The sequence below is a fragment of the Acartia tonsa genome, chromosome 13 (assembly GCF_053477335.1).
Source record: "Acartia tonsa isolate MP-2025a chromosome 13, ASM5347733v1, whole genome shotgun sequence".
Lineage (NCBI taxonomy): Eukaryota > Metazoa > Arthropoda > Copepoda > Calanoida > Acartiidae > Acartia > Acartia tonsa.
The window spans coordinates 29,614,330-29,730,110 of NC_137272.1; the positions used below are offsets into that span (position 1 = coordinate 29,614,330).

A 115,781-nucleotide genomic window follows, 5' to 3' on the forward strand; every position below is an offset into this window, starting at 1 on the left:
GGACATAATGCGCCCCAACGTGCTACGTACTATGCAGAAATACTAGCTACCTGTCAGTTACGTCACGTGTACTCTGAATGATGTACATACTACATAGGTGGTTAAATAGTATATAACACTAATGTAGTAAAGAAGTAAGTAGGCCTCTATAAGGGATTAGAAAATAGCCGATGAATTGGTGCACATCTCCTTTGATGAAACACAAAATTACCCGATCTGTAGATTACATTTTTTTAAGCCAACGAATAAGAAACGTTATTTAAAACGTTAAGTAATTATTTATGCTCAATGTCCCCTCTTTCCCTGAGTAGTAGTAGGCCTACTTACTAATTGGGAATAAGATGTAGGGGGTGGGAGGGTGGATCAAGTTTTAATTTACATGCTATATCAGTGAGAATAAACTGCTTTCCTCCATCTCCCCCACCCCCACTTTCCTCTACTATGCTATACCCCTTTTAATAAAGACAGTGATGCCTGATTGTTCTATCAAATGCTTATTTTTTTATACTTAACTTTGCAAATGATTATAATTGTAACCAGGTATAAGGTATAACCAATAAGTGGAATAAAGATAAAATAATATTTGGGGGGCAAATGTAGAGGTCGTCAATTTTACGATGTGTTGCCCCCCAACGACAGCTGAAAAACACGTATAGGTTCCGTGATTTCCCACCGAATTAATTACGTTATTGGTATAAGCTGAAGTGTAACAATTAATTAAGGTTTGAAAATAAACATCATATCATATAAAAATGTAAGATTTTTTTGTATGAGCTTAAGATATCAAAAAGTAGTGAATTAATTGGGTTTCAAATTTTAGATCCTGTGATGGTTTTAAACTTTTTCATTTTCAGTTTTAAGTTTTGGGATAATGTATTTTTAAAACTTTTTATGGGGTTTTCAAGATTTATGGATGTAAATACACCTTTACCCCGACCCTTGTTATTGAGCTATTTTCTTTAAAGGGAGTGTGAACGTAAAAATTTCTCATCAAATCTTAACATTTTCTAAGCACATATCACTACACTGATCAACCAAAAACGTCCTATTAACAAAAATATCCAGGAATAATGCCTTGATTTTATGGTATTTTGGGAGGGAAAAAGGAAAAAACAGGGAAAATCTGAACATTTTTATTTCTTATAATGTTTGTAGGGATATTTAACGTGTCATATATAGTTGAAACAATTTACTTACTGTTAAGGATTTATTTTATGCTATAAAATTGCCAATTAGTTTTTTTATAACGTAGTAATTAGGTAATAAAGACCTATTTTAAATTCGTATTATTGACAAGAAAATACCTCACTGTCTACAAAGGGTTGAATCTCATAGGTTATTTAAAATAATAATATCCTTTTTTATTGTGTTGGACAATAAATAACCCACTTTGGAGAATTAGTTTACACTTTTATCAGACTGTTCATAAAGAAATATTGCGTCTTTATTTTTTACAAATTTGTAATTAAAGGTGGGCGAGAGATGGGCCATCTAAAGTTAATTGGATAATAATAAAAAACCTGTTTCTGGCTTTGTTATTGTATTTGGTTTTCAATAAAAAATATTGCTTATTTTATCAATTTCTAAGTAACTATACATTGTTTTAAAGCAAGGATTATGTTAAAAGTCAGCTTAACCGTTAGGAAAAATCTAGAACTATGTGAAAAAGTTTAATTTTAGCTATAATGGGAGAAAAAAGCAATTTAATGCACATTTTATATAATACGGAAAATTTCTTCCTTTCCCTGTACCTTATAAAAATCGTCAGAAAAAGCCTTTTTTTAAGCAAACAAAAGCGCGTTTTGCTCAATCTGTGAAATATTATGAATGAGATGATGTTAAGATTTGATATTAAGATGAGAAAAATTTACGTTCACAGTCCCTTTAAGAGTGGATCATACCCTTACCTAAAACAAAAACTGGGCACTAATAACCCCCAACCTTTATAGAAAAAGGAACAAAAAAGTGATTAGGATTTATTTTTATTTTTTCATAAGTACTACAATAACTTTATGATTTAGTATTTTTTACCAAATTTTGTTAACTTTTAGATTAAATTTCAACATTTCACATTGATTTCACATTTTAGGTTGAAATTGATTTTTTGTGGTTCTTCTTTTATTTTTTTCATATAGATTTGTTAATCAATAAAAAAGTCTTCTATATAGTTTATTAATTGTATAATTCAAACGTCACTGAAGACTTATAATTTAAAAACACCTTTCAGTATAAACAAAACAGAATCCATTAAAATTATATTTCTCTGAAAACTTTATTCAGTATAGCAGAGAAACATGAGAGCCAAAATTAAAATCATGTTAAAACCTTTTTCCATTATGGCTTCAAAAGTATTAAATATCTGCTGGATTAGAACATGTTTTCAGCCATACTGAAAAATCATGTAGAGCATTGTATAAGAGACAACTTTCCACAAATATCAAAATAAAAATCATAAAATTGATACCAGTTAATTGTGTTAGCCCAGGCCTTCCGTCCCTTGGGGATTTAAATATTTTTCCTCAGTTGTCTACAATATAAATAGATATTGTTAGACGCAAAACTTGGCTACAGAGGTCACAGGGCATATACGGAGTTAACCCCTATACTTTAAATATTTATTTCGTAAAAAGTTTTTTTTAAAGGGGGGGGAGAATTTTTTCTCTAACGACAACTCCTCAATAGATATAAACCTATATTGAATAAGATATAAAAGATTTTAAAATTATATAAAAAAATTTAGTTTTTTTAAACTAAAATTTAAAAATGCGGCAAATATATTTTTTAATTTGACAACCATGAATATCCTAGAGTAAATAAATATTAAATTCGTCGTCAGTAACTTCAAATGTTTGGTGGTAGACTGTGGAAAGTACGTAGTCCATTTGTGAAAATATTGCACATTTTTTGGGGTTTACGTGTTTTTCTTATCAGTGATAATATGAAAGTGATTAAATTCTATTGTAAAAGTAAAAGGATGGCAGTGAAGCAAAGGATCTTGCTAACCACTGAACCGATACGGTTCTTCTTTACAAAACAGCATCTTACAGGTCCAGGAAAGGTTGATTACTAATTTGATGGAGGCTATTTACCCACCTAAGAAAAATGCCCCTAAAAGAAATACCCCATGCCTCCCCAACAAGTTCTTATCCATTTTTTACACTAAAATTTAACGTGAAGGGTCGACTATTTTTTCCACTCCCATCAAGACCCTTGGGGTCGACTCCAACCCCCCCGCCACTTCTTGTTTTCATGTCCCATGAATGACTTTAAATTGTTCATAATACATTTTAGCATTGAAAATAATTTTAATGACAGCTTTTTGGATTTTCCCAACGATATATCAGTCATATTGAAAGTAATTCTATAATTCTGCTATAACTACGACTTGCAAAAGTAAAGTTACTGTGCTTTTGACAAAAATTTGGGGTTTATTAGGTGTATAATTAGAATATGTTTTACCCACTCCCAAATTAGACCTTTACTTTATTGCAGCTAAATGTTACAAATCATCAAGCCTAATGTAAAATCGATAGGACAATTCCAACATGCTTAAATAACAATAAAAGCTCTTCGTTAAATACTGACGGACAAAACTTAAATATTGAAAAGCTTTACTCATAAAAATTGTAAATCTAAAAAAATGAAATGGTGTAAAATCGTGGAAAAACTGTTTTAAATGCTTTGCATGTTAAATGAGGTAGAACGGTGTTTAAAAGTATTTTTGTGGAGTGTGGCTTCATACTTTATACTGCCCCCCCCCCCCGCCTCAATAACATAAAAATCCTTATATAAAAGTAACAGGATGCTTGTCTGTCATGTAAGCCTGTCTGTCATGTGAGCCTGTCTGTCATGTGAGCCTGTCTGTCATGTGAACCTGTCTGACATGTCATGTGAGCCTGTCTGTCATGTGAGCCTGTCTGTCATGTGAGCCTGTCTGTCATGTGAGCCTGTCTGTCATGTGAGCCTGTATGTCTGTCATGTGAGCCTGTCTGTCATGTGAGCCTGTCTGTCATGTGAGCCTGTCTGTCATGTGAGCCTGTCTGTCATGTGAGCCTGTCTGTCATGTGAGCCTGTCTGTCATGTGAGCCTGTCTGTCATGTGAGCCTGTATGTCTGTCATGTGAGCCTGTCTGTCATGTGAGCCTGTCTGTCATGTGAGCCTGTCTGTCATGTGAGCCTGTCTGTCATGTGAGCCTGTATGTCTGTCATGTAAGCCTGTCTGTCATGTGAGCCTGTCTGTCATGTGAACCTGTCTGACATGTCATGTGAGCCTGTCTGTCATGTGAACCTGTCTGACATGTCATGTGAGCCTGTCTGTCATGTGAGCCTGTCTGTCATGTGAGCCTGTCTGTCATGTGAGCCTGTCTGTCATGTGAGCCTGTCTGTCATGTGAGCCTGTCTGTCATGTGAGCCTGTATGTCTGTCATGTGAGCCTGTATGTCTGTCATGTGAGCCTGTCTGTCATGTGAGCCTGTCTGTCATGTGAGCCTGTCTGTCATGTGAGCCTGTCTGTCATGTGAGCCTGTCTGTCATGTGAGCCTGTCTGTCATGTGAGCCTGTCTGTCATGTGAGCCTGTCTGTCATGTGAGCCTGTCTGTCATGTGAGCCTGTCTGTCATGTGAGCCTGTATGTCATATGAGCCTGTATGTCTGTCATGTCAGCCTGCCTGTCTCTAGATTAATATTTCACTAAATACGGGACCGATATGGTGCTCCTTTATTTTGGGGGAGGGTAACACTCTCCATACCGAAAGAAAGATGTGGGTTAGATTTATCCCCCCCCCCCTCCAGGGACCATACAAAAAATAAATTGATTCATACCCAAAATAAAGACAAACAAATAAAAAAATAAAGTTTTTTTAGGTTACTATCATTGCATTGGTTTTAACACTGCTAAATAATTTGTACAACAGATAAGAATTGATAAAAATTTTAAGCCATTGAATATGTATAAGAGAACGTGTTTTATTTACAGTCCAATGATACCTTCCTCCCGAAATTTATCTTATTGCTAAAAAAAAGCATTTAAAGGGGTAGTTGCACGAAATGCATTTGAACTTAATTTAGTGAACCGCATATTTTTTCCTGGTTTGTTGGTTAAACTACATTTATATGGCATATATTTGAAAGAATTTCAATTTTCTACCACGTAGTTTTAAAAATCTCAAGAATTGACAATCATCTTTTTGCGATATATGCAATTTAAAAAGGCTATTTTCAAGTCTTGATAATTTAAAAACTACGTGGTAGAAAATTGAAATTCTTTCACATATATGCCATATAAATGTAGTTTAACCAATTAACCAGGAAAAAATATGCGGTTCACTAAATTAAGTTCAAATGCATTTCGTGGAACTACCCCTTTATTTGACAAAAAGTTGTAAAAATAAATAATTTCCATATGCGTCTAAAATAGCTGAGAATATTTCCTTTGGTTTTACAAAATACAGCTATGGTTTATTTAAGTACATACAAGGATGACAACATCCATACTAGTATTCTTAACAATTCGGACAATTGATTATAATAAATTGTATAGTATTTACGTTTAAAAGATAATATTTTATCGTGACAGGAATCTTTATGTTAAGGTTTAATTCGTGCCATTACGATTAGAAGTATGTAAGTTACAGACGTACATATACATACATGCGTACCGACTGACGGACTCATCTCATATGTTAAAAAGCCTCGCTTACAAAAATGTAGCAATGCCGTTTTGGTCTGTTAACTTTGTATAATAACTAGCAGCTGCGCCCCTAACATCTAGGGGCTCTATATTCTAAAAGTGATAAAGGTTACAAATATCATTTGAAGGCTTCAGCTACATAGGAAAAAAACCTTACTACTTTTTATTATAGGATTTGTATGTGCAATATTATGAAAATACAATAATAGTTATTTTTCGCATTGTATTATAAACAGCTTTCCGCAGATATAAAATTGTACATTCATAAGATTAAAACCATTTTGTTAGCCCCGAGATGCCGACACCCCCTGTCCACTACCCCCCCCCCCCCCATCTTTTTACTAATTAAACGAACTGACCAATTAATCAGGTTCATATAGCAATTGATGACACAGGGGTAGTTTCACGAAATGAATTTAAACTTAATTTAGTAAACCACATATTTTTTCCTAGTATGTGGGTTAAACTACATTTATATAGCATATATTTGAAATAAAATCAATTTTCTACCACGTAGTTTTTAAAATATCAAGACTTGAAAATTGTCTTTTTGTGATATTTGCAATTTAAAAAGGCGATTTTCAAGTCTTGATATTTTAAAAACTACGTGGAAGAAAATTTAAATTCTTTCAAATATATGCTATATAAATGTAGTTTAACCATTTAACCAGGATAAAATATGCGGTTCACTAAATTAAGTTCAAATGCATTTCGTGAAACTACCCCTTTCCACGTATCTAGATCCATCATAATAATCCTTATATAGATAAAAATATATTTACATAATAGGATTTATTCACTAGGTATTTATAGAAAAAGAGAAATCAATTATCATCAGGGGGGGAGGGGTCACTAGGATATTTATTACACTTGTCCTAAAAGTTTCATAATAACGTTTTCTAATTCGTGTCTTAACAACTTTTAGGGCTTTTTATTGGATGTCAAACTTTCTCCACTATTTGCAATCTTGAAAAAGGGAAATTTTGTGTATCATCATTGGGGATATACAACAATTTATCGGCCATTGTTCTATCTCTTTAGATCCCTTATTTGTTAATGTTTACTTGCTAACTTTCTGATTTATTAAGCTTTGCTTTTATAGATGTTGGTATCCTTGTTTAGATAAAAATAAATATACAAACAAGGATTTAATCACCGCGTTTAAAGGGAAAGAAAAATCAATTATACTAAACTATTATTATCATCAGATCTATTTAACAAGGATGACAACATCCATGAAAGCGAAGCACTGAAACGGTAGGATAAACGGACATTAACACTTGAATAGTGTCAGAACTGAAAAATCAGAATATAATGAATAAGAGTCGAAGCAAAATTGTAAGTAAATTTGTTGAAAAACTGCTTGAAACAGAATAATGTTTATGAACATACTTACATTTTTAGGACTTAATTATAGAGTTGCTTCGCTTATAACATTGTACTTTGTTGTCCCTGGAATCAGTATACCAAAATTCAGATTAATCAGATTATTAGATCACATAAAAAATTGTTGTTAAAAAAGTTAAAAATGGACGTACAGACATTCTGGTAATGATTATAGAGTTGCTACGCTTTCTAAATCGTACCTAACTACTTCAGGAATCACCATGCAAAGTTTGGAATCAAAAGGACAATTCTTGCCTAATTAACGAAAAAAGCTATCCGTTACGGACGGACGTACGGACGGACCGACCCTAATTATAGAAAAGCTTCGCTTTTAAAAATGATATTTATTTATTTTGATATTCTTCAAAACCTTTTATTCCATGGCTTATTAAAAATTTAATAAAAAACAAGGATGACAACATCCCTAAAAGTGAAACTCAACATATCAGAGGGACGTTATAGATTGAGTGCACATATTTGTCAACGAAACAGAATATTATTTCGATATCTCAGCCTTATTATCCTAGAAATCACCGTTCAAAAAATCATTGCAATAGTTCAACTAAACCCAGAACCACTTCATTATGCAATCTACATTTTCCTGGATATTTTGTCTACGGTAGTCCATAAGTGTACAGCTTTACAGTACATTGTTTCTATTTGTTAAAGCAACACGTATGATAAAAGAAAAAGACTCTGTTTAGAGTAAAATGCTTATATTTCAATCAAAATCTATATTTTTGTATTTTTTACCGATCCACTTCATTATGCAAATCAAAAGAAAATCAATAGGAAAACGTTTGTTTTGCCCTTTTCTCCACTTTTATAAATCAATTCTGATAAAATAACAATTTTTTAAGGGATTTATGCATTAATTATAATGAAAAACAGTTTGAGGTAGATTTTAATGATTTTTCTAAATAAGAAATAATTGAAAAAAAGAAATTCTATCCCTATCACTTTAGAGGACAGCTGCCCACCCCCAGTCTTATGGTTGAAGCTAAATACATGTTAAAAATAAAAATTAGCCTGAAAAGTATACAAAAATGTTTTTTGATGTGTTAAAAAACTCCATTTTAAAATCTTGATTTTGAGGATGATGGCCTTTAAGATGCTCTTACTGGTGGTGATGGTGAGCTAAATGTTATCAAAGTGTATGCCCATGATAAAAACTTATATATTGAACTATGGTCCAATTTTTGTAGTCATAGCAGCCTCCAGCCAAGCAATATTAAAAACGAAAAAAATTGCAATTTTAATTACTAAAATTCATAAAGTAAATAATGTAGTTTTTAGATAATGGTTATATTTCATGTCGAGAGGCTCCACTGGAGGCTGCTATGACTACAAAAAATGGTACATAGGTTAATAGACAAGTTGTTATAATGGTCATGTACTTAGATAACATTTAGCTCACCTTCACCACCAGTAAGAGCATCTTAAAGGCCATCAACCTCAAAATCAAGATTTTAAAATGGACTTTTTTTAACACATCAAAAAATATTTTTGTATACTTTTCAGGGTAATTTTTATTTTTAACATGTATTTAGCTTCATCCATAAGACTGGGGGTCAGCAGCTGTCATCTAAAGTGATAGAGATAGAATTTCTTTTTTTCAATTATTTCTTATTTAGAAAAATCATTAAAATCTACCTTAAACTGTTTTTCATTATAATTAATGCATAAATCCCTTAAAAAATTGTTATTTTATCAGAATCATTTTTTAAAAGTGGAGAAAAGTGCAAAACAAACGTTTTCCCATTGATTTTCTCTTGGTTTGCATAATGAAGTGGATCTGTAAAAAATGCAAAAATGTAGATTTTGATTGAAATATAAGCATTTTACTTTAAAAGGAGTTTTTTTCTTTTATCATACGTGTTGCTTTAGCAAATAGAAACAATGTGCAGTAAAGCTGTACACTAATGGACTACCGTAGACAAAATATCCAGGAAAATGTAGATTGCATAATGAAGTGGTTCTGGGTTTAGATGCATTTTAAATTGTAAAAATATCTAAATTCATCATGTATAATAGGGCTTAGATTTTTTAAAAAAAGGATTATCGAGTTTATACTCTTTCTTTATTGTACCTAACGGATACAGGAATCACCATGTCATTGTCCAGTTTGAAATCTACATGAAGTTTTGAGATAAGGGCTATATCCGTTACGGACTTATGGACCGACCTTTGCTTTAAAAGACTTAACTTTAATTAATTTGTTTTGATTTAACAAACATTGATTTATGGAGAAGGCTTGCTATTAATAGAAATGAACTCTCCTAATCTAAAATCGATTTATTTATGTTTTTATAATTATTAACTCAAACTTTTGAAAACATATAGTTTCATGTTAACATTAATATATTTGGAAGCACAATTACTCCTTAATTTTTAGTAGCAAAGCTACTATATAATCCATATGTCTGTCAGACTATCCGTCCGTCCAAACGCTGTGGTGAAAGTGATTTTCTCAGCTGGTATATAAGATAGGTGGTCTGGTCATGCTGTTAAAGATATAGATATAATTTTATAAAATTCCCGCGATATTTTATCATCCCGATAGCCGAGCGCTGCGGCTTGGCAGGCAAGGGAGACGAGCGCTGCGGCTAGGCAGGCAAGGGGGCTGAGCGCTGCGGCTAGGTAGGCAAGGGGGCCGAGCACTGCGGCTAGGCAGGCTAGGGAGCCGAGCGCTGCAGCCAGAGTTCATAGTTCGCTGTCCGGGGGGGGGGGCCGGGGGGGTACTCGAATTTTCAAAATTGAAAAAAAAAATTCTAAGAGGATAATACCCACTTTTTATGTCCGTCCGTTTGTCAGTCCGTCCAAAACGCTATGGGGGAAATTATATTTACTCAGCTGCTGTTAAAGTTAGACTTCGAATTTTTCTCGCCAACATGAAATATATTTAATTACGTAGTAACAACCAAGGCAGTCCGTCTGTTTTCAGGCAGCTTTTTGCCGTTTTTTTTTTCTCTATTTTTAATGATTTTCACCTGTCATTTATGTTTTGGATCAGATTTTTAAAACTTTTATAGGCCTTAATATCAAACTATCGTCTTTCTAATGGATTTTTTTTAATGATGAGGTTTAAATTATTATTTTTTTTTCAGATTATCATTGTTTATAAAAAGAGTGAAAAAATGTTGCAATGTTTATGATTTTATCACTTCTTAGATGGTGAGTTTTTAGTATTTATATTGAGCAGCTAGTCTAAAAGGGATAGTTTCACGAAATGCATTTGAACTTATTTAGTTAACCGCATATTTTTTCTTGGTTAATTAGTTAAACTGCCTTTATATCGTCTTTTTAAATTGCATATATCACAAAAAGACGATTTTCAAGTCTTGATATTTTCAAAACTACGTGGTAGAAAATTGAAATATGTGCCATATAAATATAGTTTAACCCATTAATAACTAGCAAAAAATAGGCGGTTCACTAAATTAAGTTCAAATGCATTTCGTGAAACTACCCATTTTAGTGTCTGTCAGTCTGTCTATTGTAGTAGCTGCGAGATCTTAGAGGATATATGTACATACATATACAAATTATCCTGTATAAAAGTAATATGATGTATGTTTGTGTGTAGTTAGGGATATCTGTAACCGCTGAACCAATATGGTTCTCCTCTACAGTGAAGCTTCATATAGTTTCAGGTTAATAACTATTTTAGGAGAGGGTACCTTCTTTGCCGCGCACAGACAGACAGACATCCTGTTACTTTTTTTATGATAGGATTGTCCTATCTATATATCTCTCAGAACTGACTTTAACCAGAAGAAAAAGAAATTAGAATTAATTACCAAAATTATCAAACTCGTTTGATAAGTTTGTAAGATACAAAACCTTCAATGAATATGTTTGAGTTCAAATATTTTTTACAATATGAAAATTTTTATTTAAAAGTAACAGGATGTTTGTCTTCTGTCTGTGAGTCTGTCTGTCTGCCTGTCTGTTCCGAAGGATCTCGCAAGCCACTGAACTGATATCATTCCCCATCACAATGTAGCTTTAGATTATAACTATTTGGGGGGACAGTAACACCACCCTTCCAAGAGAAATATATTACAATATAAGTTGATAGCGGCTACGCCCCTAGAGTCTCTTGGGACGAGAGATTGATTTTGACAACTCTCCCCTTTTTATCTTAGTTTTAAAAGGAAATGAATGAAAACCATCTCAGGACCAGTAGGTACATTCCCTAAAGAGTAGAGCCCAATCGGTTCAGTGGTTATTGAAATTTTAAGCTTCAGATACAGACAGACATCGTTCTACTTTATATTAAAGATATATCTTTTTTGATTGGCAAGTAGTAATCTTAATTATTTTTTTTCAAATGCATTATGTATCCAGAAAAAGATATGATTTTGTACACTTTCAACTCTCTAAATAGAAATAGATCCCCAGAGATGGGTTTTTGAAACATGAATGCCGCGAATGACATTTTTTAGACATTGATTGATTGAACGAAGACAATAGAATTTCAACAGAGTATACAACTTAAGAATTCAAAATTTTAAAATTATTATTTTAGTTATTTGTATAATGTCTAACACAGCTCTAAAAAGATGCATTAGATGCAAAAATGGATTGAAGATAATTTGTTTTTCTTCTACGAAGGCCGTACCAAAAAATGCGAAATAATTAAATATATAGTTGTATACTCTGTTTAGATTTCGTGAATGCCGCGCTTGTTATTCATAGTAAAAAAATGTCGAAAAAATGCGGCATTATCTTTTAAGAACCCATCTCAGGCGATTTTCACTTTTTACGCTGAACAAAATATTGTATTCAGAAAAAAAACTAACTTTTATCATTCCAGGACTCAAACGGTTAAACCTAAAGCTAAAATTCCCTAAAGCCATACGGGGACCTATGTGAAGCTTACCTGAAATGGATCACTCAAAAGGTTCAGTAGTTATTGAAATCTTAAGCTTCAGACAAAAAACCTACTTTATAAAATAGGACTAGCGGGGCACTTAAGGGTAGGGGGATTTCGAATCCGTTTTAAAAAGAAAATGCAAAAAGGGGCGATTTTTCTTCTGATGGTGGAGTTACCCTGCAACAAATAAAGCTTCACTGTAAAGTGGAACCATTACGGTCCAGCGGTTAGCAAGATCTTAAGCTGCAGATACATAGACAGATAGACTTCCCGTTACTACTTTGTAATATAGAATAATGATAGTACAAAAAGAGTAAAGAATATTTGGGAATGGAGTTCGCATAAAATTAAAGTTTTCAAACACTTGTTCTTGCAATAGTACATTTTAATGACTTTTTGAAAAAAAGGCATCTAGTTTTCACTTCTTTCATCAATTAGAATTTATTTTTATTACTTTCTATCTAGTCATTTGTATAGTTTTTTTTAATAGCTTGAAATAATTTATAAATGTTTATAGGTTTGTATGTCTTTTTTTTTATTTCAAAAAGGCATCATTTTTCATAAAAACTAATATTGTTAAATAAAAGAAATAAGCTATTGTTTTCTTATTAAAGTTTTTAACTAAACAACTTGAAGTAGTTTACTAGCAACTGCACAGAAAAATGTCCTAAACCCATCTTAAGACATAAATTACAAAATAGAGTAGCATAAAACCATTTAAAGTACCTACATTTTTTCATATTCTTTAGAGCCTAATAGAATTAAATTGAAAGAACTGTGTCAACTGTAACAAAGTATAGATACAGTTATAGAATTACCAGGGAGGGGGTGGATATTGGGCTGTTTATTACACTAGTCCCCAAAGTTTTATGATAACGTTTTCTTATTCGCTTTCGACTCATTAACTTTGGATACTTTTTATTGAATTCTGATTTGTTAGTTCATTAAGTTTAGTGTCCAAATGTTTCAACCACCAATTAAAATCTACAAAAGGGATAGTTTTGTGTATCATCATTCGTTATGTACATAACTTTATCGGCCATTGTGTTATCCCTTTAGATCCCTTAGAATAACTTAACTTTTGTACTAGGCAGTGTTAAGCCATCACCCCTTCCCCCTCCCCAATCTTTCCCTCCCATCTTTGGAATTTCGTATTATCCTTCCCTATTTCATAGTTCGCTCCCCCCCCCCCCCCTCCCCAAGATTTTAAAATCTTGATTGGTCAGTTTGGCCAGTTAGTTAGTTATTAGGGATCTTAAGGGATAAGACCTTGGATGATTAATTCATAAACATCCACAATGATATAAAACAAGATTAGGATTATTGGTTAAAAATTATGGGCGCTACTAGTTTGGAACCAACCAATAAAATCCAAAGTTTTTAAGCCAAAGATTGCGGATGCTAAAAAACTTTGGATACCAGTGTATTTAACAACATATATGCATATTAGCAAAAAAGAGACGGACGTTTAAAGTAAAGTATATAAAATAGATGCTTATTATTCAGGAGAATCTTCATAAAAATAGATTAAATATTCTTTATTGGTGTCTTATCATAATTTCCTCCCTTCTTTGTGAACATTGATGATCAAAAAAAGAAGTTATGAAGTATATACTCTTTCAAGCAAAAGTTCCGAATGACCCACCCTTATCAATGAGATTAGGAGGTATATTATTTTTTCTTGTGCCTTGGCCTTGCGTTGGGCATATATCTGTAGTTCCTAAACACTGCAGACCTACCCAGGACTACCCCCTATTTTAAATAATTCTAAAATTAAGGGGGGGGGGGGGGGGCGGGGTTGCAGTGCTTACGATTGTACTTATTGTTAAAGCTCCGTATAATATTCTAACATATTCCTTACTTGAAATAACTAGAAATTATTGGTATGCCATCATTTCTACCAAAATATCAATAGCGTCAATATATATTGCTGCTAAGTTCTGAAACGGTAGAACAAACAAACGAACATTACATTATAAAATTGTACTTTGTTGTCCTAGGAATCAGTATTCCAAAAATCAGATGCTTATATCAAAGAAAAAAATGTTGTACGGACGGACGGACCGAACCTAATTATAGAAAATATTCGCTTTTAAAAACAATGAATATATTGTTAAAATGTGTTTTTAGCTATAAATGCCTTCATACCCAAAACATTTTCTTTATCGATTCATAGTTTCATTTTAAATTGTACAAAATTGGTAGGTAGGAACCCGAGGGATATGACAATGGACGATAATATATTAATTATACCCCTCTAATTACTATAAACAAATTACCTCTTTTGTAGATTGAAATTATTGATGCAAAACTTGAACACTGCTAGTTTTTATTACAGCCTAATCCAGATTTAATACGAGTCCCCAAAGTTTTTACGTCAACGAATGAAAGAACATAAGAACTTTGGGGATGTTTATAATTTAGGGGCTAACCCTTCCCCCCAATCTTCGGGACTTAGCCGAGTAACAAAATGTATGTATGGACGTTCACATCCTAGTTGTAGAGTAGCTGCGATATTTAAATAATCCGTAGGAATCAAAGTAAATATCGAAAGTTATTTTGTGTATTGATTTTTGAAAGCGAAGCTTTCCTATAATTATCAAAATCAAAACTTTTCTATGATTAGATTCAGTCCTTACATCCGTCTGTAACGGTGGCGCTTATAGTTAATTCAATTATGTTAGAATTGTCCTATCGATTTCAAACCTAGCTTGCTGATTTCTGTAACAGCTAATTACAAGAGTAGAAATTCTATAATCGTTACCAGAAAGTCCGAAGTTTCATTTAAAAGATGTTAATTTTTGTAACATTTTTTACAACAATTTTTCATAGGTATGATACAATTATTCTATACATCAGAGTTTTTAAACAATGAGTTCTAGGACAACAAGGTACATTATCATCAGCAAAGCATCCCTATAATCAAGTCATATAAAAATGTAAGCATTTTCTAAAAAGTATACCATATTTGCGCAATTTTGCAACAAATTTACATGAATTTTAAGAAGACTTTCTGCTTATTAAGTTTATTCGTGTTTAATGTTCGTTTGTTCTACCGTCTTGTGTTATAGCTTTGCTTTTCTGAATGTTGTCATCCTTTTTAACTATATCTAATGTTTTGAGTATATGCATTGATAAATTAAGTACTTTCTATAATGTTGACATTGTATTTTACTACCTACTCATTTTTAAAAGCGAAGCTTTTCTATAATTAGGGTCGGTCCGTCCGTACGTCCGTCCTTCCGTCCGTAACAGATAGCTTTTTTCGTTAATTTAGGCAAAGGCATGTTAGAATTGTCCTATCTATTTCAAGTTTTGCATGGTGATTCCTTTAGTAATTAGGTACGATTTAGAAAGCGTAGCAACTCTATAATCATTACCAAAATGTCCGTACGTCCATTTTAAACATGTAGATTTTTTTACTTTTTTAACAACTAATTTTTATGTGATCTAATCATCCGATTGATCTGATTTTTGGTATATTGATTCCTGGGACAACAAAGTATAATGTTATTAGAGAAGCAACATATATCAGTTAAGTAACATCCAACAGACAACCAACCCTTTTATTGAACAAGCTTTGTATGGAAGTATTAATTAAACATGGTTAAAGAGTTTCGGTGGGCCAAGGCATTCCCCTTTACTATTACTATTAGTGTTACATTCATTTTTAATGTTTCTATTATGACGTAGTGTGGACCAGACTCGAACCTGACACCTCCCAATGCCGCAGTTACATTCATAAGTAGTGATGCACAACATTTTATGGATGGACTTATGAGCTAAGTGATTTTAAGAGAATATGTTCAGTGGTCATTAATCAAGAAAAAAATTATAGAAGATGAAAAATCAAAAATTGCTAATTAAAATAGGGAATCTTCACGAAAAATGCAACAGGGAAAATCACTTTTAACAGTTAGGGAGTTGAATCCATTTTTATAGAAGCAGAAATATAATCTATGATTATGGTTTGGACCCTCTAAAACTGTAATCTACCTTTCCACTTTCCCCTCTCTTGGTGAAGATATCTTCAACGCCGATACGATTTTTGAAATATAAGATTCCACTTTTGTCTCTCTTGTTGAAGATATCTTCACCAAGAGAGGCAAAAGTGGAATCTTAAATTTCAAAAATCGTATCGGCGTTGAAGATATCTTCACCAAGAGAGGGGAAAGTGGAATCTTACATTTCAAAAATCGTATCGGCGTTGAAGATATCTTCACCAAGAGAGGGGAAAGTGGAAGGGTAGATTACAGTTCTAGAGGGTCCAAACCATAATCATAGATTATATTTCTGCTTATATAAAAATGGATTCAACTCCCTAACTGTTTAACAGTTATAAATCTATCTCAACCATAACATTTATAAATTAGTAACTACTGCTGCTTCATAACGAAATATATTTCAAAGAAAAAAATCTTCATTATCAATCGCATCTGTAATAGAAAACAACAACATAAATAAATGAGAAAAAAAAAGCATTAAGAATTATACAAAAATAGTCAAAATGTTAAAATATATCATAAAAAATAAAATTTTAAATTCACAGCTACTGTTTAGATCTTTACTTTAGCACAACCAAACAACAAATAAAGGAGAAGCGGTCAAACTGGCTGTGTAATAAGAGAGAGAAGGGGAAGGGTATATAGTTTGAAAAAAATATTTTTTAAAAATCACGTTTCCCCCTTAATTTAGTTGACAGACGGACAGACCGACGGACATTTAGAATTATAGAGTTTTATCCGTTGTATTAACGTAATTTGATATTTGTATTTATCAAATAACAGTTTTGTTCTTTTTGTGTTGACAATTTGACGTTTACAAATATCTAAATGCTATACTAACTTTATAAATGTTACTTAATCGATAGAAAATGCTAGGTTTTTCTCCAAAATGATTTCCTAAATCTGCTTTTGAATATTAAAAGGGGGAAGTAGGTTGTGCTAAAAATCCGTAAATTTATCTATAGTTCTTTTCAATGCGGAATACACATATTTATTGAATATTATCGTTCTACTAATGTTTTTTTAAGCCATAAAACTCACACCTTTACGGAATTTTAGCACAACCTACCTCTCCCTTTGTATTCTATAAGCGAAGCTTTTTAGGCTTTTTTATAAATGCAAAACAATTTATAGATGTTATGGGCCGGATTTGTATGTCTTTACACGAAAGGACAGAAATCTTTTTTTCATTTAAGAAAAGCATCAATTTTAAAATTGGTTTTAGGCGTCTGTGCTCGACTAAGCACTTTGTGGGAAATAGTCTACCGATGTCAATATTTATTGCATTTTATAGCGCATAATTCGTTTCCTTTGCTTTTATGTATGTTATCATCCTTGTTGATCTATTTCAGATGTTGGACACTATGGACGTGAAAGAAGAAGTCGATGAGCCCCCTGAGGTCTTACTTTGTACTCCAGTAAGTTAGGATATACAGATAGATAGATAGAACCCCCCTGAGGTCTTACTTTGCACTCCAGTAAGTTAGGATAGATAGATAGAGCCACCCTGAGGTCTTACTTTGTAGTCCAGTAAGTTAGAATATATAGATAGATAGATAGAGCCCCCCAGAGGTCTTACTTTGCACTCCAGTAGGTTAGGATATATAGATAGATAGATAGTGCCCCCCAGAGGTCTTACTTTGCATAAGTGAGGAGATAAAGTACAGACATAAGAAACTGAGGATGCATAGCTCTTCGGTACAGCATGTATTCAGTAAGTATTTATATTATTTGTATTTTATATTTGTGATAATATTTGTCTGTTATGTTAGTTTCGCTTTTTAATTGGTTATTGGTTTTGGTTATTTGAAGGTTAAGTTTTTTCCAGGGATCTAACGGATAAGACAATGGGCAATATATGGATGTACTTACCTAATGAAGATAGACTAAATTACCCCTTCTCTAGATGAAAATTATTATTAGTTTGGAACTAAATAATTCAAAGAAAGGGCCTAAAGTTTTTGAGCCAACAAATAATAAAATGTGGTTGTTAAATTTTCGGTACCAGTGTAATTTACAATCCAAAAGTCCGTTTTATCACTTTTAAATTCTAGACTAGCTCTAACATAGGTAATTCTGACACATAAAAAGAAAATTCTCGTTTTTCTACCTTATTTACATGTTTTTTTTTAAAAAACAATAAACTAATTCTTTTAATAATACTTTTATATCATTAAATGATAAGCGTTTTCAGATTTTGTTGATAAAAATTTAGAACCTTTTTATTTTTAGATGATAATGATGATGAGGGCTATGGAGACCAATCCAACGACGACAGGAAAGTTTTATGCTTTTTTTCTACTAATTCTATTATATATGATATCTTAATCAAGCTAGAAGTAATATACTTTGATTGCACTACTTTTGAACCTCAAAAACCATTAACAAAAGTTTCAATTACATTAAAGTCTTTATTTTTGATGTGATTACGATTGAAAATCGAAACTTTCATAATCTGACTATAAATTACAGCTTGACTTTAGAAAGACGTTAGATGCTGTTTCTCAAGAATCAGTAGAGTAATTGGGAGCTAACTTTAGACTTCACCTTTTATTTTCTTGTTGAAGGCAACTTCTTTAACATGTTTGAGTCGTAAAAATAGAATTTATATCCTACTCTTAGCTTTTCTTTCTTGTCTTGTTAATGCCAAATTCTCTTGTAAAAGACGACATTCGATACCGTCCTAATAAAAAATCCGCCAAAATGTTAAAAACCTAAAACTTTGCCACAGTGAGAGTGTTACAAGCAACCCCACGTGTGGTTACACATCTGATAACAATTGTCAACAGCACACCGCTAGCCTGGTTCAGAACAACATTTCTATTGATTATCAACAACAAACCACTAGCCTGGTTCAGAACAACAGCTCGTATAATAATCAACAGCAGAACACTAGCCTGGCCCAAAACAACAGCTTGCATAATAATCAACAGCAGACCATTAGCCTAGCTCAGAACAACATTCCTAATGATTATCAACAGCAGACCACTAGCCTGGTTCAGAACAACAGCTCGTGTAATAATCAACAGCAGAACACTAGCCTGGCTCAGAACAACAGCTCGTATAATAATCAACAGCAGTCTACTAACCTGGTTCAGAACAACAGCTTGTATAATAATCAACAGCAGACCACTAGCCTGGTTCAAAATACCATCCCAAATGATTATCAACAGCAGTCCTCAACTAGCCTGGCCCCGAACAATTCTGAAGATACAAGCATTATCAATATGGGTGAGATTTTATCTGATTTTAGAATAATTATTTCTAGGACATTTGTGCACTATGTTATTAAGCGAAGCATCTCTACAATCAGAACTTATAAAGTTAAAATGTAAATTTTAAGCATTCTGTATTAAAGTAATTTATGAATATATAATTTTTGGATAGACTGAAACACTGAAACTTCCCCCTCTATTTTTTGAAAATAAATTGAATAAAGGGCCAGGGGTAGTTTTACCTTCGTGGAGCTAAAACTCTGGTACTCCCCAGTACCCAATAAGACCTAACTAATCCTGAACTAAAGTAACTAACAAAACAAATGAAAATCTACCCCCCCCCCCCCCCCTCCGCCTTATTCTCAATTTAAAATAAGGTAAGGGGTTGGAAGCGCTGCTTTTATTGATTTTGTTATTCTTGTTATTTTGGATGATAAAGCCATCCTATATTGTTTGCTAGAGCAAGATATTTCTTTCTTTGAATAATTTTACAGTACACCCCAGAATTGATCCTTGATACACCCCAGAATTTTATTGATCCTTGTATGACAAAGCCATCCTTGATTGTGTGTTGAAGCATGATACATCTTTCTTTGAACAATTATACACCCCAGAATTGATCCTTGATACACCCCAGAATTATATTGATCCTTGTTATTTTATACACCCAAGAATTGATCCTTGATACACCCCAGAATTATATTGATCTTTTTTATTACAGATGACACAGCCATTCTTGATTGTGTTCTGAAGTTGGATATTTCTTTCTTTGAACAACTATACACCACTGAGGAAAAGAACTTTATTCAAATGCAGGAAAAACAAATGCTAAAATTCACAAGTTTCTGGATTTTTTTTTGTAGTGAGGCTACTCTATAGTTTACTTTGTCCGTCAGTCACACAATCATTTGCACAAAAATAAGATTAGCATTTGTTGAAATAGATATCCAATTTCTGGAAAAGCTGGAAGAGCATCAAATTCGGGCCTCGACACTGGCAGGACGTTGCCAGATGTAAAAAACTCGGCACTTACTCCGACACAGTCTTCTTGAATGGCTATAGGAATAGATTTAAAAACCTAGATAGATTGTCAAATTAGAACAAAGTGAGGGAATTTAAAGTGCCCAATAAGATTAGCATTTGTTGAAATAGATTTCCAACTTCTGGACAAACTGGAAGAACATTAACTTTGGGTCAAAGTACTGGCATGAAATAGCTAGGTGTAAAATGCTAGGAATTTACTCCAACAATGTTCTTTTGAATGGATACAGGAATAGATTTATTACCCTAGATGGGCTGTCCAATTAGGAGAGAGAGAGGGGGGATATAAGATTAGCATTTGTTAAAATAGATATCTAATTTCTGGACAAAGTGGAAGAAAATGAACTTTGGGTCAAAGTATTGGCATGAGGCAGCAAGGTGTAAGAAACTCGGCACTTACCCAAACAGCGTCTATTTAAACGGCTACAGGAATAGATTTATCACCTTAGATAGGCTATCTAATGGTCTGTTAAACACATTAGTCCGTCTAATTTTCCTAGAATTTAGCTTTATTATGAAAATTCAATTATTTTCAGTTGACCTAATATAAATTGATGAAAACTAAAAAATATGTACACGTTCTAACCAATGATATTCCAGATTGTTCTTATTGGTCCAATATTTTGAAGAGGGATCTAAGTCTATTATATCTATTGGTACAGATCAATGGCCATCAAGATCACCAAGTATCTCTCGGACGGCCCGTTTGTCAACTTTTCCAACGTTGATTTTGAGTCAATTATGCGGGGCAACATCAAGTACCTGACCATCTTCTCGCTGTGGAACAGCATGTTCAGCAATGACGACCAGATCCTGAATGCCATCAGCGACTCGGACGAGAAAATTTGCCGGGAAATGAAGATTTTGCCGTTTGACGGAATCAAGTAAATAGTTTTTTTTTCTCTGCTTTATTTCGTGTATTTTTAATGTATTAAAATCAATGGTTGAAACGTTTGGCCACGACCAGTTTTATCTGGCATTATCTGGGAATATTGGGACAGGGGGTGTTGATTATAACACTGGTACCCAAAATTATATAAACACTTGATTTTATTCGTTGGCTTAGAAACTTTGGGTACTTTTACTGATTGATTAGTTCAAAACTGGAAGAGGCTTCAACCAAAAAAAATTTCTAGTGAATGGGTAATATTGTTTATCATCATTGGGGATGCATATTAATTCATCTTCTATTGAAAACTTATTTTTATATTAGTAGCGCAGCTACTCTAAAATAAGGTTATGTTCGTCTGTACGTCTGAATCTCACAATATGAAAGTAACTCAGTTTACAAGGTTTGTTATTTTAATTTACATTTTGTTAAATTTATGTATTTTTATATGTAATTTTACCCCCTTCCAGCTTGTTTCTTCATAATAATAGTGTTTTTCTTCAACTAATTTTTTAAAACTTGCTTCCCTACCTATGTATATAATTTTCTTGTGATGAATCCCATTTTTTTTTCAGAGACGTATACAAGCACCATCCTGTGTTGAAATCCAGACCTAAAGTGTTTCACATACTGGAAACAGTCAGGAATAAATGCATCACTTGTTCCTTGTATAAAAAATAACTGTAGCTTTTCATAGGTCCTGGGAAGGTTTATATTTTGGGGGAGGGTACCAACACCCTCCCAAGAGAAATTACCCCTATTAAAAAACATTGAAACCTTCCCCAAATTTTTAAAAGTTTTTTTCTTTTTAAAACTAAAATTGAAAGGAGGAGCTGACTATCCCTCCCCCCCACCTCCCTAGCTCAAGTACCCAATTAGGCCTCTACGGGCGTAGCGGCTAAATTGTCCCGTCTAAAAGATATGTTTTTTATATTTTTGGCTCCACCCAAAATTAATCTACAAAAGGGAAAATTTTGTGTATACACTGTGGAATGGATTCAGGTGGATGTATATAAATGTCTTGTCCATTAAGATCCTGGGTATAAATTGATGCATCATCATGTGACAACTGGTAGGTCCACGTGTGGTCTGCTGAAGGACAAGAACATCCTAATGTTCCTGATCACGCTGCAGTTCTGTGCGGTCAGCCCAGAGATGAATCTCAACAACCTGGATCATATCAACTCTATTGTCAATGAGACTAGGACGCAGCTTAGGTAAAATATTACTTATGATATAGTAAGGATGTCTGTTTGTTTGTACCGAAGGATCTCGCTAATTGCTGAACCGATCGGGTTCTCATTAACAAAGTAGCTTCTAATAGATCCTAGGAAGTTTTATAACTATTTGGGGGGAGGATACCACCCCCCCCCCACAAAAAAGAGGCCCCTCAAATTTTTAAAAACTTTTTTTAACATCTAAATTTATAAAAATGGGTTTTGGGATTCAATTCCCCCCTCATCAAGGACCCATAGGCGTCCAAGGGGGGGGGGTAATGGGGCGATTACCCCCCCAAACGATTTTGGGGGTGCCGTAGGTACCCCCAAAATTTTTTTCATTTTACCCCCCCCCCCCCATTTAAAATTTACCCCCCCCCAAACAATTTTGGGGGGGTAAATACCCCCCCCAAAATAAAAAAACTCTAATAAAAAAAAATTTTTTATACTATATATTTAATAAAATTTAAATTACCCCCCCCAAAAAATTTTACCACGGGGGTAAATTTTGGGGGGGGTAAACTAAATTTACCCCTGCCAACAGATTTCAGGGGGGGTAATTACCCCCCCAAGCAAATTTTACCCCCGGGGTAAAAATTTTGGGGGGGATAAAAAAAATTTGCGGCGCGCTTTGCGCGCCATTTTACCCCCCCCAAAAACGAATAACCCCTCCCTTAAAAAATTTTTACCCCCCCCAAAATAAAAAGCTTGGACGCCCCTGCAAGGGCCCCCTACTGCGTTTATCCATTCCGACGTTTGTCACTCCTGCGTTTGTCCTGGAACTTTTGGAGGTTACTGAAATAATATATATATACTTTTTTTTAGAAAATATCTGAGAACAAGATTTGACAATCTGGTAGCGGATGAGGCCTATGGACAGGTCATGAAGATGTTGAGCCTGAACAAGGCATTCAACGCCGCTTTTATGGAGGCTGTAGACAACTAAACATCAAGGCATAGAATAAAGACAAAAATTCTTCATAAAGAGGTTATTTTTTGTTGTTTGAATTGCTTTATTTTAGTCAACTGCTCTTATTAAGTCAAATTGTTCTTAATTGTGGACAATTTTATTTAATACCTATATTTGCGATTACTTTTATATATATAAATTTGGCTTTAAAAAAAGCATTTGACTACCACCCAATAGTTTCGTGATTTTTTCGAATTAATTTTGTTTTTGTATAAGCTGAGTTTTATCAGGGTGTGTTTTCTTAAGGTGGAGGAAAATTTTGAAAGTTAGACTTTCTAATTTTAATTTTGTTCTACAAATCTATTTATTCAATGTAACGCGGGGGAAAATTTAAACATTTCTACGGTAGAATTTTTTCAATATCTTTATTTCTTATGAATTTTAGATGTTTGGATATCAAAACCTTGATCAAACTTTAAACTGTCAACATTTTGGAGGAATAAAATCTGTGAGAAAAAATATTGAACATTCAAATTTCATGTATTTTGTTTCATTTATTAATATTGTAATTATTCACTATCATCACCATTTTATCATCATTTCTAGCATGACTTCGAATCATTAACGCAAGATCAAAACCAGTTCTGATGAGCAGTACTGAAAAATCATAAATCGTAGTGTGTACAATTTTAAACACACACACAACAATAAATAAAAATCCTAGAATGGATCTCTGTCTTATTGTCCTTGGCCTTGTACTATCCGTGGAAAGCTGCCTAGACATTAAAATAAAAATTTTAAGATTTTAACCATTTATTAATATTTTAGTTTTTTATTATTATTCATGGAAGATTGGTTGTTAATTTAATACGATACATGATTTTTCGGTATGGCGTAGATCGGTTTCGAAGCCATACTGGAAACAACCATTATTTCACCCAAGGACAGGTATTGGAATCCCTGAAGAAAATCTATTTTGCCTCCCAACTTTTGGGCATATGTCTTCACCCTCCTGAACAAACTCAAACGTTTTATCTAATTTAGAAAATCAAAAAAAAAATTCTAGGAAAAAATATTTATTTTAAAATTATCAATGTAACCATTTTGTAATAGTCACTAGTAAAATCACCCTTGTAACTCTTTTATCCTAGTACCTATAGTTATAAACAACAGTAAATAAAGTTAAGGATTTTCAAATATGAGGGTGTAATAGATTATCTATTGAGAAAATATCACAGAAGAGTTTTTATCTGTTCAATGAGATTTAAGAAAAAATACTTTTAAACTGAAGTAATTCTGTTTATTGTGAATTTTAGTGTCTGTTTGTGTTTATTATTTTTAATGAGTTTTGTCTGCCAGCAGATCAAATTCAGCGGCATTATGTGCGCTAGTCCCCTAACTCTTTAAATGTAGCCAAAATAAGAAAAGTTGCAGTAGTTCCAGTACCCTAAGTCAAAGACAGCAAAGTAAATACTGTTAGATTCATCAACAAATTACAATATCCATGGGACAAACTAGATTTTCTTCAGGTGCAGCATACCAGTCCCTGATATCACCTTGTTGTATATTCATTATCATTGGTCAAAAACACAAGGATGACAACATCCATATAAGCAGAGCCCAACAAATGACAAATATTGCTTATTGACACGATTCTTATTCCATATTGCCTAATCTTCTTAAAATACTTTTTTTTAAAGTCAGATGATAACTTTGACGAATATTCTTTTAAAATTAACATGTTTCAAATGGACTTTATTAATAACGATTATAGAGTTGCTACGCTTTTAAATTGTACCTAAATATTACAGAAATCATAAAAATGTTGGAAATCGATATATGTTACGGGCGGCCGATACTAACAAAGAGCTTCGCTTTAAAAATTTGTCTTTATTGTGAAAAGTAACCAAGTGAGACTGGTATGAATATTTCCAAGAAATCTAATCTATTAATCCAAATTAAAGATTTAATTTAGATTTATAGGTTGAAGAGTTTTCGGAGAATTTAAGGCCATTTTACAAGACCTATATATTTCAAACATTTTTCCTTAAAACAAGTCTTATATATGTATAATTTGAAGATAAAAATGAAAAATTGTATATTTTTTAAATGTTATGTATTATTGTTCTATTGTAATAATATTTAATTTTTTTAATTGGTTATTTTTATCTTTTAAAAACATTTAATAGAAATTTTAAACGTGGAAAGGTCACTAGTAGATAACTAACTTAAACTTTAATTTAGCTCTTTTGCACAGAAATTCACCCTCTCCTCAATAAAAAAAAATGAAAATAATTGGGGGGGGGGGGGGGGGAGTTTATTTGTTCGTAATCAACTTCAGGTTAGGTGAACTAGTTAGCCCTTATTTTTTTTTATTTGTTTCAAAATAATGTTTGGGGGGGGGGGGTCTGGTTCAGTGCTCGCTAGAAATCACACAATTTTCCCGAATTTTACTAGTTAATTAAGAAAACGAATTGCTCTATGAATAAATATCAAAATACTTTTTACTATGAACATGTAAGAATTTCATTATACAGTTTAACTTTAATTTAATTACATAGTTAAACTTAAATGTTTTATTATTCGTATATGTTGTGAAATTAAATTTGATTAATTGTTATCAATAAACTGTGGTTAAAAATAAAAATAATTTTAGTAAAAAAATATAATTTATGAAGAGGCGTTTTAAACATTGTTATCTAGTTGGTAATTCTAGTTAGAGCTGATTGTGATTACAACGTAGAAGAATTAATAATTTATAAGGTATTCAGTTTATATTTAATATTTTCACTTGGATGGGAGTCTAAATTCCAGCTCATATTGGAGCTAGAAGGTTTTCTGTTGGTCCCTGGTTTGATAAAAATTTTGTAGTGTAAGTCAGTCAGTCATATTTTTGTTTGTATTATTTAAGCAAGAAAGATAATATTTTAGAAAATGTTACTTTAATATGAATTTGATAACAAAATTGTTTGCCATGATGTCATGAACAAACAGCGAAAAATGTCAACAAATTCTCACGAAATGTTACACATAAGAAGACTTTCTTTAAAAAGCTCAAAGTCCAGCTGTTATGTATGTGAAAGATTTTCAGACAATTTCTTGATTGCTAATATACAATTTTTTCAGTTGAATTTCTGATCCTTAAAATTGTTGAAAAGAAAAGCTGAAACAATGTCTTCTAATTTATCTTTTACGGATATTGCTGAGTGGTTAAGGTTGTTCAACTGTAGCTCCTGTGAGGAATTGTATTCTAAACTTGAACAAATTCAAAGAAAGCACAAAGTATTTGAAGGTGAGGGTGTTCCATTTTCATTAAGAGAATTGAAACAATATAATCCAGAAGTCTTTGTTTATTTACCTGATGCTTGGATTGCAAATAAATATGAGCAACTAAACAAGGAACTAAGAAATAACCCTCCAAAGGAAAGTTTTGAAAACCCTGAAGTTCAAAAGTTTGAATCATGGATGGAATATGGAGCTAATATTTATTTGATATGTGATGGTTCAGATCTTCCTGGGAGCAAATTTAATCCTGTTGGAATGGGTTACTACACTGAATTATTCTTCTTTGTGTATTTTGGTAACTATTCAGATTTCTATGATCACATAGAGAAACTTTCTAAGGAAGAGCTTAGGAGAACACTGAGTAGGAGAGAAGGGTATCCAAAGATAACCCTCTTGTTTGCTGCCATTATTGGTAGAAGAATGATGTATATAGAACAGATACCATACCTAACTAAGGAAAATATAAGAGATATTCGCACAATGTATCATGGATGCAATGAAAACCAACATTTCAAGATCTTGGAAAATCTTCTAAAACTTGGTGCGGATCCAAATGCCCATGATATTCTTGGACAAACAGCAATCCTTTATGCACTCTATGGAAACTCTGAGGAGTGTTATGAGTTTGTATTGATACTACTCAAGTATGGGGCTAATCCAAATATTTACACGCAATTTCAAAGTATTCTTGGTTTAGCCGTTAATAGAGTTAGTGAATTACATGACTTTTGGAATATAGTTAATTTACTGCTGAGCTACAATGCCAAGCCTATGGACTATGACGAAGCACTTGAAATAAGAGATAAATCTGAGACAGATTGTAATTTTAAACCTGAGTTAGCTATAAAACTAAGAGAAGCATGTCCTAAAAGGAAACATGAATGTGAGCGTACACTTTGTAAAATATCTACAGTGAAGAAGTGTGCAGCTTGTGGCTTTGCTGTGTACTGTTCCAAAGCTTGTCAGGTGCTGGACTGGAAGTTTCACAAACCAATCTGTAAGAGGAAGAGACAAGAAAAAGAAACACAAAACAAAGCTTAAGTGTATTAAAATTGTTGACTTCATTTGCTAAATAATCAAAATACTATATTAATATTTCATGATTTTTTTGTACCCAGTTTTATAATATCATGTAGTGTAGAATGAATATAAACGAAGATGTCAACATCTTGAAAATCTTTCCATAACAATAATATGAATAATAGAAAAATATATGATGCAATTTATACAAAGTTAATAATCCAAATCTTAATATAATTATTTTGTTAAGTTAATAGGTGTGATATATAATTAAATAAACTTTTATTCTGTGTTAACAATAAACGTTTGAAATAAAAAAGTACTTGAGTAAAACAAAAGATTTTTAAGAGGATGTTTTTCTATAGTAAGGCATACTTTAATAAGACGAAAATAGTTATTTCTCGCATCGTATTATAAACGGCTTTCTGCGGGTATAGAAAGTACAATTATGAGATTAAAACCAGTTTTTTTAGACCCGAGGTGCCGAAGGCAATGGCTAAAAAAACTGGTTTTAATCTTATGATTGTACATTTTTATATTCGTAGAAAGCTGGATATAATTCGATGCTAGACATAGTTTTTTCGTATGGATGAGAACCGGTTCCTATCCACCGGATTCGAATGAATACGAGAAGTTTAATTATTTGAAAATTGTTTTGAATGAAAAATATATAATTTTAATTTAATGTTACAGTTTGTATTCTGACCATATAGCGTTACACTAGAAACGTTAGTTGCTTGAAATAATAGAAAGGTAAATAAACATCTTATTACCATCCACAGTTAGGACTTTTAAACATGGGTCGTGCAATCAATCGATCGTGTCTAGACATAATTAACAAGGCTATAGTGCCTAAGAATGGTATCTGTTTATGGCAAACTATATTAATATCAATCAGAAGGGGTAGATTTTCTAACAATAAATTCTACAAAAAAAATCACAAAACCTTAATGTTTCTACAAAAAATCACGAAACCTTTATAAGTGTTTCATTTAACCGAAGAGGGGTGGGTAAGAAGGGGAGGAAAAGGGGGTTGTGGGGAAATTTTAAATTAGAATTGTTTGTCAGAAAATCATTCCCTTGTCCCTGGGTTAATAGTAATGTAAAATTTGATGAATTGTAATGTACAGTTAAAGCTTCACGTTTAAGGTTTTGCCATGGAAGGATTAAGCATTTCAAATTATTGACATTGGACGGATGTACGACGTACTAAGAAGGTTGATTTATGATGTGAGGGAGTCGGTAACCATTTCTTCTGTAAGAAGTTCTACAACTTCAAATAAAGAAAATCTCCAATCTAGCAGAGCAGTGTAATAAAAAAACATACCTTTCCTTATATAAAAGTAACAGGATCTTGGTCTGTCTGTACTTAAGGATCTAGCTAACCGCTGAACCGATATGGTTTTCCTTTAAAGTGAAGGTCATTGGAAGGTTTATAACTTCTTTGGAGAGGGTATGATAAAGTTGAAAGTCAAAAGGTCGTCTTCCTCCCAACCCTCCAGTGCCCCTAGGTGTTTAGACGCTAGTAAAGGAAAAATCAAAATATTTTTTAAAAATTTATTAAAGAACAGTTTATGAAATAGAAAAAATATCACAGTACAATTTTAGAATAGTTCTATATCACAAAGAAAAAAGTTCTCCGAAAAGTTGTCCAAACCCGTGCTCATTTAGATACACCTATAAAATTGTTCACATATTTGATGAATTTAACTAAAAGTAATTTAAGTGTCAATATTGTTTTCTAGTGTTTACCTATAGTTTTCTATATTTGAGTTTTGATGTTTATCGATAAAAGTGAGCTTAAAGAAATGTCAACCTTTTATAGGTTTTCGATCTTTTTTAGGGCAACCGAACCATCACCTGTGTTGTCGATTTAAAAAAAAATATTTCTGACCCATGTCAGGGGTGGGCTGTAACCAAGCAGGATCCAATCACTGCGGGGCTCTGATGATCTTTACTTAACCTAACCTAAAATAAGCACACACCCTCCCCTAAAAAGGGTTAGGAACCTTATTTTCGTTCATTTACCAGGAGAACCTTATCGCTTTAGCGTTTTGCGAGATCCTATAAAGAGACAGACACAAACATATCGATTAAAACTCGTACACGGCTTTAAATAACATGGACAATTCTATCAAACTGTAAACAATCCTGGAAAGCTCCCATATCCATATGAAAATCTCTGGTGGTCCCTTTCACCTCCCCAATCTCCTGGGAATAAATGGATATATAATACGTGGATATTGTGACAGGGGATTTTTTTTTTGTCGTCAATTTATGTTGATAACATAGTCCTCTGATATTAGTCGATATGTTCCTATATTGTCAGTGGAGGGAATGTTGGGAGGGGGTATTGTTACATTAGCTAGCTGGGAGAAACATTATATAAGGGTATGGAAGAATCTAACACAATATCCACATGTTGTATATCCATTCCTGGAAACTATCGAACTTTCTCTGACTGTCGATATCCTCAGTTTTCTCATCCTATAATAAGGTTAGGTTTGGCATTGGGCAAGTAAGATTGACAAGTGTCCCCAGTTCCTATTACATTTCAAAACAGGACTTAAAAGTGCGTACTTGAAAATCCAAATCATGTTAAATAAGGAATGTAAAATTCTTTCAAATATTTGTCTTAAAAAGAGGGGTCTAAAAGTTTGAAGAAGGGTAAATACACCTTAACCCTCACCCTTGCTTGGACGTCTTTGAACTCAACTAAAAAACTGCGTACCTGTTGAACTCTTAAGCTCAATCTTTTCCATTGCCAATTCCTGACAATTGCCCACCACTCGCTGGCATTCTTGGCATCACCTGACCCAACCAGGGATTATGGGATAGGTAGAATTAAAATAGAGAAAACAGGGATAGAGCACTAGACAATAAATAAATCTCCCTCCAGCCCTCCAATTTTTTTCAACTTTAAAAAAAAACTTTAGGTAATTAAGTTGGGGGTCATGTTAAGTTCCCATAGGTGTCCCCAAAAGGCCTCAAGGGGCATAGCCGCTAGTATTAGAGTGAGAAGAAAAAGGTATTATTTTACCTTTTTAACTATGCCATTATCCCTGCCTTCAATACAAATAATTCCAGGTTTACCCGGCAGTACAAATCCAGTCAGGTTGTATTCCTTAAGTAAAATCAAAATTTAAACATAGCTTTACATTGTCTATGAATAGTAATATATCGCTTAGTATTTAAGACAGCTTTCCGTGGATAATAAAATGATAAATTATAACGTTAATTTCAGTTGGCCCCGAAAGGCCAAAGGCCAGGCCCACTAAACTGGTATTGTTCGTGGAAATACGATACGAAACATGATTTTTCAGCATGATTCTGAACGGGTTCTAATCCAGCGGATATAAACTGGTTTAGAAGCGATCAAAGAATGGAAAAACGGCCAAAGTGAGTTATTGAGCAGATGGTCAGTTGTCATAATAAAGAAAAGGAAAAGAGAAAATGCAAAAAAAATCAAAGAAAATGACGAAACTTCTAAAAGAGAAGGTTTATGTCTTTTAAAGAATTGCTGACAGACAGACGGACAAAATAATGTATAGAAAAGATATATTTTTCCCTCTAAACTTTACAGACGGACGGACATTTGAACGGACAAACAAATTAAATTAAAGAGTAGCCTCGCTCCTATCGTGTGGAAAAGCTACTATCACAAGTGCTAATCCAACCTTAGACATATCAAGCATATTTCTTCTTTTAATTTTGCTATAAATATGATGCGAATAAATCCAATATCTTGAAAACATCCCTGGTCATTTAATACCATAACTTACAAATTATTCTGCTACTAACATCTGTAAAATGGCGCGAAAAATTGAAGTGAAAAGATGATTATTACTCAAAAAATGTAGTTTATCAAACCACGTCACCAATTAAAAATGACCATTAACGACGGGAAAAAAATAATCTTATTTTCTACTTTTATGCGGTAAATCATGCCTTTGATAGTTAATAAAGATAGAAGGGGAGAAAGGGAATCATTTTATCAACAATATTCATCATCATCGCAGGGATAAGACAATGGAAGATAAAATATCATATATCCCCAATGATAAAAACAAAATATAATGTAAAAGTTTTATTTCGGAACCAGCTAACCAAAGGGGACTATCCACGAACAAGAGCACGTGATTCTAAGTACCTTCCAGCATTGAACCTGAGTATTTTCTTTCAAAATATAATAGGTCACTATTAATAATTAATATCTTGACGAGAAAATTTATGTTTCACCACTTCAAGTTGAAGAAAAGTAAAAAAAATGTCCAGCATTTTTGGTCAAAATTCTGTCAAACGTTTTGTTGAGTTCGGGGTGTCTTTAATTGTCCATGTTGTCAAATGATAAAAATTTTAAAAAGTTGAAGTACATTTACTATATCTCATATGTATGTTTAAATTAATGTAATTATGAATTAATTTACAATCTATATAACACGAGTATTCGCATATGTATCGTCAAATATCCATTTTATTAAAAGAATTAGCATTATAAAAATTTTCAAAATCAATTAAAATACCTAAAAAAACATGGTTAAACATAAATTTTTTTCGTCAATACAATAATGATATATGGTGACCTATTATATTCTGAAAGAAAATAGTTAGGATCAATGCTGGAAGGTACTTAGAATCATGTGCTCTCGTTCGTGGATAGTCCCCTTTCATTAAAAGTACCAAAAGTTTTTGAGCCAACGAAAGAGATAACAATAGTATTTAGGGTAGCAGCAGCAATATTTACATCCAAATATCCCCTCATCCCTGTTATATATCAAAATCACCAATAATTTTGTATGTTATCCCTGAACAGGTCGAAATATCATTTGAACTGTGGGTGGCAGGTTCACTAGCTTGCAGCTGTGGTGGTGCCAGGTATTCAGCAGCGTGACTCTGTACCCAGTCCACAAGATATAGTACACATGGCTCCTGAACAAATTTCAGGATTAAATCTGACTGGTAATCTAAAAATGCCTGGGCGAGCTCTCCCTGTCCCCCCCACCCCTTTTTTTTACTTAAAACCAGATGAAATTGGGTAAAGTATACAGTAAGGGCCTCGAAGAGAAATTATGTATAAAAAAGAAAGGGGGGGGGGGTTATTTCTCTACTCAAAAATAACATTGGTAGCATGACAGCTCCTTGAGTATTGAAAAATTTACGCCCCTTTACTGTTTATAGCTTGAGCAAAACTAAACTTCTTGTACGCAATCGAGAAGTTTGTCAAGAAAATCTGCAATATGTAGAGCACATTTTTATTAAAAAAAATAACCTTGGGTAAAGATTCAGTTTCAAGTGCAGTGACTAGATCTTTGTTAATTCTTGACTGTTCTAATCTCTTGAAAGCATCGGACCTTATCATAAGCTAATAACATTTTTTCTCAGGGTATCTCAAGTGTTAAGACAATGGATGATAAATTCAAGTACACCTCCCGTTATGATAAGTAAAATTACCCCTTTAGAAGATTAAAATTATTGGAAAACTTTGAACACTTCTAGTTTATACTACACTAGCGGCTACGCCCCTAGAAGCCTTTTAAAAATCTGTGTGAATATCATCTATTTACCAAAAATATTATTTTCACCGCTAGATTGTGCTAGTTATGTTTTTAGTTCAGTTCCAAAAATTTCCGCAGGGCGGTGTTTTTTATTTTTATTATTTTTGGCGATTTATCTGGTGAGGGTGTTGGTACCCTCCCCCAAAATAGCCATAAACCTTCCCAAACTTATGAAAAGCTACCCTGTTAGGGAGAACCCGATCGGTTCAGCGGTTAGCGAGTTCATTCGGTACAGACAAAGTGACAAACAAACATCCTGTTACTTTCTTACCTAATAGAATAATCAAAATTTAATATAGGTCTGTTGACTTTTCAAGCCAACGCATGAGAGAACGTGTTTGAAACTAAGGATCTTAAGGGACAAGACAGTGGACGATAAATTGATATACATTATACATCCCCTTTGATGATAATCCAAATCAGACCTTCTGTATATTAAAGTTGTTAGAAAATTGTGAAACCACCCAATCAAAATTCAATTAAAGAACCTAAAGTTTTTTAATTAGATAACTGGTTTAAAAACATTGTGTACCAGTGTAATTTACATTCCAATGTCCTCTCCCTCCCTGGTTTAAAACACAAAACTCAAAGAATTGGCACAACAAAATGAGGGATACATATGATTCAGAACAAGATACAAATCGCTATTGCCATCTCCCTTCCTTATCACTAACTTATTAGCCTCATTCCTGACATAAACCTCGGGCAAGGAGTTGGATGGATAATCTGTTGGCATCTTTATCATAACTTCTAGAGTAACTTCAAATTCCTCTAATTTCAAAAGGGGATAAATTAAAAATTACCTACATTTAAAATAAGGGGTGGGGGAAATTTTTGTTTGTTTGTCTATTACTTTAGGTTAGGTTATAGTGGGCACTGTGTAGCACCACAGGGTAACAAAACCTCAGGTAAAGGCTCCAGAGTCCAAAGTGCTAGGGCCTCAAAAGGTCTTAGGTATACACTACCCCCCGAAAGCATATTGAAGGAAACCTACCACTGTTCTATATAACACTATAAACATTCTACTACCTGAAATATTCATTTGATTAAATATCATCCCTTTTCCCTGGTTTAAGATTTATGCTGAACTCAACAGATTCAGGTGGCAGCTTACATTTTCCATCAACAAAATCCTAAGCAAAAAATAAAAAAATTTCAATGCATTTTTTTCCTACATAAAAAGGTTAAGGGATAAGACACTGGACGATAAGGAGGATATTTATAATTATCCCTCTCTGTAAATTAAACTATTGGTTGAATAGTTTGGACATTGTCAATACTAGTTTGGAACTAAACTCATTCAAAATTTAAAATGAAAGTATTGAAGTTAAGATTTCCCTTAGGAGGATGGAGGTACTCTACCCCAAAATAGTTTTGAACCCATAAAAAGCTTCACTGTAAAAAAATAGAAATGCCAGTTCAGTGGTTATCAAGATCCTAAGCTACAGTCAAACACCCTGTTACTCTTATATGAGGATTTTAGTTTTACCTGTAAGTCTTGGAGAACTGCAGGATTTGACAGCTCCAGTTCTCCAGGTCCTGAAACACGATATCTTATTCGTAACCCCTAACACTTAAGTTACTTTAATTAAATTTTGATTGGTTGGTTCATGACCATTAGCGTCAAAACTTTTCAACCAATAGCTTTAATCTATTCTATTTATCATCAATGGGGATGAATATCAATTTAACGTTCATTGTCTTATCCCTTAACATTCCTGGGTCTCACAACAAATACTTAGTTATGTCGTTCCCGTGTTCGGCAGACGTACATATACTGATAAACCATATTGTGTAGTATATACACTCATGGACTTTCATATAACCTTCCACCCCCCCCCCCCCAAAAAAAAAAAGCTTTGATGTCCTGTTACACATCAATTGAATTATTATTTTTTGTACCTGGATACATTGCTGTCAACATTTCAAGTTCACTATGCTGCACCTCCAGGTTACCAGCAGTCTCCACCTCGTTCATGGCAGCCTGCTAAAGGGGGGGATATATTCCAGATAGGAAAATAATTGACAAGAATGACAACATTCGTAAAGTTCAAAATTTAAGATTTGATTATAAAATAGGTCATAATAGCTCTATAAATATTCATTAGGGGTGGGGCGGATATGCCACTTTAAATCACAATTAAACTTGACTAAAATAAAGTTACAACACACCTATTTCACCCCCTACCTCCACCCCCCCCACCCCGAAAAAAATCCCCAAAGCTGTCGATTACTTATGCCTGTGCTAAAAAAAAAAAAAAAAACTTTGAAATAAACGATCCTTTTACTGAAATATTCCTTTTGTTTTGTTTTGTTCACTTATACAATTGTTCATAGGTTTGGCCTAATTTCTTCTTAGACTAAGAAAATTTTTCTCTATACAAATATCAACATAAATATTTTAGTTCCATCTTTCATATTAGAAACATTTTTCTCTGAAAAAAATATTATTTTGAAAAAAAATAAATGCTTAGATGTGTCTTATTTCTCTTATGATGGCAAAACTTGTTGGAAAAAATATATTAATATCTTCCGCGTTTACCGCCTCTCCCACCACCGCCTCTACGGCCGCCGCCGCCCCTGCCACCGCCTCTGCCGCCGCCTCCACCGCCGCTTCGTTTCTCCCCTTTGCTGCCGAGTCTGTCTATGATACCGATGCTGTTTTCAGTATCGTCGCCATACCTCTCTTTCCGTTTCTTACCAGATTTTTTTCTTTCTTCCAAATCCTAAAAAATAAATGGATACAATATACGTGGATATTATGACAGGGGAAATTTTGACGTCATTAGAGTAGCTGCTTTTGTCCTCATTTATTGGTCAGTTCTTTTCTCCAGTGGGAGGGGAAGGCATGTGTTAAGGGATGTGTTATGCCAGCTAGATTGACAATTTTATTAGAGTATGTGAAAATATGGTTTAACATCCAAGTTAATAAACATAGAATATAGATTTAGTAAATACATAAGATTATTAGACAAATAAAGTTTTTTTAATACTAAAGACTGCGTCGAGCATCTAGGGGGCTCTATTCGAAATATGGGCAAAAATAGTCTAAACATAGCCAAGACATAATTCTAAAAATAGAATAGCCTAAAACCTATGTAAAGCTACCCTATATCGGTTCAGTTATTATTGAAATCTTAAGGTACAGGCAAAAAAACCTTACTATTAATTTTTTATAATAGGATGTGGTATGCATTTTTTAAGAATAAAGTGCGTTTTCTAAGATGAACCAAGATCCTTAGATGTTCTACAAAATCTCATAGAGACCGACATACCCTAGTTATAAAGAAGCTTTTTAAAATAAAATTAACCTTGTGGAATTCATCAACAAACATATCTGGGGTTTTATTGTTTTTTTGGGGGGTTTACAAAAAATATCATTATTTATTACATATTGAATATATGAAAAAGGGTAGGTAGATATAATTTTACAAAATCTTTTTTTTTGAGTTTCAAAATCTAAAAAACCCAGTTTTTTTAACCAACTCTGCCGCAGGCGCAAGATCTTAAATAGTTACCTTCATTTCAACTTTAGACATCTTCATAGCTTCCATTACTCTTTCAGTTAAGAGGAGCACTTCATTCTCTTCTGTGGGGTACTCGGGTAGCTTTTTTCCTTAACATATTATTTATATATTCTTTACAATCAGTTACAAATCTAGAAACGGTTTAACTGATATAATATAATTGTGGGCTCAGTTATGTTTATATTCCGGTTTTAGACTTATTTCGTAAATAAGCACCTTCTGTTGTAAATTGAATATTAAAATGCTTTTATTGAAAATTCTAAAGAGGACAGAAAATAAAAAAAATCTATTATTCTAATAGGTAGTTGTTCTAATCTATCATGTGATTGTGAATTAAAATAAAACTGGATGACATGAAAAAAAATGCGCATACTTTTGATGGTCAAAAAGACGACTTTTGATTTTATCCAGAATAATGCAGCATCCTAAAAATGGCGGTAAAAAAATATTGACTAACCTAGTAGCTGTTCAATTCTCTGGTACAACTCAATGTCATACTGGCTGACAAATGTGATAGCAACACCGGCCCGGCCCGCTCTGGCTGTACGGCCAACCCTGAACAGAACAGGTTTGAAAATTTTGTTGCAAATGGCAAAATCTAATTGAAGAAATATTAATTTGTCCTACATTTGATTAAGCTATTTCGTGGTTATATTTTTAAGCAGTAACTAATGTTTTTTTACACATTCTTTCTATTTCAGTTAGGAAAAGACATACCTAATGGAAAATGAGGATATGGGGATTATTTAATAATGAAAATAAAGTCAAGGGAAATGAACAAGTTGTTCTTGAATAGTAATTAAATTTGCAGTGCGAATGATTTCATCATGTTATATATTTTATTACAGCGTTCATTCAAATAAAGAGAATTTTAAGTTAATTTAATCAATCAAACTCCGTGAATTATAAAAGAATTATATGGCCTCAGCATTTATCTATCCATTATTTGCTTACCTGTGAATGTAATCCTTGGAACGAGTGGGAATATCATAGTTGACCACGACATCAATATGAGAAATATCAAGACCTCTGCTGGCAACATCAGTGGCTATCAGGATTTTCCTGTCCTTTGCCTGCGGACAATATTTATCATTTTACACAGGGATATAAAGGGATAAGACAATGGACGATAAATTGATTTACATTCCAAATGATGATAAACAAAATAAACTCCTAGGTTGATTATTGGTTGGAATGTTTGGTCAAATTTTAGTTTGAATCAACCATAATTCATTAAAAGTAAAGTTTTTGAGGCAATGAATAAGAAAAAAAAATGTTTTTAAAAATTTAGGTACCAGTGTAATTTACAATCCAATTTCACCACATAAGATTTTTAACGGGGGTTGCGTGAAGCGCATACAAAATGTTTATACCGGGCTCTTTCAAACTAAATCTATGGGAATGTTTACCGGGAGACATTGTGATAAGGGTGAGGAGGAAATTCATGTTAAGTTAAGATGATAAATTCCTTAAATTTTGTGAGGCTAGCCAGACGTTTGTTCTGGGACATTTGTCCGTTCAACGGTATGGCGGTAAAACCTGAAATAGAACAAGAATAGTTTTGATCACAAGAAGCACAGCAACTATTTTTTTAAGTTTTTTTATTTTTACATTTTACCCCCCAACCACATATTTTTTATGGTGCGGCTCCGCAACGCTGATAAAAAAAGATGGCAAGATAGATAATTTGATACATATTGATGAAAAAATAGATGTACATCTAAAATCCCAGATAAATATTTAGCAATATGTACGTACATATGTAAAATAGATAGATAATAAGATAGCTAAAAAGACATTGAGGTATAAGCAACAGTTGCTAGACATTTTATATCAAAGATAGAAAGATAGTGACTGAGAAAATTAGTAAGATAGCAAAAAGATCTTACCAAGAAATCTAAGCAATAGTGCCAATTTGATAGTAGCCTGAAGCGTTTAATCTTAAAGATAATTAGAAACAATAAACATAGGTAGATAATAAGATAGCAAGAAGATAGAAAGTAACTTACCAAGACATCTAAGCATGAGTGACAATCTGACAGTAGCCATACAGGTTGTGGCAAAGATGATGAAAGAATTTCCAGCAAGTTCGTTCAACAAGTGGACAAGATACATCTCTTTGTGCTACAACAAAATAAAATAGGTAAGTAGAGCAGCTATAACATAATCTAATAATAAGATAGTAGAATGTTTTTAGAAACAAGCATTTCCATAGAAAACTAAGAACTCTAAATGTAGCTAGTGGCCAAACGATTGTAGGTCTAACGTTATTAAAACCAACGTAAGACGGTCTACAACTAATCTTAAACAGTTTCAATACGTAGGGAGCGCTTGGCTAGAGAAAATACACCATAAACTATACAATATCCAACATCTAATCTTCATAAATCTTGTCCAATCTTTTCAAAATAAAATCTATTTCTTTTCTGTAAGCTAAGGTTTGATGCGATTGTTATCATTAATTAAAAATATATGTCACTTAAAAAACTGTTTTTGAAGTTGAGACGTGGATTGAAAGGTCATTAGACTTTAAATTATACAGGTAACCAAGTTTTAAACACATTCTAACATTCGTTCATTTTAAAACTTTAGGTACTTTCATAAAATGTTGATTGGATAGTTTAAACTAGCAATATTTACCTTAAGGGGAATGAAAATATAGTAGGCTTTCAATTTGTCCACAGTTTGAAATTTGCTAGATACTTCCACTTTTACAGGATCCTGATAAAAAAAAATAATTTTAAACTAGGACATTTTAGCCCATAATAAAGGTTAACAAAACAAACTATGATATCTACAGGGAGGAAAGGGTCTTTGGGTTGAATATTACATTGGTACCTAAAGTCTTATTACCACGTTTTATTATAAGTTGGCTGAAACACGTTGGTTAATTAAAGTAATATTTAATTGATTGGTTCAAACTAGTAATATACAAACTTTTAAACCAATAATTGTAATATGTATACAGTAGGGGTAATTTACTTTAGTATCATTTAGAATGTACATAAATCTTTAGCCCATTGTCTTATCCTCTGAGATCCCTGGTGCAACTAACCTTTAGAGAAGCCCTCTGGAGCTTGGCAACCTTGCCGGTCATTGTGGCTGAGAACAGCATAGTCCTGCGCTCTTTTGGCAGGACCCGCAACAGTGTATTCAGCTCCACCTCAAAGTCCATGTTCAAGATTCTGTCAGCCTCATCCATCACTAGATAAAGAGGGTCTCAGTCACATTAATAATAATCCTTATATAAAAGTAACAAGATGTCTGTCTGTCTGTACTGAGAATCTTGCTAACCGCTGGACCGATATAACTATTTAGGGGGAGAGTAAAACCACCCATGTAAAATCTACCCCAGAAAAAAAAGACACCTCCCAAAATTTGGTTTCTTTTTCTTCAAAAAACTAACATTAAAAGTAGGTGGAGGGGAAGGGAGGGGTTAAATCCCACACTTCTCACCTCAATTGCACCTTGAGGCCTCTGGGAGCGTAGCCGCTAGTAACATAATCAACAAAGGAAAACCTACATTTTGGGTGGGAAATAAACTAAATTTTTACAAACAAAGGGCTTTGATCAATTGAAAAATTTTCCAGAGGTTTAGGGGTTTTGGCCAATGGTTATACCCTCCCTGGGTAAACTTAATGTTATCAAAACTGCGTAATAAAAGCATGAAATCTGAAGAAGACAAAAACAATATTAAAGATTTACCTAAAAATTTCAAGTTTCTCAAGTTGAAACCTTTAGTATTTTCCAGATGATCGACCAATCTACCAGGAGTTGCCACTAATATATGAGGCTTCTTGGCCAACATTATTCCCTAAAATTAAAGATTATTAAAATCTAACTAGAAACAAAAACTCCTGGGGTTAAATGCAAAGTAGATTGGTAACAAAAGCAGAAAAACAAGGATGACAACATCCATAAGTAGCGAAGCACAAAAATATGTATAAGAATTTAAAGATTGGTTGTCAAAAGCATGTATTGTATATTAGGAAATAAATCACGAAACCTTTTCAAAATTTGTTTTAATTTCATAATATTTATATTTCAGTAATACGACTAACAGACTGACGGTCAAAGTAAATTACATACTGGATGCTCATAACAACGGGAAATTTAATTTTGATATTTTTAACGAACACAGTAATAGTGTCTGACTGATTATGACGTAACAAAAAAAATTAGCCAATGAGAGGCCACTATAAATTTTACCATTGGTCAATAACGGCCTCTCATTGGCTAATTTTTTTTGTTACGTCATAATCAGTCAGACACTATTACTGTGTTCATTTTTAACTACAAAAATTTTAAAAATCGGACCATAAACACCAAAGATATGAGGAAAAATGTGAAAAATATAAAAATAGCCAAAAACCTGCAAAAAGGTAGTTTGACCACCATTGATGTTTTCTTGAAACGACAGGAAATTTATTTGGATATCTATAACTGAAAAAATTTTGGAAATCGGACCATAAACACCAAAGATATGGAGAAAAATGTGAAAACTACAAAAATAGCCTAAAACCTGCTAAAAAGCGGTCCTATCGCCATTGATGTTTTATAGTTAATTGTGCTCCTTAATAATGGGAATGTTGTCAAAAAATTTCAGCCTTTTATCTTTTATAGGAGCCGAGAAAATCACGTTTCCCCCAAACTAAGACATACGGACATACGGACATACAGACAGACGGACATTTCAAATTATAGAGTAGCTTCGCTACTAATAAATTTAAACTTTACTGTCTAAGGTATCAGAATGTGTCTTTTTTAGGTACTATCAATTTTGATAATTTATAGAGCAATATCGTTCCAGTTTAAATGTTGCTAAGAAATAATCAATTAAATTTTATAAAGGAGTAAATTTTAATTGTCTGTGACTGTAACTACTGAACCGTTAGGTATAATTACTTATTAGGGTAGCCTCACATAAGTTCCAAGATAGTTTTAGGCACTTTTACTTTTATATTTAAGCTTGGGGATCGTTTAAGGATTGCTTTCTGGACCCTTCTTTCATCTTTAATAAAGAGTCCTGTGAGATGCTAAGGTTGCAGCCGCTAGTAAAATATAAGTTACTTTACTTTTTTAAGCTAAACATCTTTGCTTTTATGTATTTTTAAATAACTGCTTTTTAAATTTTTGTCAAAAGTTCTTAACATAGCTTATTATACCTGTGTGACCATATCAACTCCGCCCACGATAACTCCACATTGTAGGTTAATATTTACTCCCAAGGATATCCTTATACTAAAGTAACAGGATGTCTGTGTGTCTGTGTGTCTGTCTGTGTGTCTGTCTGTGTGTACCGAAGGATCTCGCTAACCGCTGAACCGATCGGGTTCTCCTTAACAGGGTAGATTCTCATATGCCCCAGGAAGGTTTATAACTATTTTGGGGGAGGGTACCACCACCCTCCCAAGAGAAAATAAATTTTTAAAAAAATTCCCAAATTTAGAAAGAGAGTTCAACGAAAAACAAACATCAAACGTAAAATATTTTTTAACTTATTCTTTTAAAATCTAAAATAAGAAATTGAATTATTAAATACGACTCTCTCCTCCTCAAGTGCCCCTAGAGGCCTCTAGGGGCGTAGCCGCTAGTAAATATAATATAATACCTGTGTAACCATATCAACTCCGCCCACGATAACTCCACATTGCAGGTTAATATTTGCTTCAAGTAAATGAATAAAATATAATACCTGTGTGACCATATCAACTCCGCCCACAATAACTCCACATTGTAGGTTAATATTTACTCCCAAGGATATAAATATAATGTAATATAATACCTGTGTAACCATATCAACTCCGCCCACAATAACTCCACATTGTAGGTTAATATTTGCTCCCAATGCTTCAAACTGTTCAGATATCTATACAAAGAAGGTTTAATTTTACAACTCAGTAGAATTTTTAACATTTCATAGTGTAGGCCTTGGTAGTGCAATTTCTTTACATTTTATAAAAGCATTTTATAAATCGTTTTGATTATAATAAATCCTACTATAAAGTAATAAAATATTTTGATAAGATCTAGTTGACCTCTGAAATAAGGCTTACCTGATAAGCTAATTCTCTGGTGGGTGTCAAGATGAGAGCAAACATTTTTTGTGGGTTCTCCAGGAGGTGATGAATAATTGGGAGGGCAAAGGCTCCAGTTTTACCGGAGCCTGTTTCGGCCAGACCAATTACATCACGGCCCTAAATAAAATATTTACCTAGTATTTTTTTATAACTAAATCATAGTGTTAGTGTCTGTTAGGGGACATCTGAATGTCCACTTTAAAGTTTTCTTGATATCTATTGTCTATCCGAATATCCGACCAGCTGTTACATTCGAAAGTCTGTCTATTATCTGTCCTCTGTCCGTTTGCCCTTGTCTCTATATCTCGTTCGAAAGGCTCAGATCTGTCTGTCTTTTTATCTATCTATTTTTTTATGTGTAACTATCTATTTATGTGTATCTATCTATTCATGTGTATCTATCTATCTGTCTGTCTGTCTGCCTGTCGCTCTGTCTGTCTGCCTGTCGCTCTGTCTGTCTGTCTGTCTGTCTATCTATCTGTCTGCCTTTCTATTTTTCAGATAATCTGTCTGTATGTCTATCTATATGTCTGTCAATCTACTATCTATTTTTGTGTCTATCCATCTATCAATCTATCTAAATCTCAGTCTCGTTACCTGGACGGAGAGAGGGATAGCCTCCTCCTGGATCTTGCTGGGTTTCTCTCTAGCAATCAATCTATCTATTTATTTGTCTATTCATCTATCAATCTATGTGTCTATCCCTCTATCAATCTATCTATCTATCTAAATATATATCTATCTTTCTATCAATCTATCTATGTGTCTATCCATCTATCAATCTAACTATATCTCAATCTGGTTACCTGGACGGAGAGAGGTATAGCCTCCTCCTGGATCTTGCTTGGTTTCTATCTATCTATCTGTGTCTATCCATCTATCCATTTATCTATCTATCTATGTGTCTATCCATCTATCTATCTATTTACGTGTCTATCAATCTATCTAAATCTCAGTCTGGTTACCTGGACGTAGAGAGGGATAGCCTCCTCCTGGATCTTGCTTGGTTTCTATCTATCTATCTGTGTCTATCCATCTATCCATTTATCTATCTATCTATGTGTCTATCCATCTATCTATCTATTTATGTGTCTATCAATCTATCTAAATCTCAATCTGGTTACCTGGCGGAGAGAGGGATAGCCTCCTCCTGGATCTTGCTTGGTTTCTATCTATCTATCTGTGTCTATCCATCTATCCATTTATCTATCTATCTATGTGTCTATCCATCTATCTATCTATTTACGTGTCTATCAATCTATCTAAATCTCAGTCTGGTTACCTGGACGTAGAGAGGGATAGCCTCCTCCTGGATCTTGCTTGGTTTCTATCTATCTATCTGTGTCTATCCATCTATCCATTTATCTATCTATCTATGTGTCTATCCATCTATCTATCTATTTATGTGTCTATCAATCTATCTAAATCTCAATCTGGTTACCTGGCGGAGAGAGGGATAGCCTCCTCCTGGATCTTGCTTGGTTTCTATCTATCTATCTGTGTCTATCCATCTATCCATTTATCTATCTATCAATGTGTCTATCCATCTATCTATATATTTATGTGTCTATCAATCTATCTAAATCTCAATCTGGTTACCTGGACGGAGAGAGGTATAGCCTCCTCCTGGATCTTGCTGGGTTTCTCTCTAGCAATCAATCTATCTTTTTATTTGTCTATTCATCTATCAATCTATGTGTCTATCCCTCTATCAATCTATCTATCTATCTATCTTTCTATCTATCTAATCTATTTATCTATAAGTATCCATCTATCAATCTATCTATGTGTCTATCCATCTATCAATCTATCTAAATCTCAGTCTGGTTACCTGGACTGAGAGAGGGATAGCCTCCTTCTGGATCTTGCTTGGTTTCTATCTATCTAACTGTGTCTATCCATCTATCTATCTATCTATGTGTCTATCCATCTATCTATCTATGTGTCACTTCATCTATCTATCTATCTATCTAAATCTCAGTCTGGTTACCTGGACAGAGAGAGGGATAGCCTCCTCCTGGATCTTGCTTGGTTTCTTCCATCCCACAGCAGCACAGGCCTCAACAACAACCTCTGACAGTCCGAGATCAGCAAAGGTCTAAACATAAAAGATACCCAGGTGAGTAATGGAGGGGAATTTAAATTTGGATTTATTCGCAAAATATCCAAAGTCAAAACTCCACTTAAATCTTAGTTTAAGTTAAAAAAGTAAGTAAAAATTTTTTAAGGGTGGGGGGTATTTTTTTAGGCCTTTTCTCTTGTAAAGGGATTGGTAATCCTACCCTTAAATAGCTATGAATCTTCCCTGGACCTATAAGATGCTTTACTGAAAAGGAGAACCATATCGTTTCAGAGGTTTGCAATATTCTTTTATTTTAATATATGAGGATAAAAACACGATAAAGCAAAACTAAACTGACAAAGTACGATTATAAAACATAGATGACAAATTTCATAAAAGAAAAGCTTTTTAATTAAACGGTAGAGTTAATGATCATGAACACTTGTAGTTTGAAGTCGATAACACAATTTTAACATTAACGAAAAGATCTAACCGTTCCGTACGAACGGATGTATGAACATATAGAACCTTATTATAGAATAATCTTTGTTTTAAAGAAAACAACAGACCTTATCTGTTTTGTTGTCTGTTAATTTAAATTCTTCCCCCTGATCCTCTCCATCTAGGTTGGAAAATGTTTCAAATCTGTAAAAATCCGGGAAGAAGGGGACATTAGACTGTATATTAATCTGTTAACCTTAGTTTTTATAACCACGTTAGCTCAAAAACTTTTGGTATTTTAATGGTTTCAGGCGAAACTTTTCAATCAATAATTTCAACCTTCAGATTTTGTTTGTTATCATTGGGAATGAACATCAGTTTATTGACTATTGTCTTATCTCCTATAATCCATCATAAAAATTTGAATTATTATTCAACTAAGATGACAACATGCAAATAAGCGAAGCTAAAAACAGACAAACAATATTTTTTAACCCTTGAAAATAACTAAATCGTTGACTGAAGAAGTGCCATAACCCCGATAATTTCAAATAAATTTTATTTTTTGAAACATTCCTTGTTGTTGAATTTGTAGCTGTTGTCGGGTAGTTTCAGTTTCACTGTCGCTTTCGCTAGAACTCATTTTTTTATTCTTGTTTTTTTCCTAGATTTTTTTTCTGAAACTTTATTTTGTTGGTTAGGTAAATAGATAGTAAGTTTTATTTTTTTTTATCACAAATAAGATTTTTTTGGGGTCAGTGGAAACCCCACCTCTTATACTAGTACATAAAGTAGTAAGAATTTTAAAATTAGTCCGTTAAGATGGTGCTAACCGAGTGAGTTCACCATTTATCAGAGAATAAAAAATCTATGAAAAATTCAAAATTTGATCACAGTTTACGTTATTTTATAAGATATTCTAAGATTTTTTATTGACTAATTATAATATAAATTTATTTATAAATCTTAAGTTTTTCTTCATTTTGAGTCTGCATTTGTTTGAGTTTATCATTCCAATTTAATTTGTTACAAATAGAATCAATGCTATGTTCTATATCTCCAAGAAGGGCACAGTCCGCTGGCCTAAAAATAAATTAAAAACATTTAATACTTGAAAACTAAAAAGTAGAAAATTAATAAACCACTTAATTTTTATAAGATATCAGGGATGGAGGAAATGTTGGACTGTAAATTACAATGATACTTAAAGTTATTTAAACACGTTAATTCAAGATAAAGTGTCCAATTATGTCAACCTAAAATATTAGTCTACAAAAGGGGTAATTTTGTTTATTATTTTTGGGCATCAGCCATCTACATCAATTTACCGTCCATTGTCTTATGCCTAGATAAATGGGGTATTCCTAAACAAAAAACTGGACAGGAATATCATTCTCATTTAAACAAAAAACTCATTTTTTTATGCTAAAATGTGGTTTAATTTTGGTTTTTAATTTTCATTTATTTCCCGGCTATGATCATTTATATCCCTGATATCAAGTTTCTTTTAATAATTAATAAAAATTCTAAAATCTTCCAAAAAAAATTTGAAAATCTTCTAAAAATGACTACCTCCGGGAAATAAATGAGTTATTTAAGCAAACAAAATTTAGCATAAATGGATATTTAAATCCCAAGGTATTAAATGATCGAGCGTTAGCTCATCATTTAATACCGAGGGATTTAAATATCCATTTATGCTAAATTTTGTTTGCTTAAATAACATTCTATTGCAACAAAAAGGTGATGTTAGCAAATAATTTCTTGAATAAAATCATAAAACGTTTTTTCATTTAATTTTCATTTTTTTCACTGTTGTGTTTTTATTTGACATTAAAAATAAAAATCATAAAAAATCTTCCAAATCAAAGAGAAAAAATCTTTGAATTATTGGTCAATTTAAGTTCAAAGATTTTTTTATTGTAAAAAGTTAATTTTTTAAAAACATTTTAGAAAAAAAATCTTCTAACAAAAAAAAATAATCATAATCCAAGATGGCGTCAATACATGTAAAATAATATTTTCAAAACAAAAAATTTAAACTTGAATATCTTTTTTCACAGATTGAATTTCAAAAATCGGTCTGACAGTTTTTCCAAAGTCAGTATGATCTATAGAATGAAATGATAGAACATTTCTTTATACTAAAACATATTTTTTCTCCCATTTTTTCCCACACTTCAAAAAAATGAAATTCAATGAAAATTAAATGGTTCTCACGTTAAAAAAATTTTCTCACGGGTCCAAAAAATGAATTTAAATGAAAATCATATGTACCATTTAAATCAAATTAAATGGTTCCCACACTCAAAAAATTTTCCCACGCTTGACATTCTTGAAAAATGCCAAATAAATGGATATTTTAACAAACCCAATATCGCGTTTTTTGCAATGGAATGAATATTTACATCCACTATTTAAGGGGTTGTTTATATGGGAATGGATATATCTAAATTTATCTAAAATAATTTAATCAGTATGAAAACATTCATTACCTGGCACCAAAAGAACCAACAAGATCATAGTTAATCAATAACCTTGGTGTATCATGGCGCGGCGCATCTGCTATACCTTAATATAACAACCTTAACAGTAAATTAGTTACAACTTTGTGACGGTTTCTCTCAAAGTGTCAAGGAACTTGGGCAGAGAACACACCCTATTTTGAATTTATTTATTTAAAAAATAAGGGGTTAGGGGGGTCTATGCTCGCTAGGCATTTTGAGGGAAAACAACGGGTTTGTTTCAGTCTTGAATCACACTTTGAAAAAATCAGTAAATGATACATGATACTTTTAATAATTAACAGATATATCGAAATCAACTGTTAAAAGAAAAAGAATAAACTTCTACGGCTTCAAAAACGTCTACATCGAGCAATTTTGGACGTACACGCAGAAATATAAAGGACAATTAAAAAGAAGCTTCGATACTAACCTGCAAATGGATACACTTCCAAGGAAGTTCCAATACAAATCAATAAATCCGCAAACAGACAATCTATTTCTGCTTCGTCGAAGAAACGTTTGGGTAAAGCTTCCCCGAAAAATACTAAATCAGGCTTGATGTTTCCTAAATATAAAATAAGTTTAAAAAGAGAAAAATGTATTATGTAAACTCGTTAGTGGCCTCCCCTTGGGTTTAAAAATTCTTTATACTAAAGAAAAAATGTTGAAAAAAAACTTTTAAATCCGCCCATAAATATGGAAGATACAATCACGTGTGATAAATTGAGGTTTATTAAAGTACACATATCAATGCTTTGTAGAGTAGCTGCACTGCTAAAAATATATAGGTATTACCTTTACAATCTGGACATGTTGGTGTTTTATCCTGTAATAACTTCTCTTTCAATTCCTCCACTGTTTAATATAATGCATTTATATAATTGCTGAGAAAATGTTTTGACTTCAGCAAAATTTTGATGCCATACTAATATAATTTCTTTACTCTGCGAGTCTGCATACACTGTAGGGCGAATAATTTAAAAAAATAGGACTACATTATTTAACAGTCCTTTGAGAATTATATATACCAAAATTAGGTGATTAATAAAAACTTTTTAAAACCTAGAAGCATTTTTCCTACTCAAAGCTTCACTAAAAGAAAAATCACTTTCTGTAAAAATTGAAAAAAGCTGTTTTGTTTATAAAATCCAGATATAACTCGAATTTCTTTTAGCAACTTTTCTAATGTATTGTTATTAGTGAACATTGCCAGTTATTATTTTAAAAGCATATTTCTCCATGTAAAAAAAAAGTTACCATACTTTAATTCTGTCTTTGCCCCTCTGTGCATATTTTGTTTAAAGTTACTATTGACATATTGGCTTTAGTAAGTTAGGGAGGAGGCGGTTGTAACACTTTTTGAAACCAAAACTACAGGAATTAAACTTAAAAAAGAGTTACAGCATTGAAATTTGGAATGACAGTCGCTTTAAAGAGGTACAATGTGGAACTGTAAAGAAAAGTTGGTAAAACCGCCGCTATCGCCGTTTCCCGTCTAAAAACAATTCGGCGATAGCGGCGATTCCGTCGCCGTTTCTTCACAGTTCCACATTGTACCTCTTTAAAGCAACTGCCATACCAAATTTCAGTGCTGTAACTCTTTTTTTAGTTGAGTTCCTTTGACTTTTAGTTTTGGTTTTAAAAAGTGTCACAACAGACTCCCCCCCTATATAGTGTGAAAAAAAATTAACCTTTTCATAGCTAAGAAGATTTAATTTTTTTTAACATTATCAATTGCATATAAATGATTCCTGGATATGACTTTTTACATTCTACACAAGAGGCTGTATTAAAAGTTCCATGTGCTTCAACTATGCCCTCATCCTGTTTATAAAGTTAGATATAAAGAGATGAATATCAATGTTTTAATAAATTATAAAAGCTTTTCATTTTCTTTAAAGGACTATTTTGTTTTTATCACTGATTTTAATGCAGTTATTACATAGAAACCTTACTACAGCATATAAAGGAAACCCAACCTACCTTAAATCCCACAAGTCTATCCAATCCATCGACATTCTGAGTGTAATATTTAGTCAACTTTCCTTCATTCTCTAACAACTTGATGAAATAATGGCCTTAAAAAAATTGTTTGTGTTATTCAATAATTAAATATATAAAAAATTTTAAGTTTAAAACATATCCTGTAACTTAAACAGGGTTATGTAGAAAAGATTTAAAGATTTTCGTTTTGCATTTGATAATAAATATATAGATTGCTATTAAGAGAAGAAAATTCAAATTAAAGATTTTTGGAAAATACATCTGAGAGTGACAATAATCGAACCAGTTTTGATGAGGGAGTCATGTTTTCGGGAAGGGATAATCCTCCAATTATCCATAACCTTAGTATGAACTGTAGGCCGTAGGGATATTCCCTAAAAGATCAAGATCTTAGGTTTCATTCTGACGGACGGACAGACAAATAGACATCATATTACTTTGTAATATAGATTTGCTAACCTTTATTAGGAAGATAGTTGACACCAGGAAAAAACTCTTTTGCCCAGGTATTAAAAGGTTTCGGGTTATTCTGAAGAAAAAAGAAGACATTTGATAAAAATTCAGAAGTAGCGCCGCAATATATGTATATTTTAGAATGTCCTAGCGATTGAAAAGACTTTTTTAAAACAGATTTTGAAATAAGATTTCCCTACAATTTCTTTATTATCTAATACGCTCGTATAATATTATTTTTCACCAACAGCCCTTAATATCAATTACCTTATCAAAATACCTTAAAATATTCAATTTCAAAGATGGCCTCAGGATAGGGAAGATTAAATTTTGATAGATTGTCGTAAATACCTAAAATATATTTATTTGTTAACTTATCTAGTTTCCTCTTTAGTTTTTAAAGAGTTAATTCATTTAATAAAATTTGGTGATAAATGGTGAAAAAAATATGTTGTTAATATAAGTACGAGTACTCAAATTGTAAAAAATGTAACCTGTATTTGGTGATCTGAAATCAGGTATACCACTTGCTGTGCTTAAACCTGCACCAGCCATTACAACTATGTTGGAGCTTCCAGATATTCCTACAAAACAAACAAAATTATGTCCATAAGTAAATAGCAAAAAAACTAACACGAGAAATAGTAGAAGTAATAGTACCGAATAATTTTAGTTTATTAAAATTATTGAACTAGACGACAAAGTGATTCAATTTTTGTCAACAAATCACTGAAAATTGAAGTAGATTGTTTGATTGGATGCTTTGTTAGATTACATAGAGACCTATAAATTAGAGTAAAAAACAACTTACTTTCAGCAATTTTATCAACATCTCGTTCAATTTTGGACAAATCTCTCCCAGCTCCTCCGCTGAAACTGAACGAACTGTTAAACCTAACCAGCACATTATTGCCAACTAAACCGCGGTTTGCATTTCCCGCCAAAAACTGGATCAGGTGACTTTTTGGAGCCAAATTTGACAATATATCATTGTTGGCACATGTAGAGCAACTTTGGAGTAGTCTTTTTATTAACATTATCAATTTGATTGTCTGAAATAATTTTTTATAATAAAAGGTATTACAAAAATCACACAAAACGAGATAAATGAGATCAAAAAATGCAGAAAATTGGTTTTTATTTAAAATTGTAAATACACTTCTATTATTATGCTCTACAAAAACTTAACTTAGAAAAGGTTTGGTTCTAGAAGGTTTACTTTAATCCTTTTGAGCAAATGACTAGAAACTTAAGTACTCTTAATTTACAAATAACGTACCGATTTTGTTTACAAATATAACAAAACAAACAAAAGCTCATAAGTAATATAAATAAAATGTTTTTTTCTCTCAATAATAATATTACAATTTGGCACAGGCTAACACATTGTTTTTACTTTTTACAATTCTCAACTGCATATTAATTTAAATTAAAGGATTAGTAATAATAAACTTCAATACGCCCCACACAGTTATGGAATCTCGACCATAAAGATTTTTTTATCCAATCTTGACAAGAAGGGTATTTTTGGAAAGAGGAATATATAAACAAAACGCCTATGTAAATTAGAAAATCCGCAGAAATCATATTTGCAAGTTATTTGCAAAATTAATTTCATGCCTAAAATGACAGATTTAGAAAAAATCTTTTTATAAAAGATGTTTATCTATAAGTTTAGAACATACTTAAGGCAAAAAAAATTCTTTAGTGTTACTTTTTTCACCTTATATATGAAAAAAACTGTTTCTCACATTTTATGATAAAAAAAAGGTATAGGAACAAAAAATATGTTTTTTCTTGATGTAAACTCAGTAATTGGCATAAAATCTATCATCCTAAAAGTAAAAATCAGATATATAATCCTTTTTAGAGCAAATATAGTGCAAAAAGTAACCAAGACATTTTTGCAAAGTATGAAAATCTAAAGAAAATAGTTTTTTTTGATTTTGATATACATATCAGATAAATGTATATAAAATTAGTGATCAAAAACTAAAAAACAAGTTATAACTTTTTCAACCCTATCATTGATTAAAATGCACTTTTAGGTTTACTCATTACCAAAGCAGCACATAAAAACTCTTTTTATGAAGTTATTAAACATAATAAAATAAAATAAACAATTAAGCGTTTTTTATAATGCAGTAGACCATTTTGTAGTTGGTTTTTTGGCATTTATTTTGTTTAATTACTTCAAAAAAAGAGTTTTTATGCACTACTTCGTCAATTCTTAAACCTAAAAGTGCAATTTAATCAATGACAGTGTTGAAAAAAGTTATAACATTTTTTATAGTTTTTGATCACTAATTTTATGTACATTTATCTGATATGTATATCAAAATCAAAAAGAACTATTTTCTTTAGATTTTCATACTTTGCAAAAATGTCTAGGTTACTTTTTGCACTATATTTGCTCTAAAAAAGATTCTATATTTGATTTTTACATTTAGGATGATAGATTTTATGCCAATTATTGTGTTTACATCAAGAAAAAACATATTTTTTGTTCCTATACCTTTTTTTATCATAAAATGTGAGAAACTGTTTTTTTCATATATAAGGTGAAAAAAGTAACACTAAAGAAATTTTTTTTGCTTTAATATGTTTTGAACTTATAGATAAACATCTTTCATAAATTTTTTTTTTCTAAATCTTTCATTTAAGGCATGAAATTAATTTTGCAAATTAACATTGCAGATTTTTGCAAATAACTTGCAAATATGATTTCTGTGGATTTTCTAATTTACATAGGCGTTTTCTATATATATTTCTTTATCCAAAAATACCTCTCTTGTCAAGATTGGATAAAAAAATCTTTATGGTCGAGATTCCATAACTGTGCCCATATACACAGTTTTATGAATCGCACCTCCACCCCCCCCCCCCCTTTAATCTTTCCTAAGCTTTTGAATTATGATAAACGCACAGGATTGGAACAGTTTTTTTTTGGGTTGTAAATGTACAATTTATAACAAATTATAATAATAATTACTGAAGTTTCCTCAATCAATTTTCTTGATATCACACTCTGAGTTGATGATATCAATGACCTCCTTGTGCTTCCTGATCAGTTTGGCCAGGATGCCAATGTTGGCAGAGAAGAAGGCGAGACTCTCCAGCCAGATGAAAAGATACGTGTTGCTACCTAATCAATACAGGAATCATGAGAACATAATTTTTTTTACAATACTCTCTTATTCAACTAACTGCGCGTATTGACATTAGCAAAGGTGTGTACTGTGTAGGTATTTATTTCACATATCAATGACCTTTCTTATTATCAAGATAATGCGATGCTATTACAGGCGTGTAAAGTTTGGGAACTTAATAACTTTTATTTCGTACTTTTTGAAAACGAAAGAGTCAAATAAACTATAATCAAGCATATTTAGGACTTTCAACCGAAAATTGTTAAATGGAATGACCATACTACAAATGAAATGTTTAACTTTATAGTTTTACCTTTAAATTCTAGAAGGTATGCAGGAAGAAGCCAGGAGCTTTGTGCAAATCCCCATAATAGTGATCCCAAACATATCTAAAAATACAATTTGTAATTTGATAAAAAAAAAAAAATAATATCAATATTTATCATATTTTATAATTCGTGGAAAATTGTCTATAACTCATTATTATGTACATGATTTTTTTCAATATGGCTTAGAACCGGTACTAATCGAGCGGATATTAAATGGTTTCGAAGCCATACTGGAAAAAGTGTTACCAACCTGTTTTTGAGTAAGATGAAGGGATGGCGCAACTAACGGTAGCAAACAAAAATACCATACAAAATATTGAGCAGTAACAACCTAAAAAACGCAGTTTCGTGATGGTTTCCTTAAATTACCTAGTAGAGCACAAGTAGTTTTATACTTTGTGTCAGGTTATATTATTAGGTACTAAGTGGCCCCGTGGGTGCGGAATCGCAGGCTCTATAGGGTTAGGTCCCCCCGCATGGGCTAGGCATAGTAGAAAAAATACCCTACTTCCCCTTATTAGAGGGAAAGCAATAGATATTTTTTTCTTTGTTATATAATATTTTTAAATTAGCCAACACGTACCTTATCTTTTCAAAACAAATAAGACTATATTACCTTGTTGAATGTAACAAAAACCACAGTCAGACAGAACAGACAGAAGTTCAGCTCATATATGTTACTAAACCTTCAATTTTTATCAGAACATTATGTATAAAAAAACAGGATGTCATTCTATTTGTGCACAAGGGTTTAGCTAACCAATGAACCAATATGGTTCTCCTTTACAGTGTAAGTTCTCATAGGTCCTGTGAAGGTTTTTAACTATTTTGGGAGAGGGCATCTCCACTCTCTAACAAGAAATAACCACTAGTTTTTAAATAAAAAAAAACTTATTTAAAAGTGAAAGGATCTGTGTCTGTCTGTCCTATATATTTTATAATCTTTTAATGAAATGAACAGAATGTTCTAATTCCTGTATGTGATTGCCAATAAGAGAATTAGTTGGGGTAAAAATGTCATGATGTTTAGACCTAAAAAGATAAATATTATTCAATTTTCTTTATTGGTTGAAATCTTCAATTAAAATTTGTCTATATGACTTGATAATAACATGCTTAACATTGATAATAATAAATGTATCAACCATTATAAAGTAGAAAACTGTAAGTATTTGTATTTCCAGTAAGATCCTAAAAACGGTTAGATCGATAGATCCATAAATTTTCAGGAAGGATAGATCAAAGAACCCCCTATACTAAAGTTTATGGGCTCAAACAACTGTAATGACAAAAAAGTGATCGTGTAACGTTTTCATGATTAACTTTGTAATGTAAAGACTTCCATAAGACTTGAGTCATAGAGTATCTTCGCTACTTATCAAAACTCACAGATCTTAATGGATAAAACACTGAACTATAAATTGATTTAAATCACTAATGATCATAAAAAACTAACCCCCTAAGTATACATATATAAATTGTTCGTTAAAAAGTTTAGACACTGTCAGATTCAAACTAACCAATCAAAATTTAATAAAAGTATTCATAGTTTTTAAGCATGGTTATACAACTTTAATTTACAGTCCAATGTCCCCTCCCTCCCTGTTAGAGCTATAAAAATTGTGTACTAACCTATATCATCAAATTCCACAGTAAGATAAAGCATGTAGAAATACACTGAGAAATTGTGGCGGATATCTTTCCTAAACAATTTTCTTTTTAAAATCTATTAAAATCACAAGGATGACAACATCTATAGATGACATAGTCCTTGGACTCGCAAAGGTAGCTGTATAATTTGTGACATAACAAGATTAAATAAGTTATACAAGTTTCAAAGAGATCCGATGATTTATTCATATCCAAAAATGAAAAAGAAATAGTCTCCATCGTAAATCATTGTACTATAGAACCCAATAGTGGTGATAAATAGAGTGGCTAATGACAAAAAAGAAACAAAATAGGACCTAATATGCTACCTTGAGGCACTCCACTATCTATTTCTAATTGATCCGAATCATAACTATCTTAAAACCAACCTAGTTAGAACAGTTCTCCATACATATCAAAGAAGCCCATAGTTGTGACAAACAGAGAGCCCAATGTGGCAAAGAGAAACAAAATAGGACCTAATATGCTACCTTGAGGCACTCCACTATCTATTTCTAATGGATCCGATTCAAAAATATTTTAAATTCTAACCTTGTAAGATGGTATAAATAAGCCTCTTGTAAGAACAGTTCTCCATACATATTATAGAAGCCCATAGTGGTGACAAACAGAGTGGCCAGGGTGGCGAAAACCAGACGTAATCTTGGTCTGCTCAGGTGGAATAAGGAGGATATTCCTAATAAAGATATTTTTAGTTTGAACAGGTAATGTCTATAAATCAATGTATATCTGTCAATAATATATTACAAAAAGCAGCGAAGAATCTGGGTGGGGGAGGGAGGATAAGACGATCCCCTTACTATCAATTCTATTTCTAAAAAGAAATATTAGGGACAATTTCTCTTGGGAGTATTGAGATACCCACTCCCCCCTTAAACAGTTTATGTTTAATTGTCCCCCTCCCAACCCCCAAAACAGTTTATGTTTAAATTGTTTTTTTTTTATTTGTAGAAAAAGAAAAAGTAATAAAATAGGCGTACAAACAAACTAAAAGATAAACATATTTTGATGAGCATTTACCTAAAGTCTTTTGAATTTGAGAAAAACGCAAAAAAAAACCAAGTCTTGAAATTAAATCTTGAATATAAGTTACCTGTTTTGACTGTCAAAGGATTGTAAAGGGCCAAGCAGTAGATTATAGGATAGATTTTCAAATGGATGGACAGTCCATAAAATAGTCCAGACAGGATATATAGTTTCTAAAATTATTGTATATTTTTTATGACAAATCGACAAACCAGAACGATAGACAAAAAAAAACATGATACAAATTTAGTGTTTACATCGCATTTAATATACAGGGTGTTTTTTTTAATAAGTTAAAAGTATTGCTTAATTTATTTATTGCCATTGACAGAAATTAATGATCTATATCTTAATTTCTTCATTGATGTGGGACATTTTGTATGAGAAAAAAATATTTGGCGATTTTCAACAAATTCTGCCTTAAAAACCGGTTTTTCCAAAGTACCTATTTTTGGAAGATTTTTCGATCATGACTATTTTAAAGGTTTTGCAAAAATGCGTACATTTTTAAAAATCAAATAGCGCGGCTTGTGTTAATATTAGAAAAATGTTATGCATATCGTTAGAATCGTTATAAACTCTAGTTTTTAGGTGTTTAAGAACTATTCCTGTGCTACGTATAGTTTAGGAGCTACGTGGTAAAATGTCCCAACTTACTTAAAATTTTCAACACTTCTCCACATTTTCCAATGTAGATTCTATATCACAAATAGCCTGTATGTGTTACATATATTTCCAAAAACTAGAGTTTATGATAATTTAAACGGTATGCATAACATTTTTCTACTATTAACACAAGCCGCGCAATTTGATTTTTTAAAAATGTATGCATTTTTGCACACTCTTTAAATTCGTCATGATCCAAAAATCTTCCAAAAATAGGTACTTTGGAAAAACCGGTTCTTAAGGCAGAATTAGTTGAAAATCGCCAAATATTTTTTTCTCATACAAAATGTCCCACATCAATGAAGAAACTAAGATATAGATTATTAATTTCTGTCAATGGCAAGTGGGTTAAATTTAGCAATACTTTTAACTTATTAAAAAAAAACACCCTGTATTAAAAATAAAACCTGTGGAACTTATTTAAATATACGATACTTACTATGGCCGTATTCACATTTTAAGACTTAATTAATAATTAGGGATATGCTTAGCTTAAAATATTGTACTTCTTTGGCCTAAGAATCAACAATCCAAAACTCAAATTTAAAAAGTTCAATTTGTCCAAAACAATAGGGAAATAATAACATTTTTAACAAGGTTTGAATTGGTGTTTTTTTTTACTTCATAAACGCAATTAACAGTTTGAAGAAAAAAACCAAATTAAAATGGCTGAGAAAGAACATATTTTCAATTTAATAATATACAATCACTACCTATAGGGTAAGATTTATTTTCAAATCGGTTAAGTTATGATAAAGATATTACATACTATTTACAGATCTTATAATCAACATCATTTATACGTTTACTAATATGTTATCAACGATTAAGAGCTATAAACCAGAAGTGTATTAAATTGGGCCTTAAGTATATTTAGAATTTTAAAATATTTCATTCTTAGGGTTGCCAATGGATGACCATTTGTACTCGTGTGTTATTTATGGGGCCGAAAGCATCAAATTAAAGATTTGATTTTATTATTCGTGGAAAATTGTCTGTAATACGATGCTATTTATAATTTTTCAGTGTGGCTAAGAACCGGTTCTAATCCAGCGGATATAAATCGGTTTGGAAGCCATACTGTAGAATCACTTACCCTGTTGTAGAAATAGATAGTGAGGAGAACAGTAGTTACAATCATGGACTCGGCACTACCTCGTGTTGATATACTTATCACCTAAAAATAATTAAATGGATGAGTGCCGCTGATATTTCAATAAAAGATTCATTCAATTTGGGTAAATATTGGCTAAATTAAAAAAAACTTGTGTTTGACATGGGCCTTCGGCCAATTAAGGCCAATAAAACTGGAATTGATCTGAATAAAATTTAAATTTTTTTGTTTTACTATCCGCGAAAAGCTGTCTATAATACGACGCGATAATAATTATAATTCTTTAAGCAAGATATGAAGTATGGCATGCATAGAGTAATAATAGATACAAAATGAGGGAAGCTCAAATTGAAATGTAAGTTAAACTAAACTTACCAAGGGATTGAAAAGCCAGGCAACAGCTGAAATTTTGGCCATTCCATCCTCTCCACCGATTTGTTGTCTAAAAATAAGTATGACAGCATTTATAAAGGCGAAGCTTAACAAACCAGAAGGTCAGACAAACGACTATTAAGAAACATAGAGTATTACTACATTTAATTTTCAATATCATTTAGAAGTCTGAATGAATAAAAATCCCAAAATTAAATTACAATTTTCAGATGAAATATCAGTTGGTTAGATTTGAATAGTTGGTTCATTAATTGGGGTGTCCATGTCCATACGCATCAACCCCTTATTTTAATCTAAAAAGGGATAATTTTTTGTATCATCAATTGATCGACTATTGTCTTATCCCTGTAGATCCCTGCAAACTTGTTTACCTTGAAATTAGATAGATGAGATATCCAGCAAGTACGTCACATGAGGAGAAGATTAATTTTCCAAACACTGGAGTCAGGAATATGTTGGGGGTAAGTAACATGGCTGAAAACAAATTTTTATATGTTGCTAATATAGTCTTCAGATATTGGTCAATAGGTTCTTCCATGATAAGGGGAGGGGAAAGTCATAAAGTGTGGGGATAGTAGACATCGTTACATTAGCCAGCTGGGAGAAACATTGAGAACTAAAAATAAAATTAATACCCATCCCCGAGAAAAAACATAAAAAAAGTCTAGAACTTTTATAGGTAGACAGAATCATTAAAAAATAATTTGAATTAAGATTAATTCAATTATCTTAGAATTCAAAATAGATTTGTACCTATTAAAGGTGAGTATCTGTAGGTCAATCTTTTGTACGGAGAATCCCCTTCATAAACGTACCTGAATTTTTATATTATTGACTTAATTAAATAGGTATTTAATTTAATACTTCAAAGATAATAAATTTTAATTGTTTTATGGGATTTAAAGGTCTGGGAAGGAGGTTTAATTAGCCTACCCCCTTCCCTTGACAAAAAAAAAAATTTTATATGTACATTAATTGGCATAGTTTTGGCTAGGCGTCGGACATAAGTTGTATATAGAGTAACTGCACTACTATTCAGAGGTGTATATTCTGCACGGGATGATCTGCTAAAGGCCAAAGGGTGAAGAAAAAAATAAAAAAAAACAAGAGTAATAGAGTAAGAATTTTTTTTTCTCCATTTTTCCTCTTCCTTGGTGGGAGAAATGAAATATTTTGCAGCCGGGAAAAAATTTATCTTGTGCAGAATATACAACACCCCTAATACTACCCTGACAAAACTTACCTGGCGGCATCTGTAAAAACTGTGTAATCAATGTCTGTATATTTTACTTCTCTTACCAAGTCATGGTGTTGGCTGTACCCTAAATAGATAAATAGATAGATGGATAGGTAGATAGATAGAATAAGAATACGGATATTAACAATTCAGACATAGACCTATAACCCTAGAAAGGCTGTCAGACACAATAATCCATCTAACTTAATAGGAATTAATTTCTAGCAGGCAAAACTTTTGAAATGTATAACTTATCAAAAGCTTGCTTAGAAATTCATTTTTTATATGACTACCTACTATCTAATATATTTATTTATTCAACGAATCCCTAAAAGTAGCCTAAAACCTGTCTAGGGATTTTAAGACAGTAATAGAAATACAAGAAATCCTGTTTTTAGCTTCGATCCAACTGAAAAAATTATGGCAATCCGATTTTTTAAAAGGGCAAAACTATTTCAATTATAACTAACCTATAAGCAATAATCTGACAAAAGCTGAACAGCTGATTATAGTTTTTATATTCGCAGATTTCATCCATTCTAGTAAATTTCGCATTTTTGTCTGAAAAATTCAAAACTTTTAGAAAGATAAAAATGTTTATTGTTCACATAATCAATTAACTTTTTCTAATTTTATATTTATAATTTAAATGCAGTCACAATTTTAGAATTGTATGACAACAACAAGACTTATAAATTTTGTCGATATTTTAATGATCACGAAAAAATTGTAAATGAAGAAAGAATCCTTCCCCCACTACTTTTTGAAAAAAATAGAAAATAAGGAAAAGAATTTTTTCCTGCTGGTGGCCATAGGCCCGCGTTGCTATCCTGTGCCCAATATGACCCTATCTAGCCTGGTCTAAACAAAAATAAACCAGCGAAAAACAATCCCCAAACAAAATAAAATGAGAAGGAATTAAATTTCTATACTTCGAGTTAGTAGAAATGTCATCCAAATTATATGCACCTTCATTATCACAATTATGGCGTTACAAAATGAAAAATTTAAATCAAACAGTAAATTAAATAGGGAGTGTTCATTATTACATAAAAGTATGGCTTTTTAAAGAATAAAAGCTGGAAATTTAGCCTTTTCTGGTTGAAGAAAATCCTTGAGAAAACAAACGGTCCCAGCAAGACCCTGGAAATAGAAGCATGCTCAATTTTATAAAAATCTATTGTAAACAATTAAACAAAACTATCGGCTGCGCCCCTAGCATCTAGAGGTTTTGTATTGTTTGACAGAAAAAAAACATTCCAGAATCTATGTGAAGTTTTAAAAAGTTAATAGGAATCGAGAAAAACACAATTCCATATCAACGTTTTAGACAGATATACAAAAATTCAATTTATAGAGTAGATTCGCTACTAAAACCTTTGAAACTATAATAAGCATGCTTTCCTCAAATAAAGATAAAGGTCCGTCTGGCAAATTCAGAAAATGTTTGTCAATTTCAGCACAATGTTCAGCAAATCTATACGCTCTGTACAGCCACAGCTTTTCCTGTGTTATCTGATACAGATGAATAAAAGCGTATCCATTGCCTGCAGTGCCGTGACAGAGGCCCCAACCCTTTTTCAGTAAGCCTCTACTCCATATTACGTCTCCACTTTTTAAAGCAGCTTGTAAATATTTATTTTCTCCCCATAGTTTGTAACTTAACAGAAGCAGATGTATAACTCCTAAAATAAAAAAAATTGTCTGAAAATTCTTATTTTAGTTAAAGGTAGCCTTTAAATAAGATGATTTCACTCTATAAAATATTTTTTTCAAGCCAAAAGTCTTCATGTTAAAAATGGAAAAACATACTTTCTGGTAATTATTATAGAGTTGCTGCGCTTTCTAAGTTGTAGCTAACTATTACAGGCAGGGTGTCGGAGCCGTATAATTTTGATGCGGCTCCGGCTCCAGCTCCGGCTCCTACCTTAAAATTAATATATCAATTTTTTTTTCATTATTGAATTTGATAAAATAAAATAAATAATATAAAATATTTTGCTTTTATTTGATTAAAGCTATATAAAAGTAGAAGGATGTGTGTCTATTTGTTAAGTAACAATAGTTTTTCAGTTTATTATATGGAAATAGACCGTTGCCAAATTATAATATTACTTTAAAAAAATCATTTTAAGCTAATCCGGAGCCAGAGCCGTTTTTAACGAAAAATACGGCTCCGGATCCGGATCCGGCTCCACCAAAAATGTTGCTGCTCCCGGCTCCGGCTCCGAAACACTGATTACAGGAATCACCATGCCAAATTTAAAAATAGGATTGACCTACCAGGAGCACCATGACACCAGTGTACAAGACGATCTCTATCGTTGCCCTCCGAAGAAGGAAAGTTTCCACTGGAAAACACAGTTTCCAACAAATAGTCAACACTGGGCTTCAATAAATGCCTTGTAAAATACAAGAGGCAATTATTGTAGATTCTTGTAAATTAAAAGTTAAAAAAAAATGAATAATAAAAATAATGTATGTTAGATGCACATTGCTTCAGAAAATATTTTTTACATAATATTGAATTTATCTATTTTTCTTTAATACCTAGCAGCTAATAGGTCTACAAACAGAGAAAATGAGTCATAGACTGGCTTCGCTATTAACTAAAAAAACTTACAAAATTTCATGATCCTGCAACATATTTGATTGTATTAAAAGAGAATAAATCCCAGCAAGGCCATGAGCGGCGCCATAGTACCTCTTCCCATGCCACTCATACATCAGGGGAGATCTGCATCTAAAAAAAAATGATCTATGTATATTATACTAGTGGCTACGCCTCTAGAAACAACCAGACATACTTGAGTAAAGGGCAGTGGAAGGGTTAAGTCAACTCTTTACTCTAGTTTTAAAAAGAAAAAAAATTGGTGTTGTGGGGGTGGGGAATTTTCATTAGTATTTAACTATTCTCCCAAAAAATATATATAAACCTTCACTGTACCTATAAAAAGCTTCATAGTAAAGGAGAACCATATCGGACCAGTTCTTGGCGAGATCTAAAGCTTAAGAGACAGACAGACATTACGATACTTTTATACAATGGTTACAACTTTTTTAAAGCTAATTTATATGTAAATATGTTCTACATAACTTACTTTTTTTGTTTAGAATATTGCTGACCAGAAAATAAAATTGTTTCAACAATTTGTCTCAATAATGATTCATCAACACTGCATGGTTCACATTCTTTTCTAAACAAGAAGATTGTTTAGAATTTATTCTTGTATTACAAAAACTGTATGGAACTCCTTCCTATCCATTTCTTTCCAAATAAAAAGGAAATAAAGCTTTGATTTTTGTTTTTTATTAGGATTAAGGTTTATTCAACAAGCCAAATAAATCTAAAATAATATTTGGGGGGCAGATAAAAAGGTCGTATTTACTACGAAGCGTTGCCCCCACATATCACAAAATATTCTTCTAAAATTACTACCTAATCATTTTTCGAATTTAATTAATTTAGTTGTTGGTTATACCAACAATTTTTTATTTAATTTTGATATAAAATTAGACTAACCTAACTAATAACAAAGCATAAAGGTAACCAACTCTTCCATATAACAGTTCATCTGGCAATTCAAAATCTGGAATGGTTATTAATCGCATCGTATTATAGAACTACAACTTTCCGCGGATAGTAAAATAATAAACTGTAAGATTCCGTCGGCCCCTCGGGGCAACAAAACTGGTATGCAACTTTTAATAAATATTATAAATTCTTTAAAAATAGTCTGTAATACGATACATGATTTTTCTGAATGTCTCAGAACCGATTCTAATCCAGCGGATGTTAATCGGTTTCGGAGCCATACTGGAATTAATTAATATTCTTATTTACGTTCAATATTTGATTTGCCTTACAATTTATCATCCTAGTTTAAAAAAAGCTAATTTCTTTTAACAACTGTCGGCTTCACCCATAATATTCAGGACTCTGTATTTGAAGAGAAAAAGGCTAAAAAGCCTAAAAGAAAACGTAGATATTAACGAAAAGACAAACAAATGATAGTGAATGACTTGAAGGTAAGGTTAATTAACAAGTTCTCGTTATTTTTAGGGGCGGCGAAGCCAAAGCCGCAACAAAAATCAAACTGCTCCGCATTCCTGAGTAAAATAATCGTATTTGTTAAATTTATTATTAAAATATTTACCTTTAGCAAGCACTTGTGTTTTAAATTGTAATAATTCTTCAACATATTTCTTATACTTGGCAGTATTTCCCTTAACAGAAGTATATTTTTTATCAATCAATCCTACAAAATGGAGTACAATAGTAGGGTACTTTTTTAGCTTTAAATATCAATAACTACAGAACCGATAGACTTCTCCATTTTAGGGAAGATTCACATAAGATCTTGGATGGTTACAGTCTTTAGGTGCTAGGGGATCAACTACTAGTTAAGTACAATGTAAAAAAATGTTTTTTGTCCGTGTATTTTTAAACAATTATATAACCCAACTTACCCTAATTAAAGAAAAGCTTTGCTTTTTAAAATATGTGAAGCTACCCTAGAATGGAAAACTCAATCGACACAGTGGTTACAGAGATCTTAACGACAAGGCAAAAAAACCTTACTACTTTAAAATATAGAAGGCTAGAACCTGCTTGTAATAGATAATACACGCCAAAGCCAAAGGTCCAGGATCACCACAAATAAAGGAAATTCTTCTACCTTAAATTAAATAGTAATGTAAAGGGAAGTCAAGATTCCATTAAAAGGGATCAGAAGCTATAAAAATATTTAATGAAATGAAATTTAAAATACAAAAATTAAGTCAATTCTTTTAATAATTTCTTGTTTTTATTTATAGATAGCATTAAGTAAAATTTACATTCCTTAGGTAAAATGACAGACTGGGTATGAAAAGCTACAATGTAAAGGAGAACCATATCGGTTCAGCGGTTAGCGAGATCCTTCGTTACAGACGGACAGACATCATGTTACTCATAATCATTTTTGATAACAATGAAGTTTTGACAGAAATACCAAATCTGATTTGTATTCAAATGTAAAAATTATAATAATTTCGAAACTAATCCCAAATAAACAGTAGGTACCTACCTACGAAACAGACAAAATTAAAATGTTAAAATGTTAAAATGAACCTCGTTAAAAATCAATTTTTATTAAACTTTTTACCTTTTAATCTGTTAAGCCATGGTTTTATTAAGTGTTTAGCTTTATCCAAATTACCAAGTCTTAGATACATCAAAGCAATTCCACTTTGTCCTAAATAAAAGTTTTAATATCATATCGAGAATAAATATTAGAAAAAGAGATCAATAAAAATAATATAAACAAGTACCTACTTAAGAAGTATTTAAAATACTAATAGAAAATATTAAAGCAATACTTTACTTTTCAATCAAATAAAAAACAATCTTGCCTGTATAAACACTAAAATCTTGCGAACTGTCATCAAAATCATTTCTTATTTTTAGATATTTTGCAAAATCATCGGGGTTTTCAATATATCCGGTAAATTCCTAAAACAAGATATTATTATTAATTAATAATTATCTACTACCTAATCGATGATAAAAGTATTACTTTCTTATCATATAAAGTAGTAAGGTTTTTTTGTCTTTAGCTTAAGATTTCGATAACTACTAAATCGTTTGAATTATAGGTATATTTTAAGGAAACTTTTACTTGCGAGATAGTTTTAATTAGGCTATTTTTTTCCCTACCATACCCCTTCTCCGTTAAAAAATACATCATATCTAATTCCGATGTTTCTTAGTGTTTCTAAACTTTATTTATGTTAGGTACTTCAAACTATTACTTATTTAAACGTTTTCTTAATCGTCGGCTTAACAACATTGAGGACTTGAGTGAATTTTGATTGGTTGGTTTATTAAGTTGAGTGTTGAAACCAATAATTTTACGCCAGAGAAGGGGTAATTTTGGGGATTTATTGTACATCAATTTACCGGCCATTGTCTTATCCCTTTAGATCCCTGCAAAATACGACTAGAAACAATCAAAATCATCAAGAACACTATTTGAACCCTTAAGCTCACAAATGCGCCGATATTTTCAGAGATATTAAAAAACATAATATTAGTTTAGTTCCAGGAATAAGGTATAACAAACAAGCGAAATAAATCTAAAATAATATTTGGGGGGCAAATGGAGAGGTCGTCAATTTTACGATGTGTTGCCCCCCAACGACAGCTGAAAAACACGTATAGGTTTCGTGATTTATTTCCGAATTAATTTCGTTATTGGTAGAAGCTGGTTTAGTTCACCTGTATGCAAGATTTTATTCTGTTTACAAATTCTGTCTCAACAGTAAAATCTTCCGGCATGGGTGCAAAATTATTTGCAAATTCTCGACTATCCATTTTTATATCTGTAAAATTAATAAACAATATAACAGCCTGTAAAAAATGACTAGTAATAAGTAACAATACAATGAAATCTGTATGAAAACCAGGGAAAGGAATCGATCACTTGAAAGAAAAACTATTTAAGGGGGGGGGGGGGGGGGTTAATGCAACCATCTCGTAATCAGTGAGCAAATGGCACTTAGAATACGAATTTCCATCTGAAATTTTGCATGAGTAATCCTTGGTAGGTCTATTTTCCCTAAATCAAACAAAAAGTTGAAAAAGTAAAGGCTAACGGCTGGCGGCTCAGCCGTTTTTCCATTTTTTGTTTTTATATAGTGGAAATTAGTCACGAAACCTATCTCCACATAATACTCTTTGCCACTCCAAAACGCTATCAAAGTGTTCTAGACGGTAGCTGTTGGTACTAGAAGTTTTAAAAAAGGTTATTGCTATCATTTAACATGAATTAAACCAAAAATATGTTTTAAAAAGTTGATTCCTACGTAATTCATGATAGATTTACCATGAAAATAGGCAAAAAACGACTAAACGGCTGAGCCGCCAGCCGTTACTTTTCCAACTTTTTGTTCGATTTAGGGAAAATACCAAGGATTACTCATGCAACAGTTCAGATCGAAATTCGAATTGCCATTTGCTCACTGATTACGAGATCATGATGGTTGCATTAACCACCCCCCCCCCTTTTCTTTTTTATTTCCGACAGTAAAATTATAAATCGATATCCGAATAAGAGCAAGGCAAAATAGTTTGATCTTAGATGCTCTATCTTTATCCCTGGTAAAAATGATATTTCTTCAGTTTGTATGAATTCAAACATAATTGGTCAATTCATTTTTATTACACAAGTAGAGAAAAAAGATTGAAAAAAAATTTCCCCAGAGATGGGTTTTTAAAAGATGCCGCGTTTTTTCTCGACATTTTTTACGCTATGAATAACAAGCGCGGCATTCGCGAAATCTAAACAGAGTATACAACTATTTATTTAATTATTTCGCTTTTGTTGGTACAGCCTTTTAAATAGGAAAACAAATTATCTTTAATCCATTTTTGCTGCATATTTATTAATATATCTTTTTAGAGCTGTATTAGACATCATAAAAATGGCTAAAATAATAATTTTAAAATTTTGAATTCTTAAGTTGTATACTCTGTTTAGATTTCGCGAATGCCGCGCTTGTTAATCATAGCGTAAAAAATGTGGAGAAAAAACGCGGCATCTTTTAAAAACCCATCTCAGGGAGAAAGGGACATTGAATCAAGCTTTATAACCACGTTATCTTATTCAAAGAAAGAACATTGGGTGCCTATTTCTATTGAATTTTAATTGGTTACTTCCCAACTAGTAATGTCTAAAATTTTCAATTAATAATTTTTATTTACAGAAGGGTTAATCTTATGTATCATCCATCGCCTTAATTCGAGACTTAACAGACAGTCTTGACAATTTTCAAAATGATCTTAAACCTTAATGTTCAACTTGTGCAATAAAAGATTAAACCCTTAGGTACTATTAATAACAAAAATTAATAACCCACTAGGAGGAAGGAGGTTTTGTCCTCTTCTTTTCATTATCTAGATCTATAATATATTGAAGCAGATCATTGAGACCTGAAAATTCAGTTCTAGACTGTGGAGGGCTGTTCTTAGGTATTCGTGGCAGATAACCACCGACCTAAAAACAAAAATGTGGGACACCTGCCATATTAATCAAGAAAAGTAATAGGGTATCTTTGTGTCTGTCTGTTGCTTAATATCCCAAAAACCGCTAGACGACATTGTTTTCCTTTACAATGAAATGTTAAACATTTGATGTTGCAGGTTCGAGTCCGGGACCAACATCAATCCACTCATCTCCCACCGCTGTTTTATATATTGATATTTTGATTATTATGTTATCATGTTATTTGTGTTATATTTGATATTGATCATATGTCCGCTGCTAATAAAATAAGATCATGTCACATTGCATTTATATCATTTGTATTACTATTTCCAGATGAGGTTTTAGTTTTAGTCTATAAGATGTATGTTTGTATTTCAGTATGATAAGCAATGCTAATTAAGAATGGCGGAAAAGTTCGGTGCTGTTAATACATGGTTTATTAGATAGGCTAATTTACAAATAGCCGGTTTTTACTCAATTATCAAATAGTAGCAGCAGCTTGTATTTTTTATAAAAGATCTACGGCAACCATGTAAAAACACACAACACTTTATCTGCTATTTAATTTTCCAAAGATTAGACCCGTAGAGGTTTGGTGATTATTTTCAAAAGTGCATTGTATCATACTCTGAAATAAACTGTAGGCCCGTAGCAAGGCCAGTGATTTAATTATTCCAATTATTAGGCCCGTAGTAAGGCCGGTGCATGATTTACAAAGATTTGTTTTGTCATAAACATTTGTTGTTTTACAAAAACATAGTTGTTATAGTTATAGTCAAGTTGTGTTTACATAAATAAATAATATTTTGTATCAATAAAAGAAATATTCTATGTGTTTTATTTTCTTTTAATTAACGCACAACAAGGACACACAGCGTCAACAAGTAGCGAAAATAAAATATCCAAACTTTATTTCACTACAATCGGATTTTTTTTTTCCCCAAAAAAAGATCGCAAGGATAATAACCTTCCATAGTAGCGTAAACCAACAACACCTTAATGGGAAGGACGAAACCACGTCATATCCAAGACAAAAAGTACAACCGTATATCCATACACGATTGTGTAGATAAAATCAAAAGGAAAAGGGTTGTTAATAATAATAAGAGGCGAAGTTTTTTCCAAAATACTGAAACCTCATCTCACTCTCCAAAAATGACTGAAGTTAAAATCACTCAGGAAGCACCCAAACTTTCTGATTACTCCCTATACTCAGACTACAAAGACAATGTAACATTATGGAACATTATTACTGACATTCCCAAGTCAAAAAGAGGAGCGTTACTCCTCATTGGTATAAAAAACACACACGAATCCTTCGGTGATAACATACAGCGTCAGCTTTTTCAAAAGCATCGCCCAGAAACGATAGCGGCAGCAGAAAACGGCGTAGACCTCATTTTAGAGTTTTTAGATACGCATATAGGTAAACCGTCAAAATCGTTAAAATTTCAATGTCTCCGTGATATCGTTGATTATCGCCGTAAACAAGGGCAAGAATTTGCGGAATACGCAAAACATTTTGAATATTTAGTAGCGAAAGCGGAAAATGCAGGTTTAACCACACTGTCCACGGACATAAAAGCAGGTTTTCTTATGAATAATGCCAACCTCACGGCACAGCAAATAGAATTACTAAACTCTGTAGTCGATCTTTCCAATGACGACAAACTCTACGAAAATGTTAAATCAAAAATGTTCGACATGCTCACTAATGTCTTTGGCCTCAATAAAGAAGAAAAATCTGACACCCTGTCAGATGCCTTTATGGCACAACACGAAGAGGCATTCGCTGCCTGGACCAAACGAAAAAATTTCCAAAAGGGTAAGCAGGGAAATAGTTTTCAAAATTCACAAGGAAACAATTACCAAAGTTCACAGGGTAACTACAAAAACACCCATGGGGGAAATAACCAAAACTATAAGGGCAACAATAATTTTTCAAACCAAGGGGGGCATATAAACTCAAAAGACGAAATGGGACGCATTTTACAATGCAGAAATTGTATGTCCATAAGACATTTACAAAGAGATTGCCCATACAATCCCAAAAACCAAAATGCTAATAGGAACCAGAGGACAAATAGGCAGGCGTTTGTAATAGAAGGCGAAAATTCAGGCACGGAAGACGACATTCCGGAACACATACTAAAGGAGATAGAAGCGGAAAGGGATGCTGAAGATGATACTCAAAAACACATTTTTTTCACAACCGATGAAAATGAATTATCCAAATTCACAGCTGAAGCACTAAATGCTTCTGCATTGGACACATGCTGTTCAAGCAGTGTAACAGGTATGAAATGGCTAAAAATATACATGGAAGCTATTCCAAAGCATTTAAAACACCTTCTCTCAGGTCCACATAAAAGTAAAACTTCATTTACTTTTGGTAACCAACAATCCCTAAAATCTCAAGGAATATACAAAATTCCAGTTATCATTGCTAATGATATTCATGAGCTATCCATTGATGTGATAGAGTCAGACATACCATTGCTCTTATCCAAAGATCACATGAAAAAGCTTGGCATAGCTATAAACTTAATCAATGACACAGCCACAGCTAATGGAAAACCCATCAAATTACATACCACGAGTGCAGGTCACTATATCATAAACCTCCTTGGACAAGATGATGCTGAAGACTCAATGGTCATGGAACATGTGATGCTAATTGATCTAGAGAAAGCTTCAATTAGAGATCAATACAAGATGCTCACTAAATTGCACAAGCAATTTGGGCATGGAAGCAAAGAGAAATTTGTAGACCTTCTCAAAGGAGCAGACAAGTGGCATGATCACTTTGATGAAATGATAGATAAGATCATTGACGGATGTGAGGGATGCATCATGAAGAAGAGATTACCAGATAGACCATCAGTAGCATACCCACTTGCTAATGATTTCAACCAGTGTGTAGCAATGGACTTAAAAATCCTAAAAGGCACACCCATTCTCTACATGGTGGACTATTTCACAAGATACACCGTTGGAACGGTACTAAAATCAAAGACACCTGAGGAAGTAGTAAAGGCCTTTATGACACATTGGGTTAGATACTTCCAAAAGCCAAAGAAAATTCTGACAGACAATGGATCAGAATTCACAGGTTCAATAATGATGGAAGCTATGAGCAAACTAGATATCAAAGTTCTCACTACTGCTGTATACAGTCCCCATAGTAATGGGATTTGCGAGAAAGTACATGGACTGGCAGATGGTATTGTAGTAAGAGTACAAGCAGACAATCCTGGTATCGATCTGGAAAGTGCAGTGGCGTGGGCATGTGCAGCCAAGAACTCCCTGTCAACAGTACATGGATTTTCACCATTCCAATTAGTTTTTGGAAGACAACCAAACATTCCAAACATTATTGACGAACCACCAAATGTACTGGAGGCAAAGAGTCACAGCAAAGCACTAGAAGATCAACTGAAAGCCTTACATGAGTGCAGAGCCGCATACATGAAAACTCAAAACTGTGAGAAACTCAAGAGAGCACTCAGAACAAAGATGAGAACTGCACAACACATATACAGTCCTGGAGACTATGTTTATTACAGAAGACAAATAGATGATAGATGGCTAGGGCCAGGTAAAGTGGTATATCAGGATGGCAAAGTGATCTGTGTGAGACATGGAAAGTACTTTGGACAAATTCATGCCAACAGACTGCACCCAGTCAAACCGGAACTAGCTGCCAAGATAAAAATAGAAGAAGGAGATACCACAAAAACAGAGGATAAATCAACAAACAAAGAAGTTGACAGCAAGGAAGAAAAGGAAACACACACAAAGAACACTCAGGAAATCTCTCAATACGATCTTGCCCAAATTGAAGATGAAATCACAGAAACAGAAGATAATACAACAGATGATAGGTCTGAAAATAGCCATGAAGATATAAACACAGAGGAATCAGGACAACAAGAAAAAAAGAAGCCTGGTAGACCAAGTAAGAAAAGCAAATCTCACAAAATACAAGTAACTATACTCAAAAAGGCAGAAAAAGTACAAATCAAGCTGGATGGCACTTGGCACAATGCAACAGTCACCAGCAGTTGCAAAAGAACAGGAAAGTACCCAAACTGGTATAATTTCAGTCTTGAGAATGGTGAAGTATTAAGTGACGATATCGAAAACCTGGAGATTAGAAAAGTGGAAGAACCAAGGGTTGAAAGAAGAGAGAGAGAGGACAGTTCAGAGAAAAATCTTCCGGAAGAAGTATTGGCCACTTTAGTAGCGAAGGACGAAACAAACACTCCCGAAGCACTGGAAGCTAAACAAAAAGAACTGGACAAACTACAACACTTTGATACTTACGATATCATAGAGGATGAGGGACAAGAGTACATAACCACACTGTGGGTACTCACCATGAAAGGAGAGGAAGTGAGAGCAAGATTGACAGCTAAAGGTTTTCAAGAGATTCATGATGTACCCAAGGAATCACCAACCATGCATAAACATACATTGAGAATAATTCTAGCCATTGCCGCAACAAAAGGCTGGCAAATCAGTGCAAGCGATGTAAAATCTGCTTTTCTTCAAGGGAATGAACTAGATAGAACAGTTCTGGTAAAACCTCCAAAAGAAGCAAACCTGACAAAGAAGCTGTGGAGACTAAAGAAATGTCTTTATGGTCTCAAAGATGCGAGCAAGAAATGGTACGAAAAAGTCAAGAATAGATTGGAAAAACTGGGATTCAAAAAATCAGCCTATGACTCAGGATTCTTCTATTTTCTCAATGAAAAGGGAGAACTAGAAGGAGTGATTGGCCTACATGTTGATGATTTTATTCACTGTGGCACTGAATTTTTCAACAAGAAAATTCTACCCCAAGTTCTTGAAACTTTCCAAATGGGAAAGTCAGAAAGTGAATCCTTCATGTATACAGGATTCATGCTCAATCAAACAAAAGATGGCATCACCCTTGATCAAGAGAAATATGTGGAAGGAGTCAGAATTCCTCAAATTGAGGCAAAAAGATTGAGCCAAGTCAACGAGGATATGACACCTGAGGAACTAACACTATTAAGACAAATGACAGGCGCCATAAACTGGACTGTCAGGGCTACCAGACCAGATATTGCATTTGAAATGATTGAGACATCAACGAAAATGCAAGGAGGCAAGGTAGCTGATCTTAAGGCTGCAAGGAAAACCATGATGAAACCCAAAGACGTAGCCAAGATAAAAATCAGCAACCTCAAGGATTTCAAAAATGTAGAAATCTGGTCTTTCACAGACGCTAGCTTTGGCAACCTCAACAACGGTGTCGATAGCGCACAGGGATATATCATGTTCCTAGTCAATACAATCACAGGTGACTGCGCTCCAATCGAGTGGAGATCAAACAAGATCCAAAGAGTCACCAATTCCACACTTGCAGCAGAAACGATGAGCCTTACCACAGGCATAGATGCGTCAATAGCCACAAGGTGGTTCTTGAGAGAAATCATGGGTGAAAAATACGATTTCCCCATCACAGCCATTGTGGACAACAAAGACGCCTATGAAGCTACTCACAATTCCACTGACGTCAGTGAAAGGAGGCTAAGAAGAGAAATAGGAATGGTGAAGCAGTGGTTGAAGGAAGGAGACATCAAGAAACTAGTCTGGGTGCCAGGAGATCTTCAAGCCGCGGATATCCTGACAAAGAAAGGTGTAAATCCCACAAAGCTCATGATGATCCTACAATCTGGAAAACTGGGCTCTGAATACATCAGAGCTATCAAAAATTAAGTTTTCAAACAAATATCAAATTTTGTCTTCTCAAAGATGAAATTTATCCTTAATTTTTCAATAGCACAAAAATTCTTTTCAAATTTTATTTTCTTCATTCACAAATAATTAATTCAATTTAATATTTTCAAAAGTTTAAAATAATTTCACAACCACTTGAAAGGTAAATCACATACCATCAAAAACTATTACAAAGACGACTTTAAACTAACTACAAGTTACGTTGTAGATACAAAACAACGGAAGTAAACTAATTAAACTTCTTTTTTTCCAACAACGACGCAACAACTAACGAAAGCGCAATACGCGGCATTTTTTACAATAACGGAAGTTCTTTTTTAACCAACCACGGATCTGATCGGACGTGTTTCATTACCATTGGATTTTATTTTTCTCAAAAAAGTGACTTTTCATGTGTTTTATCCGAAATAAAGCATCAGTTTTCGCTTTGTTTTACAGCAAAAAACCTCCTGATTTCCAAATAAACCATCTCGAGTTTCCAAGGTAAAGAATTTATCCAAAAATTCTTAATTTATGCAATTTTCTCTATTTCAGATTTTTTATTCAAATCATTATTTGTCGTTTTATATTTTTAAAAATAAAATCATTGACAAATATTTTTCAAAAAAATCATCGCGGCTATTATGACAATAAAAGTTGAATACAAGTTGTCATTTTCTCAAAATTATTTTGTTCCTTGAATTTTTTACAACAAATATTAAAATACGAATAAAATTTATCAAGTTTAGTATTATAATTTAACATTATCCAAAAGTTTTTTTTTGTTATCTCCTAACTCTCTCTACTGTGTTTACAATCAAGATCTATTTAACAAAAAAAAGTAGTTTATTTTTTATTACAAACAATTCCCAAAGGCTTCGAAAAACTTTAAAAAATTTTCCGTTTCCCAATAACTAATGTTTTAAGCTATTTCAAGTTTTCACAAAAATTGTTTCTTTTCAAAGAATCTAATTTTTTTCAAAAATTTCAGTATGGCTGAGAGAAGAGACAGCGGCAACATGAGCGTGCAGGAGAGCTCCGACGAGGACTGGGACAAGCACGAGCCGAAGGTCGTCAAGCAGACTGGACCCATCCACCTTCATTATTCGGACTTTGAATTGGAAACCCCAGCCGGTGCTAAGGTGAAATACATTCACCTGAAGGAAAAATCTCTCCAGGAATTCGGAGAGATGCTCCTGTCAGCGATGGAGAGAGAGGAGAGGCCAATGTACATCACGGTTGATGTATTAACAGCTTTTTTTCTAGAGGAAAGCTATGCTGACATCACCTCGGTGATAAAGGCAGTGACGGAGGCCTCGTTAGAATCGGGCCGTCACCGCGTGACATGGAGTACTTTGAGGTACTGCCCGGACAACGAACGCTACTGGAGCGACCTGGGTGACCTCAACAGCTGGATCCGTATGTATACAGCCCAGACGGGCGACCAGCAGCTTTCACTCCATAAGCTGTACCTGAAGCCTAGAGGCAACCAGCTCTTCACCTTCGCCGAGATGTATTCCGAATGGTGGAATAAGACAGCACTAGGTCTAGTTCCCAGCAGTGCAGCAGTGGTGGTCAACACCACCTGGACGGAGAAGCATCATTCTCATGCCTATCTTAGTCCCAGGCTGCCTAGAGAACCGAGTAAGGCTGCCCATCCCCTGTCCGTTGGGGATGACGCCAGAGTACACCGAGGATGAGAGGATCCTTTCCATACTGAAGAGCCGTGGACTCTGGAGAGGTCGCAGGACCAGGAGCGCGTCAAGGCGCGTCAGCACGAGGAAGGGGAGCCACAGGACGTTGTCCCGGGAGAGGGCCGACAGCCTCGTTTCGGGAGCCCGCCCGAGAGGTGCCAGGACGCCGGACTCGGTGTCAGCCCTGGAGAGGCTCTTAAACAGAGTCAGCAGGATGCCGAGAAAAGACGACCCTCACTCAACAGAGCGCGAAGCTTCCAAGGTAACGTCCAAGATCGCGGAGCTCTATACAGCTAAGTGCCAGGAGTTGACGCGGTATCAGCTCGAGGTCGAGAGCCTTCGCCTCGAGATCGAGCTCGTCAGGGAGGCTCGCGACGTTAAGATGGAAGCCGAGTTGAATAAATTGAAGGATGAAAACAGATACTTGAAGGAAGCACACAATAGAGCTGATAGACTGGCGGATAAATTAACAGACATCAAAGAGTCGCTGCGTGTGGAGAATGACAAACTCTACGATGAATTGCAGTTGCTAAAGATGACAAAAAAGAACGAAGAGCCCATAGGAGGAAACAAGATGGTAAGAAACATTAAGTAATGTTAAACATTTGATGTTGCAGGTTCGAGTCCGGGACCAACATCAATCCACTCATCTCCCACCGCTGTTTTATATATTGATATTTTGATTATTATGTTATCATGTTATTTGTGTTATATTTGATATTGATCATATGTCCGCTGCTAATAAAATAAGATCATGTCACATTGCATTTATATCATTTGTATTACTATTTCAAGATGAGGTTTTAGTTTTAGTCTATAAGATGTATGTTTGTATTTCAGTATGATAAGCAATGCTAATTAAGAATGGCGGAAAAGTTCGGTGCTGTTAATACATGGTTTATTAGATAGGCTAATTTACAAATAGCCGGTTTTTACTCAATTATCATGAAATAATAATGTTGAAAAAACTTTTTTTAAATTGTAACTTTTACGATGATAAATATTTAGATACATTTTTTATAGTACGGGGTAGGTAGGTAATAAAAATTTATTTTTCCTTTGCTAAACTTAACTTTTGCCAGTTTTAGCCATTATTCGCCAAAAAATTTCTTCTTGAAAATGTAAGAAACAACTGCCATAGTAAAATTAAAGTAATAAACTATACCTTATCTCTAAATTCTGTCAAGTTATTAACTCCCATCAATTTCCAAACTAAAATTAAGACAATTTTATTAATTTCCTTACACTAGGAAATATTAGAAAGATTTTTATAGGTACCTATTATGAATATCTTGTGAATAAGCATAGCTAACTTTACAAAAAGGGTAAATAAATGTGTTGATTACCTGTAAAGAATAAAAGACCACAGCCAGTGAAAGCATACAAAGTTCCATAGCCTAAAGCTCTTGTTGCTAAACTGGTTCCAGTTTCATGTAGGTACCTAGGCAATTACAATTAATGCGTCTTTTTCTCATATAAAAATCATTCAAAATTTCAAATAAAAAATATATGGATATATTTCAAATTCCAAAAAAATAACAATTAGTTATGATACCTGGCTTTACCCATATTTTTCTGAGCATCAGCCCCCACCATTCCAGCATCGAAGCTCTTTGGATCCTTGAAAAATGAACATATTAAACTCTTCGGATCCTTTCATTAAATAGATTTAACTTTCCGGATCATTCAAAATAAAATGATTAAAACTCTTTGGATCCTTTAAATCAAATAGAATAAGCTCTTTAAATCCTTTAAAATTAAAAATATTAAACTCTTTGGATTCTAAGTCATCTGAAATTTGATAATTTAAGCTCTTTGTACTATTTATTTAGACTCGCTAGTTGTCTGAGAGAATCTCTCAATACCTGCTTTTTAGCCGAAGCAAGGGCTGCACCAAATCCACCCAGAAGGCCAATACCAGCCGCTGTAGCCAGAAATACACCAGCTTTTACTTCATATGGTACCTACGGATTACAACAAAAACTCTTTATACGAAGTTTAGATGGGGGCTAAGTTCTAACTAACTTCAAAATTTTGTGAAAAAAATTCTAATATCAAGAAATCACATGTGTCATGTACACTAATGTATGTACACTTTCAGGCCACCAAATCAGTGGAGAAGAACAACGGGTTGCCTGCGGCTCACTGCGGCAGACATTCTAATTTCGCGGTTGCAAACAGCAGTTTAAGGATTTTCATTTTTCAGACCGCTTAATTATAATGTCTGCCGGCTCTTTGGAGAACTAAGCTGTCCAGATTTATCATCCAGGTACAGCTTAATTCTCTGAATAACTAACCCCTTTCCATACTAATCATCATTGTACTACATTATGGGGGGAGAATAGGATGTTAGTGTAAGCCGGGTGTAGCTAGGATTCAGCCACCTGAATAAATTTAAAACATATTTATATCTAGGTATTACAATCAAGATATCTTCAACTATTCCAGAATAAACCCATTAATGCCCTGAGGCCCCGCCTGGAGACCCTAACCGTACTCCCGTCCTGGCCCCCCTGCACCCTTTGGATAACCTCTGGAGATTCTTGTGGTAACTTTGATCATCCCTGCGTTACAGATACAGGTAGTTTATATTAGCTAAAGCTGCTCTATAACTAGCCAGTCTGTAAGTCCTAAACATCTCGGGGGATACAGCATCCTTCCCAGACAACATGAAATAAATTTTTTTTGTCCGTTTAGCTAACTAAACATAAACATTATATGGTTGTTTTATCAACATTGCTTAATAATAACTGCACTGCTGCTGTTTAAAATTAATCTCGAGTAGTAATGACTAGTGTTAAGACAGATAATCGATGTAAATTCGCATTTTTTATAGCATATCTTTCAAAATCTTTCATCCGACATCATGTAGTCAATATAAACCATTGATAAAATTTCCAGTATGGCGTTGAAACCAATTAATATCCGCTGGATTAAAATTTATTCTGTGGGGCATACTGGAAAAATCACGTATCGGATGGTATTATAGAATTTTCAACGAATAATACAATATAAAATTAATACCAGTTTCGTGGGCCCGGACCTTAAAATAAAATGATAGGTATTAATCTTAAAACTTTTTCATTTAGCTATCCGCAGAAAGCTTTCTATAATACAATGGGATATATAACTTTTCTGGGGTTACAAGGCATAATCTATAAAAAAAACACCTTAGGTTTACTCGGTTCCGGCGAATTTTTTTCATTTTCATTCGCAGATTCTGACATCTTTAATTCATGAATTAATAATCTGAAAGCAGAAATTTACAGTAAATTGATAAATACATAACAATTAAATACAACATGACAAGTACGAGATTTTATGGTTTATTTTATTATACCTGGTTTCATCATTACATTTTGTGTATAGGTATTTTTTTACAAAATTTATTAAGGAGTATATGCATATTACATAGTTTTAAATAACAATTCTAATAAACTGAAATTTTTTTAATGAGGGGCATGACATCTGAAAAAACTATTGCCTTAACTTTTTTACCAATTAAAATCATCATTATTTCGTTAAGATGTGCTGATTTATGTGTTTTTAAATAAATTTAAAGTTCTTCAATTCAGATGCAATATCCCTTTTTTCTATTAATTGAATATAAACTAAAATGAACAAAACTTCTTTTATTCATAACCTAATATCTACAAAGTATGCTAAGCAATATTTTTACATGCATTAAACATAAAATACTATTATTTAAAACAAAACCAATTTTATGTAAAAAAAAGTCAATACATAATGCACAATTCAAGTTTTGGATAGCTACCTTTTTAATCAAATACAAATAGGAAGGAGAACAAATATTTTTTTAAATAGGGTAACGGGCGATTTTAAGGTTGTAAGTTGATTCATTTATAATCTCTAACCAACTTTCTTTGCTTGAAATGACGAAAAGTTAGTGGCAAAATAATTTTTCTATTAAAAAAAAAACACTGGTTGTATATGTATGGGTATAGGTATTGTTCAGCAAGATCTTTATGGTGTGGGAGTAGCTCAGTATAATATTTCCTTCTTATGCTGTGGGAACAAATCAGCGTGGCCTTCGGCAACGTGCGCGTCCTGTTTGTTTAGGATATAGGATTAGGCATTGGTAAAATAGTCTAAAACCTGTTGTTTTGTATACGAGATTAATAAACTTAGTTTTCTTTTCACGGCTATTATTTTGAAAATTATTATTTATATAGGACGGACAGACAAACTTTTCATAAGTGGATCTTTATTTAGTATATGTTAATTTTGGGGGGAATGAATAACTGCCAATTTATCAAATAAGCATCATACCCTTCATAACTATTTTAGAAAAAGACCTCTCACCTCTCAAAATAAATAAATTTCGCGGCATTTGCCCGTTTTTTATTAATTTCCGGATTAAACGTGGTTTAATCCTTGAGAAAACATAAAATAAAAACGACGGTCATCAACAAAATATTTGTTTTTGTTTAATTATTATTGATTGATTATTTTTTTCAATGTCGTCGTTTTTTTTATACGAAAATACAACGTATCAAAATCAAATGCCGCAAAATTCGTTTTATTTTGAGAGGTTAAATTATTTGCCAACGCCTATATCCTGCCTTGTGTTTATTCATGACATACTGATGTGGCGTAGAGAAGGTGCACTTCTCGTAGTCGCAGAACAGGGCAAAACCCTCGTGTACAATCTTGACGTGGCGCTTCAGGTCCGCCTTGTAGCCGCCCACAAACTTGCACTGGTCGCACGGCCATCTGAATAGTGTAATTATTGAGTTGCTTCGCACTTAAATATATATTACTTGTACCAAATCGTCAAAGAAAATGTCAGTAATCATGTCACTTTCAAATTGGTACACAATGCTGCTATGTCAGATGCGTGATACCAATCATTATATAAAAGTAACAGGATGTCTATCTGTCTGTGTACCAAAGGATCTCGATAACAGCAGAACCGATATGGTTCTTCTTTACAATGTAGCTAGGAAGGTTTATAAATATTTTTTTTTTTTTGGGGGGGGGGGGCTGGAGGGTACCATCACACTCTTAAAAGAAATCACCCCTTGAAAAAAATGAGCACCATTCCAATTTTTCTTTTTTAAACTACTGCCCCCACATCATTTTTATGAAAATTTAAAACTAAAAACAAGGATTGGAACTAGGATTTAAATGAACAAATAAAAACCAACCTGATGCCTTCATGAACCTTTTCAACATGCTGTTTCAAGTTATAGCTGATCTTGGTCTTGTATTCGCATCCAAAGGCCTGACAGTGCAGCATTGGTAAAGTTTTTACTCCAACCAGACTACACTCTGCTGGATGCTTAACCTGGAAATTTTTTTTTCATATTTAGATTTGAATAATGTTACGAGAAGCCCAGGGAGAGAGGGGAAATTGGACTGTAATATAAAAATGGTGTTCTAAGTTTTATAACCATGTTATTTTAATCAATAAAACTTTGGGTTATTTTATTGAGTTTTGTTTTCAAACTTTCCAAGCAATACTTTAAAAATACAGAAGGGGTATCACTATGGTCTATTTAAGGGGTTTAGTGGAAATTTGGTATAGCTTTAATCAAACTTAAATATTTACACTTCTACCAGTCCGAATTCATTAAAATAAAAAGTTATGAGTAATATATTACATTAGGCAACTTTTTAAAGTTGGTCATGTATAGGTGCGTGCACAGGAATGTGATTGGGGGGTAACCAAAAAGGGGTGATTTTTAAAATATACTTTTTGTTACTACTCTGTTATTTTTAAAGATAATTGAACCAAGTTTCTTCCCTGATTCAATTACTACCCTAGGTAAACGATCATTAATAAATAATAGGGATTTTCCGCCGAAACCGCCGCCTACCGCCGAATTCCGCCGTGTTATTTGCTACCTCATTTGGCTGTTTGGAGTCAATAGAAAAGTGTGATCTATTTGAATAAAAGTATTATAATACACCTTTTTCTATCCACTTACAACTGCTTTTTAATATTTATAATTTATTTAAGAGGGGTTAGGTATTTTTAAACTTAAAGAAAATGAATATTGAGACTGGATAATCGAGCTTCCTATTAAAGATATTGATAAATTTTTTTTTGTAAAGTATCTTTTGTGTATTTTTCTACCTGTATAGTCTACCATTATAAGTACCTATTTAAATTTAGTACTGTCCTTCAATGGCCTACAGGGGCCAAAACCGCCACCCCCCCCCCCCTCTTTCTACTATCAAACCAGAAGTTAAAATTTTAATTTTGTTTTTAAAAGTATCAGACTAAGTTTTAAAGGAAAAAAGAATTCTCATAACTAAACTAAATATTTTTTTGTATCTATGCCCCCACCCCCTCTATCTAACCAAAAATAAGATAACCATCATAAAATTGATATCAAACAAACTTTAATTCATTTTAGAACAGTAAAGAAAAACCGGTAGACCAAGTAATAGACTAAAACAGTATTTGCCAGCTAAATCATAACATAAAAATGCATTGTATCTTTCAAAAAAAGACAGAAGAAACGAACACATTTACTCTTTGAAATCTTAATGTTCTTAGAGTTTTACAGACAGAGTGAGGGGACCAAGTGAACTAAAGAGTAGATGCTTGTTGGTGAGTTAATCATCACAAAAAAATCAGCTTTCTTACAAAATAAAACTGCGTAGTAGATCAAATTTTCCCTATAGATATCTAATGTCTGTAAGAGAATTAACAACAGACCGACGGACCAAATAAATTTTACACTAGATGGTTGTTTGTACAGATAATGTTCATAAAAAAGATTTTCTTTCAACCGTCTTGAGTCGTAGCAAAGAAATTCACGATGTTTACATATCGGTTCATACAGACTGACGGACTTTGCGAATTTGAAAGTAGCTACGCTACTACAAAATTTATTTTTGCACTTTCCTTCTATGGACTAGAGTTGCAAAAACCTTCCCTAAACACTAAAATAAAAAAATTAGTTTTTTAAAATTTGCGGGCGGCGGCCTTTTTTGCGGGAACTGCGGGTATGTCGCGGTTTTCCTTTAAAATTATTGTTCCTCAAGTAATTACTGATTAATTTTAAAAAGTTTTACTCAATTATCTTTAATAGTAATGGAATAACAGAGAAATTAAGATTGCTGTTATGATTTGTAATCCCCCCCCCCCCCCTTCAAATTTAGGTTTTACAGGCAATTTTCAGATTAAAAATTTTTAAAGTTGCGCTACCGACCCCACTCTGGAAACTTGACTAAAAGTTGTATTATATTCTCAAAATTTAGAATCATATATGGTTTGGTATGGGGTCGGTAGCGCAACTAGGAGTAAAATGACGAAAACTAATTTTTTTTGCTAAATTTTTCAGTAAAAAAATGACGAAAATTATTTCATAAATTTACTTTCAAAGCATAAAATTAACACTTATAAGGTAAAATATATAATAAAAATGTTTTTATTTATTGATTTGGTGTATATATTTGTAAAGAATATGAACGAAATTAGTTTTTAATAGATATTTATGCAAAAAAAAATTATATTTCATATCTAGGTAGAAAATAAAAAGAAGATTTTTGACCTTCAAAAAATATTGATTTGACCCAACTTTGAAGTAAAAATAAACTTAGTTCCAAACGTTATTTTTTCTTTTCCTTGTCCATTATACATGCGCTGGGGTATGTAAATCAATAATATCAAGTTAAAATAAGAAAATTTGATCATGACTTTTTTGCCAAATTTCCACCCTTAGACCGTTGTGGGGTAATTTATTTTATCATCATTGGGGATGTGCATCAATATATCGTTCTTAGTCCCAAAAGAACCGTGTCTTTTGTGATTAAATGTGTTGATAATTACTAATTTGAATTAGGTATTCGAATGCATATGCCTGCGATAAAAGAAACTGCGAAAAAGTGACAGTTGGACAGACGAACAGCTACATACCCTAATTATTTAATAGCTGCGCTACTAATTAAGTTACAATACCTGCATATGTTTGTCCAGGGCTTGTTGTCTGTTACATTTAACATTACACAGCTTACAAAAATATTCTCCAGGCATCTGAAACAAATATGAATTAAAATAATCTATCTCATCAATGCAAAATTTGGAATATCCTTATTTAAAAGTAACATGATGCCTGTCTGCTTGTCTGTCATTTTTTTAAGGACGATTTCTCTTCTGAAGGTGATGGTACCCTCAGCCAAAATAGTTATAAACCTTTTCTGGTTCTATGAGAAGCTACATTGTAAAGCTGAATTATATCGGTTCAGCGGTTTGCGAGATCTTTCGGTAAAGACAAACACACACACATCCTGTTACTTTAACATTTGGATTTCATATAAGAAATACTAGGGGCACTTGAAAAAACGGGAAAGCAAGTAAGTCGATCTTCCACTTTCTCTTTTAGGGGGGGTAAAAATGTCTTTCCCTGGGCCTATAAGTAGAATCAATGAAAAGGAGAACCATATCGGTCCAGCGGTTAGCGAGATCTTAAGATACAGACACACTGACATATAGACAAACAGACATCCTGTTACTTTTAAATTATGATTTACTTAGTATGTATTTACTTAGTTTAAAAATAAAATAAACTTACCAAGCTGGGATAGGTTGGTTTAGCATCTTTTCTGACTTTAATCTTGTGTAGGAAATATTCTTTGTGTGTCATGAAAAAGTCTCCACAGTGGTCGCAAATACATTTCTCCTCTGTAGAATTGGGCCATTTAAATATTATTGTTGTAGAGGGATGTAGTGAGGGAGGGGACATTGGACTGTTTATTATACTAGTCCCCAAAGTTTTATGATAACGTTTTCTTAATTGTTGGTTAAAAAACTGTTGGGACTTTTATTGAATTTTGATTGATAAGTTCTTTAAACTAAGCGTCCATACGTTTCAACCACTAATTCAAATAAAGCAAAATAAATGAACAAAATTACTAATTGAGTAGGTAGATTACTACTAAAATTTATTGGTCAAATGAACCTTGAGACGCTTCAACTTCTTTATGATCTTTGAGATGATGGTTGTAATCTTCCTTAACTTTGAATTTAATATCACAGGCCCTGCAGGGGTAAAAATAGATAATTTTGCAAGAAGGGAGGGGACATTGGACAGTTAAATAGTACAAAAAGTTTAATTATCACATTTTCTTATTCGTTGGCTTAAAACTATGGATAATTTTATCAAATGGTTATCAGTTGCTTCATTGACATGAATGTCAAAACGTTTCAACCAATTGTTTTAACCAATTTCACCCTTATTTATTATTTTGTTTCCAATTATCCATTATTCCTGCAATCAAATGATGTGTGAGCATTGTAAATGTGTTTTGCCAATCTGTGCTTCGACTAAAAAGGGTAAATCCATGTTTTCCATATTTAAAATATTGTCGCCAGTAAAGGGTTAAAAAATAGAGAGAAATTAGACAAAGGATAGACTGGCTTACAAATCATAAAAACCTTAATTGGTATGCCTTTTTTGTCGTTTAAACTAATCATACAAATGAAAAAAAATATTTTCTTTTCTTTACATTAATGGACTACTTAAATTTGAAAATAAAATGTTAATCAAATGAGACCTTAGTTGGCTTAATAAGCTTTACAATCGTTCATTTTTTCGCATCATATCATTAACAGCGGTTCTAATCCACCGGTTTCGAAAGAAGACTAAAATAAATGGATTTATTCCTTTGCAATGAAAGAGCAGTCCGGGCATGGGTGTTGAGATTCCTCGTGGATTGTGGCGTGCAATTTTATATTGTTCAAAGTACCTTTAAGGAAGTACAAATTTAACATGAAATTTGAACTTTTTGCATATTTGCTTCCTTTTGCTAGAACCTGTTTTAAGGAATCAATAAACTTTACAATCTAGGATGTTTCTAAATTTATTAGACATTTTGGTTAACATATGTCGACATAGAGAGGTTTAAAAACATTCTAACACTTAAATCAGAAAAAAATATAGCCTGAAACCATCACAGGACCCATGTGAAGCTTACATGAAATAGAGAACTTAATCAGTTATGTAGTTATTAAGATCGTAAGCTTTAAACAAAAAAAATCTTACTACTTTATCTAAAAGGATTGTCTTTTAGAGAATCACTTAGGTAATTTTTACAAGTTAAACTTTCCTGTGCTAAAATCGCACTTGGGACAATGATAGGGTGTCCCAATTTTGTGCTCGTTGTACAAATGGGACAAAAACTGGGCGTAACCATCTCTCTTGAACTTGATGGGACAGTCCTGACACACCCACTGCTTGATACTGAAGTCATAAATCTTGCCGTGTTTCTGCAAATGCCTGTGGTGGGTTAATTGTGAATAATGTATCTTACAAATGTCTAATTACATTTTAATGATAAATGGACGCACAGAAAGTAAAAACAATCAAAATAAATTACAAAATGTTATTAGTACAATAATAAATGAAATAGAAATATACGTCTAGAAAATTACCTACCATTTTTCAGTTAGAAAAAAATACCTTTTTTGAGGGGTGGGGATAAATATCCCTTAGCCGAGTTACTAACTTCCTTGCTTTAAAAAAAAAAAATTGCATATTCCGTAATATTTGACAACTAACTTTACTGAAGATTTTTTTACAGAGTTTAGACATTAAATAAATACAATCCTTGTAAATTCTTTGTCTTTAAGTATGAAATGTTCATCACAGAATGGACATTTCTTAAATCTCAACTCAGCATTCACATGATCAAGATAACACATCTCATTTCTATCAGCGTTATATTATTACTTCAAATATACTTGAAATTTCAAAAAAAAAAATACTTCGGGGCAAGTTTTAATTGATTGATTAGCCATAGGGTTTCTTAGGGTTTGGGCCTAACCCCTGCGGGAGGAGGGGCGTAACAATGTGGGGGCCACCCAGTCAGAGGCGTCCAAATATTATAAAGTTATAAACTAATAAACAAATAGGGTACTTTGTATGAAAGCACCACAGCTTCCAAGATTCGTATTTGATCTTATCTTAGGTTAGATTGAGTAATGTTTAGGATAGTCCCGCATGGATAGGCCGTGTGGCATTTAGGGTTATAGGTCACCGCAGGGCTTAAAACATGAAAATTAAACAAGATTAGTTTTCATAAAAACTGATGCCGTTCTGAAATGAAAAAAAGACTACCTACCTACTGAGGTAAATTTTCAAAGGGTAGAAATTAAGACAAATTCTATATGTTTGTTGATGTTTCATTTTTTGTCGCCTGCGTTTAAATCAACCAATGAAAAATCTAGCCAATAGTATGACGGCATATTTGTAGATACCAATGAATGCGTTTTTCATGGTTTGAGAGTGAGCGAGTATTCTTCATTCTACCTTTTAAAAACTAACCTCTGTCTTTAAATCAAAGATGCAGTTATAAAGAACTAAATAGAAAGTAATAATATTGTTCCTAGTTTCATAGTGACATCTATTACAATGATACACTTGTCCAGAATCGTTGATTTCCTGAATAAAATACATTTTTATCAATCGGATGTGCATTGGTAAATTAGAGCCAAAAAATAAAATTTGATGAAATAAAATAAAATGATGATTAAACACACACTAACCTTCTTAAAGTTAAAATTTTCCGAGTCCTTGGCCTTTGCTTTATGATAGGTAAGGAGGTGAAGATCCATGGCCTCCTGGTCCTTGGTGCTGAACGGACAGGTATGGCAGAGTAAATGTTTAGATTCAGGTTTCAGCACCTCGGTCACAAACATGGTCACTTTTTCACCTAAAAGATTAAAAAGTTAAAAGTAATAGGATGCCTGCTTAGGATCTCTCTAACCGCTGAACTGATATGGTTCTCATTTACTTTGAAGCTTCTTATAGTTCCAGGAAAGGTTTTTAACTATTTAAGGGGACAGTAAATCTCAAGATAAATCACTCTCACGAAGGAGCAAACGAAAGTATAAAGGATGAGACGGACGGACATAGTATCATAGTAATAAAGTAGCTGCACTACTATTTAGTCAACTGATGGCACAAAGTTCTCTAGCACACCAACCTTTAAAATGATCTCTTTCCATATGCTGCTTGACTTCCAGCATGCTAAAATGCGCGAAATCACATTCCTGGCATTTCCAGTCCCCGTACAGGTGAGGCTCCAGCTTGTTGTTGATGTCAATGGTTCTGTCATGCGCAACCTAAATAGACATTGTTAAATAGTCAATTTGAATTCATAGTATTAACCTTCATTTAAATGAAAACTTCTTTAAATATGATTAATTTAAAGCGGAAAAATTGTCATTGACGTAAGTTACTAACATGGACATCACTCCTTGGTCAGTTCGTTCATCCAGTAGGAGGGGAGGCAATGGGGAAAGGGAGTGAATAGTTAGGATCATTATTTTAGTAAGCTACAAGTTTCACTTTTTTAGAGTATATGATAATCTGGTGTAATATCCAAGTAATAATAAATCCATTAAGAGACACTCCTAAATCCAGACACTAAACTTCATATATTCGTTTATTTATTGAACTATGTTAGCCTAAAAAGAAAACAATTTTTTTTTATAAAACTAACCTTCATATGCATGTGAACTTCTTGAACCATAACAGACTCAAAGGGACATGCCTTGATCGAACATTGGAAGATATCAATCTAAAAAAAATCATACATAAGAGGATAAGAAACACAACGATATAAAACATGAAAATTAAACAAGGGTAAACTACAATACAGTAAATATGTAAGTGTATATTTAGAAAAATATATTATAAAAATGCGGAATAATATGAAATCTATTAAAAAGAACTTACATGTCTGTCCATATCAATGTAGTAGAGCACCTCTATAGGTTCATGACAATTAAACATATGCTGACGGACTGTCTCTCGCTTGGAATGGGTAAAATTGCAAATCTGGCACTTAAGCTTGGTGTTGTGCACCTGGTCCTTGTGGTTGGCAAAGTTATCCGCCAGTTTAAATGTTTTGTAGCACAAGTGACATGTGAATTTTTTGGCTGTTGTCGTGCCGTGCATCTTTTCCTTGTGGAAGTCAAGTCGTAACACCTGGTTTTACAGGGATTAATGGATACGTATTGGCGAAAAATAATATGAGGTCAGCGGTCACGATTATTTTGACTAAAATACTGAAAAATTTATTTTTCATTGGCATATCCTAGATTATACCAAAACTAATACTTAACTATGAATTCATAATTTTGATAATATATGAAGAATTGAAAGAACAATGGATATAGAATACGTGGATATTATGAGATTATTGCATACCCTGATAAAATGGTTCTCCCAGCTGGATAATATAACGATACCCCCATCCCCTTCCACTTATGATTTTACCCAATCCCCTCTTCTGACCATGGAGGAACGTATTGGCCAATATATGAGGACTATAATAACAACCTGAATTAGCGACAAAAATTCCATTGTCGCAATATCCACGTATTCTATATATCCATTGGTAGAACATTTTCTTTATGATTCTGACATTTCATATAGTCATATCCATGAATCCCTGACCTTTTTGTTGCATAAATCACACTGATATTTCTGTTGTTTTGACTTTTTCTCCTCAAATTCGAACCTGTCTTTCTTCTTAGTTTTCTTCTTTTTCTATGTTTTTATTTAATTTAGTATCAGATTTAGTTATTCAATTTGATATGACGACCCAAAAAACATATTATTGGTGATTTTATCTATCATAATTGTGGTGTATGTACTGTAGTGTAAATTTATATATCATCCCTATCATCCCATTGTCCCATCTCTTAAGATTTCTGTATATACCACAAGTGAATTCTTAAAAAAAAAATGCCTCACTAAAATCAGTGAGGCTCGCTAAAAATTTAGAGGGGATAATTTTGCCGCACTAAAACTTTAGTTAGGCAAACGGATTTTAGTGATGCAAAAGTTTTTTAAAGAATTCACATCAGGATTAAAACTAACATAATTACTAAATCTTAAATCTTTATAGAATAGTCCTAAAATTATTATTTGCTTTTAACTGAACAAAGATACAAAAATGCTGCTAATGTTTGAAAATGCTTATCTAGCTTTTTCGTGTTATATCAAATGTTCTTATCTTATCTAAAATGGAATTTCTATCTCTTGCTTCTCTATTTATGACCATAATCATACTTGTTATATATGCAGTAATAAATAATCTGATAATGAACCTTTGGTTTGTAATAATCATCATAGTAATTATCTTCATAGTAATCATCTTGTTCCATTTTGGGGTCGTAATTCACACCCTCAATTAATTCTAATTACAAGGGCATATAAAATTTAATTTATTTGAGAGGTGGGTGGAGGGGGAAAGGTTTCAATTAATAAATCATATTAACATTCATTTTCAACTAAGGTTAAAGAAAGAAAGTTTTCAGCAAGTCTTCAAAACCTATTAATATCCGGTGGATTAGAACCGGCTCTTATGGTGTCCCATAGTGTAGTGGTTAGCGCACTACGCTGTGGTTGGGAGAAACCGAGTTCAAGTCACCACATAGACTTTGCACTTAGTTGACAAATGCTGTTGCAATTTGTCAGAATATGATCACGCAACCTTCCCTAAGATGCCCTAGGGTTGTAAGGGGGGAGATTTGTAGGAAGTTAGGATTCTGCAAATCAAGCAGCTCTAACCATGCTTTCCCTCATCCATGCTCCTCGTATGAGAGTGCCATTAATTAGGGTGGCTAAATATGGAACACCTGCCAAAACTCTAGGCCAGGGTGATGTAATAATTGAGTAGCTTCCACGAGAACTGCGGGTCAGCTTGTAATGTAACATAGAATACAATCAGCTGTGCGCGAAGCTTACCAATCTAAGATTGGCCAAAGGATTCTCACTTCCAGTCTCCGTGTGCATCTGAGTCCTAACTTAAGAGAATCATGGCTACAACAACAACTAAACAAATCATGTATAGCATCGAATTACAGACAATTTTCCTCGAATATTAAAAAAACCATAAGTTTTGTTAGCCAGGGCCTTTAATACCCACAGAAAGCTGTCTATAATACGATAAGATAAATACCTATTCTAGACTTTTGACTAAAAAGAGACTTTCGTGAAATTATGTTTTTTTATCATTCCCTCCATTAAAAGTTTACTATATGCCCTTTCCTGTATCACAATTGAAGTCGAGTAAATCATCTGTATTATAGATACCATTGAAAGCATTCGACCTAAATTTAGTCCAATCTTCCCGCACTTCTTCTTTGATGTCGTTCAGCTGCTTCAAATTTATTTGTCCCTGATAAAAAAGTTTTTTTTTGTGAAACTAAGCTATTTTAATCTGTATAGGAAGTCTGCAGGAAAAAAACCGTTTTAACCTCTTAAGACTGCCGCAATAAAGTTATAGACATCTTAAAATGTCAATCTAGGGAGTTAAAAATATTCAAAAATGGGATGATCAAGTCAAGCTGAGTATGCCAACAGCCTGGTTTGGCACACGCTACTTGACTTGGGGGAATATTGGCATACTTTACTTGACTAGGGGGAAAATTGGCACACGCTGCTTTACTTGGCGTAATATTGGCATACTCTGCTTTTCTTGTCAAGAAATGCTTTTTCTTAAATTTTGAAATAATTTATGTATATATACTAGCGGCTCCACCCACGCCCCCCCCCCCCTCGATGTCTGTAGGGGCATTTGAGGGAAGGAGAGAGCTGAAACTCTCCTTTACATTTATGTTTTAAAAAGAAAAACTATAGTAACAAAATCATGGTATTTTAAAGGATCAATAAGAAGCCTCATTGAAAGAAGAACCATATCAGTCCATCGATTAGTGAGATCTTTTATTTTAAGATTTTAATGGTTTTAGGCTAATTTTTGTAACTTTTCTACTACTTGGAATGTTCTAGCATTCATGATAGAAAATTCCAAAATTAAATTACACCAGCTAGAAGCAAATTAGTAATTACAATCTTATTTTGGGCTCATATTTTAAAAATATATACTAGCCGTACAGAGAGGCAGACAAACATACAACAGACACTGACATTTATAGAAGACTTCGCTACTAAAATGGTCTGTGTATTAGTCCTTAAATAATGCCTTTTTCATATTTATTAAGTAACAAGGATGACAACATCCATAAGTAGCGAAGCACAAAAAATCGTAGATGGGAATACGTACAGGTAGATTTAAAAGGTTTTTACTAAAATCAAGAATAGATATATTGGATAAAATAAACATGAAACCTTGTTTTATTTTGTATGATGACGATGGTCAAAGTATATTATATTAAAGATGCTAATAACAATGGGAAAAATTATTTTGATACTGATAACCCATAAAAGTTTGAAAATTGGATCAAAATAGACAAAGATATGGGGAAATATGTAAAACATATAAAAATAGCCAAAAACCTGATAAAAGGCAGTCTGGCCGTCATGGTTGTTTACTTAAAACGACAAAAAAAAATAATTTTTAAATCCTTAACTTAAAAAATTGGGAAAATCGGACCATATATACTGAAGATATGGAAAAAAGTGTAAAATATATAAAAAAATAACCTAAAACCTGCCAAAAAGGCAGTCTGGCCGTCATGGTTATTTTCTATAAAAGACAGGAAATTTAATTTTGATATCTATAACTGAAAAAAATTTGAAAATCGGACTATAAACACTGAAGATATGGAGAAAAATGCTAAACATATAAAAAACAGCCTAAAACCTGCTAAAAAGGCAGTCCAGCCATCATGGTTGTTTTCTTTAAAAGACGGGAAATTTAATTCCGACATCTATAACTGAAAAAATTTTGAAAATCGGACCATAAACACTTAAGATATGGAGAAAAATGTGAAAAATATAAAAATAGCCTAAAACCTGCTAAAAAGGCAGTCTGGCCTTTATGGTTGTGTCTTTAAACGACGGGAAATTTAATTTTGATATCTGTAACTGAAAAAATTTTGAAAATCGGACCATAAACACTGGAGATATGAAGAAAAGGGTCATCTCAAAAAACGCCTATCTCAGAAAACGCCCATCTCAAAAAACGCCCATCTCAGAAAACGCCTATCTCAAAAAACGCCCATCTCAGAAAACGCCCATCTCAAAAAACGCCTTTTTCATAAAATGCCCACAAGATTTTTAAAAATAAAGCCTAATTTATTAATAGTTTTCAAAAGAATAATACAATACTTGTCATTCATGATCTCTTATTTAAAACACAAATAAATAGTTACCAAATCAACCATTTTATAAACTATGTACAAAGATGGATAAAATGGTATACTAAAGAGTAGCTGCTATATTTAGAGAAAAGGGGTAGTTTAAATAAATGGAAGAAAATTATTGGAGGGAGAACTCATTGAAGGAAAGAGTTAAATCATTGAAGCTCATTTTAAAGTACATCATTTTTTAATCTGGTAAGAATAAGAAGGAATATAGGGATAAGACATTAAAATAACCTCACCCTATTTTTCCCCCAAAATTCATCAACTATGGAAAGTAGAATCTAAAATAAATGTTAAATTGCTTTATAATTTATAATAATTAGGTATTCTAAACTATTTTTTTTATTTCGAGGCTATCTAATTCTGATAAGTTTAAAGCATATCATGCTCAATAAATATTTTGTACATTATTTGTGTATTTTAATAATTATATAACATGAATCTAAAATTTCTTTCAAGCATAATAAAAACTAGAACATAATTTTGTGTTTTCTAAACTATTTATCCCTTCCTTACACCCTACCCAAATTTCACAACCCCATTTTGAAATTCAATCAACCTAAATTCCACAACATCTTTATGATTATCTCTTAACAAATTTACTAGGTTTAGTCATATTTACAACATTTCAATCTGATATTCTGTTAATTCAAGATATTAGGTCAAATAATAAAGAAAATAAATAAAAAAGTATGTTTTAATAGAGGTCATAGTTGTTCATCTTATTGCAATAACTAAAAAGTAAACTGGGTTGTTTGCAGTAGATATATGAAAAAAATAAAAAATAAAAGATAAATTAACTAGGTAAAAGTTTTTGATATTCAATTGTGATCAATTTTCAAAAAGCAAACCTTTAGTATGTTGTTACTCAAAAGGCTTACAAAAATATAAAGTGCCTAAGGAATGTACAAGAGTGACATTATACTTCAGAAATAGATATTTTAATAAGAAGATTTATAATGTACATATTGTATAATATTCCCAATACCTTCTTAGACTTACATGTTTCACTACAAGATGATTTTTAAAAATGTAGTAGGCATTTTATGAAAAAGGCGTTTTTTGAGATAGGCGAATTCTGAGATAGGCGTTTTTTGAGATAGGCGTTTTCTGAGATGGGCGTTTTTTGAGATAGGCGTTTTCTGAGATAGGCGTTTTTTGAGTATAGCCGAAGAAAAATGTGAAAAATATAAAAATAGCCTAAAACCTGCTAAAAATCGGTCCGACCGCCAATGATGTTTTATAGTTAATTGTGCTCCTTAATGGTGTGAATGTTGTCAAAAAATTTCAGCATTCTATCTTTTATAGGAGCTGAGTAAATCCCATTTCCCCCATAGCGTTACGGACTGACGGACGGACTGACAAAGTGAATTATAGAGTAGCTTCGCTACTAAAAATTAAACAATATCTACTCTGTTTTTAAGAAATGTCTAAATTTACTAGGGAGGGATAGGACAATTGTAGATAGAAGAATCTTTTCCTAGTAATTACAATCTACAACAGACAGCAACACTACAATTTGGACAATTTTTATAATATTTAATTGTCCTATAAATTTTTGCTGCTAACCTTTTCATCGGTGAAAATTGCTCTGAGAGTTTGAACATTATTTTCTATAACATCGAGTTTCTTCCTCATATTTAAAATATCCTTGAAAAATGGATGTAAATTAACATGGATATTGTTAAGAGATTCTCACATAACCAGATAAAATGTTTCTCCTAGCTAGCTAATATTAAGACTAAAGACTGTACCTAATCCCCTCCCCTGATCATAGAGGAAAGAATTGACCAATAACTGAAGACCATTTTAGCAACCTAAAATTTCCCTGTCACAATATCCACGTTTTTTTTTATATCCATCCCTGAGAAATCAAGCTTAGCTCGGAATTAAAACTATTTTCTGGGAGGGAGCTGTTGTCCCCATTCAGGATCCAACACAGGATGTCGGTGATATCCTCAAATTTCTTTTCAGATTCTTTGATAAAATTTTGTAATTTGTCCACATTTTCTTTGGTTAGGCCAATGTGTCGCTTTTTCGACGGCGGAGTTTCGTCGTCACTGAGCGGCGCCGTTTTTGTTGGCGGCGGAGGATTTTCAAAATTTATATTTTCGTCCATATTATCCCCCCCTTCATCCTCATCCTGTGCCTCCATTTTGGTGGGCTGGTGTTGCTCCATTTTTATCATTTCCGTCATTTTGGCGGTCTGCAATAAATAGGTACGCTTTAAAATTAAGTAAATATGCGATAAAATTGATTTGATGTAAAACTTGTTGTGTAAAATTAGGACATCGAGACAAAGGTTCTGATAAACAAAAAGATGGAAAGGAAAAGAAAAAGGAAAGAGAATATTGAACCAAAATAAAACCTATTTTTTAGGGAATCTTAGTAAATGTCTCAGGGTGGTTTTGGGCTATTTCTGAACTTCCCTGCCTCTACTAGAGGCTAGGGGCGACGCAAGTAGGGTTTAATAAAGGCAAAGTAGTTCCATATCCATTAGTTTCTATTGAATTAATGCCTACTTTTTGTTTTTCAGAATATTTGAACGTGTCCCTAAATTGTTAAAATGAAAACATAGAATTGATATAAAAATAATTTGATAAAACGAGAGAAAAAATGAAAAAAATAGATTATGGAGCTAAAATGATCAAGCCACGTGAAAATTTAGATATTTCATAATAATAATCTTTAACTTTAATTTCATTCGTGATATTGTCTTTAGAAATCGGGGGAAAAAGGGTTGTGGAATAATTAAACTTTAATTATTCTCCTCCCTTGCATATCCTTTATCCTAAATCTATAATGTAATCTATATCTGCTATGATAACTATGAGTTGTATTGCTAAAATTAAAGTTTAAGATATATTACCAAAACCATGGTTGATTGATTTAACAATTTTAACTTTTGTCGTTATTTTGTACATTACAATTTTAACTAAATACTTTTAACATTACATTTACAATATTATATATGTACATTAATTGTAGGCAAATTAATATCAGGGGGCAAATATAATGCGCTTTTACTGATGTTAATCGATTAAAGCCGAGAAATATTTTCCCCTTTTTGTAGGTAAGTAATAGTATGCTTAAATAGAAAACTAAACTTAATGAATTATGAGAATAATACAATATTTACAAGTATTTTTTGCAACATTTTGGTGAATATTTTTAAAAATTTTAAATTAGGGATGATTTATTATATTTTTTCCCCATTTATGTATTTTGGAGCCAATTTTTTTCATGAGATTTTTTTAAAAATCAACATCTACAAAATAATACTTTGAAATGATGAAACAATGTGAGATTTTTAAAACAAAAATTAATCCAAAATTAAGGGAAAATTTATATCATTTATTTTTTACATTCCAATTCTTTTGCTAGCATGAAGTGGTATTTTTAATTTTACAACTTTTTCTAAAAGCTATACACCTTGCCTAATTTAATTGTTTTTCTATCTAGTCTCAATAATATCATTAGGAAGTGTATATTTTTTCATATTAAACCGTAGCTTCCCCTTTTCTTTATAAATAGCTAAGGGATAAAAAGTTGATTGCTGCTCTATCCATGTCTTAACAAAATTTACATCTCTGTTATTCTACTACTTGCAACTGATCTAAACAATGACAGAATGCGTGTTTTCTTTGTGCTTGTTCATGACATACTGATGCGGGGACTGGAAGTCGCACTGGTTGCAAGTCAAGGAGAATCCGTCGTGGACAATCTTGATGTGTCTGTTCAGATCTGCCTTGTAGCTGCCAACAAACTTGCAAAGGTCACACGGCCATCTATATAAAAGGTTGGTGATTTATTTGCACATTTACTTCTTCTGCACATATTCTTGCAACATCTTTTAATATTTATATTTTTTCATCATGACTAGCACACTGACTGACAAACTAAATATTGTACTTGATGCGGTCCTACCCCAAACGTAGGAGTCCCAAACGTCGGAGTGGACAAACGCAAGAGTCCCAAACGCAGGAGTCCCAAACGTCGGAGTGGACAAACATAGGAGTGGAAAAAAAACGTCGGAGTGGACATGGCTTAAGTAAAACGCAGGAGTGTCTGCTATTTTATTGATATGACAATTTTGAAATTTTTTTTATACCCCTGTCTACAAAATAATGGTTATGGCCGCAGCGCTCGGCTCCCTAGCCTGCCTAGCCGCAGCGCTCGGCCCCCTGGCCTATAACCTAACCTAACCTAACTAAGAAAAATAAGGGGACCGAGGGAGGGGGGGGGGGAGAATTGTATAAAAAAAAATCAAAATTGAAAAAAAAATAAAAATTGAAAAAAAAAGAAAAATTAAAAGAAAAATTCAAATCGAAACAAATTTTGGGACTCCTGCGTTTGTCCCCTCCGACGTTTGTCCCAAAAATCCTACGTTTGTCCACTCCGACGTTTGTCCCACTCCTGCGTTTGTCCCACTCCGACGTTTGGGACTCCTGCGTTTGTCTACTCCGATGTTTTTCCACTCCTACGTTTGGGACTCCTACGTTTGTCGTGGAACCCTTGATGCTCATTGGCACAAGGAATCATCACGAAAACTTCAGCCGTCTATCTTGAATAGCAGCCTATTTCCATCATAGCGTAACGGACTAACGGGCAGACAAAATAATTATAGAGCAACTTCGCTAATAAAAAGTAAATATTTAAATATAATTCGCCTACCTTATTCCCAAATGGACCTTCTCAACGTGAATCTTTAATCCATGCTTCTTGGGGGTGGTGTAGGCACAGCCAGGCTCCTGATCACATAATAAGATTGTTAAATTAATGCAACTAAGTATGGCCTGTATGCAAACAATGTGTGAATACACATTGCTGCATACTTTCACCTCTTAGGATATTGTCATTTGTAAAGAAAATTTTCGTATAAAATAACCATTTCAATAAAATTTGACTGTCTATAGCTAAACATTAAATTCATCTAAAATTGTTGTTCTATTTATGAATGCATTTTATCTGTGTTTGACATTTAATTTACTTGTTTTCAATATAAGTGTTGCAAAATTTGACTTCTTGCAATGTGTTAAGTTTTAAATCTAAAGTCTGTTAGTTTTTATATGTTTGATCATGTATTTGAACAGAATCAAACTTTAAAAATCAGAGAAAAGTCTAAAAAAAAGTTTTTTCTACCTGTTGATTTTTTGATTTCCATACTTAAAAAAACTTACACCCAAATTTGCATATTTTTAGTATTTTCTTATATATTACAAAACTAATTACTTGGGCTTATAAAGGAACTGTTTCAGTATCTTAAGTCGAAAAAGTTCTGCTTTGAAAGTATTTTTTGACAAAGTTATGGACTGAAATACACGATAAAACCTAAACAAAACTAACAGACTCTATACCTGGCATTCGTAGATGGTTGTTTCTCCTTGCGAGTGTTTGTCTTTCATGTGTCTAGCCAGGGCGTGCACTCGACTACATTTTACATTGCAAATAGGACAGTAGAACTCACCAACAGCCTTAATAAATGTAAATTATTGTAAGGTGTAAATAGGTATAATAATATAAAGGTCGGTGAAAATTTTAGACAGTCTTTAGCTAAAGCAAGTTTATGAATGAAATACATTAACTATCAGAAAGTTAAACAAACGAACTTGAACAAATAAAATATAACAACGCATTATTTAAGAGTTTGCACAATTTCTTTTATTTATATCTAACCTTAAATTATTTAAATACAGAATGCTGAAAATGAATAAACTAACAATTTCCGACTTGGTTAACGAGAGGTGCTTCGCCTATAACATTATACCTATTGTTCCTAAGCACCCATATTTCAAAAGCTATCCGTTACGTACATACGGATTCACTGACCCACTAATCTTACACATAGAGTAGCTGTGCTACTAAAAAAAACTTACCAAGCTGGGTGGGACACTCTGGTCCTTTCTAATCTTGATCTTGTGCAAGAATAATTCTTTGTGAGAGTTAAATATAGAACCACAGTGGTCGCAAATGCTTTTTTCTAGAAAAATTTGACCAATTCAAACAACTGTACTGATTAATTTTCATATCGGCTGCAATAGATTTATTGTAGTCTTTTTTAATCGGTTTCATTGAATAATAATAATTTGCTGTGCAGCCATCTGGAAGCTGACGTTCTTAAATTTTAATGAAAAAATAATGTATTGCTTATCAGTAATGCTCTCTTGGTAACTAAAAAAAGCAATCAGCTGACTATCAAAGGTTTCGAAAAAGTCAAGCTTACAATAAATGGATAATATGTAACGAAACCTCATAAGGAAAAAGGATAAGAGGATGAATACTCACCCCTTTTTCATGGTAAAATACTACTTCCCCATCCCTAAATTTAGAAGCAGACGAAAATCAAAAACCGCCCAGGGCTTTTTGTAAGTCAATCATAAATAATAATGTGAATAAAAAGAAAAGCGATATTTAGCAAACAGCCGTGGGCGGTCAAAATCAGCTGAATGTTCATTATGAAAAAAATTTCCCCCTTTTTAGAAATAGAAGGATTCATCTTTCATGAACAAATTTTTTTAAATAAAAATAAAATTCTATGTAATTTTTAATTAAAACATTAAACGAAAATATCTAATCTAATATTCTTGCCCTAAATATGGAAATAGTAAAAAGTAAAAAAATATTTTTTTGAATAATTTTTAATCCTCCCATTTGAAAAGTAGTGGAATAGCAATAAATTTTAGCGCGGCAACAGCGCTAAGTAGGCCTATAGGCCCACTGCCTATTTTCGTCTTCTAGTTGCTTCGATTCCTCTCTTTTATTTTTTTCTCTATGCGAAACCTTTAAAAAGACTAAAAAAGTCTATCTGCAAATTAAGACTGAAGTTGAGTTTTTGTCTTAATCATGTATGATAATATATTGTAGCCTCTAAAATATAAACAAAATATGATTTTTTTCAACAAAAAAAATTATCACAAAAAAACATTTAATTGTGAATTTGGTCAAACTTTCCTTCGCCAGGTGAAACTTCCGCGTGATCCTGTAGATGGAGATGATATTCTTTCTTCACAGTAAACTTTATATTACACTCTCTGCAAGTTAAACAAATGGATATTGCAAATTTTGGATATTTTTATACTATTATTTATTTTTGTGTTGATTGCTTAAGATTTGTTTAAGTAAAGGACACACTTTTTATAACCAAGAAATAACATATGTAGATACTTTTAAAAAGATGCTCTTTTATGTAGAGAGCCAATAACACAGAAAGACCATGGCATAAGAGTTTTAAAAATTTACCCCCATCTCCCACCCTTCCCAAACTAAAAAAAGTTAAGAGGAAGTCTAAAAAAATATGAATATTCTTCCATATCCACCCGCATTCTTGAACGTCCTTGGGGTGGGGAATAAAGGAATGTTTACCCCCTTCGAATTTTGAAACCTCTCTTTATATCCCCTCAAAATAAAGCTTGGATGTCCCTGTAAGCATTCCTAAAAGCTGTGTTTTGCACATTAAAAACCCTATATACATTTAAAACAAAAGTGTGTATTGCATTTAAACCACCAATATATCCATTATACCCGCATTCATATGAGTTATGTTTAGCACACATATGCTTGCTGAGTCTTTGCTTAGACTACAAGTAAAAAATGTATCAAATGTCTATAAAAAAAACCTATTTTTCACCCAAAAGAGGTGTGTATTTGAAAAAAATAAAATATCCCATATCTCAATCATCCCTGCATTCATAAGATTTATGTTTCGCACACAAGTGCTTACTAAGCCTTTGCTTAGACTAGAAATAAAAATGTATCAAATAAAAAATTAAATAAAATAAAAAACCTAAATATAATATCAAAAACATGCTTACACTAAAACAGAAAAGAATATAAAATAATTACAAAAACTGAACATTACTCAAGACAACTTTAGTGGCAATGTCAAAATTTAAGGATATACCTACTCAAAAAACGCCTATCTCAGATAACTCTTATCTAAGTAAATGTCTTAAAATGTCTTGTTTATTTTTCATCTTTTATAAAACAGAATATGAATGACATGTCTTTATACAAAATGAATAAAATTAAAATAGGCGTTTTCTGTGTTAGGCATTTTTTTAAATAGGCGTTTTTTGAGATGACCTAAATTTCCATGCATAATATCCCTGCCTGCATTCAGAGAAGCTGTGATGATTATACATATGCTTGCTAAGCCTTATTCTCGACTAGAAGTTAGGAAACTATCAATTTATTAGGTAAAGATTATTATTTTGATTTTCAGGGCTAATTTGATACATTCCTTTGCAATAAAAGAGCAATGAGGGCAAGGTATAGCAGATTCTGTATGTACTGTAGCGTGTCTGGCAATGTTCTCATAAGATCCTGGGGTCAAAATAAACATGTTTTTTAATGCATAAATCTGTCTGTTTAGACTTGGTCTGTGCCTCTTCAAAAACCTCCTCTTAGCTTTCAGACAGTTCAAGGGGGTTGGAGAAAAACTCCCAAATCCATTGTTCACTCTTTTTATCCCCTCATATTTTTCATTAGAATTTTCCCCTTGGGAATTAGAGGGAGGTCAACTGCCAATTATAACCAAATTTCAAGGCTACAGCTTAACAATTACCAGATAAAATATCTTTCTTCAATTCTATTCTTTAAGTAAATGTCACCGGTTCCAAATCAACCTTGCATAATTTCATCAAATATAAAAAAAAGTAAGTAAAAAATAAATTGATAAGTTCCTTAGCAACATAAGAACAGTGAGGACAAGGAACATCAGATTGAGTATGAATTGTGCCATGCTTTGCGATATTATCATAAGACCCTTCACCAGTCAACATATTTTTTTGTAGATTTTTTTTCAATGGTGTGTTTTGTCTACTATATAATAGTTTAGCTTATGTATTTAAATTTATATATATATTTTTTATAGTTTTTATCCTTATAAAACTAAGTTTTTGTTAACATTTCTGTTTGCCTATTTGTGATTAAATCAACTTTTTTATTATATCTATTGAATCAGGGGTAGATTTAGAGGAATATAAAACAATAATCTAATATCTCCTACAAATTTTTTAAGCTTAACTAAGATATAATTGTGTACAAGTAATTAGAGGATGATTTTTTTCTTTCAATTAATCACCAATTTAAAGTTTGACATAAAAACATGTTATGCCCTGCCTGTCATGAAATCGCACTTGTAGCAATGGTATGGTGTGCCAATCTTGTGTTCACAGTATATATGAGACAGGAACTGGTTGAACTGTTTCCTCTTGAAGGTTGAGGGACAGTGGGAGCAGAGCCAGTGCTTCTTAACCTCGTCATACCAGCCCCCGTGCTGTGCTATATGCCTGGAGATAAATATATTAGATGCTGCCAGGTACCCCTTAGCTTAGGGGATCGCACATACAATACTCTAAATTGCTGCTATCCATTGAAAATTTAGAGTTTACACTATGAAATTTAATCTCAAACATTTAATTAATTATTATCTCATTGTATATCTATAAACCTAGATTTTTTTTTTAAATTAAAATGATAAATGTGTACACCTTATAGCCAATACAGTGGTCGTATTTTTCCTTTACAGACAATTTTTTTCCCTTAAAAAATGTGACTTTTTTGTCTATCATATTGAAGTGAAAAACCGAATCAAAGTAGATATCTTTAACACATTTTTAAAAACAAAATTGGAGGTATTTTTGTTTATATTTGGAGTCTTTTATCTAACTTTAATCTAAAAATAACTTCTAAACGGTAGTGGGGGGCACGGGCAACTTACTTCAAGAAGTCATGATCCTTCATAGGGAAGTGTTTATCACAGAATGGACACTTTCTGAATCTCAACTCCCCATTCACATGGTCCTGCAGACAAACGTTGTTCAATGAAAGCAATAAAAATTTTGTTTTCTCTGTATTATTATTAATACACCAGGGATCTTAAAGGACAATACAACTAAAGTAACAGGATGTTTGTCTGTCTGTGTGTACCGAAGGATCTCGCTAACCGCTGAACCGATCGGGTTCTCCTTAACAAGGTAGATTCTCATATGTCCTGGGAAGGTTTTTAACTATTTTGGGGGAGGGTACTACCACCCTCCCAAAAGAAATGACAAAAAAATTTAAAATTTTCTTTAAATCTGGGAGACTTCAACGTCAAATAAGGTGGTATCGTACATAAAAAATTAACTTTAACAAACAAAAACATTTAAAGTGCCACTAGAGGCCTCTAGGGGCGTAGCCGCTAGTGGATGATAAATTGATAAAAATCATAAAAAATGATAATCAAAATGAACCCCTCTGTAGATTACTATTATTGGCAGAAATGTTTGAACACTACTGATTTAGAAACAACCAGTTTTGTACCCAAAGTTTAAAGTTTAGGTGATCTGGTGAGAAAATGTTAAACGCTGCCCATCAATTAAAAATCATTAGGATTCAATTAAACATTCCTGGAAACACATTTGGCTGCGAGTCTTGTAGTCACAGTTAGCTTTAGTACATTTCAACACCTCGGCACTTGTGTCATCATCCTCCTAAACAAAGTTATCATTCCAGTTTTTATCATTTTCATTGTCATAAATTGCCTTCTGTAAGCAGTTAATTAAAAGCCTTCAGGGGCAAAAATTAAATAATAATGTGTAATCCAAAAGCTATAGCACTTTATTCGCTCATGAAAGTGGAAAAGCTACACATTTGTTGATAAAAACAGTTAAACAGTTTAATAGGCATTATCCTTCCTATTGTATCTTAACCACAAACGAACTTCTGATAAAAAAAATATTTTCGATGGTTAGGTTTAGTCAATGTGTTAAGAACCCACATGAATATATAACCCCGCAGGAAAAGGAACCTCCACACCACAGGAGCTAGGAATTAGTTTTGGATAATGGCAACATTTTTTCTCCTGATGGATGTATTGATAATGACAAAAATTTATTGATTATTATTACTAATATGTGCTTATAAATAGATGAATAAAACTAAGCCTTTTCAAGAAAGATTACCTGTTTCATGCCAAGATCAGTGTCTGCCTCATTTTCATCAGCGTGTTTAAGAGCATGGATGTCCCTAGCCTCCGCATTTGTAGAACTGGCCAGATTAGGCATGTCAATTTTAAAGTAAATTAAAGAAAAACTTGTAAACTAAGAGGTGCACTTGCAGTGGGGAATCAAATGACGTCCAAGGAGGAGGGGGTTACGAAATGTTTAGCGCCCCCCCCCCCCACACTCACAAACTAATTTTTCTATATTAGATTCCCCCTCCCCCATCCCCCCCAACAGTTGAAAACCCTCATATTAACCCTCTCATAAAAAAAGGCTTGATCGTCCTTCTGCGTAGAGGCATGATTCAGTAGAAAGGGATAAAAGGGGGATGTGGAAAATAACCATTTGGGCAGGGGGGGGGGGGGTTTACTCGAGAACCCTTAGAGCTAGAGGGAGCTAATTTTGGATATAAGCTTCTATGGGGCCAAAGTTACTTTTAAAATTATCGTCGACCCACCACCCCCCCCCCCAAATTTTTTTTTTTTTTGGGGGGGGGCGGGTGGATTATACTATAGGATGTTTCTCATAAACGACTTGAGATAAATGGAGCAAACCTTGGGGTACAAGTTTTGTAGGCCTATATTTGATTTTATAATTATTGTTGACCACCCACCCACCCCAAAACCCCTAATTTGGGGGGGGGGGGGGGCGGGTGAATTATACTATAGGGTGTTTCTCATAAATGACTTGAGATAAATGGAGCAAACCTTAGGATACAAGTTTTGTAGGCCTATATTTGATTTTAGAATTATCGTTGACCACCCACCTACCCCAAAACCCCTAATTTGGGGGGGGGGTGAATTATACTATAGGGTGTTTCTCAAAAATGACTTGAGATAAATGGAGCAAACCTTAGGATACAAGTTTTGTAGGCCTATATTTGATTTTAGAATTATCGTTGACCACCCACTCACCCCCAAACCCCTAATTTTTTTTTTTTTGGGGGGGGGGCAGGTGGATTATACTAAAGGGTGTTTCTCATTAACAACTTGCAGCAATTTTATTTTGGGTGCTACTCCCTTAGTTTTAGAGAAAATTGGATGAAATCTTTTGGGCTGGGTCACTAATTACCCCAACTATTGGTATCTTTAATCATTTACTGCCGCAACCCAAAAAAATTTTTTTATTGCATTTCTCGCCGAATTAGGCAATTTGGAATCATTTGAGACCATGTTATTTTTTTTCGAGAATTTGAAAAAAATGACTAAATCCCCCGCAGGGTTGCTTGTAAGGCGAAAAATTTTTGAAAAAAATAACATGGTCTCAAATGATTCCAAATTGCCTAATTCGGCGAGAAATGCAATAAAAAAATTTTTTTGGTTGCGGCAGTAAATGATTAAAGATACCAATAGTTGGGGTAATTAGTGACCCAGCCCAAAAGATTTCATCCAATTTTCTCTAAAACTAAGGGAGTAGCAGCGGCGGCGGCGGGCGGCGGTCTCGCAGCCGTTTTTTTTAAGATACCAATAGTTGGGGTAATTAGTGACCCAGCCCAAAATTTTTTTATTGCATTTCTCGCCGAATTAGGCAATTTGGAATCATTTGAGACCATGTTATTTTTTTTCGAAAGAGGACTATCCACGAACGAGAGCACATGATTCTAAGTACCTTCCAGCATTGATCCTAAGTATTTTCTTTCAAAATATAATAGGTCACTATTAATAATTAATAAATTGACGAAAAAAATTAGGTTTCACCACTTCAATTTGAAGAAAAATTTAAAAATGTCCAGTATTTTTGATCAAAATTCACTCAAACATTTGTTGAGTTCAAGGTGTCTTTAATGTCCATGTTGTCAAATTGTAAAAATTAAAAAAGTCAAAAGCACATTTACTATATCTCATATGTATGTTTACATTAATGCTAATATGGATTAATTTACAATCTATATAACACGAGTATTCGCATATGTATCATCAAATATCCATTTTATTAAAAGAATTAGCTTCATAAAAGTTTTCAAAATCAATTAAAATACCTAAAAAAAACATGGTGAAACATAAATTTTCTCGTCAATACATTAATAATATATGGTGAACTATTATATTATTAAAGAAAATACTTAGGATCAATGCTAGAAGGTACTTAGAATCACGTGCTCTCGTTTGTGGATAGTCCTCTTTGAAAAAAATGACTAAATCCCCCGCAGGGTTGCTTGTAAGGCAAAAAATTTTTGAAAAAAATAACATGGTCTCAAATGATTCCAAATTGCCTAATTCGGCGAGAAATGCAATAAAAAAATTTTTTTTGGTGGCGGCGGTAAATGGCGGCGGGCGGCAGGAGCGGCGGTCTCGCAGCCGTTTTTTAAAAAGATACCAATAGTTGGGGTAATTAGTGACCCAGCCCAAAAGATTTCATCCAATTATCTCTAAAACTAAGGGAGTTGCACCCAAAATAAAATTGCTGCAAGTTGTTTATGAGAAACACCCTATAGTATAATCCACCTGCCCCCCCCCAAAAAAATTAGGGGTTTGGGGGTGAGTGGGTGGTCAACGATAATTCTAAAATCAAACATAGGCCTACAAAACTTGTATCCTAAGGTTTGCTCCATTTATCTCAAGTCGTTTATGAGAAACACCCTATAGTATAATTCACCCCCCCCCCCAAATTAGGGGTTTTGGGGTGGGTGGGTGGTCAACGATAATTCTAAAATCAAATATAGGCCTACAAAACTTGTATCCTAAGGTTTGCTCCATTTATCTCAAGTCGTTTATGAGAAACACCCTATAGTATAATTCACCCGCCCCCCCCCCCCCAAATTAGGGGTTTTGGGGTGGGTGGATGGTCAACGATAATTCTAAAATCAAATATAGGCCTACAAAACTTGTATCCCAAGGTTTGCTCCATTTATCTCAAGTCGTTTATGAGAAACATCCTATAGTATAATCCACCCGCCCCCCCCCAAAAAAAATTTTGGGGAGGGGTGGGGGGTCGACGATAATTTTAAAAGTAACTTTGGCCCCATAGAAGCTTATATCCAAAGTTAGCTCCCTCTAGCTATAAGGGTTCTCGAGTAAACCCCCCCCCCCCCTGCCCAAATGGTTATTTTCCACATCCCCCTTTAAATTTTCTAAATTTGTACGCTAAAATTAAATACAAGTAAACTGCCATGTTACTTTTATCCTCTTATTGGTTGTAGCAATAAAAGTTTTGTAATAATTTCGTTCCCTGATTGTTCATACAAAAGACATGTTATGTGTTTAACTTAATGTTTCATAGCGTTTACCATCTTTTGGACGTAAAAGTATTAATATAAAAAATTTCCTCTTTATGTTTTATTTGTTAAAATTGACTAAGTTCCTAAAGTTACAAAAAGTGCAGAGCCAATGTTTAACTTCAGGATTCAGCAGTTCTGTTACATACACCAGCTGTCTTTTCACTAAAATTTATAAACTTGTTCATGCTAATAGGAGTTTAAAAAGAATTATATTGATAAAGGCTAGTATAATACAAAAATTTATATAAAATTTTTTTTTTCAAAATGAAAATTGCTAAAAAAAGTTTCAACAACACATACCTAATACGTAGCAGATACAAAATAAAATGCAAATATTCAAATTGCTTTAATGATAGTATACATTCCAATCCTAATTCAAGAGTCAGATTTCTTGGGTAATCAAAAACCAAATCAATGCCAAATAGGAGATTTTTTTCCGGCTTTAAAAAAATTCAAGTAGTGCAGTTGCATTTATTATGCCTTTTGGTGAAAAAATAAATGTGTAAAAATTTGAACCATTTTGGAAAATTATTACGCCCAGTAATTTTACTTTAAAAATATGGAATCTTTTTCTTACCTACTCCGTGAGCTTCCATCATGTGTGTCTTCAGATGCGAAGTTGCCAGTTTGCTATAATTACAGTATTGACATTTCATTTCTCCAAACTCGTGTGCAATCTGGAGGTAGTAGGCAATGAAGCCATAAGTAAATAGGCATAGAAATAGAAATGAACAAACAGGCATGGCAGCTATGAAACAACCATGCTTTAATACAATTTATGCATAACCTGCCGTTTGATATGTTCGACAGTAATTAATCTATTGTTTCAAGGCAATTTTTCACAAAAATATTTACCCCCCCCCCCCAAAAAAAAAAGATATTGTTTCAAAATATTTTAATAATTTTTTTATGGCCTATTCATTTGTGACTTTTAATGCCTTGGGTTCAAGATGATCAATATTCTTTTGATGTTGATTCTTCATGTGCTGTTTTACATCGTTTGCAGTGGCCGCTTCAAAATTACAAACCTTCTTGGAACACAGGAATTTAACAACCTAAAAAAATTTTATAAAACAATCTTAAAGTATTAATTTAAATAAATTTTTTTATTGTTGAATGTTGATCTGTTTTAATGCATTTTAGATATGAACAAATCAGGGATCTTAAGTGATAAGACAATGGACCATAAATTGATATACATTCGCTATGATGATAAAAATTATTGGTTGAAACGTTTGGGCATTACAATTTTTAAACTAATCAAGCAAAATTTAGTAAAAGTACCTATCCAAGTTTTTAAGTGAACGAATAAGAGAACCCAATTTTAAAACTTTCGGTACTGTGTAATCAACAGTCCAATGTCCCTTCCCTCTCTGACACAAACATAGTAAATCTTGGAAAATTAGTAAAATCTATAAAAACAAGGATGGCAACATCCATAAAAGCGAAGCACTGAAATGGTAGGACAAACGGACATTAACACTTGTATAGTGTCTAAACTGAATCACATAAAAATTTGTTTTTAAAAAAGTAGAAAAATCAACATGTTTAAAATGGACATACGGACATTCTGGTTATGATTATAGAGTTTCTACGCTTTCTAAATCGTACCTAACTCCAACAGGACTCATCATGCAAAGTTTGAAATCGATAGGATAATTCTAACATGCCTAAATTAACGAATAAAAGCTATCTATCTCGGACGGACGGACGTACGGACGTACGGACGGACGGACGGACCGACCCTAATTATAGAAAAGCTTCGCTTTTAAAAAGATAATTATGCGCGAAGCTCCAGTATTTCTCGTAAAACACTACTTACCCCTGTGTTCATCTGGGTGACGAATGGTATTTCTTCATGCTCGTGACACTGGAACAAATGTTTTCTGAGTGGGTAGAGAGTGGGCAGGTTGTGGTTGCAGCTGTGACACTTAAAGTTAGCCTGGACACACATCATAAATAGGATTTAATAAATAGGCACTTTAAAAAATCCGCAAAAGAAACTTGCTTTTCAGATTATCAGAGCACGGGAAAGGAGATTTAACGAATGGGTAACTACCCCCTCCCACGTGACATACATTTGCGATTTTATAATGCATTTCCAAAAAAAAAAAAACTTATTATGATTGATCGGCGTATACCCTCAAAGTGCCTGTTGAGCACTGAACACAATTTTTAAATAAATTGAAAATAGGATAGCCAGGGATAGATTTTCGTTTTTACTTTAGGACAGGTTATATTGGGTACAGGAGGTAGCCCCGAAAGCAGGGTTAAGACACATCAAGGGTTAGGCATAGGAGAAAAAAGCATAACCCCTCTTTTTTTCAATCTATTTTTTTTTGTAAAATCAGGGGGAAGAGGAGCTTTATTTTAAAGAAAGCACCAAATTATCACCAAGCTAGATTATTTAACGTTATTTCCATATCCTAATTATCCTGCCTGTTTGTGAATTTTCCTCTTGTGATTCTCCAGAACTTCTCTGGTCTTGAATTTCTTGTGGCACAAATCACATGGTATTGTTTTCATCGTATTGTGTACCATTTCTTTATGTTTTGCTATGCTTTTAACCTTTTTTAGATGGTATAAAATATAAAGTAATACCTAGGCGATATCAGAAACTATTTTTCATAACAAAATAGTTGGATAAATTACACTAATTAAAAAGTATTAAGTTTGTATGTAGTTGGTATTGTTTTGTTCAGATTTTTTTCTATCTGTCCGTCAGTAACTTAAAGCTAGGGAATCATAGACTTAATTTATTCTATTTACAAGCTCTCTTTATCTGTCCGTTTGTTTGTCTGTATTTAATCTCAATCTAATTCAAATTACATATATAAATATTATATTACTTTAAATTGTTTTCCTTTTTGTTGCATATGTCGCATTGATACTTCAAACCACCATGAGAACTGCGGATTTTGGGCTTAACCTGAATATTAATATACAAATCATAATGGTCTTACAGTCTCCCCACCATTTAGGAAATCTTTTCAATCAAATTATACAATTTATAAGTATTCATTTCATACAGAACCACATACCTAATAGAAAGAAAGAAGGACTTTTTTAAAGTTTGTGTTGTTACCGAAACTAGGGGATTTTTTTTCCCTGGCTTTTTTTTTAAATTCAAGTAGTGCAGTTGCAATTATTATGCCTTTTGGTGAAAAAAACACTTGTGTAAAAATTTTAACCATTTTGGACAAGTATTATGCCCAGTAATTTCACTTTGAAATTTTGACGCCCCCCTTATGGGGGTCAAAACATCATTGCATCAGAACTATGGCTTCATGGTGCTCCCTGAATAGGTCTTGAGGAGTAGAATCAGGAATTTTTGAAATTTTCAAAATATCTCGTTCCTAGCCTGAGAAAAGTTCAAAAAAAACCTAAAAAACGCCATTTTTGAAAATTGGCCATAATACTTGTCCAAAATGGTTAAAATTTTTATACAAGTATTTTTTCACCAAAAGGCATAATAATTGCAACTGCACTACTTGAATTTCAAAAAAAGCCGGGAAAAAAAATCCCCTAACCGAAACTTATTCCTGTAAATATAAATTAGGAAGCGTAACTACTTTAAATTAATTAAGCTAGCGAAGCTTCTCTTTTACACTAAATGTTGGTCTGTATGTATAACTGGGTTGTTCTAGGAAAATCGTGCATTTCTTAGATGCTATTTAATATAGACTGTTTTAATTTAGTTTTTAGAGTCAGAATCAGCATTCTTAATCAGCAAAAATATTTATACAGTCACAAACATAGAAACTCGTCTAAGGAGAGTAGCTACTATAAAACTTAAACTTACCGGCTTCACATAATCTTCGTCATCATCATCGTCGCCCTCCTCATAATCTTTGTCCCAGTTTCCCATCTGATCCAGTTGGTCTAGCTCCCACTGTTCGTCCAAATAGTCCTCAACCTTAACAAGGCCGTCGTACAAATGAATGCAGTCGCAGTTTTTTATTAAAACAGGCCAATTTGTTTAAATATAATCCGCCACTGCGGCCTTTCAACATACAATAACCAAAGAAGTTGCCCTTTAACCATCAACTGCCAAGCCAGACTCAATGCATGTATGTGTGTTTAATGTTTATTTGAAAAAATCAGGGATAAGGGATGGGAAACGTAGGAAAATATTATTTCAGGCCTATTTCAAGCCTAGGCCTAATAAATCAGTTTTGGGATGGCGCAGTGGTTCGTCCTAAACGCTAATGAAAAAGCTGTGTGTGTGTGTGTAGATAAAGTATAGAATCAAATTCAGGTAGCTAGTTTAAAGTAAAAAACATAACTTTTTATAAACCTATATATTAATGGCTTTTGTTAAAATGAAGTTTTTTCTCTCCCAAAATTTTTTTATCTTTTACTTTGGTAATTTGAACTGTCAGAAAGCTATTGTTGGGTTTCCCTCAGACAGATTTTAGTTTGTATTATTTGCATTTTTATTAATGAGTAAAAATTTTATTTGAAAATTTCATTGCTAATTAAAATTCAAAATAAATAAATAAATATGCACTTGGGTAACATTCTATCAAGTTCTTTGGATACTATAATGTAGTGATATATCTGTACTGTGTTGTATTGTACAAAAATTAGAGTTAAGGTGTTGTATCAATTCCGTATTAAATTTTTAAAATTCAAAATACAACATCTAATTTATAAACTACCAAATGAAAATTCGTAGCTACCTTCTTTCCAAAAAAATAATCCCGTTATTTTTGTTTTTTCTATATGGCCCTTTTTTAATGTTTAACTCTAAGCAGATTTAATAATTAAACTAATGTGATCTAACACCATTTATATTTATTTTTTCGTAGCAGACAAATCATTAGGTATTTTTTCTAGAATTGTCTGCTTCTAAAATTTCCGCCAATTGGTGATTGGTTGATACAAAACAAGCCCAAATCACAGAACACTATTGGTTTAGAGCGGTAGCCAATATGAGCCGTCCGCCAGTAAGGTCATTAAATTAGGCAAATGGTAAAAGTTGCATGATCCCTTTCAAAACCAGGCCGAGACCTAATTTATGGCCAGGTTTCCTATCCCTTATCCCTGGAAAAAATGCATAATTGAAAATTATAATTCAGTGAGAATTATTCATGAAGTTCTTAAAATAACCAGAAAAACATACTGCTATTAAAGTTTTGTTTGTCTGAAGTCTTTTGTCATAGCTCAGTGACGACATTAACAACAGGTGTACCCTGAAATATACATAAAAAGACTTACCTCCATTTTTGGAACAGCGTAGTTTTCACTTTTTATTTGAGAGTCGGAGAATTCTTGTTTTGTCAGTTTTGTGTTCTAATTAAGTTTAATTTGACACAAACTACAGGGATACGCCAACTATAGAGAAACTTAATATCTCAAAATAAAAAAAAGTACAATATTTCCCTATTTGTCGATTATACTTGAAAGTCAGAAAGTAAATGTTATGTATAAATTTTTTATCTTATTTGCAAAATGAATAGCCTTCTTTGCCCTTTGGGACTATATTTCTGCTATGCCTTTCTTAACATTTTTTAACCTGTCCTAACCAAACCCAAAAAAGCAACAACTGTTTTATCATATTTTGATAAATGTTAACCATTATTCAACAAATATTCTAATGTCGAATAAACTTTCCTTGCCGCTGATTAAATCCGACCTAAGAATACCCAGATTGGATTCTATATAAGTAATCTTAGATTTGATGGTGCTTAGATCATCCGACATCATATCCAGCTGTAATGTGGCGCTGTGATCCATTAAGGTTTTTCCTTCACTGTAATTAAAATAACAAATATAAATGCGCAAATTATCTTTTTATCAGAGAAAAAAAAATATCATTGCATTGCTAAATGGGATAATGAAAAAAATATGGTCTTCGAAAAAAAAATTAGTATTAATTTTCACGTAGATAGTCACCATCCCCCCCCCCCCCCCTTTAAAAACAAAAAATTGAAAATATAGAGGGAGGAAGTTTCTTATTGCCTAGCAACTGCAGGAAGCCCTAACTTTGTAGAACATTCAATAGTGCCCTAACCCTACAAGCCTTCTCTGTACCCAATATAACCTATACTAAGCGAAAGAAAAATACAAACATTTATAACTGTACCAAATATTTTCAATTTATATTAAAAAGAAAGGGGGGGGGGGGAATCAGTGATCAAAAAGGCACTTTCAGGCAAATTGCCGGAGTTTTTTTTTCAAGAATATCATTAGCCATAGAATACTTACAAATTTTGTAATTTGGCGCATTTATTATTATATCATTCCTGTTAATAATGGTGACAAGAATATCCGAGATATCGCTGAACTTGCTTTCAGATTCTTTGATGAGATATTGTAGAGCATCAATGTTGTCTTGACACTGCTTTTTCTGTCTGTTGTCTACTTTACGATCTAAAACATAAATCTTTATTTAACATTTGCCCTGGTTTTGTAGATTAAAAATTCAGAAACCTTGCCATATAAAATAGTAAGGTTTAATGCTTTGTCCGTTAAGAAATTGAAAACCACTGAAACAATTGAGTTTTCTTTTTTAGGGACGGTTCACACCTTTCTCATAGCGTTACAGACTGGCAGATAATGTGAATTATAGAGTAACTTCGCTTTTCTTTGTCGTTCATTGTCTTATCCCTTGATATTAAGTCTACCTTGCAAGGGTTTCAAAGTTTTCAGTGGGGGTAGTATAATGTATTTCAAAAATTTTAAGAACGTAAAATGAGGTGTTTCAACGTTTATTTGTACATCTATGCCTACCTGAAACTTTGGCTTCTTCCCCATTATTCTCAGAGAAATCCTTCATCTCTGCCAGGGTCTTGTTGTCGGCTGCCTGCATGCTCATGGCGTGGGTGTGCTTCGTCTCCGGGACATCATTACTGTTGTTCTCCTCGTGCATGTTGAGAAGGGCGGCCGTGGCCTCGTCCAGCTCATCATCTATGCCACACACACACACAATTAAAAATGATACAGTCCTGAATGACGGGCTGACCGTAACTCCATGTAAGTTAAGACAAACATCATTACTTCAAAAAATGAGAAATTGACATTCTACCAGTCTCTAGTAGGGAAGCTATTCTAAATTCACTTTGTCTGTCCGTCCGTAAAGCATAATGTGATTTTTGGATTTCCTGAATCCAATGTACAATATACTTCAAGATACAGTTTTTCTGTATTAAAAAGACAAAGATACTTATTTCTTCACAGGTGTCATGATTATTGTCATATTCTCTCTTTCTAGGCATCTTCACTTTAACTCACTTTGTCCGTTTTTCCATCAAGGTATTTGTGTTTTGGATGTTGTCACCCTTGTTTAGAATTGATCAGTCAATGATGAACTGCACATGATACGCAATTTGGAGGGGAAATATGTAATATAAATGATTTTTAAAAAATGTGGAAATATTAATTTAGACTGAATGACGGTAACATTGTGTGAGTGTGCCTGAGTGCCCCTCTGGGGGCTTATGCTCCATTTTAATCATTTTTTAGTCTGCAATTTAAAAAAAAAATATTTACTAACATAAAGGGATGGGGGTTGCACTGTGCTCGAATAACCCCTTTATAGGAAACCTCTAAATAGTTTGCAATCAAAAATCTTCTTTAAAAATTCAGTTTAGCCCTGCTTTCAGGGGCGTCCAAGCTTTTTATTTTTTTTTGGGGGGGGGGGTAAAAATTTTTACCCCGGGGGTAAAATTTGCTTGGGGGGGGGGGGTAATTACCCCCCTGAAATCTGTTGGCAGGGGTAAATTTAGTTTACCCCCCCCCAAAATTTACCCCCGGGGTAAAATTTTTTGGGGGGGGGGTAATTTAAATTTTATTAAATATATAGTATTAAAAATGCGCGCAAAGCGCGCAAAATTTTTTTTTATTAGAGATTTCTTATTTTGGGGGGTAGGTAGGGGTAAATTTTAAATGGGGGGGGGGGGGGTAAAATGAAAAAAAAATTTTTTTTTTTTTTGGGGGGGGGGGGGTAAAATGAAAAAAAAATTTTTTTTTTTTTGGGGGGGGGGTAATCGCCCCATTACCCCCCCCCCCCTTGGACGCCTATGCCTGCTTTAATTAATAAAAATCAACCAATTCACTAGTTTAATAAAAATCTTATCAATTAGATGAATGTTTGCACTGTTTGATATAGATATAAATTTTACATATCTTAATTTCAGCAAATATAATGTATATTTGTCATCAACTTAAAAGGTAGGAAATTTGTATGTAAATTCTTCTTTCTTCTCCTTATCTTCACTATTTTCAGTATGAATATTTAAGTCATCGGAGGAATCTTCATTATTATCAAATTCATTTCCACCACTCATATCTTCTTCTTTAATGGAAAACTTGGTTTCTCCATCACTATAATCCTCAAATTTAAAATCGCCAGATTCTGAAATATTCTCTGACTCTTCTGTTTCGCTTTTGGTGGATATTTTAATATTTTCGCCATAAATCTGGGTTTCAAACTTAGACAAACCTGACAATAATTCTGACATCCTATCCGATGATGGCTGTAAATCAGAGGGACAATCAGGACTTGATGGATTGATTGCAGTTTCATTACGTGATTGATCGACTACATCTGCGTTGCTTGATTCACTGCTTACAGAACCGGTTTTTAAACTCTCGCCAGTCTGTTTAATATGCTGAATTTCAGCCATTCTTAGTTCTTGTTTAAGATAAGATAATTTATCTTTTGTTGTTGCTATACTTTCATTGATTCTTAATAGTTGTTCAGAATTTCTGATTGCTGTATCATCAATGCCGACTAAAAATGCAGTTTCTATGGCAGTTTCTATCACTTTTGTGGCATAATCAAGAAGAATTTCTAGATGTGACACAGTGTGTGCGTCGGTTTTAATCTTCAACTTTAAATCCACCATTTTGGAGTATAGCTCCTCGTCAGTAAATATTGAGGGCAGATTATCTGTCTTCATTTGATATATACCTGTAATATTTTAAAACATTTTTTAACATAGGTAATTAAAAACTTTTTATAAGTGAACAAGTTTTTTTTTGGAAATAAAAGTAGGCAATTTTAAACATGATTCTAAATCAGCAGAGTGACCACTCAAAATTTACAAATATATAGTACATTTATAGTACATAAAAATTTTCATATAGTACCATATAGTACACAAAATTTAAACTAATATAGTACCATATAGTACACAAAATTTAAACTAATATAGTACCATATAGTACCAAAATTTTAACTAATTATGTAGTAATACCATATAGTACCAAATATTAAAAAATAGTACCTATATATCTTATTAAATAAAGTAGTAAGGGTTTTATG

The 115,781-nt window shown here is 33.0% G+C and overlaps 10 protein-coding genes across 15 annotated transcripts; 2 read left to right on the top strand and 8 right to left on the bottom strand.

Annotated features, from left to right (window-relative positions):
• The first annotated feature begins 18,537 nt into the window (after positions 1 to 18,537).
• Positions 18,538 to 25,338, top strand: LOC145335246 (uncharacterized). The gene is made up of 9 exons (XM_080180983.1): positions 18,538 to 18,548; positions 18,688 to 19,187; positions 19,893 to 19,985; positions 20,113 to 20,228; positions 20,870 to 21,096; positions 21,677 to 21,743; positions 22,176 to 22,318; positions 23,144 to 23,306; positions 23,674 to 25,338. The coding sequence occupies exons 1-8, from the start codon at positions 18,538 to 18,540 to the stop codon at positions 23,262 to 23,264; spliced, it is 1,278 nt and encodes a 425-aa protein (XP_080037109.1). The 3' UTR covers positions 23,265 to 23,306; positions 23,674 to 25,338.
• A 594-nt stretch (positions 25,339 to 25,932) lies between these two features.
• On the top strand, positions 25,933 to 27,678 carry LOC145304601 (uncharacterized). Its single transcript, XM_080146518.1, has 2 exons — positions 25,933 to 25,991; positions 26,355 to 27,678. The coding sequence occupies exon 2, from the start codon at positions 26,400 to 26,402 to the stop codon at positions 27,552 to 27,554; it is 1,155 nt and encodes a 384-aa protein (XP_080002644.1). The 5' UTR covers positions 25,933 to 25,991; positions 26,355 to 26,399; the 3' UTR covers positions 27,555 to 27,678.
• Positions 27,679 to 29,076: 1,398 nt separating this feature from the next.
• On the bottom strand, positions 29,077 to 35,522 carry LOC145304605 (RWD domain-containing protein 2B). 3 transcript variants are annotated; one of them, XM_080146523.1, is made up of 13 exons: positions 35,386 to 35,522; positions 34,991 to 35,071; positions 34,578 to 34,627; positions 34,155 to 34,221; positions 33,789 to 33,859; positions 32,803 to 32,895; positions 32,335 to 32,462; positions 31,211 to 31,286; positions 30,600 to 30,657; positions 30,265 to 30,344; positions 29,968 to 30,020; positions 29,684 to 29,742; positions 29,077 to 29,209 (listed from the first exon to the last, which is right to left on the bottom strand). In XM_080146523.1, exons 2-13 carry the CDS (start codon positions 35,064 to 35,066, stop codon positions 29,154 to 29,156), a joined length of 867 nt encoding a protein of 288 aa, XP_080002649.1. In that variant the 5' UTR covers positions 35,067 to 35,071; positions 35,386 to 35,522; the 3' UTR covers positions 29,077 to 29,153. The 3 variants fall into 3 exon arrangements, with proteins under 3 accessions (XP_080002649.1, XP_080002650.1, XP_080002648.1); XM_080146524.1 differs by having other exon boundaries at positions 32,803 to 32,883; positions 33,777 to 33,859; positions 34,991 to 35,075; positions 35,387 to 35,518; XM_080146522.1 differs by having other exon boundaries at positions 34,991 to 35,075; positions 35,387 to 35,517.
• A 7-nt stretch (positions 35,523 to 35,529) lies between these two features.
• Positions 35,530 to 45,903, bottom strand: pths (probable ATP-dependent RNA helicase DDX47). Its single transcript, XM_080146520.1, has 14 exons — positions 45,775 to 45,903; positions 45,327 to 45,379; positions 44,686 to 44,793; positions 42,672 to 42,812; positions 42,401 to 42,484; positions 40,321 to 40,429; positions 39,671 to 39,819; positions 39,256 to 39,336; positions 38,625 to 38,739; positions 38,083 to 38,154; positions 37,570 to 37,687; positions 37,073 to 37,170; positions 36,607 to 36,704; positions 35,530 to 35,814 (listed from the first exon to the last, which is right to left on the bottom strand). Exons 1-14 carry the CDS (start codon positions 45,839 to 45,841, stop codon positions 35,611 to 35,613), a joined length of 1,497 nt encoding a protein of 498 aa, XP_080002646.1. The 5' UTR covers positions 45,842 to 45,903; the 3' UTR covers positions 35,530 to 35,610.
• Positions 45,904 to 46,040: 137 nt separating this feature from the next.
• Positions 46,041 to 51,642, bottom strand: LOC145304604 (NAD-dependent protein deacetylase sirtuin-3, mitochondrial-like). The gene is made up of 10 exons (XM_080146521.1): positions 50,974 to 51,642; positions 50,657 to 50,746; positions 50,443 to 50,513; positions 50,169 to 50,238; positions 49,689 to 49,783; positions 49,457 to 49,529; positions 48,501 to 48,560; positions 48,136 to 48,270; positions 47,694 to 47,769; positions 46,041 to 46,281 (listed from the first exon to the last, which is right to left on the bottom strand). The coding sequence occupies exons 1-10, from the start codon at positions 51,197 to 51,199 to the stop codon at positions 46,152 to 46,154; spliced, it is 1,026 nt and encodes a 341-aa protein (XP_080002647.1). The 5' UTR covers positions 51,200 to 51,642; the 3' UTR covers positions 46,041 to 46,151.
• A 1,362-nt stretch (positions 51,643 to 53,004) lies between these two features.
• Positions 53,005 to 60,637, bottom strand: PIG-M (Phosphatidylinositol glycan anchor biosynthesis class M). Its single transcript, XM_080146528.1, has 14 exons — positions 60,218 to 60,637; positions 59,754 to 59,832; positions 59,264 to 59,325; positions 58,882 to 58,984; positions 58,493 to 58,559; positions 58,100 to 58,180; positions 56,405 to 56,510; positions 55,843 to 55,987; positions 55,273 to 55,343; positions 54,614 to 54,672; positions 54,257 to 54,325; positions 53,891 to 53,971; positions 53,625 to 53,700; positions 53,005 to 53,307 (listed from the first exon to the last, which is right to left on the bottom strand). The coding sequence occupies exons 1-14, from the start codon at positions 60,300 to 60,302 to the stop codon at positions 53,165 to 53,167; spliced, it is 1,227 nt and encodes a 408-aa protein (XP_080002654.1). The 5' UTR covers positions 60,303 to 60,637; the 3' UTR covers positions 53,005 to 53,164.
• A 9-nt stretch (positions 60,638 to 60,646) lies between these two features.
• On the bottom strand, positions 60,647 to 66,246 carry LOC145304611 (lanC-like protein 2). 2 transcript variants are annotated; one of them, XM_080146530.1, is made up of 10 exons: positions 66,007 to 66,246; positions 65,142 to 65,241; positions 64,895 to 64,984; positions 64,356 to 64,426; positions 63,905 to 63,974; positions 63,271 to 63,337; positions 62,852 to 62,944; positions 62,371 to 62,493; positions 62,031 to 62,149; positions 60,647 to 61,432 (listed from the first exon to the last, which is right to left on the bottom strand). In XM_080146530.1, the coding sequence occupies exons 1-10, from the start codon at positions 66,100 to 66,102 to the stop codon at positions 61,074 to 61,076; spliced, it is 1,188 nt and encodes a 395-aa protein (XP_080002656.1). In that variant the 5' UTR covers positions 66,103 to 66,246; the 3' UTR covers positions 60,647 to 61,073. The 2 variants fall into 2 exon arrangements, with proteins under 2 accessions (XP_080002656.1, XP_080002655.1); XM_080146529.1 differs by having other exon boundaries at positions 62,371 to 62,490; positions 62,849 to 62,944; positions 66,007 to 66,245.
• Positions 66,247 to 66,788: 542 nt separating this feature from the next.
• Positions 66,789 to 78,466, bottom strand: LOC145304612 (transmembrane protein 242). 3 transcript variants are annotated; one of them, XM_080146534.1, is made up of 7 exons: positions 78,387 to 78,466; positions 77,082 to 77,180; positions 76,772 to 76,836; positions 76,563 to 76,657; positions 76,382 to 76,428; positions 67,620 to 67,783; positions 66,789 to 66,903 (listed from the first exon to the last, which is right to left on the bottom strand). In XM_080146534.1, the coding sequence occupies exons 1-6, from the start codon at positions 78,441 to 78,443 to the stop codon at positions 67,646 to 67,648; spliced, it is 501 nt and encodes a 166-aa protein (XP_080002660.1). In that variant the 5' UTR covers positions 78,444 to 78,466; the 3' UTR covers positions 66,789 to 66,903; positions 67,620 to 67,645. The 3 variants fall into 3 exon arrangements, with proteins under 3 accessions (XP_080002660.1, XP_080002659.1, XP_080002658.1); XM_080146533.1 differs by having other exon boundaries at positions 66,793 to 66,924; positions 67,618 to 67,783; XM_080146532.1 differs by lacking the exon at positions 66,789 to 66,903 and having other exon boundaries at positions 67,511 to 67,783.
• Positions 78,467 to 78,715: 249 nt separating this feature from the next.
• On the bottom strand, positions 78,716 to 94,505 carry LOC145304606 (uncharacterized). The gene is made up of 20 exons (XM_080146525.1): positions 94,172 to 94,505; positions 93,878 to 93,957; positions 90,252 to 90,381; positions 89,309 to 89,397; positions 88,653 to 88,745; positions 87,930 to 88,181; positions 87,694 to 87,771; positions 87,175 to 87,313; positions 86,735 to 86,901; positions 86,575 to 86,630; positions 85,796 to 85,898; positions 85,296 to 85,465; positions 84,854 to 84,935; positions 84,458 to 84,514; positions 84,150 to 84,228; positions 83,763 to 83,872; positions 83,150 to 83,224; positions 80,385 to 80,524; positions 79,800 to 79,950; positions 78,716 to 79,284 (listed from the first exon to the last, which is right to left on the bottom strand). The coding sequence occupies exons 1-20, from the start codon at positions 94,503 to 94,505 to the stop codon at positions 79,219 to 79,221; spliced, it is 2,451 nt and encodes an 816-aa protein (XP_080002651.1). The 3' UTR covers positions 78,716 to 79,218.
• Positions 94,506 to 94,513: 8 nt separating this feature from the next.
• On the bottom strand, positions 94,514 to 114,682 carry LOC145304607 (uncharacterized). Its single transcript, XM_080146526.1, has 24 exons — positions 114,539 to 114,682; positions 113,931 to 114,107; positions 113,246 to 113,422; positions 112,759 to 112,885; positions 112,127 to 112,265; positions 111,731 to 111,805; positions 110,313 to 110,426; positions 109,373 to 109,439; positions 108,950 to 109,077; positions 108,333 to 108,452; positions 107,449 to 107,565; positions 107,088 to 107,187; positions 106,594 to 106,672; positions 103,255 to 103,339; positions 102,698 to 102,783; positions 102,030 to 102,110; positions 101,429 to 101,598; positions 100,548 to 100,630; positions 99,830 to 99,885; positions 99,260 to 99,339; positions 98,185 to 98,288; positions 97,666 to 97,782; positions 96,983 to 97,059; positions 94,514 to 96,096 (listed from the first exon to the last, which is right to left on the bottom strand). Exons 2-24 carry the CDS (start codon positions 113,968 to 113,970, stop codon positions 95,925 to 95,927), a joined length of 2,394 nt encoding a protein of 797 aa, XP_080002652.1. The 5' UTR covers positions 113,971 to 114,107; positions 114,539 to 114,682; the 3' UTR covers positions 94,514 to 95,924.
• Between the last annotated feature and the right edge of the window lie 1,099 nt (positions 114,683 to 115,781).

Coding starts and splice junctions, on each gene's coding strand:
- LOC145335246 (XM_080180983.1), top strand. Junction 19,986..20,112: donor AAAGAACTTTATTCAAATGC/AGGAAAAACAAA, acceptor ATTTGTTGAAAT/AGATATCCAATTTCTGGAAA. Junction 20,229..20,869: donor ACACAGTCTTCTTGAATGGC/TATAGGAATAGA, acceptor TATATCTATTGG/TACAGATCAATGGCCATCAA.
- LOC145304601 (XM_080146518.1), top strand. CDS start 26,400: ATGTCTTCTAATTTATCTTTTACGGATATTGCTGAGTGGTTAAGGTTG.
- LOC145304605 (XM_080146523.1), bottom strand. CDS start 35,066: ATGAACGAGGTGGAGACTGCTGGTAACCTGGAGGTGCAGCATAGTGAA. Junction 34,222..34,577: donor CAGTTCTCCAAGACTTACAG/GTAAAACTAAAA, acceptor TTTTTTGCTTAG/GATTTTGTTGATGGAAAATG. Junction 30,021..30,264: donor TGAGCTTAAGAGTTCAACAG/GTACGCAGTTTT, acceptor ACCTTATTATAG/GATGAGAAAACTGAGGATAT.
- pths (XM_080146520.1), bottom strand. CDS start 45,841: ATGAGTTCTAGCGAAAGCGACAGTGAAACTGAAACTACCCGACAACAG. Junction 39,337..39,670: donor TCCAGAGGGCTTCTCTAAAG/GTTAGTTGCACC, acceptor TTTTTTTATCAG/GATCCTGTAAAAGTGGAAGT. Junction 35,815..36,606: donor TGTCTAAAGTTGAAATGAAG/GTAACTATTTAA, acceptor TTTATTTTTTAG/GATTTGGAAGAAAGAAAAAA.
- LOC145304604 (XM_080146521.1), bottom strand. CDS start 51,199: ATGTTAATAAAAAGACTACTCCAAAGTTGCTCTACATGTGCCAACAAT. Junction 50,239..50,442: donor TTGAAATTGAATATTTTAAG/GTATTTTGATAA, acceptor TTTTTTCTTCAG/AATAACCCGAAACCTTTTAA. Junction 47,770..48,135: donor GGAAGTGTATCCATTTGCAG/GTTAGTATCGAA, acceptor TGTTATATTAAG/GTATAGCAGATGCGCCGCGC.
- PIG-M (XM_080146528.1), bottom strand. CDS start 60,302: ATGCGAAATTTACTAGAATGGATGAAATCTGCGAATATAAAAACTATA. Junction 55,988..56,404: donor TCCTTTGACAGTCAAAACAG/GTAACTTATATT, acceptor TATCTTTATTAG/GAATATCCTCCTTATTCCAC. Junction 53,972..54,256: donor TTTTTGTTACATTCAACAAG/GTAATATAGTCT, acceptor TGCGTTTTTTAG/GTTGTTACTGCTCAATATTT.
- LOC145304611 (XM_080146530.1), bottom strand. CDS start 66,102: ATGGATAGTCGAGAATTTGCAAATAATTTTGCACCCATGCCGGAAGAT. Junction 63,975..64,355: donor GTATTATCTATTACAAGCAG/GTTCTAGCCTTC, acceptor ACTTCTGTTAAG/GGAAATACTGCCAAGTATAA. Junction 61,433..62,030: donor CTGGTGTCATGGTGCTCCTG/GTAGGTCAATCC, acceptor TTTTTATTTTAG/GAGTTATACATCTGCTTCTG.
- LOC145304612 (XM_080146534.1), bottom strand. CDS start 78,443: ATGTCAGAATCTGCGAATGAAAATGAAAAAAATTCGCCGGAACCGAGT. Junction 76,837..77,081: donor TTGCTTCGGCTAAAAAGCAG/GTATTGAGAGAT, acceptor TCATTTTTCAAG/GATCCAAAGAGCTTCGATGC. Junction 67,784..76,381: donor TGACAGAATTTAGAGATAAG/GTATAGTTTATT, acceptor TTTTGTTTTTAG/GTCGGTGGTTATCTGCCACG.
- LOC145304606 (XM_080146525.1), bottom strand. CDS start 94,505: ATGACGGAAATGATAAAAATGGAGCAACACCAGCCCACCAAAATGGAG. Junction 83,225..83,762: donor AACCAACCTATCCCAGCTTG/GTAAGTTTATTT, acceptor TATTTGTTTCAG/ATGCCTGGAGAATATTTTTG. Junction 79,285..79,799: donor ATGTCATGAATAAACACAAG/GCAGGATATAGG, acceptor CTAAACAAACAG/GACGCGCACGTTGCCGAAGG.
- LOC145304607 (XM_080146526.1), bottom strand. CDS start 113,970: ATGATTAAAATGGAGCATAAGCCCCCAGAGGGGCACTCAG. Junction 113,423..113,930: donor GCCCCCAGAGGGGCACTCAG/GCACACTCACAC, acceptor TGTGTGGCATAG/ATGATGAGCTGGACGAGGCC. Junction 108,453..108,949: donor AGAGGAAAATTCACAAACAG/GCAGGATAATTA, acceptor ATGTGTGTCCAG/GCTAACTTTAAGTGTCACAG.